Genomic DNA, 144,179 nt, shown 5'->3' on the forward strand with positions numbered 1-144,179 from the left:
TCTCAACTTCAAGTTCTATCTTCTGCGTGAGTCAAGAAGTAGGCTAGTAGCTTTGGTCTAAGATTCTATCTACTAATTAATTATGTTTGTAGAAGTTAATTTATAGCCTCCATTCACCATCTTTTTATAGATGCTTAAATTATTTTTTAAACATGTTGATGTTACAAACTTACATGTTGAGATTTTCATTGAAACTAGTTTTTACTTTTAAAGTCTACACATGTTGAGATTTTCATTGATTATATTTTTTAAACATGTTGAGATTTTTATTGATTCTAGTTTTAATACAATAATACATGTTGAACTTGAGATTTTCATTCATTCTAGTTTTTAGACATTTTTAGATTTTCATTGATTCTAGTTTCTTTAAGAAATTGTAACATAATGCATTAAATAGAATAAGCTTTATTTTGAAAAAAAGTATTATAATTTATAATTATAAATCAGCCTATAACATAATACATTTAACAATTACAAACAATTACAACCCTTTGCAAATGACTCGATGTCAAATGACCCTAAACTCCCTTTTACAGATACAAGGGAGCAACAATAGTTGTAGGTTGGTTTGTAATTGTATATATAATCAGATTATTACTACATAATACATTATGTGTGTACAATCACATTGCCAATTGTACAATTTTTTCAAGTAGGAGTAGGGAATTTTTTTTCATCTGCTCTATGTAGTAATAACATGCCAGTGCCTGACTGTCCAACTATCCTGATATGCTGGCTCTTGATTCCTGTAAAATTAACATCAAATAAAGTTGAAATTAAATCCAAAATTTGAAATTAAAGAGCAACAAGTAACAAAATGATTATAATAGTACTATCACTTACTAAGTTGTTACTTCTTAGTGCTATCAACTATGACTGTCATTGACAACAACAGTAACAGTTTGAGAAGATGACCCAACTCTAATGATGTTCTTTAGGGCACTCCATTCTGCATCATTTGGAAGCTCTACTTTTTTGAGGTTGTAGCTAAATAGTTGTAACCTTGTCAACAATGAATACTTTGAAGAGATATTTTTACATGAACTGAGGAATTTATCTATAACTGCATTCATTGTTAATAGTGGTTTGATGCAACTTGCAATTCTTTTAGAGTGGTTTCCTCAGGCAAATTGCCTAAATCAAAATTCATGGTGTTGTATAATTTTTTCATGTAATCTTCTTTTCCAATGAATTTGTTTGAGTAAGCTAGATTTGGTAATCCAACATTTGCAAGTTTAGTAAGCTATGATTCATCTTCATCAAGTCTCTAGAAGTAGATTTGAGAGCTTCATTTATTTCCATTACTTGTTCACAATTATGACAGACAACAAAGGTCATTACAGAGGCATCTAAGCAGTTTTTTATTCCTTGGTTTACCAAATCCCTATAACTGGATCTCTATATTTTATTCAAAATTTGTTTAGCAAGATTTTTTAAGGAATTGATGACGATACTTCTTTTACCCTCAACATCTTTTTTTACATTTTTAAAGACAACTTTGAGATTGCTATTTAAATCAAGCCATTCAAACAAACTATCACTGTTCTTCATTATTTTGTCCCAATTTTCTTGTTTGATAAGCGTAAATGTGTTTATTATAGTATCCTTGGCATGATGGTCCAATTCCTTCTTCAAATCATGGAGTGTTTGAGTAGACTCCTCCTTCTTCGCGTTCTCCAATTCCTTCTTCAAATTAAGGATTTTCTTTGCAGTTGACTCCTCTTTTTTCTTTTCATTCTCCAATTCTTTATTCATATGGTGGATTGTGTTACTGTTTGCAGTAGCACTAGACTCCATTTTCTTCGTATTCTCCAATTCATTTTTTTAAATCAAGGATTTTTTTTGCAATTGACTCCTCTTTTTTCTTCATATTCTCCAATTGCTTCTTCAAATTGTGGATTTATTTGCACTAGACTCCACTTTTTTCTTCTCATTCCCCAATTCCTTCTATAAATTATCAATTATCCTTGCCTTAGACTCCTCTTTTTTCTTTTCATTCTCCAATTCGATCTTCAAATTATTATTTTCCTTGATAGTAGAGTCCAAGTCAATTTTCAATTTTTTGTTGACCTGTGCACTACTCTCTACAGACTTGAACAACTGTGTAGTAGAGGCTTTTTCATGCTGAATTCTTTTCTTGTACTCATCTAATTCTTAGTTAATTTTTTAAGTTTTTCATTCATCTTTTCTTAATGGACAAATGCCTCTATAGGAGAACAATTCTTTATCATGTTTTGCAATTCTTTGAACCTATTGTCTACTCCTTTCTCCTTGGCCTTCGCATTATCAAGGTCTACCTGTAACTTTTCTATTTTCTTTGTAAGCCTTTTGTTTTCCCTCTCTGCTTTTAGAAGTGTAGAGTAGACCATTTTTTTGCTCTCTTTTGATATATTGATTTTGTCAATATTTTTCACTTTTGAGAAATCCATTTGAAGACTGGTAACTTGTACATCATTACAATTTATTACATTTTCTGGTGGATTATTATCTCTAGCCAGGGGCATAACAGCCATGAAGTTCATCATTTTAGTGTTTGGATCATATGTTGGAAATATACTGTTAGTAGATCCCTGAGATTCAACAACTGCATTACTTTTCAAAGTCTTCATAATTTGCCTATTTCTTTTGCTTGTCTAATCAAACTTTGATGCAAACTCCTTTAAACTAAAATTTGGGTTTGCTGACACAATTGAGTGTTTGAAAGGTGAATTATCAATTGTATTATTGTATGCTCCTCTAGCTCCAGTTAAACTTACTCCACCTACAATTGTATTTTGAGGTTGCCAACATACTAAAGATGGCACATTCCAAATCCTAGTGTTTTAGGACTATTTTTAAAGTTTTGTATAGAAGCTATTGGTGCATACATTGGTGAAGTAACCATTGACATTGCTTGAATTGTAATTGTCATAATTTTTTGCTTTTTTGTACAAGGTTCATCCATGCTAGTGCTAGTGCCAGTGCCAGTGGGATCAACTACAATTGGATTTGAAGATTTAACAAATATTGTGTAGGGATGACCTTCAGAAGTAGAAGTATAATGTTTTTTGCCCTTTCCAGATGAATCATCTTCAATCTCATCAAAGAGTCCTATGATTGGTTTACTCCCTCTTTTGGGTGGGTCTGATATGGGAACTAGATTCCAAATCCCTTCACCACTTGCACCAATGGGCCCTATACTTGCATAACCCATTTTTTGTATCATAGTTGCCCCTTTATTATATGCGTGTTTAATAGAATCAATCATTTTAAGATTAACAATATGTCTGCCCCTGGTTGACCCAGAATCCTAAATAACTTGAATGTCTCCATCAGACTTGAGCTCCTTTTGTCTTTGAATATCACTATCACTACAATTGCAAAATCATATAGTATAGTTGCATGCTCTTTATTCCAATAATTGTTGAAAAGTTCATCCTCTTGGATTTCCTCAAAACTTGCTGATGTCTTTGGTTCACCCAAATTTTGCCTCATTTTCCAAAAATTAGTCATCTTGGTTTGACACCAAAATTTAGATGTGCATGCCTCTTTAATTGCTTTCGGCATAGACCTCTTAGAAGGTTGAGATGCTTTTTTGTAGAAATTTAAGTATGTCATAGGCTTTGATTTGTGTGACTGATATGTGCAATATCATAATTTGGGATGACAATTCTTGCATTGAAATATTATTCTCTATTACATGTTTCTCCATATTTTTCTTAACCTCATCCCACAAATCCTTGTTTTTTAAATTTTCTATCAATGGCATCTCTAGATGTTGATATTTTTTCATAGAGTTCCCATTGGCAATAAGTCTTGTTTTTATTATGTTTAGTGGATCATAATTCCAGTGACTGACAAAATCAAAGCCAAAAAAAGTTACCAATTCATTTGCCACTTTGAAAACCTTTCTCTCAAATGTGAGGCCTCCAATTGCAAAAAGCAAGGAAGGAAATATCATTTTCTTTTGTTGACCAGTGAAAAGTTCATCTATGCTCTCCATTTGCCGTACATATTCTAGTACAAAAACCCTTTCTGTAACATGCATTAGAAGTTTGCACGGTTCAATTGCTGAATCGTAAAACCTTAAGACAATGTACTCTTCCATGAAGAACCAATTAGCCAATTGAATTTGACTTCCCAGTTGAATGCAATCTTTAAAAGACACAGGCAATCTAGGCATCGAAGTGCTTGTGATTTTTTGGTAAATAGGTGCCAAAAAGAAGTCTAGAAAATGGTTGCAGTTATTATTGTTAGTAGCCATCCTCATCTTATGTGTCCACTCATATACTGGACTTGGAGTCTCTAATTTTTTTTGGATTTTCTCATCAAACTTATAGACCTCAATATCAAGCTTGTTGTTCTTTGTGTCAAATATTGGGTGATGCTTTGCTAAAAGAAGGCAATACAAGTAACTAATGAACCTAAATGTCTTTGTCTTTCCTGTAGTTGTACTTTGTTTAATCATTAGTAATTGTTGTTGCATAAATTCAACAATGTGTTGAACAAAATTATATCTTACATCTACCTTCTCAACTAATTGACCTTGATAATGGATATTATAAATTATTTCAAGAACAATAGCCCCCACTTCCTTGTTACTGTCTAATCCCAAAAAAAATGATAACAAAGAAATAGTAGTTTGAACCCATGGCATAAAAATATCATACTGATAATGAGGCTTATGATCTATGTCTAGTGTAACAGTAACACTAGTAGACAACTCTAAGTTTATTAAACCCTTAATATATGAATCTTGAAAAACTCTTTACAATTTGTCATAAGCCTGTGCTAGTTTATCCAAGTCAATGCGCTCATTAAAGCTTCCTGGTTTAAACCCTAGCCCTAGGTCTAATCCTCAAAAACTCTTTCCAGTTTGTCATAAGCCTATGCTAGTTTATCCAAGTCAATATGCTCATTAAAGATTTCTAGTTTAAATCTTAGCCCTAGGTCTAACAGAGTGAAAAATTCACTCTCAATTATGGATAACATTTCCTCCTGAGTGAATGAAAAAGAATACAAAAATTTAGCAATCAAAAAACCTTTTCTTGCTAAAAAAAAATGGCGATTAGTACTGATGTGCTGGATGAATATGCAAGTGATGTCTATCATGATGGGTTAGATACTTGGCACAAGATGATTGGGTTTGTAGTAAGGCAGGTGCATGGTCTACAGGTGGGGGTTTATAAGGACAAGGTGGATTCTGACATTCTCTATGGTTTTCTAATTTCTAAAGAGGATTTGGTGGTTGCGAGATCTTCTGGTCATTTTCCTCAATGGGTTCTTTGGAAAGGTGTTTGGAGGGATAGTGTAAAGTCAGGGCAATTTGATGGGTTGTAAATCTATAGAAATTGATTGTCTTGGGAAAATTGGGCTAGGGTTAGATCCGCTGGTCCACCTAGGGCTTCTATGTATCAAGGTGTTTTGGGTTCTCATCCTTCTTTTGCTAGTTTTTATGGTAAATCTTTTGGCCCTCCTCCTTTTTAGTATGGTAAGTGGCACCATTTTCCTATTTAGAAACCTAAACGTAAGAAGGTTTTTTTTGGGCAACCTCCCTTTTATATTTCCAAAGATTCGTAGCCTACATCGCCCTTTTTGGTGTCTCAGTGTGCTCTAATTCCACGTTTTGTGTCTTCTCCAAATAGGAATCTAGTTCAAAAGCCCCCTTCTCAGCCTTATAGAGCTCTTTTCATTCCAAAGATTAGGGATCTTTGTCCTAACCCTAACCTACTTTTTCCATCTACCCAGGATCAAGATGTGTGTGTTGTGATTCATAGGAGTCAGTCTCGTTGACTGTCTGGGCCTAGGATTGTTTTTCCATTTGAATTAATCAGTGATAAGGTGGATGGATTATGCTTGATAGTGCTTATTGGTATGCTCTAGTCTATGGTGGAGTTTGATTCCTTACTTTCATGGGCAAGTTGTTATTGGGTCAGTTTGACTAAACTTTTTCTGTTGGCAAGGATTCTCTTTCTTTTATGGTGGTATTTGATTCTAAAGACCATAAAGCAACGGTGCATAAGTTTAAGGGCTAGTTTTGTAATGGGATTGGTATTAGTACTATGGGCTAGTCGCCCCATTTTGATGTCTTGAAGGATTTTCCATAATTTTTTCCTTAGTGGGTTGCTCTTCCAAATCTCCTGTTGGAATACAAGGACCTAGAGCTAGTTGAGATAATAGAAAATAAGTTGAGCATTTTTGTCAAGCATGACTTGATCCTATTTGTGCGGCCACATATGGTTGTTAATGTGTGTATCCTTATGCAGAAGGGAGAGAAATATCCTTTAAAAGTGGCTATTTGTTCAATAGTTGAGGTATGGCATCAACAGATTCAATATGTGGAGGCAGCTATTGTTGCTAAGAATGCTAATTTACTGGGCCATTTCTTGCATCAGTGTAAAGATTTTCTTCTAGTATCAAAAGATATATGTCAATGCTTTAATTTAGATCCTTTGTTGTGCTTTTTTGATGATCGATAGTTGGTTTTAGAGTCAAATTCTTTGCAGTTGGCTCCAATTTTCCACAATTCTTTTGGTGAAGGTCAGTTGGAGGAAGAGTCTGAGGTGTCCTCCCTTAGGGCTGATTCAGGCCAGAAATCTAGGATGGTTCATGATTCACTTCCAATGCAGTTGGTTCCTAGTTCTCATGATACTTGTCGAGGGTTTTGTTCATCAGAAGATTTCGAGGTTTCTCCTATTCATTGTATGATGCCCGTTCATAAGGTTTTCTCCCTTCTCCCCTCTCTTAATTCTTTGGTTTTTTGGGTATGGATGGTAATTCTATTTTTTGTTTTCTTTGGTTGGTGATTCTGGCTTGTCTTTTAGAGATCCTTTTTTTCTACTGCATCTTGTTCGCCTCTTGCATCATCTTGTTGTCTGTTGGCTAGTAAGGTTGTTCCTCTTATGGATGATCATGGCATCATTTAGAATTTTTTATTTTTTAGCCAACCTTTTGTCCCTATTTCATCCTCTTCAACTTACCTATTAGATAGCCATGAGACTTGTTTATAGTCTGGTAGTGTCGTTATCTTGGTTGCAACTCAGGATCGAGATGAGATTTTGCTAGAAGAAGGGGTGTTTAGGAATGATAACTTTGAGCTTAAGTGTCCATCTAGTGCCCAGTGTTTTGACTTTTCTCAAGAATTATCCATTTCACAAATAGAGGACTTTCATGCTTTGGTATCTCTGGCTTCAGTTGTTAAAACCATGAAGAGAAGGGGTCGAAAACATCTTGCTTGTAAGGTTAAGGAGGAAATTGAAGCTGGTATTCAATTGATTCTTTTGGATTCCTTTTCTCCTATTATTCGAACAAGGAGTGTGTCGCGACCTTCTATTGCAGTATAAGGATTTTGTCTTAGAATGTTAGGGGATTGAATTCCCCAGATAAAAGTAATAGAATTAGGAAGTTTTTTTATCTTCTCAGGCTGACATTGTTCTTCTTCAAGAGTCTAAATTATCTCAAAATTCTTTTGATAATTTTGCTAATAGTTGATCTTCTTGGGAGTCTATTTGTGTTCCTTCTTCTCATGCATCTAGAGGCCTTATTATGTTGTGGAAAAATAAATGTGTTTCAGGAGTGCTTCTGATGTCACAACCTAATTGGCAACTCATTCAATTTAATTGGTTTGATGTAAAATTCTTTGTATTTAATGTCTATGGACCTTCTTTAGCCCAGGATAAACCTCTGTTATGGGAAGCAATCATGGATCAAATTAGTAAAATGTAGGATTTCCTTGTTGTTATTGGAGGCGATTTTAATGCCATCTCCTCGCCAATGAAAAAATATGGGGTAATGCTACTGCTCCAAGAATCATAGAGGAGTTTAATTTTTTTATTCAAGATAATGCCTTAAGCGAGGTACCTTTCTTGAATGGTGGTTTTACTTGGTCTAATCGTAGATCTACTGCTCCCATATCTTCCAAATTGGATAGATTTCTAATTTCTCAAGAAATGAAGCTTCTTAATTTTTTGTTCTCGGCTCAGATTCTATCCTCTTCCAAATTTTATCATTTTCCATCTCCTTGGAGATAAGTAGGCCAAATCTACCAAAAAGTAGTTCTACCTTTAAGATTGAAGTATGTGGTTTACTCATCCTCATTTTTTACAGTTGTTTCAGCAATGGTGGGTTAGTGCCCCCTACTGTAAAGGAAACAAAATGTTTCAATTTGCAAATAAGTTGTATTTTGTGAAATCCAAAATTTGTATTTGGAATAAAGAGGTCTTCAAGAATGTGTTCCTTGAAAAGTCTACGATTGAAAGTGATCTCAAGAATATTGCAAAACATGTTATTAATTTTGGGATTGAGGTAGAGATGGCAGAAAAAAAAAGGTCTCTTCAAGGTTTGGAAAATTTTGTGTGCAAGGGAGGAGATTTATTAGAGGCAGAAGTCTAGGGAATTATGGTTAAAAGAGGGTGATAGGAATACAAAGTTTTTTCATGCTTCGACTAAGATTAGGAAGGCATCTTTTTCTATTTTGGCTATTAGTAGTGTTTCAACTAGGGATACTTTGGTTTCACAACAAGATATTTGCAATGAGGGTGTTAATTTTTACAAAAAATTACTTGCTCTGGATAAGTGTCTAAGAGATAATAAGGATGATAGGAGTTTTTTGTTGTAGTTATTCCCTTTTTAGTCACCAATTTAGATAATGAACATCTTATGAAGCCTTTTAGTATTGAAGAGATTTGTTCTGTTGTTTTTTCTATGGTTCCTGAGAAAGCCCTTGATCCTGATGGATTCACCATCCTTTTTTATCAAAAGTGTTGGGATGTGATTAGTTTTGATCTTCTTATGGTTTTAGATGAATCTCAGAAGAAAGGATATATCCTGAAAAGTTTTAACAAAACTAATATCACTTTGATTCCTAAAGTGAAATCTCCTTTATCATTTTCTAATTTTAGGCTCATTTCATTATGTAATTCCATATATAAGATCATTACTAAGGCTATTTATCTCAGGCTAAAATCCTTAATTCCTAGGTTAGCTCCCGCTCAACAAGGATGTTTTGTCTCGATTAGGGATAGTTTAGATGGGGCACTTGTTGCTTTAGAAGTTCTTCATACCATCGAGTCATATCAAACATATTCATTTGTTGCCAAGCTAGATATGATGAAAGCCTATGATAAAGTGGATTGGGACTTCCTCTTGGTTGTACTCTCTAAATTTGGTTTTTTGAATCCTTGGTGTAAGTGGATTAAGAAGTGCCTTTCGGGTGCTTCTTTTGTAGTCATAATCAATGGTATTCCTTCTTCATACTTTCAAGCTACCCAAGGAGTTCAACAAGGAGATCCACTTTCTCTTTTTTTATTTATTATTATGGCTGAAAATCTTAGTAGATCTATTCTTAGGTAGAATACTTTAGCTAATTGGAAAGGTATTACTATACCAAATTCTAAGGTTTCTGTCACCCATAATTTCTTTGCTGCCGATACACTTCTTTTTGGTAGATCCTCGATCAGAGAAGCCAAGTGTATTAAGAAGATCCTAGAAATTTCTACTAATGGATTTGGTCAAGTCATTAATCTGAATAAGTCTAAATTTTCTCTCCCCTTTAGGCCTGAGTTAGTTAAACAAAGAATAATTAACATTCTTGGTTTTTCAGTGGAGAAGTTGTCTTCTTTAATATCTGGGGATCCCATTTTTTTTGGGACAATAGAATTAAGGGTAGGATCTCGACCTGGAAGGTGAGGTGGCTTTCCATTTCTGGGTGAATTTTATTGGTCAAAATAGTTCTACTCACCATCCCTAATTATTTCTTTTGAGTCCTTCAAGCTCCATTGTCTGTTATTGTTCAAATTGAAAGAACCATTAGTAATTTCTTGTGGTCTTCTAACATGACTAATACTAGGAAGATACCTTTGATATCCTTACAAAAGATATCTCTGAGTAAGTCTTTTGGAGGGGCTGGGGTACACAACCTTTCTTTGAGGAATAAAGCTTTTGGGGGGAAACTCATTTGGAATATGTATTATAAATCCCATTCATTATGGTGTCAAATCATGCAAGCTAAATATCTTGACTCCTGTTGCCCTCATAGAATATTTACTATTTTGAATCCCCCATTAAGGTCACCTACTTGGAACTTTATGATGTCATCTAGGGAAGTAGTCACAAAATTTTTGTCCTGGCAGGTTCATTCCAGTCTTGATGTTTCCTTTTGGAAAGATTCTTGGAATGGAAATCTTTCATCGTGTCATAATTTCTCCTTAAAGGAGGTTATGGAAGTTGCGTCCATAGAATGGGGAGTTTGGCTAATGGATTATGTGGACAATGTTGACATTGTGTCTCACAAGGTTTGCTAGAAAGATCCTTTTTTGTTGTCTATTGGAAGAGAGTTGGCTAGGAAATTTTGCTGATACTCTGGCCAGCAAATCGGTTTTTTTTGACCAAAGGCTATGATAGGCTCATTTGGTGTCCTTCTAAGAGTGGTTTGTACTTGGTTAGATCTAGATATGAGGCCCTCTTAGGTATGTATGAGCGACATTTTGCACAATGAGCTTTTACCTTTTGTTGGGATAAGTGTGTTTTGGCAAAAGCTGGAGTTTTCTCCTAGCTAGCCGTTTAGGGAAGAATTTTGACTAGTGATAGACTTAGTAGACTGTATATAGAAAATACATTTAAATGTGTCCTATGTGGCCTAATTGATGAAACTGCTGATCATCTTTTTGTGCATTATCAATTCTCCATGTAGTGTTGGTATTTTGTATTGGGGAAATTACCTTTTTCCCTTCCCTTTCCTAAGTCTTTATGGGAATTGTTCCAATCTTGGCCGATCCTATTCACTAACTCTATATTTGCTTATTTATGGATTATTGTCCCCTTGTCAATTATTTGGTCTATTTGGTGGGAATAGAACAAGAGGATATTTAGAAAAGAGATGTCTAATGTGAGCCTTGTGATTGATACAATTGAACAACTTATTTTTGAATTAGTTAATAATTTTGTTTTTGGTCACTTTGAGAGTGATGGTATGTTCTCATCCTAGGATAGTTCAATACTTCAAAATTGGAAGCGTATAGTTCTCTTGTGTTTCCTCAAATTAGGTCTATTCCAATTTGTAGGAATTCTATTAAATGGAAGCTTCCTGATTCTAAATTTATTAAGCTCAACTTTGATGGGGCATCTAGAGGGAATCCTGGTGAATCAAGTATTCAAATTTCTTTGAGAAATCAATTCAGTGAGCTGCTAGCTTTTTATGCAAAACCAATTTCTTTTGGCACTAATAATATGGTAGAATCCACAACTCTATTTGAATGTTTGATTTTAGCAAAGCATATGTCTTTTTCTTCTTTACATATAGAAGGTGATTCCTTTATGGTTATTAATGCATGTATTCATAGGAAGATCAATAATTGGCATTTGGAATATATATTTTTAGTGTATTTGGGATCTCATTGATTCTTTGGATAGCTACCTGTTATCAGATGTGTACAGGGAAGGTAATGCTCTCACTGATTGTTTAGCCAATATTGGTTGTGATGGTACAATTTTGGATTCTTAATCTTCAAAGCGATTACTAGAAATTTTTCCTTGTATTGTTTCTATCATTAGGAGTGAATCTTAATTTTCCTACTAGGTGTGAACTGCTAGGTTTGTGTTATGATGTTTAATATCACTATGTGTGTTTTATTTATGCATATCTTATTTAATAGATATGGTTTTATGTGATTAGACATAATGGTTGTATTGATCATAATAACATTGGGTTAGTAGTTGGCATCAAGTGGGGAAGTTTAATTGATTCATGGATGGGATTTGAGATCTTAAAAGTTATTATGACTTGGCATGTGGATTAGTCACTTGTACTTAGCACAATTTCATTGTGAGGTGATTTTGTGGTGCTTTTTTGATGAGGTTGGTTTATTTTTTTACGTATTTCATGGTGGCATTAGTTTCTAATAGATGACAATTTTTTTTGTTTATTCTTGGAAATGGGTCTTGCAATGTCATGTACTTTATTCTTTTTCTATTCTTTAGCTGTGGGACAGGTGATTTAGAAGTACTGTGTGGGTAATTTAAATATTTTATTTTGCTCTGGATCCAAGCAACCAATACGTGTGTTCTAAGTTGTGATTTTAATGTGATGGATTCCATATCTTTTTACCATAATGGTTATTATTGTTTGTGGTTATTTTATCATGTTGGTTTTTGAAATTGCTTTGTTGTCCAGTTTCCTGGGTGGTTGTTTTTGGTCTCTGCATTTCATGAGACCCGTTCTTCATTGCTGTCATTAGCATCAATATGTCGAGTTGTCACAACTCATTGGTTGGAGTAAGTTATCCAGTTGATGTTTTCTCGACTTGTTCTTCTCTACACATGGACTATTGTCCAAGGAATTATAGGGTGTTCTTGGAGCATGAGGATTGGGAGATGCCTTTTCTTGGCTGTATTAAGGATGATATGCTAGCAACCATCTTCTTCTGTGCATGCCCTCATATTTGAAGAGGAATCAAGAGGATTATTGGGCATGAGATCCTTTTTCCTCTTGGAAAAAGATTGATATATCCCTCTCAATTTTTTTAAATTTTTCTATCAAATGCACTTGATTTATGGCAATCCCCATTTCACTTGGAGCTGATAGTTTCCAGGTTTATCAAACCTGATTTCTTGCAAGGGGGAAAGCTTGCTAAAGCCTATCAAAATTATGATCTTTGGAGTGATGTTTCCCTTATTGGGATTTTTTTTCATCATCATGCACTCTTGAGTAATCATAGTGTTCATGTGGTGTTTGAGAGCATAAAAAAAGCTCTAGAGAGGCAGTCTTTTCATCCTTTAAAGGCTACATTGCAACAATATGGTGGTTGTTTGCCCAAAAGTTGTGTTAATAATGTGCATCAAATTGTCTTTGATATACTAGATCTTTTAGAGCATGAATCTTCTCAAAAACCTGCTCCACCTATGATATATCCTCCTTTTGCCACTCCTTATCTAACTCTTAAGCTTGGTAATATTATTCCTATAGTAGGTGACATAGAGGAATAAGGTTTCTTGGTATTGTGTTTTTTGCATTTTGATATGAGTTGGTTATTGCATGGAGATAATTCAGCATATTGGGTAGCTGTTAGACTGATCGATTAGTCTAGTTTTTATAGCATTCTCTTGCCAATTTTTGGTGGCATTTTGAAGAGATTATCCTGTTAAACTAGATTATGTAAATATCTGTACAAATTAGCTAGATGTTTACTTCTCCTTTTCTTTTTTCTTCTTCATAAATAAATTGTAATTTGAAGGTTTCATTCCTGGATTGTTATAACTGGGTTTGTTTACCTACCATCTTCTTTCTTTCTTTCTTATATCTTCTTTTCCTTCTTCTTCTTAATGGGGTTATGAACAAAGTTTTTCTTCCTGATTCTTTTCTTCAAGAACTCTGTACTTTAGAATCAGAGTAAATGTACAAAATATTAAAATCTATATATAAATATATCAAGTGACTTTGTCACTATTTTTTGAAAAAATAAAATAAAAAATTTCTCCTGAGTGTTTTGGTTTACAATTGCCTTTCTATTTTCATCATAATTTTGAGCACATAGCATTACAATTTTAGTGCAAGGGAATACTTCAGGTATAGAAAGGTTTTCTAATCTAGTAACCAAAGCAACTAGTTTATTTGTATGTGCACGAATAGTGTTGTTGTATTTGTAATAATTTCTCCCCTTTTGTGGATCTTTCCACTTATTAAACAATGAATGTCTAATTCCCATGATTCCCAAATGTCCATGGATAACATGATAAAAAATATAATGACATTCATTGGTGAAACCTAGGGTTTGTAGCACTTGCTTGAGTTCTATAATGTCTTTCTTTTCCTTTATGCTTGCACTCGTACTGGAGGTTTTTGACTTTGTTTTTCCCATGCTTGCTACTAGTTATTACACAAAAATTTTCTTCAAGCCCTATTTAAAAAAATTGTAAAGTGTAAACTTAAAACAATAAGAATCAAGATTTCTATTGCTGCAAATTGCACTGAATTTAAAAAATAAATAAATTTAAATACCCAAAATCGAGAATCGAGCTTCGACAATACTAGTGCTAGCAGATACTCAGATAATTGGTGTTGTCCTGTCTTCAAAATACAAAATGGAATTCAGTCAGTCTTTAAAAAGTTGAAATTTGAAAACCCTATCATATCAGACTCTCGACTTGGAGAACTCTGAACTTCATACTCTAAAAACATAAAAGATTAATAGTTAAAAGTTAAAACATAAGTATTAAGTAATTAATGGTTTTAGGTACTTTACTAATACTATGTACAATGTACATGTAAACGACATAAAGACTCAATAATGTACATAACTATAATAATAAAAAATAAAAATTTATTACATTAATATACATTTGAATTTTGAAATTTGTTCATTTTAAATAAATATATTAATAAAAATTGAACTTAATAATCGATATGATTTTTGAGTCAATTTGTGGAATGCTATCGCCGTTGTCAAGTCATCTCAAATCGTGACACTTGCCAAGGACACGTGTCACGATTCTGGATGTTTCTTGACAATAGTGATAGCATTCCCAAAATTTATCCAAAATTCATCTCGGGTCATTGATCTGGCTTTTACTTAACAATCGTGGCATCACCGAGTCAGGATTAAGTAATACATTTTTTTAAAGACTAAACATAATTATTAATAATATTAATCGAGTTCTGACACTTAATCGAGCTTTGCAATGACTGGACACATATCACAATTTCGGATGAATCTAGGCACATGGGAAAACATTCGCCAAATCAATCTAAAATTCATCTAAGGCCATCAATCTTTCTTTTAGTCAATGATCGGGAGTTTGGAGTCAGACATAACTATAACTTATAAGAGAGAATCTTTGACTACACGTGTCCCAATTTTGGGTAGAAATAGAATTTATCTTCAATATTTTAAAATTTGATCTAAAATAAAGCCACGGTCATTGATCTATCATTCATTGAATGGTCCAAATCAAATCATGAATTGTTAAACCTTTCGCATAACTAATATTAATTATTTAAATTATAATTTAGGGGAGAGGACCCAATAGTTGAGCGGGGTCCAATAGTCGATCACCCTATCATGAACATATAGCCCAATCTTCCAACACATTTTTACTATACATGTAATTAATTGATCTATTTGTACATATAAAAAAATCCAAACGTTGATAAAAAATATACCAATACTTGAACACATGAAAACTTATAAATGTTATAGAAAAAATAAATATATAAATTCATTAATGAGTGAAATAAATAACTTTTTGTTGCAAATAAAAATTAAAATATCATAGCTATTTCATATATGTGTGTCACTCAAAACATAATATGCTCAATTAAATAAACATTGATATCTTAGTGTACAAATACTACTCTTATGTGTACAACTATTGAGGTAGCAATGTATATGCATAGAGTAAATCATATCAATAATATGTCTCATCACAAATATAAAAGGTGAATACTAAAAAATGCTTTGTATTTTCTTATGAAATGTGTGAGACTGTGAAAAAAAATTAGTGTTCAACTAATGGTCCCTTTGTGTTGGTTATAAGTTGTATTTTATATAATAATGTGTTATTTTAATAACATCAAATAATTTTTTTTTGTTGAAGTATTTGTCATTTTGTGTTATATATAACAAATATTTGTGATTAATAATAACTATTTGGTCAATTTAAGTTACATATATGTTACATTTCATATAATTGTACAATATTCTATTAACAAAAAATAATAATTTTAAATTTAATTATTAGATATTTTTAGATTAAGCTTTGGTCGAATGTTTAAAAAGTCATTTTTTGGACACATCTCACTAGGTGCACTATTTTAACGAGTTGTATGATGAATCACAGCTTCAACTCTTAGTTGTAGTCTATAGGTAGTTCAATGTCCATTTTACATTTTTGAAAAAAATGGTCTTACGATATCCCATGTAGCATCTGCATGTTGACGAATTTAGCCCTCACAACAACTGATTCCTCTCCCCTATCTTATTGTTGCACAATGCAAATTAAAACTTAAATCACAAAGTGTAGTAACCAATTGCAAACATACCAATTATTTGAAGTTCTTGACAATTTCCAAAATCCATGATTTGGATGAATAAAATTAAACATGTAAAATTAATGAAACATTCAATTTTCAAAAATATAAAATTATAATTTGTAAATATTATCATTCATCGATCATTAATTGCTTGATAATGATAACTTGATTTAATAATCATAGCATTTTTATTGAATTAAAATTGATTTAGATTATAATCAATATTTGCTAAATTGCTTCAACTTGACAATGATAAGTGATAACTTAATTTAAATTTAAATAACCGTGGCATTTTTCATTTAATTCAAAATATGATAAAAAGTTAACAATATTATGATGATCATGATATTTAAATAAATTTACATCTCAATATAGGAAGAAATGAATAAATGAGTTAATATTCAATATTTTATACAAACATTTATATATAAGTTATAATTTGAACTTTTTATTTTCAAATCAAATTTCAATATTATCTATACAATTTAAATTGCATGATCACTAATCAGGATTTAGGATTCATGATTCATGAATCATTATGTTACATGTATCATAAGTTTAACTTTAACGAACTATTTTATTTTATTTTTTAATATTTTTAAATAAATTAATAATAGTTAAAACTATTATAACTATTAACTATTAACTTGCATGGTCCTAGCCCCTGCGTTCATATATTATCGAATTTTATAGGTTTTGAAATTTAAAGGACATACATATACATATTACAAATTTACAAATTTCCATTGGATAACTTTCAATTGAATAATTTTTTACTATAATTCATTAATCAGATATGAAACCATAAAGGAATTGTTGAAACCTTTTTTTTTGTTTCTAACTTTATAACTATTAACAGTTAATTTTTATAACAGAGTCACACACTAACATTTCAATAGTGCATTGAGATGCCAAAAACAAAGTTGTAGACTAATAGGAACAACAATTTGAGAAGCCAAAAACTATTATTTTCATTGATAATATTTTAGAGTGTACAATGTACATAATACTAATTCATAGCATATATATTCAAAATAGCTGATTAAATCAGTGTGGTTTTACTATTTTGTAATTTATTTAAAGGGCAAGGCCCAATCTAAAGAAAAAATAGATATCTTAAAAATATTTTTTTGCCCAAATGACAAGGGTTAAGGAAACAAGATTTAGGAAATAGGGAACAGGGAACCAGGGAATAGGGAGGTAGGAAGCATCAGTGGGCTGAGGGGCCGAGAGCTTGAAGCCTTCAATCAGAAAGGTCTTTAAGCCCTTACACAAGGAATCTATTTGAGAAGATGATATCACTGAACTCGTCTAGCTATGTGAAGTCAGTCTCACTGACATCATCCAACAACAACCACTTTCGTAGAAAATTCCTTTTGAGCCACGCCCACTTTTGATGGCGAGTCAATTGCTATTCATTCATGCCAAGTAGGAAGGGATGCTTTTGTACAATGCTCCCTATGCCTTGCTCCCAACACTTGTCTGCTACATCTGCAAAAGGGATGCAAATGCCTGGCCCGATACTTGTTTGACCAACACAACAATTTTGACGTTGTCTTCTAAAAATGTTACACAGAAGAATCAAAATGTCTACTTGATTTCCTCCAAGGCTGAAAAGTGATGCAAGGAAGTGAGAGGTAATATCTATGGACACATGCTACCTCTTATCATTTCTTAAGAATTCATGGCCGAGGACCATGAATAAAGAATGGTAGATAAAAGGACCTTGGGAATCATCCTTGCATACCATGGCTAGGACATCGTTAGGTATCATGCCCAAAAAGGGCTTTTGCAAACCCATTGTAGTGAATTTCAAGCGAATTGGCATATCCATGACTAAGAAACCCTACAAACCGAATTCAGATTCAAGAATTTGAGAAATGATAATGAAAGAGGAATTGAAGAGGCTATTTAATGGTAGTTGCATTAAATCATTTGACATTAAAATCTTTCATATCTTTTTTTTTTTGTATTCCTATTAATTTTCAAGTGTGCAAAATGTACTCACATTAATGTTGGATAGTCGAAGTGCCTGCCAAGGTGGCTGTAAATGGAATGTAATAATTGTAACTGTTAGTACCACATTTATGATTTTAATCTTGATGTGATGTTCACTACATTGAATATATTCTAGTTAATGGTTTCCATGCAAAACTTTCCACATGTCTCCATTCTGGAGAATTTCATGCGACTCCAGGTCTTTTCAAGCAACTGGCCCCAAAATGCATCTTTTGTCATTGATCTCTAAATATTGGAAAGAGGAAATATAGCCATCATTTATTTATTTGTCAACAAGAAAAAAAATTAATTCACCAGATTTAAAATGATTTTTGCTAGGGCAAGAATTTTTTTTCCAACATATAATATATTTTTTCCCTAAATCGATCAAAAAAATCACCCTCGACATTAAAATTTTCCTGCCCACAAAATGTTGGATTCAACAGCATTTTAGGAATATTTTTTGGGAGGGGTTTCTTAAAGTTATCCTTGGACAACTAGACCCACTACCCAATCAACTTCAAGGGAAAGACTAATGAACCCACTGTCCAAATGATCTTTGTATTATTCCTTGCAGAAAAATAAAATTGTACTATATTGTTCCTTCCTCTTTCTTTGTCATGTCAACCAAACTTCTTCTCCTTCTAATCTTGTATCTAGATTACAAATCTCACATCCAATAATCCCTTGGATTGCTTATATGCAATCAGTAAGCACTCTGCTTCTTTTCTTACTTCACACTTCAGATAGATTTCCACAGACTTACAAACAAGTAAAACATCTTTCCTTTATACCATATCTTCATAATAATTCCTTAAGTCAGCCTTGAGGCTTTCATAGTTAATTATAATAAGATAATTAATTAATTACAATTACAATAGCTCTGTCGGGTCACAGTCTATACAAAACTTCACATGTGTAACACTAGGGCTTGTGCACTTGTTTATGTCACCACCTGATTGTCCTCTATCGCTACCCAACTATGCATCTATTCACTACATCTCAAATGTAATCTAGCAAACAAACATCAGGAACTGCTTTCCCAATACTTTGTCTTTGAACTGCTCTCTATAAATTAGGTACAACTCTCGTACATCTTCGAATCAAACTCTGTGAACTTAATTGCATCATCAAAAAATGGTGCCAAACATGTCCATAATTGTGCATTATAAGACAATCAAACCATTGTCTATACCGTTAAGATCTATGTCCACTACTCAACCAGTCTTTACAGAAACTATGCTAAGTTGACATCAATGACAAACAAAGTCATGAATGCAACATGCCAATACTCTCCAATACTTAGGATACTCCCCCAATGTAGTATCATCAAAATTCATGCTAACAATCCCCCCCTTTGGGATTAATGGAAACATAGATGAAAAAATTATCTAAGTTCCAAGAATACCAAACAGTGTTCTATAACTACTGCTGACCAACATCAATTGTCTACATGCTAAAAAGAATCTCATTTAACAATAGGTGCATATTGTTGCTTCTTAGATGTCAATTGTTTACTTCACTCTAAACAATTCACAATACATTAGATGCATATTCCTTCTTCCTTTCATGAATCTTTCTAAATCTCTCTAAAGAGATATCTCTCCCATGCATATTCACTCCCCATACTTGGGAGTTGTTTCTTTTCATGCATACTCTCCCCCATGCCTTAGGAGATGATTTTTTTTCATGCATACTCTCCCCCATTGACATCAATGGCAAGGACCTCAATCTCAATATTACTATATACCGATTGATAAATACTAATTGCTAATATGATGTACCAAGTCTTCAAATAGCTCAAATGTCCAAAGACACTATTTAATACCAAATACCAAGAGTCCTCAATGACTCAGATCAACATAGATACTCCCCCATACGGGAAGCATTAGAATTTAGTCTAGGCTAACAATAGTGCTCTTTACCACTGGATTGATGCACTCTCTGCATCACCTACTTAGAAGAAGGCAAGGACATAACCCCAAGCATACCTCTCAAGTACTCAAAGGTATCTTTAGGAAAATGCTTCATAAAGATATCTGCGATCTAATTTTTAGTACTCACATACACCAATCTGATCTCCTTTTATGATGCTTTCTTTTTCAGCACATGATACTTAATAGATATATTCTTAGTCTTAGAATTCAATAGAGGATTCTTAGACATACTCACTATACTTGTGTTTTCACAATAAATGATAATAGGTTCTTCAAACACAATTCTAATATCCTTCAACCACATAACTTGATTACAGTTATTTGTTGTTGCAACATACTCTACCTCAACAGTACTCTGGAAAATATAATCTTGCTTCTTGCTTAACCAAGAAAGAATTTTCCACCATGGGTGCTCTTTCTATCATCCATACCTCCTAACCAATCTACATTACTATATGCACATAGAATAAAATCACTCGATTTGTTATACCAAATTCCATAGTTAGATGTCCCTTTAAAATATCTGAATATTCTCTTTACTATTGCAAAATGATATTCCTTAGGATCATCTTGAAATCTAGCTACAATCCCAACTACATTTGTTACATCTAGTCTGGTGTGAGTTAGATACTGCAATCCTCTAATCATGGATCTATACTAGTTCTTCTACTCTACTACAGGTGTCTCATCTTTGTTGGATAACTTATGACTAGTTATCATAGGTGTACCAGTAGGTTTACAACTTTTGAAACTAAACCTTTTTAAAAAATCATTCAAGTACATAGCTTGTGAAATGAAAATATGATCACTATTCTGTACAATCTACAATCCTAGGAAAAACTTAATTTCTCCTATCATGCTCATTTCAAACTCATTCTTTATCTCTTCAACAAAGTTACCACTTGTTTCATCATTACCTTCAAAAATGATGTCATCAAAAAATATTACAATAATCAACAAACCATTTTCAACTTCTTTCAAATACAAGTTACTATCTACCATACCTTTAGCAAAACCAAGATTTTCCAAATAACTGTCCAACCTTGCATACCAAGTTCTAAGTGCTTGCTTCAGACCATATAAAGCTTTCTTTAGTTTGTATACCATGTCTTTGTCTTCTGATAAAGGAAAACCTCCAGGCTACTCAATAAATAGCTCTTCTTCAAGTTTTCCATTTAGAAAGGTTGATTTAACATCCATCTGATAAACCTTGAACTTCTTATTCATTGCATAAGCCAAGAACATCCTTACTACTTCTATTTTGTCTACAGGTGCATATGTCTCCTCATAGTCTATGCCTTCTTACTATGAATATCCCTTGCATACAAGTCTAGCCTTGTTTCTCACAACTTCACCTTGTTCATTCATCCTGTTTCTAAATACCCATTTGGTTCTTATCACATTCTTGTCTTTAGGTCTAGGAACTAACTCTCATGTATCATTTTTCACAATTTGATCTAATTTTTCCTTCATCATTTGAATCCAATGATCATCTTTACATGCTTCTTTGCACTCTTAGGCTCAACTTGAGATATCAAACATATCTCCTCCTTTACTTTGTTCCTTGACATCACACCTTTGTCTTTGCTTCTAATTATCTACTTAGGAGGGTGATTCTTTGTTAGATTCCTATCAAAGGTAGGAGTTGACATCTTAACTCTTATGTCTTCTCTAGGTCTAGATCTCTACTCTCCTCTTTTATCAACAGTTAGCACATCATTCTGCAAATCATTGTTAGTCTCAAAGAAAATTGCAATATTTTTTCTAAAAATTGCATAATTATCTTCTCCTTCATCTAAATTACAATCTACCATATTTTCCTTAGTTCCAAACTGTTCATCAATCCTTATATTTGTGCATTCAACTATTTTCTTAGTTCTATAGTTAAAACATTTATATGCCTTTTTTTTCAATGAATAACCAATAAACATACATTGCTCACTTCTTGGATCAAAACCAATGTTATCATCTCTCTTAATATAATATTTGCTCCCAAATATTCTAAAATATTTAACTGACAGTGAATGACCAAACCATAGTTCATAAGGTGTCTTGTTCATACCTTTTCTAATCAGTACTTTGTTCAAAGTGTATACTATTGTATTGACTGCTTCTCTCCAAAATGTCTTAGAAACATCATTCTCAAACAACATCACTCTTGCTATTTTTGCTATTGACTTATTCCTTCTTTAAGCAATCCCATTTTTCTCAAGTGTTCTAGGTGAAGATAGCTAAATTTTGATTCCATTCTCTTCACAAAATATGTTAAACTCTCTAGAGGTGAATTCTCCTCCTCTATTAGATCTCAAACACTTTATTTTAACACCAGATTCCTTCTCAACTCTATTCTTAACTATCTTAAACTTCTCAAAATCTTCAAATTTCTCTTTAAGAAATGTTCCCTACATCATTCTAGTGAAATCATTAAAAAAAAAAAAAACCTTTCACCATAGAATCCTCTTGTTCTAGAGGGACCACTCAAATCTATGTAAATGATCTCCAACTTCTCTGTGGTAGTGAACTTCTTTCTAAAAAATGATACTTTCTTCTACTTAGCCAAAATACATTCTTTACGCACAACATTAGTAGGCTTTGTAATCTTAGGAAAGTCTCTGACTGCAAAAGAGCCACTAACTTTTACAATATTATCAAATTTTATGTGACATAATCTTCTATGCCACAACCAACCATTATCCACTTTAGCTACCAAACATGTCATTTCAGTAGGATTCAACTAAAATACATTACCTCTGGATCTAGTGCTCATTCTAATTATCTTACCATCTCTATTTTTGAAAATGTAGGTCTTTTGAGTGCACTACAACTGATAACCCTTGTCGACCAACTTTCCAACACTCAACAAGTTATGCTTCAATCCATCAACAAAATAAACATCATCAATGTTAGTTTTACCATCAAGAGTAATGGATCAGATTCCTTTTATATGATAGGCTGCATTGTTACCAACTCTAACAATACCTCCATCATGATTCGTGAACTTAACAAACTTATTTATATCACCAGTCATGTGATGTGAACAACCATTGTCAATTATCCAATCAAATTTATTTTCCACTTGGGAAATTAGAGCTCTTTCTTCTCTAATTTCTCTATCAAGATTATCTTCCTCGATAGCCACAAATCCTAATTCATCATCACTTTCACTTTGACCCTTCTCATCAGATTCTTCATTTTCATTTTCATACAAACAATTTCTATCTCTATCTCTTCTAGCCTTAAACTTTCCCTTAAAATTTTTCTCTCTTTTAGGACTTTTAGATGCATGCTGACCAAATTCATCACAAATCCATCATTTAAAGATTTTCTTACCATCCTTTTCTCTTCTCAAAAGAAGGGCTATTCCTTCTACAATCTTCTTGTCTTCATCAAGTCTACTACTACTAGAAAAATCTTCATGTGTGTTTGCACTCCTTGTAAGATTAGGTCAAATATTTAGGGCACTGAAAGCTATTTTCACTCTAGCTAGATCTCCAAACTATCTTAGATCTACTTCTACTTATTCTAATTTTCCAAGCAACATTTCCTTTTTGAAATCCTTAGTATAGGGCATTACTATCTGAATCATCTGAGCTACTTGCTTGAATGGTGGTGTCAAACTTTTTAAGATCTTCCATATAACTTCATATTCTTCCTTGGTTTACTGTACTCATTCTCTAGAAGAGCTATTAGTAGAGCTTCTCTTGCTCTCATGTTACACATGAATAGATCTCTCTCTTCTTCATTGCATCCTTCAAGATTTTCTTCTTTAATGATTTTCTTCTTACTCTTAGTCAAGATCCAATATCCTAGACCCATGCACAATAGATGAGTCTTCATCTTCTCCTTCTAACTATCATAGTTGGCCCCATCAAATTTAGGACTATCCTTTCTAAAAAGATTCCTCATTGATCTCCCAAAGTTGTTAAGCTTATCCTTCAAGGACCTGATGCTCTAATACCAATTGTTAGAATATATAATCCATTGATATAATTGAGAGGGAGGGTGAATCAGTTATCCATCTATTATCATAATTATCAACCTTAAACAAACTTAACCATATGAGTAATATAAACTGAAACCACAACAAGATACTCATACACAATAACACTAGATATGTTAACTAGGGAAACCGTTGATTAAAGGGAAAACCTTGGTGGGGATGGTATACACAAGATGATGTGCTAATATAAATTTTCCTTGTTAGAGGATGGAGCCTATTAGGAGTCTATGAATACATTCAATACATACGAGTCCCTGTTAGGAGATTCCAACCCTATTAGGAGTTATGCCAACCCTATTAGGAGTTGTGGAAGACAATTAGACCCACTACCTAGTCAGCTTCAATGGCAAGACCAATGAACACACTATCCAAATGATCTTTGTATTATTCCTTGTAGAATAATATAATTTTATTGTACTGTTCCTTTCTCTTTCTTTGTCTTGTCAACTAGACTTCTGCTCCTTCTAATCTTGTATCCAAATCACAAATCTCACATCCAATAATCCCTTGGATCTCTTACACGTATTCAGTAAGCACTCTACTTCTTTTCGCACTTCACACTTCAAATAGATTTTCCACACACTTATAATCAAGGAAAACATCTCTCCTTTATACCATATCTTCATAATAATTCCTTGGGTCAACCTTGAGGCTTTCCTAATTAATTATAATAAGATAATTAATTAATTACAATTATAATAGTACTGTAAGCTCATAGTCTATAGAAAAACTTCACACACACGACACTAGGGCTTGTGCACTTGCTGATGTGACCACCTGACTATCCTCTATCACTACCTAACTATGCATCTTCTCACTGCATCTCAGATGTAATCTACCAAACAAACATCAAGAACTGCTCTTTCAATACTTTGTCTTTGAACTTCTCTCTATAAATCAAGTACGACTTTTGTATGTCTTCGACTCAAACTCTATGCACTTAACCATGTCATTAGGGCACTGTGCCAAATATGTCCATAACTATGCATCACTAGACAATCAAACCATTGTCCATACTATTAAGATCTTTGTCTGCTACTCATCCAGTCTTTATAAAACCCATGCTAAGTTGACATCAATGACAAACACAGTAATGAATGTAACATGTCAATACTCTCCAATGCTTAGGATACTCCCCCAATGTAGTATCATCAAAGTTCATGCTAATAAGGATACCTACTTCAAATAGGATCCTGTCTCCCAAAAAAGATTCAAGAAAATAAAGGAATACCTAGCTATTTCATTGATTCTCATACCACCTACACCATGACATCCCCCTATTTTTCACTTCTTAGCTACTACCACAATAGTGGGGGAACTTATTTCTCATCTAGAAGTTAAAGGAAAAGATATATCCATTTACTACATTAGTCATACCCTTGTTGGTTATGAGCTCAAGTATGCATGCCTAGTAGTGACCTTCAGTACTTCAAAACACTAGCACTGCATGATCAGTTGCATGGTGAAGCTAATCTTGAAGAAAGATCCTCTATAGTACCTACTCTCTCATGCAACCCTTAAAATTAATATAGCTAAATGGGCCATTCTCCTAAGAAAATTTGATGTCTAGTACATTGATAGAAAGGAAATAAAAGTGGAATTTATTTTAAATCAGTTGGTTAAGGCACCCTTGGTAGATGCATATCCTTTGGTCATGGAGTTTTTAGATGAACACCAATGAATGGTAGAAGGAAAACATTCTTGGAAGCTATGTTTTGATGGATCATACAAAAATCATGGGTTTAGGAGTGGGGATTTCATTTGTCACTCCTCAAGGTGACTAAATATGAAAGTTGTTAAAACTTGCTTCCAATGCACAAACAACATTCCCAAATATGAGGCTTTAATATTCATACTCAAAATGGTCATCTAATGGAACATCATAGAGTTAAAATCACTTGGTGACTCTCAACTTATCATCAAATAGGTCCTAGACAAATTTTAGATAAAAGGTGACAAGCTAATACCTCAGAAAGAGTTGGTATATTGACCCTAAAACTTACACAAGTGTATTGGGTATGAAATAAAGTAGTAGATGCAATCAATACTATCAAAACACTCCTTTAAATTCCTCCCAACACATCACAATATGAATTCTTGGTCAAGAAACTACATGTACCCACTTATAAGAATGCCAAATCAGAAATGGTATGTGTCTTGGTTGGTCCACAGTCCCCATGGTGCCAAAAAATCCATGCTTATATAAAAAATGGAATCATATCTCCCCAACTCAAAAATAGTCAATGCCAAAACCTTAATTTTAGAGCTTTCCACTAAACTCTTATAGCCAATACCCTATATCATTAAGGTTATCATAACATCCTCTCTAGGTGTCTAGTTTCAAATGAAGCATATTTTTCTCTATAAGAGGTTCAAAATAGTCTTTGTAGTGCCCACGTGAGTGGCATGGTCCTAGCCAAGAAACTAATGATACCAGGAAATTATTGGCCTTCTATGGAATATGATTCTTGTGATCTCGTCAAAAAATTCCTACCGGACTAATAGCGTGTCAATCTAGTTTCTCTTGTACATGACTTACATCCCATTGTACCACTATGGCCTTTTCATGTTTGCATTTTGACCTCGTGGGTAAGGTCACCCCCCTATCCTTGAATGGACATAAGTACATTATCATAACTATTGATTACTTCACAAAGTGGATATAAGTGATTTCTTTCACCCTCACCATTGGAGTCCAAATTCCCAAGTTTATCCTCTACCACATCATTTTTCATTTTAGTATGCCCTCCACCATCTTTATAGATAATGGATCACCCTTTGAAAATGAACATATGAAAGATTTGTGCAACTGACTCTAAATCCATCTCTTGCTCATTTTTTCCTAAAGTAAATGAACAATTTGAGGAAACTAACAAATCATATTGAAAATCATATAGAAATGTATTAATGATTCTAGTCATGACTGACACCTCCAAATTAATCTTTCCCTTTAGGCATACTATACTTCCTATAATATCCCCACAAACACCACCCCATACTCTCTTGTATATGGCATTCAGTCCATCTTACCAATGGAGCTCAAACTACTATTATTGTACATGTCACTTAAGAATTTGATCAATGATGAAGAGTTTTAAAAGGAACCATAACAAGAAGGCCTATTCATGATATTTTCAATTAAGGGACATGGTCCTAAGAGAAAATTAGAAAGTACATCCTCAAAGAGAAGAAAGGAAAATTTGATCCCACTTGGTTGGGTCCCTACATTGTGACAACATGTTTTGGCTCATGGGCATATCAATTATCTAAACTTGAAGGGGAACCTCTAAATGATCTTATCAATATCATTCACCTTGAGAAGTTCTACACTTTATTCATACAATGTACCCCATGCATCTGAAAAAAAAAGTTTTAATTTTTTTTTAAAATTCCTTAAAAATCATCATAGGTGAAAACTATCAAACATAAACCTTAACGATACCAAAAAAATCAAAAAAGAAAAAAAGTAAAGAGAAATAAGTATCCAATGGTGAAAACTTGGAAATCAAGTGCCTTAGATAAGTATCATGGTGGAAACCCACTAACAAGCACCATGCATAGTGGACCTTACCATTATCTATAATAATCTTGTTCCATGTCCCCAAAAGCACCCATCCATCCACAAACCTATATTCCTTGGGTGTTCCATTATCTCACATGCAGGATATAAAGAGTACTAATATACCAATTCCTCAACTTGGAAAGTATCAACACTATAACATATCTTTCCTAATTCCTAAGGTTATTAGTTGTACATATATAAGTGGGTCTATCTCATATAAATCAATATTTTGTACAATGTCCTTCTATATATCCGGTTTGTCAATTGTAAATATACTTGTAGTTCAATTTCAATTTCAATCTCATTCTGAATATTCTAGCTTTGAGTTTTTTGTTTGCATTTGATCAAGATCCTTTGTTCATCCAATGTCACACTTTAGAAATTCATTGAACGTGATAATTTTATATCATGATTTTCCTAGATCTTCTTTTTGCAAAGAAGTCACAATTCTAAATCACAGCCCACCAACAAATTCTTGCACTGCAATATGCATCCTTCCTTATATCAAACCTAAATCCAATTAGTTACCAGTCTTATTGATCTCTTTGGAAAAAGGCATTTTGTCGATACTTTTTTTGGTCTTGAATGTCTATTTTGATTCTTGATTATCTTTTATGAGCTATTGGGTTATTTCCCTCCTCAAGGTTGTCATGATCCTTTATATCATGGTGTGTTGTGAATGGGACAACCTTAGAGAAAGGTCTTGATCTTCTTGTTTTTCTGCCTACGAATCAATTGGATGTGACCCTTGCATATTAAAACATGTGATCCTTCATAGTTTCACAGTGCATTTGGGAAATATTCCTCTTGTCTATGGATTATCCAGTGTTGTCTACACCTTTAATCCTCTTGGACTCATATGTGATGTTGGGGCAATTCTTGTGCATTTTTGTGTCAATCACATACAATGTTGGTGAGGAGGCCTTGAGTTCCTAGTAACCTTGAAAGGTCTCTAATATTGATATATCAAATTAAGTTATCAAACTACATGGTGGTATTCACTTTTGAGACATCCCATGCTCAAGGTTTAAAAAATTCAATCCCTCCACCTTCAAAATCCTAGAAAAAAATCCTTGAGAAAACATCCTATCAAAATAATATCAGAATCCCAAAATCCCAACAAGAAACCACATCAAAAACCTTGAATCTCCCAATAATCCAAAAGAAACCCAATCTCAAAGGAAAACCCACATCCCCCAAACCCCTTAGAATCCTGATCACAAATCCTAACTCACCTATTCTTTAATCCTCATGGATAATATTATGAAAATTTTTTCCCTTCCCCTAGTTCACACCTCATAGTGAGGGTCCAGCCAAGCAGTAATATATTCCATTTTCATCTCATCCATGCATTTTCATCCTCACTTGCATTGAATTTTTACACCACTCCTCACACACTCTCTCACACATTTAGGTTGTAGGTATTAACTTGCATTAATCATTTCTAGATTGCATTAAATTTTATTTCATGAATAATTTTAGGTTTCATTAAATTGTATTTCAAAAATCTTTTTATATTACATTAAATGACATTTCCTTATCTTTTAGATTGCATTAATCACATTTGTAAATTCATTTTAACTTTCTTTTCTTTAAGACATTTCATTAATCAATGGTTATCTCATTTTAAGGTTTCATTAGGTGCATTATTCATATCATTTAGTTTCCATTGTTATGTGTTCATTTAGTTGCATCACTAATGTGTCATTAATTTCATTAGTAGGTGCATTTGGTTAAGTTCGATTAGATGCACTTCATTAAGTATGATTTATTCACCAAAGTGTCACCTAAGTGTCTTAAGTTGGATTCATTTCATTAAGTAATATCCTTTAGACTTCATTTATTTATTCATTTGTGTCAGTACACATTTTACTCATACATTCACCTGTGTTTAATTTCTTAAAATGCATTCATAATAAAGATCATTTTTCAATTGCATAGTAACTCATTTTACATCATTAATTGGATTATATATTAAACATTTAAGTTTTCATATTAAATCATTACATTTTTAATCACATAAATCACATAGTTCCACCATATGAAATAAAATTCATCACATAGTACATATATGTTTTCATATAAAGTTAAATAATCACATATAGATCATTATGAATCATGTCATATAGATATCCATCAACATATAAACATCACATCACACAATTGTATAAACACATAAATTCATGTGATCACACTGGCATAGTAAAATGCATATCCCATATCCATCTTGCATCACAAAACATGTTAGAGACAAGTCATTATCATGCATAAATCACATCAATCTGGCATCAAGAAAATGTTAGCCCATCATAATCCATAGATATGTGTATACATTCATAAATTTAAAAATAAATAAAATAAAAAAAGGGCACATGACACATGAATCCCACCCCAAGCTCTCTCTCTCTCTCTCTCTCTCTCTCTCTACACACACACACACATACATATATAGTATATATAATATTTATATATGTATATACATGTATATATAATATTTTACATATATATCCATATATACATATATAAATATTGTATATATGTATGTATATGTGTGTGTGTGTATGTATGTATATATGTGTATATATATATATATATATATATATATATATATAATATTCTACATAAAAGAATTATGTGCCACAAAAATATCCAATGAAAGAACAAATAGTTCCAAAATGTCCATCCAAAGAATAATTGTAATCAGATTTCTTATGGTACAATATAGGTCATATGCCCCCAAAAAATAAATTCATATCATATAGTACATGTCTCATATCACCACCCATCTAATCCTTTGGTGGGAGCTTGGCTATTTGGCTCCTGGGTGAATGGAAGAGCGAGGTCCTAAATGGGGTACTAAGTTGGGGAAAGATGTACAGGATCCTATCTGGATGACTTTTCCACATACTGCATCCTCATCCCCACCCAAGTCCACTTTGTAACCAAAATCATTCTTGAACCTATCATTTGTGTGATCAGTCATGTAACTAGAATTGTTACCTCCACACCATGCCTACCCTCTAAGGAACCAATCCTAGACCCCTCCACCTTCACCATTTACATTGAGTTTGCACTGAATATCATTGAATCTGTGAGTTACCTAATTAGTAGCTTTGCCCTTGCACCTTCATGTTGTCAGAAGATCTTATCCCGTGGGTTATTCCTCCTATCCTATATTAGTTCAACCCCATGGTATTGGATTACCTTAATCTCATATCCCTCTTATAGGAATCCCTCATGTTCTTAGGAACTATAGAGTGGTACATCACTCAGTACCATCCAACCTACTTATGATGATCTGTGATCTTTGTTGACAACCTCTAGATCTCATCTATATTTTGTTGGATCCATAGCTCTGTCATCCTTAGTACCTCCCCTCCCCTCCAAAATCCACCTCTTTCTTCAATGCCCTAAATCCTTCAACACTATATCTTGCTCACTCATGAGCCTCCCCCTCTCCTCTTAGAAGCTATCTATCTCCCTCCAAAGCTTGTCCCTCTCATCCACCACTACCAACCCCTCTTCAAATGCCTTGTCCAAGAATCCTTACAAGGTATCTTTATCTCCCCTTTCCTCATCCCTCTCCACTAGTACTTGATCATGCTTAGATGTCATCTAATCTCAATCATGGCTTAGATAGTCCTTGTCTCACTATGCATCATCCAAGTCCTTATGCATATCCTGCAATAGTTGAATGACTACTGCATAAGGGGCCTACAAAGAAGAATATTACATTGCTAAACAATCACCCTTTCTTGAGATGATCCACCACCACCATGTGATATTGATGTCAACTCCTATGTTGTTGGAGGTTTTCTTTCTAGTTCAAGTATTGCATCATACCCCCATCTCCACCACCCACCTCCCCCTCTAATCATCATCGTCCTCCTTAGTGTGAGTATTGTGGCCATTGTTCTTGCTACTATCTTGAATCTCAAGGCCACCTATACAACCCTCTCTTGTCCTCTCTTTTCATCTCCCCCTCTTTCTATTCCCTAAAGCATTTCCACTCTCAATCGCTCATATGTTGATGAAAGACCAACCCCACTCATGTCTTGTGGAGTCCTAAACCAAACTTTGTTCTCATATATCACCTTGCATCTGCAAGTTCCCCTCTCCAATACCCCTACACCACTTACATATCTTTCCATGTTTCCCTCAACCCTTTCTTATCTAGTGGAGGTCCAAAATCTAACCTCTTCTCCTTGGTGACCCTCTGATTCTAGTTCTTTGTATCTTGTATACCTTGTGTAAATCTGAACTATCTAGTTACCTTTTTTGGTTGGTACTACTTCACCACATAATCCCAATGTTCAAAGATGCATACATGTATCATCACAAAGGGCATCTCTTTATGGTTCTTCACCTAGGATCACACTATTAGTTACAACCTCTAAGAGAGATCGTAGCTAATCTCATCCAAAGTCTCCCACTAGTAATCCACATCCTCAAAAACATAGCATATGCAAGGCTTCTCCCAGCTATATACCCTAGGCTAATCTAGTTTCATTTCTTGTCTCCTATTAGGCTAGATAACTGTGATATGCTCACATCCTCAAACTTGTAGGAGTCTAAGAAAACCAATACTTCCACATAACTTTTTCCTTTGGGGTAGGATATCTAATGAAGGTCCATATACAACTCTACCAACATCAACATCTCCCAAGCTACTAGTTTCCCTTCATCAATAATTTGTTTAATCACTAAAATCAGTTCTAGTGTAACCCCTACACCTCTAGTATTCAAGGAAATATTTCCCCCAACTAGTTCGTAAACATAAACATATACTTTTTGATCTCCTCTAGCCTAATCAAAGTAGCAATCCAGTGCCAACTACCCATGTAGTAATTGTGGCCTCACCCCTAGTCCAATTAGTGCTTATAAGGCCTTCTCCTATATCATATCACTAGCTATCACCTTAGTACCCTTGATAGGTAGCAAAATAATCTAGTAAACATCCTTTGTAATCATCATCATCTCTCTTATGGGTAGGTGGTGTTAGAGTGGGGTTTTTGTTGCACAAAAAGACCAATCTTTCAATGCTTGATACACCCACTCAACTTATAGTACATAGGAGGTGGTTAAGCCCTTCTCACAAATTACGAGGCAAGTGTTGAACAAATTTCCAATGATCTCTCCCTCAACATTACCTAAGGCTCTAAGGATTTGAACTTGTGACTGAGCTTTGATACCACTTGTCAAAGTGAGGTTGTCATTGCACCAAAAAACCAATCTTTCACTATTTGATACAATAACTTAACTTATAGTACATAGGATGAAGTTAAGGCCTTGTCACAAATATCGAGGGGAGAACTAAATTTTTTTACAACAATTTTGATTGTTGAAAATTTGGCTAAGCAGTTAAGTTTTAGTTGTCATTTATGGAAACATATATTTTTGTATAAAGTGAGCATGATGTGAAGTGTTGATTTATGGAGGAGTAAACTAGAAATTGAGAGGGGGTGGAGAGTGAATCAAAATCTATAACACTTTATTCCTTTTCACAAATTCATCCACATTCAATAATAACTTATGCATGTAAAACTATAAATGTAAACTTTTCTATAACATGGAAAACAGTTCAATCACATGCATGAAAGTAATAACACATAACATAGTATTTGTTACCTAGAAACCCTCAAAAGTAAAGGTAAAACTGAGGTGGGGATAAAACCCACAAATATTCATTGTTGAAGTAATAAAGTTAACTAGTTAAGGTTACAATGTTTAACAATAATAGGTGTATATGAGAAATATGTTAGCAAGAAACACTAATCTATCAAGAGAACGAAGCATTAACTAGCATAAAAATCATAACATATATGAGAGACAAAGTGAAACACTCAAATGAGAATATGAGCCATGGAATGGCTCTCCCAATGAGAATGGTCACTTGATTTAGAGATGAGTCTATTTGCTTAGATTTGGTATGTATGCTCAAGGCTTCTCAAACTAACTTCAATGGTGTTCTTGATGGATTTTGGCTTGGGTGAATGGTTTTGATGTAAAACTTGCTCTCAAAATGGCATTATAACTTTAGCTCAAGGATTGTGATTAAATGGCTTAGGAGGGGATTCAATTTATAGGCAAGAGGCTTGAGGGATGGAGGGCTAAGATGCAAGGAGAGATAAAAGCTTAAGGAGGGCTAGGATGCACTCAAAGGGGAGCACATGGATTGTGCTTGTTTAGCACCAACTAGGGAGTGACACATGTCACAAGGTGAGTGGATGGAGGAAAGGGGAAGGATGAGTCAACAAAGGAGGCTCAAGGGATAATATCTTCATAAAGACCCTCATAAATGGCTTGTAAGAGCAATGAATGGGCTTGTAAGAGTCTTTATGGCCTTTGTAAGAGCATTCATGGCTAAGTGGTTGGGATATTTTGGAGGGAGTTGAGATTGTTGACTTTTCTTGGCTTAGGAAAGTCTTAAGCTTACTTAGGGAATGTGACAAGGTTAGGAGGGGGATTAGAGGTGATTTAGGATTAGACTAAGCTTGTTAGAGATTTGCAAGTGGATGGCATTCATGAGGGTGGGTGAGTTAGTGGCTAAGCTTGGTTAGTATGGGTGGATGGGGTGGATTAGGCTAAAAAAGGGGTTTCGGATAGTTTAGGGGTTATTAGATTTGAAGGTTTTATTTATCAAATAGATTTATTTAATAAATGGGGATTTTGGAATTAGATAGAAGAATATGATTTAATTGATAAATAATAGGTTATTTGATTTATCAATTAGGACTATAGATGATTAATTAAATTAATCAACTAGGGGATGGCAAAGGATTAATTAAATAGGAATTTAATTAATGATGCCTTTAGAGATAACTAAATAGGATTACTAAAGCGTTGTAATCAAATTTAAGTGTCTACATTTTGCCCCTCTTTGACATAGTGTTGAGACAACACTATTTCAAAGAAGTTTGAATGAAGAAGACACGAGAAAGATGTTTTAGCAACAAGGTTGCCCCAGTCTCGGATAAGAAGAGGAGAGACTAGACTTTAGATGATGCCCCCTCAAGAAGGCGACAGAGAGAGAAATGAGGCTCAACGGCTTCTTGAAAAATACAAGAATCCAAGATAAGCAAGGAGACTCAAAGTGGCAAAGAGAAGGGGCTAAATTAGCTCAAACTCTCACTAAGGGAGAATGATAAAGGGAAATCATATGCACAAGCTTAAGACTTTCAGGATTGGGGGGAGGATGAAGGAGCAGAGTGCTATAAAAGCAATCCAGGATAGGGAGATGGATGAGAGGATTAAAAAGCTGATGCAACAGGATTTCAAAGAGTCAGATTGGCAAAAGATGGGTTTTGGAGATCCCTAGGACTAGGATTGTGGATCTCGAAAGATGAGGCTTGGTGGATTGATTGGATTGGTGGATCCCTAAGAATAGGATTGTGGATCCCTAAAGCTAAGAGTGATGATTGATTCAAAGAGATATGGTTGCACAAGCTAGGGTAGGAGAGACAGATGCTGGATATGGATGGGGGATAATGGAGATGAAGGGAATCCATTGAAGCTTTTTGAGTAGGGGGGATACTTCAAAGAGAAGTACCACCATGTAGTTGAGCACTAGATTTGCTATAGGATTGTTGGTTAATTGCCAAGGTTACCAAGAACATCAAGACCTTTTCACCAACTGTCCAAAGGACTGACAGACTGACTCAAAGCAAACATGCAAGGATTGCCCTAGCATCACACATGAATCTCAGAAGAATCAAAGTGGAACCGACACTGGGTAACCCACAAGCAAAAGAGAAAAACAAACAAAAGACTTGATCAAGACCTTACGCTCTGATTGCCCCATTCGCAACATACCATGATATGGAAGATCATGGCAACCTTGAGGAGGGAACAAGGAGATTTCTTGGAAAAGATACTTCAAGACCCAAAGGGAAGATTCCAAATCAAAAGAAAGTGAAAATCCAAAAGAGAACTATTCGCCAACGAGATGGGTAGGACGAGGTACTAACGGACCAAGATCAGACATGAGAAAAGCTATATCCTGCAAGGATCTATCAGAGAGCACCTAAGCTAATGGATCTGGATGAGTGATGCGTCTGGCAAGCTGAACTAAGAAGGATAACACTTTGGTGACAGGAGATCTAGCTAAAGGATGCATTGGAATAGCTAACCAAGGGTTGTGTGATGTGTGCAAGATGCTGATCAAGGAGGAACTAACACAAAAGCTGGATAGATACAATGATACTAAGATAAAGAGGATGTACAAGCTAACTGACCAAGATATTTACAAGCTGAAGCTGACCAAGATAGTTACAAGTAGGAAAAAGCTCAGGATGATAGGATAGCAGGATGGTTCAATGTTGTGCAAGATGCAGAAGCTAAGGATGAGGTGATAGTGGAAGATATGGATTTGGCAGGATGCATCCAATGATGATGATAGATGTGCGACCAAGGATGGGGACAATGCTAAGGTTGATGGTAGCTGAGCTGATAGATGGTGCTAGAGTGAATGGCTAATGAGAGGATGACATTGGATTTGCATGAGGATAGCCTAGAGCAAGATACCAGTGACAAGGGGGAATGGACAAGACAAGATCTCCAAGGAATACAGTGCCCCCAGTCAGAAGATGACATGTTGAAGGAGGTCTTACGATGGATGTAATAGGATTGAAGCTAGGATGGAAAAGCTGATGGTGCTAAGGAGATGGATGATAGCTAGGATGATGGGGTGAGGTTGTAGAAGATAAGGGGATGGTGTGAGATGGAAGCTGGAGGATGGAGGATAGGTGTATAGATTGGAAGAGGGAGTTGGATGTCAAGAGATGACCAAAAGCATGAGGGTGATAGGCTAAGTTGGGGATGGCTAGATTACACATGACGCTTGTTTGCCAAGTTTTCATCATGGTACTTGTCCAAGGCGCTTGAATTGCCAAGTTTTCACCAGTGGACACTTTATTTTTCTTTATTATTATTTTTTTGAATTTTTGACTTTGGACTTAGTTGGAACGATTTTGGCTTTCTTCAGCTATTTTTGGCTTCTTTTTAGGATTTTTCACTGGCTGTTGGAATGTTCAATTTTGTTGCTAGCTATTGGTACACCGGATGTGTGATTTATGCAATAGATTGGATTAGATGGGATTGGCGGTAGGAGATGGAGGGATGAAAAGGCTGGAAAAGAGCATGAGATGGGGATGCTTGCAGGATCAACATTGGCACATGTTAGGACAAGTGTGAAAAGAGCATATGGGGGATAGACGGTAGATGCGGGCTTGATGGAGGATTTTTGGAAGCGCGCTTGGGGATATAGGCACCCAAGATGGAGTTATGAGATGGGGGACACGAGTCATTGGATGGGGGATTAGCAATTGTGGATGCCATTATGCATTGGGTTTCAATTTTTTTCTTTGGGATCCACATGGTTTTGGATTTTCTTTTCATAGGCTTTTGCATTGTTTTGCATTCTTTGATTGGATTTTGCCTTTTTGGAGTATGTATTTTAAAATAGACATATGATTACCTAGGATGTGGATTTTTAGCTTTATGCATTTTGAAGTTGGCATTTACATTGTTGTGGTAAGCTTTGGGAAGATGGTTAGGAGAAGCTTTGTGAGATGGAGAGGATATGGAAGAGCGTGTAGGGGGATGATGATGGATGATGTGCCCTGATATGTGCCTTTGTTGATCTTTCGTAGGAATGGATGGAATAAGATTTTTATGACATCTGATAGGAGGATGGAGGATGGTAGATTTTGGGACATAGGGACCCAAAATGGATTTAGCAAATGAAGGGGGGATATGGTAGTTTGTTTTGGTTTGCAAAGGTGGTGGAGGGGGATGACATAAGATTTCTTGAAAGAGTGATGGGAGGCTGGCATGGTGGGCCTGGAGATAGGCTTGGTTTGGGGATGGCGTATACCAACACTTTTAGATGGTGAGCCTTTGGATACATATTCAAGACCATGAAATCCTGGATTCTTTTGTGCAATAAGAGGCTTTCTGATTCCTTGCTCTTGTAGTCCTAAACCTTGACCTTGATAATGCCATTGATTGAACATTTGAACTAGCTGAGGATACTTTTTGTTTGCAAAAAATGGTGGAAGTGCTTTATCAGATGTACTACAATGGGGAGATACTGTTCTTAATTCTTCTGCTGAGAGGAGGCCACCATGGATGAATGTAAGTGAACCAAGAGGGTAGATTATAGATGGTGTAATAGCTTGGATAGGTGGTAATATGGAAGCATGGAGTGGAGGAGATGGTAGGATAGGATCTTGATTTAGCTTATAGGATGAAAAGATATCCTACAACAGAGGAGGTATGGCTTGAGGTTTTGGAGATGGAGGGGGTGGTGACTGCACTATGGATGGAAGACATGGTACAATGATATCTTCATTTATGCTTTGGGGGATATCAACATGCTTTTGGGCAGGATCTTGATAGGATTGGATTGGAGTGGATGGTGCGATAGGAGGTGAAGGGATGGATTCTTCAAAGGCAGCAGATGGATAGATGGGAGATTTGGTAGTGGAGATGGGTGAGTAAAGGATGGATGCATAAGGGTCATTACGGGAGATTTGGGAAATGCTTGGAGGTGATGTGGATAAGATTTGGAGGGATTTGATAGGTGGTGGGATTTTGATGCTTGCGGGAAGTGGAAGGATTTTAAGCAATTTGATGGATGGTATGGGGATGATAGCTATGGGAGATGGAGGTGATATTATAGATGGAGAAGCTTCATCACTGACTACTTTACATGGTTGGATTAGATGACATGGCTTATCCACTACTGGAGGCAGCTTTTCTTGTATTTCCTCTAGGAAATTCCTTGAAGAATCGTGTGTCAGAGGTGGAGGTGGATTGACAGGAATAGCTAGTGTGATGGGGGTGGAAGATTGGAAGCTTGGTTGATTGGGTGATGGAGGAGAAGCTGGGATATCAGATGGCATGACTAGATAGTTTGGAAGAATACGTGGATTTTGGGGGATGCTTGGGGGAGTGTTTCTAAGGCTTTCAATATACCTGTCATAGTCAACAAGATTTTCATCATCATTGGAATAGGAGGTGGCAGGAGCAAGGACAATATGACTGAACACATCATGATAGGTTTGGGATTTCATGTTTTGATGATGAGTCGGATGGGGATGGGGTCTTGCATATGGATGAACACGAAAGCTCATGGTTGGATTTGGATTAAGCGCAAATTTTGGATTGGTTGATGAAGGATTTCCTAGGGAGAGTCAAAGCTGTATGACAGACCTAAGGAGGATTGGTTGGAGATTTTTGGCTTTCCTGTGGATGGAAGACTTCAAGGGCATGCTATCAAAAAGTGAGAGTTTTGCTTTCTTATGCGTTGGATTTCGTGGCTGTGTCAACTTGAGGATAGACTAATGATCCTATGGGCATGACACGAGATTGACCACTTGTGGATCCCAACCTTTAGCTCAAGGTGATGAGGGATACAAGTGACAAAGCTAGATTACCCTAGACAATGCTCTATCAAAGGGATAACCTTGGTGAGATTGGTTGATTGGTAGGATTGATTGGATAACAAATTCTAGCAGAGTGACAATAAATCTTAAAAGGCTTGGGTGTGATTGTAGATTGGGTTGCTAGCTGGTTGGGGGGATGATTTGGGTGGACCTTGGATTTGGGATTGTTCTAAGGTAGAGAACTAGATAGATTTGGTTGTGGCAGGGGAGCTTGGAAGATTTCTTGATGAAGCAGTGACTACGCTAAGTATGTCTTGAGCTGGGATGATTTTTACTTTTCTAGGATTTTTACCAAAGTTGGCAAATATTCATTCAAAAGCTATGAACAAACAAGCAGACAAAAGTTTGGAGCAAGCACATCAAACACACCAACATCTTAGGAAGCTTTCTACAAGGATGAAATTTGGTTTAGCTAGGGAGTCCTCGATATACGCAAGATACGTGAGGCCCATATCCGTAGATGAAACCAAAAAGATGTCACAGCTGAGAGGAGCGGTAACCCACTTCTCCTCTTTCACTTCTCAAGGGTATAAAGTTCCTTGAGGCTTAGCTAGAGTGACAAAATCTTGATTCCAAGAGAGGTGTATTTGGATTCACCTCCTGATCTTTATACTCCGCCAGAATGCTGGAGTTGAGGTCATCCCAAGGGGTGATGAAATCCCCAAGTAGGCCTCCTAAAAAGAGAAACAAAGTTTTGGATCCTAATCTTGTGCACCCAAGATGGCCTCAAAAGACAACAAGGGGAGAGAAGACTTGGATGACCTTGGGCTAAAAAGCACGCTTGTTTTTTTACCAACTGACGATCTAGACTTTGCAAGCACTCATGTTTAAGAGACAATGTTCAATTCCAACTTTGAAATCCACCAACAAAGCAAAATCGAGCGAAGAATGAATACAAGAAGAAGAGTTAGGGTCAACAAAAAAGTAAACCCGCACGTCCGGAGGCCCTCCACATCAAGTATCGATTAATTTCTTTTAAGGCATTCAAGAGTTGGTGTGATTTTGTTTTAAGCCCAAAACAAAGGTGTGTGAGATTTGATTTTAAGCGCGCACTCGGAGGCCCTCCGCATCAATAGTTGTTCAATTTTAGTGCCCAAACTTGAAGTGTGATCGATTTAATCTAGAGTTTTGGTCATTTAAGAATTTTGATAAAGTTAAAGCAAATGTTCAAAGACCAAGTGAGTGAGTTAGATTGTGGAACATTTAACACCTTTTTCAAGTAGACCCATCCCCATAAATGGCGCTGAGATTGCAACCAATGGTTAAATTGATGGGTGATTAGAAAAGAGGTGAGTCCAAGGAACTACTCAAATTGATTTTTGCAAATTTGTATTTAATTTAACGAAGTTTCTTAAATGTCCAAAAATCAAACTTTACCTAAATTGCATGTGGAAAAGAGATTTGTTTTGTTCAATTTTAAAAGCTCCAAATGAAGTGTTTGATATTGCAATGGTTAATTGATCTTTTGCATTCAAGATTGAATTGTTTGTTTTAAGCATGCATTCCAAAGAAAATTGATTTTAATCCATGGCATTCAAGAGTGTGTTTTGAACAACATACATTCAATGAAAAATGTGTTTAACCATTCAAGTTCATTCCACAAAAAACCTAAAAAATATGATTAAATTCGTTGCTCCAACCTGCAATAAGACAAAAAAAATTAAATTGATTAGTCATCCAAAATCTTCCAAAATGAAAGCTTAACTATGAGAATTTTTTTAAAAACTTTTTTTGTTGTTTTTCCTAAGCGTGAAAATGCTTAGAATGGTCTAAATCCTACGGAACCACTAAAAGTCAAATTTTGATATGCTAAAATAGAAATGTAACATAAACAAGCAGAGATGACATTTCATCAGGCAGAGACGCTAAAATTTGAAGACGCTGATTTGCGAAGACGATAGAGAAAGATGCGGAGACGATAGGTTAGTTCAACGGTGCAAAAAATAGGAGATAAGCGGAGATGCTGATCTGCAGACACTGATTTACGGAGATGATGATTTGGGTTGGCGGCAGCGGAGACGACAGAATAGGAGAGGCGACGATAGAGACAACAAAGTATCTGGCGAAGACACTGATCTGCAGAGATGACAGTTGAGAATGCACAGACAATAGTCTAGTGGCGGTGCCGAAAGCAAAAAAATAGGTGAAGATGCCAAACTGCGGAGATGTCAATTTGGTTGCGAAGACGACAGAGTAGCTGGCGGAGATGACAGTTTGCAGGCGTAGACGCAAAACTGCGGAGACGACACTACACGAAAAAAGCTAAAAAATGCAGATTTTTTTCTAGAATTTTAAATTTTTTTTGTTATTTTCAGATTTTTGAGGGTATGTCTTCTTCCCAAGTGCGCCCTTCAACTTGAAAAAACAAGTGAAACACCCTACAACTCACTCAAATAACAAGAAACATTAGATTGTTAGAAAAAACAAAATATAGATAGAAATGGATGATTAAATGACCCATAGTGGGGTCCCACCGGGCGTGCCAAAATGTATATGAGAAATATGTTAGCAAGAAACACTAATCTATCAAGAGAACAAAGCATTAACTAGCATAAAAATCATAACATATATGAGAGACAGAGTGAAACCCTCAAATGAGAATATGAGCCATGGAATGGCTCTCCCAATGAGAATGGTCACTTGATTTAGAGATGAGTCTATTTGCTTAGATTTGGTATGTATGCTCAAGGCTTCACAAACTAACTTCAATGGTGTTCTTGATGGATTTTGGCTTGGGTGAATGGATTTGATGTAAAACTTGCTCTCAAAATGACATTATAACTTTAGCTCAAAGATTGTGATTAAATGGCTTAGGAGGGGATTCAATTTATAGGCAAGAGGCTTGAGGGATGGAGGGCTAAGATGCAAGAAGAGATAAAAGCTTAAGGAGGGCTAGGATGCACTCAAAGGGGAGCACATGGATTGTGCTTGTTTAGCACCAACTAGGGAGTGACACATGTCACAAGGTGAGTGGATGGAGGAAAGGGAAATGATGAGTCAACAAAGGAGGCTCAAGGGATAATATCTTCATAAAGACCCTCATAAATGGCTTGTAAGAGCAATGAATGGGCTTGCAAGAGTCTTTATGGCCTTTGTAAGAGCATTCATGGCTAAGTGGTTGGGATATTTTGAAGGGAGTTGAGATTGTTGACTTTTCTTGGCTTAAGAAAGTCTTAAGCTTACTTAGGGAATGTGATAAGGTTAGGAGGGGGATTAGAGGTGATTTAGGATTAGACTAAGCTTGTTAGAGATTTGCAAGTGGATGGCATTCATGAGGGTGGGTGAATTAGTGGCTAAGCTTGGTTAGTATGAGTGGATGGGGTGGATTAGGCTAAAAAGGGGGTTTAGGATAGTTTAAGGGTTATTAGATTTATTTAATAAATGGGGATTTTGGAATTAGATAGGAGAATCGGATTTAATTGATAAATAATAGGTTATTTGATTTATCAATTAGAACTATAGATGATTAATTAAATTAATCAACTAGGTGATGGCAAAGGATTAATTAAATAGGAATTTAATTAATGATGCCTTTAGAGATAACTAAATAGGATTACCAAAGCGTTGTAATCAAATTTAGGTGTCTACAATAGGTGGTAGAGAAGGAAAGTGAGTTGGAAGACAACAAGGAGAAAGATAATGACAAGAAGGAGGTGACCCCCTTGGTAACCCAGGATAACCCCAAGAAAAGAAAATTGGACCAGACCCCAACCCATGATCATCTCAGTGACCTCGCCAATGTTCCCCCCAGCCCTACTATGCCCACCTACCCCCTGGAGGTCCCCATTTTGCCCCCAGAAGAGATGATAGAAATCATGGTTGAAAAGGTGGGGGAGGCCATCAGGAAAAATAAGAGAAGAGCCTAGAGCAATTTCAATGTGGATAGGGCCAGTATGGGCATTTTCAAAGAACCTGCTAAAATCCAGGTGTTGGGGGATCTCAACAGTAGCACCCACTATGACGAGCTCCTTGACCCGACTCTTCTGGTTCTCTCTGATAGTGTTTGTGAAATGGGTTTCAACTTTCTCAACAATGCAAAGAACAACTTGATTGACAATTTCTGCTCCATTAAGTGGCTTTTTCAGAAAATTGAGACTCTGAAGGATAGGTCCAACCAGACCAACAACAGGGGGGATGTCAAGGATCATGAGGCCAGAGGTAGTAAAGACCAGGTGGGTAGCTACAAAAAAGATAAAAGCCAGGACCCCAGAGACAATCAAGAGGACAGAATCACCCAGCTCGAGCAGAAGGTCCAAAGGCTGGATTCTATCCACCAGATTGTGACTAAATAGATTGTGGATACCCTCCATACCTTGAATGAAAACATTGTTAATCTGGGGGACTATCTAACTAATGCCGATCTTGTGGGGAACGTGGAGCAGAGTACAAAGCACAAAACCAACCAGGAAGATCCTCAGAAAGAGATTGGAAACTAGGAAAGTCAGGGGGACTAGAAGCATTTTCTCCCCAGGATCCAGGAGGAAGAGGCCAACTAGAAGGAAAGCGACACTGCAGAAACCCTGCAGGCAATGGAAAAGAAGGGACACTAGTCTGCCCGCCAGGCTCTGTTCCTGGCCTTTGTTTCTCTGGCTTCGGGCCTTTTTGTTTCTGGCCTTTTGAGGCAGCTTTTTTTCTGTCTTTTCAGTTTTAAGTTGTTTTTTGCTGTAAAACTTTGGGTTTCAGGATCCTTGTAAAACCTGTTTTCTTAATAAAAAACAATAATATATGATCTACTCTATGAGGAGTTTGTCTTGTTAAATACTTAAGAAATTGTTAGGTTTCACCTTGTTAGAGGATGTGACACTTACAACTAAGTAAGTGCTTTGTTAGGAGATTTACAAAGATATGTTATGACCACTTTGTTAAGAGATTTACCCCAATTCAAGTCTATTAAAATTGACTCAGTACCTAACTCATGGTTTTCTCTATAAGCTAATTTTGAGTCTTCTCCTTACTAACTAATCCTCTCCTCTGATCTAATACTCATTTCTTTCCCTTCCACTCTCACTACTTATGAATAGGTCACATGTTCTATTAGATGATAATAGAACCTTTTAAGGACTTCTAATATTCTCCTCTCTAATCTTTACATGCACACAATCACTTCCTTCCCACCTTGATCGTGGTTAAGATCATCGCTATATAAATATTCCATGAAGATTTTTCTAGATGGTTCCATGTTTTGCCTCTTCATCTTGATCATTGAAAAAACACATGGGGACATGTGATCCATGCCATGTAAATATTTTGTAACAACCTCAACGAGTATTAAATTTTCTATAACAACCTCTTCAAAACTTAAATAAAAATTCCAAGTCAGCCTGGCAATCATTTTTCCTAAAACTCTATTTCATTCTTGAATTTTATATAGACTTTGCATTGCTCAATCTCTACTGTTACTAGTGCTTGGTTTTTTTTGTTTCTCGACCTTTATTAACTTCTTGATGCTCAACATATACTATGCTCAGCACATACTATATCACATATACTTGGAATTTCACTCAGTCATTGATGACTTGCTCAATCGTTGAATGAGGTCGATCCATATAGAAAATTTCTTATGCCCATACTTTACTTGGTTTCTATAAAATTACTCGGTACATATTATCTTATGTACATGACTCAGCCCTTGTAGAGTAGCTTGGTCACAATGATTACCATCTAACTCTTCCTTGTAAATGACTAAGTTATTGACTCTAATAGACAATAGAGGTTAGACATACCAATAATCTCCCCCTTTGACATTAGTAGAAAAAACACTTTTCCATATTTACACTTTGTCACATCAATACAAAAATGAGCTCTCGCCCTAAGTCTTATAACTTGTGAAAAATGAATACAAAAATTCATTATAGACTTTATTCATTACTTGTACATGATACTACTACTATATACATCTCTCCCTTGTAAATATTACATTTCCCCCTTGTTTTTGAACACTTCATGTCACTATTGTTGGGGTTGAAAGAGTTGAAGTAATCCATATGTTTCAATCAATTCCTTGTGAAGTTTGGTAATCATGATCAATGCATAATTCCATGTGGTTCTTGTTGCTTCCAAAATTTGATTCTATAGTTGTAGTCTTGTAGATAAATCAATCAAATTCTCAACCACTGATAAGTTATGATCTTTTGTGATAAGATCCTAGGCTATTTTTAGTTCTCTCTACATGACCTCCAAAGGAGGTATCAACATTATCTTAATTAAGATCAATTTAGATCTCATGGTGTTTTCATCTTCCTAAAGCTCAATCATTGTAATTTGAGCATTCAGTAGAATATTGTAGTGATCTATGCTAGGTCTTATTGACTCTGAGATAACACTATTGGATGCCTTCATCTTAGCCTGAGTCTTATCTACATATGCTTGAATAGTATTTGTGAATCTTGGCACATCTAAAAAAATTGTGTACACATGTTATATCCTCTATATAGTATCCTTCATTACTTTTTCTTTCTCATATAATAGGACCTTCTTCTCATCTATGGTTATGAAAACATTGTCCATAACCTTGGTCTCAACTCTTCTTGTTGGTCAATCCATTAACTTTTCATTGGATTCAAAAATTTTAGCACTCACTTGATCAATGATATGTACAAGTTTATAAATAATAGATGTCTCTTCATCTACATTTTGTATGTCAAAAGCATCAACAAAAATATGTTTGGCATCTTCTAGTGTCTATTGATGCTTTAGCTCTCTCCTAAGATCTTCTTGCCACTTTTTCTTCTTCAAAATTTCTTGTAGCAAAAAGCTTTTCTGCACAGTGAGATTTGCTAGATCAAATTGTAGCATCTCAAAATGTTCATCCAAACTTACTTCAATATCTGGTGAAAGAACTTTCATTATTTTTCTCTTCCTATTTGGTGAAGGGGTGTTGTTTCTTAGCACTGCCTTAGGAGTAGGTGAGGGGGTCTCACCACTCAATTTTTCTTGTGCATTAGTTTCAAGACAACAATAGTACCACTTGGTTCAACCTTATTCAATTCCCTATTTTCCTCAATCTAAGGGACTAAAATAAACTTTATCATTTTTACAAGCTTCTCTATCTTCACCATCTTCTTCTTATTTGTAAGGCTTAACTACTCAACTTCTGGAGTATCAGGGGTGTTGGCATTTATAAGAGACATGCTTCCTTGTGGACTTGACACACCTAATCTTTCTCCACTACTATGTTCATCATTGATATTCACAATTTCTACCTTCTTTGTTGCAAGCCCAAAAATGATTTTCCACAACAATTCACTCTGATTTCATACAAATTCCTCTTTATTTTGTAATATTAAGAATATTTTTTATTTAGAAACAAATGTGCTCCTATACTATTTCAAAAATGTGTCCTTTTTTTCTTCAGACAGATCAGTCATAACTCTGACTAGTGTGTCTATTCTTATCTAATTTTTTGTTACATCAGCCAATTGCCATTTCCTCTCTAATCTATCATATAGATCCTTGGGTATCTTCTTCTATATTGCACTAGAAGCTAGCCTTTGATTTTCAATCATTTCTACCATATCTTCCTCCACTTTATTTCTATCATCATTATCTAGTGTATCATGTTTCACTTGTTTGAAACTAGATAAACCTACATATCTTCTTATGCTTTCACATACCTCTTCAATAGTCTTGATCTTCCTAATAGGTAGTCCTCTAATCAATTTCCTTCTCCTATTTTGAGGTTCAATTGACTCAATAGCCTCTGCTACTTTTAGCTTCACTGACTACTTGGCAATAGCAGTTGCCTTGGTCCTTGGCTTAATTGGTGGTGGAGGTGTTGTTTCATTCTTCTTCTTTGATCTTTAAGCCTTCTTGCTCGGTGGCTTGACAATAACTAGGGCTTTACCCTTGTCATCTTCTTCCTTTTCTACTTCTTCTTCCTCATCACCACTATCATGTTCTTTGTCTTCACCATGACCTGGAGTCAATTGCAATGGTTCTTTACCCTTGCCTAGGGTGTCTAATTTAGCTTCTAGGTCTTCAATCATATTCTTCCTTTTCTTTTCCTTGGAAATTATTTTTATGTTCACTGTTATCCTTGCTTTTTCTTCTTCATATCTCCCAAATGGTTCTACATCAACATTTATTTCTTCTTTTAATAGTGCATCAATTTTTGCACTTTTAAGCCATGCCTTCCTTGGCTTTACTGCTTGCACAACTATGTTGTCTATATCAACAAGAAAAAAAATGTCGACAATATAGTATTTGGTGACCAATTCCTCTAGAATTATCATTCTCATTTTCATTCTCAACTTGAATTCATCAAAATATGTATTCATTGCATTATCAAAATTGTCTCCCATTTGAGTAATAAACTCATTGATTTGCCTTGTAATAGGTTTATCTTGTTCCCATACAAAATTTCCTATGCCAGGAAAATACTTTTGAATATAAAAAAAATGTACAACCAATTAGGGAATCGAACTTACACATTGAATTCTTTCCCTTTCTTATTGATGATAAGTTTTCTGCTAATTGTATCATTTGCAACTCGATAAGATCATACTCATGATCTTTCATCATAATCTTCCATGCTTGCTCCATAGCCATACTCGACACACTATTTAATTTGCTAGATTGATAGAATTTATGAGCAATGATTCTCATTGAAAATTCTATAAGTGGATAAAAAATGCTTGTAATGGACAAACTGCGTCCATTCCACTCAGATCCTGTATTAGCCTCAACTTCTTGTCAACTCAAGAATCACATGGTTTTCTTCCTATCTAGGGTTGCATAGCCAGTAACCCTATGCATCATCTTCTTCATGATTTCTACTAGTCCATTTTGAAGCCAGTACTTCATATCATGAATTCTGCTCAAGGTGAATTTGATCCATTCCATTATGAAATTTCTTGGAAATTCTGGGGCTTGAGTTAACCCTTTCCTTTCAATAATTTTAAACTCATTTTTCAAGTTTCCTTCATCACATAGCTTCTTGTAAGCTTCCCTGATCTCATAGTCTCTTACATCTCTAATTTTGCACATGTAGCAACTTCTGACGTCGTGAATCATGATGACTTTATGTGGTATCGAGGATAACACACCCATTGAGTCTCCTTTAACAATAATTTTTGGAATAGCACAAAATTTAGGTGGAGGACAGGTGTCACTTCTCACCAATTGAATTATACTAACCTTTTGTCTCATTCTAGTGGTTGATGAAGTTGCCATGATCATAGCTAGGGTTTGATGTTTTTCCTTCTCTAGATATTTGACACTCGATCATGCTCTTATTCAACAATTTTGATAAATTTTCTTCTTGAAATCTCTAATAGTTTCCTAAGTTTTCTTTATCGCTCAATCTCCTAATCACTCTAAGCTCTTCCAAAATTTGTATTCAAGGTATAAAATAATGTATTTGAAATCTGTTATATACCTCATATTTTTATCAATTAGGTTTTCCATTAATGTTTGTGTACTTTGTTGAGTGGAAGCCAACTAGCATAACATCACGGTCTCTTCCATAGTCTTTGGTCTCTATTGGAATGATTGTTCTATGTTACAATGCTCGATCAACACAAATAATATACTGACACTCAGAAACCTTTCACAAAATTTGTTCTCTTGTATCTTATATATGTAGATATGAACTTTTGGCACACATTTATGTAAGGAACTGCTGTATGATATATCATTTAAAAATACAGTTCCATACATACCTCTTTTTCTTAGTTAGATATGACATGATCACCTTCTCCATTGGATTGGGTGACCTTAGCTCCATTTACTCCACTATTTCAATCTTTTGTTTTCTTTTTCCATTTCATTTCATTTGTCACTTGCTCAATGTGCACTTTTCCTTTTCCTTTGTCCTTTGTCTATTTTTTTGAACGTACTTGAGTCCTACAATTCTTTCTTTGATGTCCAAACTTGTGACAATTGGAACAAGTACTATTAGATTCATAATTCTTCTTTCTTTGATTTGGCCACTAGGGTTTTTTCTTTGATATGCATTCAAATGCTGTATGCCCATATTTCTAACAGTTGTAGCAGTATCATTCAAATCTTGGTGTAATAGGTGTTTTTCTTAGTCTTGACCTACACTAATGTATTTGATGTCCTTATTTCTTGCAATGAAAATAATAACCAATAAAATTAGGTTTGGAATTTTTCATACCATGTTTGCTTTGACATATATTTGCAATATGACCAATTTTTCCATAGTGATAGCATGTTGTTTGTCTTTTCACTTGACATTTTTCATTTCTCCATTCTTAGTTAATTCTCCTTTCTTAGTGCATGAATTTCATAATCCATTAGAAAATCTTGATGACTTCATAAGTTCTTCAAAATATTATATTGCTTTCTTTGGTTTGTTGAATTGCTCCATAGATTCCTTCTCATTTTTCAATTCATTCTTCAATATCTCATTGTGAGATTTCAAGTTGGCAATGTCCACATCCTTGTTATTCAGTATCTGATTTGCAACCATTAGTTGATTCATCATATCCATTTGTGTATTTGTGAGCTTCTACACATCTAATATCCTTTCTTCTAGTCTAGTAGTCATTACCCTCTTGTCATCTTCTTCCATACTTATGTCTCATTCAACTTTCTTTCTTTTTTCAGTCACTTCACATAGTCTTACTAATTGTATTTTCATGTTCTCTCTTCAGTGCCCTTATCTCTTCATTTAGGAGTTTGTTCTTTTCACGTAATTTAGTAGATGCTTTGTCACTGGGATTGATTAGTTCAAATAGTCTTTTAGTTTCAACTTCTTCATAAGAGAATTGCTTTATCCAAATGGCAATTTCTTTTCTCCTTTTTAGGGATCCTTTAGATCTTGTCTTGCCTACTCTATTTTATGTAGTGTGAGTTGTATGTTGATCACCTAATTGCCAATAGTCTTGTTCGATTTAAAAGCCTCCATATTCCAAGACCTAATCTCTAAGCCTTTAAGATTATTTCATATAACCAATGCGCTAATACCAATTTTTAATTTATGGAGGTGTAAACTAAATACTGAGAGGGGGGTGAGTCAGAATGTATAACATTTTATTCTTTTTCACAGATTCATCCATATTCAATAATAACTTATGTAGGTAAAACTATAAATGTAAACTTTGATGTAACATATAAAATAGTTCAATCACATACATGAAATTAATAACACATAACACAATACTTGTTACTCATAAACCCTCCAAGGTGAAGGTAACAAGTTAAGTTTACAATGTTTGACCATAATATATGATCTAATTTGTGGGGAGTCCATCCTATTAAAGACTTAAGAAACTTGTAGGTTTCAACTTGTTAGAGGATTTGACAATTACAACTAAGTAAGGACTCTATTGGGAGATTTACAAAGATCTGTTAAGACAACTCTATTAAGAGATTTACCTTGATTCAAGTTTGTTAAAATTGACTCAGTGCTTGACTCTCGGTTTGCTTTGCAAGTTGATTTCGAGTCTTCTCCTTACTAATTGATCCCTCTCTTGTGATCTGATACTCTTGTCTTTCCCTTCACTTTCATTACTTATGAATAGGTCACTTGTTTTGTTAGACGATAACAAAACCTTATAATGACTTATGATATTTTCCTCTCTGATCTTCACATGCACACAATTACTTCCTTTCCACCTTGATCTAGGTTAAGATCATCACTATATAAAGATTCCATGAAGATTCTTCTAGATGGTTCCATGTTTTTCCTCTTCATCCTGATCATTGAACAAACACATTGGGATATGTGATCCACGCCATGTAAATTTTTTGTAACAACCTCTGCAAGTATTAATTTTTTTATAAAAACCTCTTCAAAATTTAAATAAACCTTCCAAGTCATCCTGATAATCATTTTTCCTAAAACGTTGTTCCATTCTTGACTTTTATATAGACTTTGCATTACTCAGTTCCTATTGTTCCTAGTGCTTGGCTTTGCTATTGCTCGACCTTTATTAACTTTCTGATGCTCAAGTTATACTGTGCTCGACACATACTATATCATAAATACTTCAAATTTCACTCAATCATTGATGACTTTCTCGGTCATTGAATGAGCTTAGCCCATATAGAAAATTTCTTTGCGACTATACTTTATTCAGCTTCTATACAATTACTCAGTTTATACTATCTTATGTGCATGACTTGGCCTATGTAGATTAGCTCGGTCATAGTGATGATCATTTGACTATGCCTTGTAAATGACTAAGTGATTGACACTAATAGACAAAAAAAGGTTAGAGATACCAATAGTGAAGATGAAGGTACAAGAGTTATACTCAAAAAATTATCTAAGTATCAATTAGTTTATCTGTTAGAGTAGATATAGTTTTGGTATGCACAATTGATAGGGGCATTATTAGCATGTGTACACTCAGGTACAAACAAGATAGAGTGTCAGGATGATGTGTTCAAGTGTGCAAGTTAGTATGGTTAGTATAGTAGAAGATATAACAGTTTTACTAGTTGTGATAGTATACAGACATAATAGAGCATGATAAGAAATGGTTAATTATGAGTTAAGAAAATTTTTTAAAACAAAATTACTTGACTAATTAGGGATGACATCCTATATATTAAACCTAAGGGGGTAAGAGTTAATTTTGTATTTTTTTAAGTATACAGAGGAATTAAGGTTGACTGGATAGTATTTTGAGAATTGTAAAGGTATATAAGAAGATTGTGATATGTGAAGTAATGAGTAATATTTGTGTAATATACAAACTATATGAGATGCAAATTCTGATGTATGATTAGAGGATTGTAAATTTTTTGATGAATAGTAAAGGAAAGATCACATATTGCAGATATTAGCAGGAAGGAAATAGGTTTTTTGTATCAAGGAACTATATTGTATATTGCATGTTTGGGTAGTGGGCTCATCTTGCATACATTTTCTATTTGTACATATCAACTCCTAATAGGGTTGAAACAACTCCTAACAAGGTTGAGGCTTTTAACAAGGACTGAGACACTATACGAATGCAATAGACTCCTAACAAGGTCAATATCTTTAACTAGATACTTTTGATTAGTGGATCATTTTGTGGGTACCATCCCCACCGAGGTTTTCCCTTGGCCAGGATTTTCCTAGTTTAAAAAAATAGTGTTATGAGTTCTCTTTGTGTATGGTTATATTTACTATTCAACATAGTTAGTTTGATTTCATATGCAAGTTATAAATTAATAAAGAATATTCAATTTTAGGCAAAATTTTGTGAAATATTGACCCCCCCCCCCCCCCCCCCCCTTTCCCTCTCAGTATTTCCTATTTCTAATAGTTGGTATTAGAGTAGAGTTACTCAGATGAATCTTAACAGCTTGAGTAAGATCCCTATGGATATGGAATAGCAACAAAAGAACCTTAAAGAAGCTCTTGAGTAGATTTACATTCTTATTGAAGAGAAGGCAACCTTGAAGGAAAGATATGAAGATGCAAAAGAATACACTGGAAAGTTGAAAAATAAAATTGATTATCTTAGATCCATGACAGATTCAATAGATTAATCAAGAATAGTGATAAAGTTTTTGAAATTATAGAAAGAGAATGAAATTATGAAGCATGAATTGAAGATCAAAGAATTGAAATTGAGCCCAGAAAATATGATAGCAAAAGTGAGTCAAATATGAAATATGAGAACACAGATCTTAGATCTAACCTTGCAAAGGTCACATCTAAACTTGAATCTATTGAATTACAGTATGTAGAAATTGAAAAGTATAATATCATTGTGAAAGGAGAGTTAACCTAGACTAGGCAACAACTTGAGAAATTATATTCTAGTAGTCAGAAGCTTGATGAACAAATATTTGTATAAAGACCTACTTATGAAAAAAATGGTTTTGGATACTTTATTTGCATGTCAACTAAGAAATCTGAAGCAACAAAAGAATTAGATCTTGAGTCTATAGAAAATAAAGAAGAATTGAACAAGATTGAGTCAAATCAATCTATTGATGCACCTAAAGAGCTTGAAAAAGATAGTCAACTTGAACAAGTTGATGACCTAAGCAATCTGATCAAACTAATTCACCTAAAGAAGTAAGATATGAATTCAAAGGTAGATGTTATACATTTAATGAAGTTGTTCATATGAAAAGGGACTACACAGGTAACTCATTTAAGAATGTTACAAATTTTTATTGTTATAATTGTCATGGTCTTGGTCATAGAGCAATTGATTGTAGGAAGTTTAGAGGTACTAACCCTGTAGGTAGTGAAAGAAGGAGATCTAGTGAGAGGACATCAAGTGAGAAAATATATAGTGAAATACAAAGATCTAATGGACTAAGGAGTCATATTATATGTTATAAGCATAACAACTTTGGACATATAGCCAGGAATTCTAGAGCACCTATTGAATAACCTGAACCAAGATTCAGAAGTAGTGCACCAATATGTTAGTTATGCAATAATTTTGGGCATATAGAAAGATTTTATAGCATGAACATGAGGAACAATATGAGGAATCCAAATGTCAGAAGGAATGATAGCTGCAATAAAAATCAAAAAGATGAATTAAAGGAGAAAGTAGAAAAATGTAAAGAGGTATTTTTCAAAGCCAAACATCCATCAAGTTCACATGTAGTATTAGAAGAACAACCTTTTGATGCACTGGATGAAAGATTGAAGTCATCAATTGTATGTGATTCATCCTATTTGAATTAAGTACTTTTCTAGTAAAGATCGAGTATCTAAAAGATAAAATTAAGGTCATAGATTGAGTTAAGAGTTGTGAAGTTATGGTTAAGAGTGCATATGGTTTGGAGATTGTATGTGTGTGTGCAAAAGAAAAAAAGTCTACTAGTAATAAAAAATAGCTTTTTTATGAATTGCGTACTTGCACAATTAATGCAGAGATCTATTTGATGAGATTTAAAGGATGCAAAAAAAATCATATGTACTATTTGAGCATATGAAGAATTAAAGAAATGTTAAGAGAATGGTGAAAGAAATATTGAAGGTGAATCAAAGTGCAAAGTGTGCAAAGAACATTAACAAATAAAGTAAACATTCACAAACCAAAAACTAAATTCACATATATGCTTAGACAAAGAAAGCAAATAAGAAGTGCAAACCTCACAAGAGAAAACACTCCATGCTTTCTTGATTCTGTAGATGTGTCCTTTTGCTGTGGATGTATGCTCAAGATGCTCAAAAGCTGCTTCAATGGAGATGGGTAATGGAAAATTGGTAGCTTTGCGAGCTCTCAATTTGGCATTATAAGGGTAAGATTGATGGCTTTGGTTCTCAAAATAGCATGGTAACTTTAGCTCAAAGATTGTTGATGAAATGGCTTGGGATGGGATTCAATTTATAGGCTAAGGGGTAGAGGGATGGAGGGCTTAGATGCAAGGATGGATGAAGGCTTAAGGAGGGCTAAGATGCACTCAAAGGGGAGCACATGGATTGTGCTTGTTTAGCACCAATGGGAAGGTGACACTTGTCACAAGGAGGATGAGTGTGAGAGGGTAGGGTAAAGGGTTGGTTAAAGGCATGATGAGTGGGGTTGAGTATGTAAGAGGGATGTAAGAGGAATGAGTGTGGAAGAGGGAAGAGTATGGAAGATGGGTGTAAGAGTCATGAGTGGGCTTGTAAGAGTCTTTTATGTTTTGTAAGAGCACTCATGACTTAGTGGTTGGGCTTTTTGAGGGGAGACTTTGGTTTGGATTAGGAAAGTCTTAAACTTGTTTAAGGAATGTGACAACATTAGGAGGTGGATTAGGCTTGGGTTTAGGATTAGAGATAGGTTAGGGGTTTTTGAATTTGAGGATTTCATTTATCAAATAGATTTATTTAATAAATGGGGATTTTTGGAATTAGATAGGAGAAAAGGATTTAATTGATAAATAATAGATTATTTGATTTATCAATTAGGACTATAGATGATTAATTAAATTAATCAACTAGGGATGGCAAAGGATTAATTAAATAAGAATTTAATTAATGATGCCTTTAGATATGGCTAAATTAGATTACCAAAGCAGTGTAATCAAATTTAGGTGTCTACATTTTGCCCCTCTTTGACATAGTGTTGAGACAACACTATTTCAAAGAAGTTTGAATGAAGACGACATGAGGAAGATGTTTTAGCAACAAGGTTGCCCCAGTCTCGGATAAGAAGAGGAGAGACTAGACTTAGATGATGCCCCCTCAAGAAGGCGGCGGGGAGAGAAATGAGGCTCAACGACTTCTTGAAAAGTACAAGAAATTGAAACAAGCTGAGATGCAGGTTGGCGAAGAGAAGGGGCTGAATTAGCTCAAACTCTCACTATGGGAGAATGATAAAGGGCTATCAGAGGCACAATAGTAAAGCAAGCTTAAGACTTTCCAAGATTGGGGGGGGGGGGGGGAGATGGAGGAGCGGAGCGCTATAAAAGGAATCCATGGTAGGGAGATGGATGATAAAGTTGATGCAATAGGATTTCAAAGAGTCAGATTGGCGGAAGATGGGTTTTCGGAGATCCCTAGGACTAGGATTGTGGATCTCAAAAGATGAGGCTTGGTGGATTGATTTGATTGGTGGATCCCTAAGACTAGGATTGTGGATCCCTAAAGCTAAGCGTGAGGAGTGATTCAAAGAGATACTGATGCATAAGCTGGGGTAGGAGCGACAAATGTAGGATATGGATGGGGGATAATGGAGATGAAGGGAATCCATTGAAGCTTTTTGAGCGGGGGGATACTTCAAAGAGAAGTACCACCATGTAGTTGAGCACTAGATTTGCTATAGGACTGTTGGTTAATTGCCAAGGTTACCAAGAAAATCAAGGCCTTTTCACCAACTATCTAAAGGACTGACGAACTGACTCGAAACAAACACGCAAGGATTGCCCCAGTATCACACATAAATCCCAGAGGAAGTAGCGTGGAAACGACACTAGGTAACCCACAAGCAGAAAAAGAAAACAAGCAAAAGACCTGATCAAGACCTTACGCTCTAATTGCCCCATTCGCAGCATACCATGATATGGAAGATCGTGGCAACCTTGAGGAGGGAACAAGGAGATTGCTTGGAAAAGATATTTCAAGACCCAAAAGGGAAGATCCCAAACCAAAAGAAAGCAAAAATCCAAAAGAGAACTGTTTGCCAACGAGATGGGTAGGACGAGGTACTAACGGACCAAGATTAGACATGAGGAAAGCTATATCCTGCAAGGACCTATCGGAGAGCACCTAAGCTGATGGACCAGGATGAGTAATGCATTTGGCAAGCTGAACTAAGAAGGATAACACTTTGGTGACATGAGATCTAGCTAAAGGATGCATTGGAATAGCTAACCAAGGTGTGCGATGTGTGCAAGATGTTGATACAGGACAAACTGACACGAACGCTGGATAGATACAATGGTACTAAGCTAAAGGGGATGTACAAGCTGACAGACCAAGATATGTTACAAATGTACAAGTTTGTTCATGTTTTGGTTTTTTGTGAGATGGAAATGTTTGTGAAGGATGGGAAGTCTATAATAGTTGATAGGTGGATAGGTAGATGGTTTGTGAAAAGCTTAAGGAAAATGAGATTCTGTGTGTGCATGTGATAGGATACAAGCTAGGATACAAGATTATTTACAAGCTGGAATATGGTACAAGCTTTGGACAAGATTTGGATATATACAAGGTATGGTACAAGATTTACAAGGTATAATACAAGCTTTGGTACAAGATTTACAAGCTGTACAGGAGGTATTGACAAGCTCCATCAGATTTTGGATATTTGATTGGAACACCAAGGGAACACGCAGGTGTTTTATGGGATGGTGGGTGGATGGATGAGGGATAGGATAGTGATAGATAATGGATTATTATTTAGCACACAAGGCGCCTGAATTACCAGGTTTTCACCAAGGTACCTATCCAAGGCGCTTGAATTGCCAAGTTTTCACCATTGGACGCTTATTTGTCTTTACTATTTTTTTTGTATTTTTTCAAAAGCTGGGTATACCAAGGATCTTCAAGCATAGAACTTCTTGAGATGAATGATGTTAGTGGGATCATTCAATAGTTCTCCTTCTGGTGTAGATAATTGATAGGCTCCAGAGCCAAAGGAGGCAGTAACCACATAGGGACCAAGCCATGTAGGTTCAAACTTGCCTTTCTTTTCTCGATCTGCTTGGACTTTCATATTTTCTTTGAGGACCATGTCACCTGACTGAAAGTCTCGTGGGAGCACCTTCTTGTTGAAATTCCTTTTGAGATGAGTTTGATAGACTGTGAGATGGTCATAGGCTTGTTGTCTCTTCTCGTCTAAGAGATCTAGCTGGGTGAGTCGAGCTACTCTATATTCTTCATCTGAGATTTGCCCTCGCAAAGATATGCGTAGTGAGGGAAGTTCAACTTCTATAGGTAATACCGCTTCGGCACCATAGACTAGGGAGTATGGAGTTGTGCCTGTGGATGTACGGAAGGAAGTTCGATAGGCCCATAGAGCCGGATTTATTTGAAGGTGCCAATCACGGCCGGAATCATTGACAACTTTCTTTAGGATTTTGAGGAGGGTTTTATTAGTTGCCTCTGCCTAGCCGTTACCTTGTGGGAAATATGGGCTAGAAAAGCGGTGATGGATGTGGAGGGAAGTGCATAATTCTTCCATGTTGAAATTTTCAAAGTTACCTCCGTGGTCAGTGAAGATGGTGGATGGGATGCCAAAGCGGCAAACAATGTGGTACAAGATGAACTTGGAGACTTGAACTCCTGTAGCTGAGACTAGGGGGACTGCTTCCACCCACTTAGTGAAATAGTCTGTAGCTGTTATTATCCATTTATGTCCATCAGATGAGAGAGGTGTGATAGTTCCAACTAGATCAAGGCCCCAACAAGCAAAAGGCCAAGGTGGTGCAATAGGCTGTAGATCCTGTGCTGGAGCGTGCACAAGATTTGCATGCTGCTGACATGGGAGACACTTTCTGACAAAGTCACAAGAGTCTTCTTCAATGGTAGGCCAATAGTAGATTGCTCTAAGGATTTGTCATGCTAGGACAATACCACTCGTGTGGGCACCGCAAAGTTCAGAATGTACTTCTTTTAATGTCATCGCGGCCTCATTTTCATCTAAACATCGAGAGAGGGTATCATGATAACCCCGACGATATAGGGTATTGGCTATGATAACATAGCGGGATGATTTTTGAATAAGGTTCTAGCGTTGGGTGCGTGTGAGGTGAGGGGATATGATACCATCGTTAAGGTAAGCGTGAATTTCATGGTACCAAGGGGATTGGGGACCAACCAAGATACAAACATGGTTTGAATCCTCATTCGCATAAGCAGGTGTGAGGAGCTGCTCAAGTAAAAATTCATATTGCATAGCTTCTTGGGGAATTTCCAAGAGTGAGCCGATAGTGGCCATGGCATCTGCTGCCTTATTCTGCATTCGAGGCACTTGTGTAAACTAAAGCTTTGTAAAATGCTGGGTCAGCTGATCAACTAGCTCTTTGTAGGGTAATAGCTTTTCATCTTTGGTTTGATATTCATTTAAGACTTGTTTGATGATGAGCTGGGAATCGCCAAAGATTTCTAACTTAGTGATATTCCATTCTGCAGCTATCTTTAATCCTGCTACAAGAGCTTCATATTCTGCTATATTGTTGGTGCTAGGGAATTGTAGCTTGAAGGCTTTTGGAATGTAATCTCCTTGAGGTGTAACTAATAATATTCCTGCCCCTGATCCATGAGAGGTGTATGAGCCATCAAAATAAAGCTTCCATGGGGGTTGTTCTTCAATTAGGCAGATATGCTCATCTGGAAATTCTATGAGCAAAGGATATGCATCTACTAGAGGTGCATCAGCTAGGTGATCTGCTATAGCTTGCCCTTTGATTGCCTTTCTGTCCACATACTGGATGTCAAACTCACTTAGTAGCATAACCCACTTTGCTAGCCAACCTGTGAGTGTTGTTCTAGAGAGCATATACTTGAGAGGATCAATCTTAGAGACTAGTTGGATGGTATGACTTAGCATGTAGTGGCAAAGCTTTTGAGTTGAGAAAACAACTGCCAAACAAGCTTTTTCCATAGGAGTGTAATTGAGTTCATAACCAACTAGGGTTCTACTGATATAGTAGATGGCTCTCTCTCTGCTATAATCATCATGTTGTGCTAGAAGTGCCCCTAGAGCAGTAGGTGTTGCGAATATATACAAGATCAAGGGACGACCAGGAACTGGTGGAACCAAGATAGGGGGATTGGTGAGATACTGCTTGAGCTGATCGAAGCTGTGCTGACATAAAAGATCCCACTTGAAGTTCTCATTCTTCTTTAGCAAGTGTTAAAATGGTGTACACTTATCTGCAAGTTGGGAGATGAAGCACCAGACAGATTGAAGTTTTCCCTGAAGAGAGCGAAGCTGTCGCAGTGTCTAGGGAGGAGGCATGTCTAAGATAGCCTTGACCTTTTTGGGGTCGATCTCTATACCTCATTTAGAAACTATGAAGCCTAGAAGCTTGCCAGATGTGACCCCAAAGAAATACTTCTTGGGATTTAGCATGAGATGATATTGGGCCAACCTATCAAAGACTTTTTCCAGGTCAGCAAGATGATCCATGAAGGTGTGAGACTTGACTAGGATATCGTCCACATAATCTTCCAAAATGCTATGGATAAGATCATGGAAAATGGTTGTCATAGCTCTTTGATAGGTAGCCCCAGCATTCTTTAGGCCAAAAGGCATCATGGTGTAGCAAAAGGTTCCCCAAGGGGTAGTGAATGCTATCTTATATTGGTCCTCTTCTGCAATCTTGATCTGATTATACCCAGAAAATCCATCCATAAGGGACAGAATTTCATGTCCAGCTGTAAGATCTACAATCATATCTATGTTGGGCAAGGGAAAATCATCCTTTGGATAGGCTTTGTTAAGATCTCTAAAATCAGTGCAGATTCTGATGTCACCGGAAGGCTTAGTGACAGGGATCATGTTGGAGATCCATTCTGAGTAGTCGATAGGTCGGATAACCTTAGCAGCTAACATTCTTTCTAGTTCAGCTTTGACTAGTAAGGCCACCTTGGGGTACATTTTTCTAAGCTTTTGTCTTACGGGCTTGATCTTTGGATCGACTGCAAGATGATGAACTACAAGCTTTGGATCAAGTCCTGGCATGTCCTGATATGACCATGCAAATTAGCCAATGTTCTCTCGTAAAACCTCAAAGAGGAGGTCAGCTTGGTCTTGTGATAGGGATGCAGCAATGTGAACAATTCTAGGGATCTCTGAAGAACCAATGTTGACTTCTCTAGTATCCTCTATTAGAATAGAAGACACCTCTGGTCAATTATCTTGAGAAGGCAATACTAAATCCTCATGTTCTTCTTGTGGATTTGGATTTTCTTGCTGAGGGGTTCTCTTCGCTGCCTTAGCTAGTCCTAGATTTACCTTAGTTCCAGTTTTGGGTGTATCGAAACTAGGTTGGGGATTTTCTCCAAAATACCCCTTGGGATCTAGCTTGTAGATGTAGGCAAAATCTGGCTTTGTCTTCTTATGAGGAGTTTTGGCTCCCATGAATCTTAGAAGCGCTTCCTCTGATGCGAACTCATCAATATGTATGACACTTGGTTGGTCCCAATCTATGAGTTGTGGATGAGCAACTGGTAGGTCAATGAGATGGATGGATAGTTCTCGGAGAATAGAGTCTCCTAGGAAGATTTGGTTTGGGATATCGTTGTAGGCTCTCTTTTCAACTTCCTCGGGAATGTCTTCGATTTCGACAAGGTCGCGGTGAATGTTCAAAAAAGCGTGACCGTTCTTGTTGGTGCCCCCAGTTGTGGGTATGCCAAAGCCAAGACCTGACTTCATTTCCCAATTATGTGCTTCGATGGGACATTGCATGCCCCTTTCTTCTGGTCCTAGTCCACCTCCTTGATAGTTCCATTTTTCAGTGATGAGCTTATGTTGTTGGGGATATTTCTGGCTGAAGTGATGAAGGCATGCTTGATTTCTTGGAGGTGCATCCTTATGTAACCAATTGTTGATATCTGGAGTGAGCTCCTCATGAAGAGGCATTTTTGAGGACACAAAGGTGGTTGGGCCAAACCATTTGTATCGAGGAGGTGGAATCTCCTTAGCTTTGTGATATGTTGGCCATCCATGGGTATGTGGATCAAGTGGGATTGCTCAGACAACAAATGCATCTGATAGACTATATTCTCCACAGCCTTTGTTGTTGATCTTTACAGTAGATAGGGTGGAGACGAGGATGGTTTCTGCGTCATTACAAGTGTGGGATGAGCTGGCGATGGCTGTACCGATGTCTATTCCAGGGCAATGGTTTGTATATGAAGCTTCAACTGCATTGCAATAAGCAAAGGGTTCTGGATCGGCGTGGATGGTTACCTCAGTGCCCTGATGCAAAAATTTGATGCACTGATGGTAGGTGGATGGAACGGCCTTCATAGCATGAATCCATGGGTGACCGAGGAGGATGTTAAATGGTAGGTTTAGATCAACAACATGGAAAACTGTCTCTTGGATGATCGACCCAACCTTGATTGGTAGCAAAATAGTCCCTTCTGTGGTCCTTTCCAAGTTGTCATAAGCTTTGATGGTGATAACCTCACTGATCATATCTGCCTCAGTATACCCAGCTTTTTTTATGAATTTTAGGGTGCAAATGTTCAAGGCTAATCCATTATCTATCATTACTCTTTTTACAGCAAAATTGGATACCATGATGGCTATGCGAAGTGGAAGGGTGTGATCTGGCTCAACCGTGGGTATGTCGGTGGGTTTGAAAGATAGGGCACATGAGGATGAAAGGTGTCCAACAAGATTATGAAAATAGGTAGCATTGATATCAGAAGGGACACGAGATTCTATGAGAGCACTGTCAAGGATGTCTTTGTACATAGGACTAGTGCGGAGAAGGTCTAAAATGGATATTTGGGCTGGCATGTTCCCAAGGTGTTCCAAGATATTGTACCGGCTTTTTGATGGAGCTGATGGTGCTGATGAAATTGGTGGGCCTGCGATGTTAAATCATGCTCTTCGAGTGGTGACCGCACACTCATTGTCTGGTCCTTGGATATTGATAACATTGACAGAAGGCTCTTTCTCAGATATACAACCTATAAGGCTACCATAGTCTATATAGGATGAAGTGTGGTCATTATTCTTCCCATGCCGTTGATTTGGCTGACGGTTGTTGGTGTTGTTTTGGATAGGTGCTTTTCCAGGATTTTGGTTGTTGTGTGGAGGAAAAGCATTTTGATAAATCTGTAAGCCTGCATTGGGAGAGGTTTGGGCACCAACAGTGATTTCCTTCCGATCAATGAGGTCCTGCACATAGTCTTTCAGTTTCATGCATCTGAGGGTGGTGTGACCATTTACCCTATGGAACTTGCAATACTCATTGTCCTTGTACCATGCAGCTTTGGATTGGCTTGGATCAATTTGCTGGGTAGGAGGAAATTTGATGAGGTTTTCCTTAGCCAATTTCTCAAAAATAACATCCAATGGCTCACCAAGGGGTGTATAGTTTCTAGGTGCAGGTTGGAATCTGGGCTTTTGCCCTGCAGCTACATTGATGGCATTAGCTTGATTGTTAGACCCTTGAAAGTTGGGTCTTGTATTGTGGTTTTGATAGCTTTGGTTATTTCATTGTTGGTAATTGATAGCTTGTTGGTTGTTTGTTTGATATGGTGGCTTAGACTGGTTTTGAGAAGGACCAATGATATTCACATGTCTGGTGTCAGTAACCTCATCTGTTGCAACATGCTTGTTTTTGTTCCAATACCTATACTTTTCATTGGAATGTGATTGATTTTGGTTGGCCTCTTTGTAAATCTTTACCACACCATCTTTGATGAGTCCTTGCTCAAGGATCATTCCTTTCTCTTTGATACCCTTATAGGTCTGCAAACAGTTCATGATCATGTGGTGAGCCAAGCTGGTATGTGCATTATCAATAAACATTTTCACCACATGGCATTCTGGCAAGGTGCAAGATATGCGGGTGGTAAGGGTTTGCCATCTTTGCAGGTATTCGGCAAGGCTTTCTCCACCTTTTTGCTTGGTGTGGACAAGATCAACTATTGATAGCTCTGTTTCAACAAGATGGGCATATTGGGCTACAAATGCCTCAGATAATTCAGAAAAGTTTTTAATTGTGCCATAGGGGATTCTATAAAACCATTCAAGAGCTGGTCCAGCCAAGCTTTTGGGAAAAAGGTGCAAGAGGAAGACATCATTGTATGCCAAGTCCTGGCAATGCATGTAAAATTCTTTGATATGTGTGACAGGGTCTCCTTTTCCTCTAAATTTGTCAAATTTAGGTACCTCAAAGTGTTTGGGAAATGGTGTCGTGGTAATGGCTCTGTCAAATGGGTAAGGACACACATTCTCAAACTTGAATGTCTTTGGATCATTCCCTTCTTGGATGGCTTTCAGAGCTGTCTTCATTTGCTCCCACTCTGAATTGATAGGTGATGGTTGGGGTGCCCCCAATGTAGGAGTGCCTTGAGGTAGGTATGTGCTGGATGGGGCCACTAAATATGGATGGATGTGAGGGATTTGTTGATAGGGATTGTACATTGTTTGGGCAGTTGCATGGTGGATGACGGGTTGTTGAGGGGGAGGTGGCACATATTGCTGCATGTGCTGCGAGGCTTGCTGTTGATATGGGACTTGAGGTTGGAATTGAGGAACATAAGCTGGCTGTGGGATAAATGGATTGCTTTGTGGAGGTAAGGTATAAGATGGTTGTGAGGCTTGGGGAAAGGATCGAAGGGCTTGTGGGGTTTGACCAATATATGTGGGTTGTGCCCCCATTTGGGATGGTATCTGCAAATAATTGGTGGTTGGTTGGGGTGGTGGATTACCTCCTAGAAGTGGCATTGAAAAGTAGTTGGTAATTGGAGGTAATGGATTTGTTGGTGGTGGAGGTGGTGGGAATTGAAAGCTTGGGAATGGAACTGATGGGGTTTGATAGCTTTGTGGCTGGATTTTGAAGCTTGATAGAGTGGTGGTGGGAGCTGGGGTCACTTGGGAGCTTGGTAGAAGATTGGTAGTAGCTTGTGGGTTTTGATAGCTTTGTGAAGTGAAGGTAGTAGCTTGTGGATTTGTGGCTGGTGGTATTGAGCTCCCAAGACTTAATGGAAATGATGGGATTGTACTTTGGGCTGTGGTGAACAAGCTGGGGGTGATGAAAGGTTGATTACTTGGCCCCATGGGTGGCATCCCTGTTGTATATTGCTGAGGTTGGCCAAAGATGCTAGCACTAATTTGGGAGATGGGTGGATTTGGAAGGCTGGGTTGGGGAGCAGCAACAATAGTGAAGGGGGTGAACGGTGAGGTGTTTTGAGTAAAGGGGGTTTGGAGCGGAGAGGTATGAACCAAGGATGGAGTGGTGGTGGCTGGGTTGGCTTGCGGCATGGAGATTTCAACTTGGGTGGATGATGGTATGTTTGGGTCTGTTGGGTCATATGGATTGGCTGGAGGCTCTTCTTTTGGAATATATTGAGGATAATTTGGATCATAAGAGCCTATGGGTGGTGGCAGCTGCCCAAACAATGGGTGAGATGGATCTGATAATGGAGGGGGTCTTCCAAAGTCAAAGGTTCCTACATTGTCCCTTCGAAAATTAGCCATGATTGTCTCTTTGTTTTTGTCTATAATGGCGTTTACCAATACTGCATTTCCTGGTTGGTTCATGAAAGCTTCAATGTCAGTAGGTGATGGCATAGCTTGCTCTAGGCTGAAGGATGGCTGAGTGCTCAAGGGGGGTGAGGTTGTTCGATCCAAATGATAGGGCTCCATTGTTTCTTTCGTCTTGGCTAAGCGAGTGACAGGTGGCATGAAAAATGCTCCTAGGGATGAGATGCAATAATGCTGATGGATGCAAAAGGGGGAAGGCTTTTCTATGAAAATGATTTCCTAGGTTGAGGCAAAGCTATATGAAAAAACCTAAGGAGGATTGGGTTGGGGATTCTAACTTCAAAGATATGTTGTCAAAGCACAAAAGGTCTGCTTTCCTATGTGCAAGCTTGGTGGTGATTGTGTCAACTTAAGGATAGACTGATGATCCTTTAGGAAGAACACGAGATTGACCACTTGTGGATCCCAACCTTTAGCTCAAGGTGATGAGGGATAACAAGTGACAAAGCTAGATTACCCTAGACAAAGCTCTGTCAAAGGGATAACCTTGGTGAGATTGGTGGATTTGGAAGATTTTAGGAATGGCAAACTTTTAGCAAGGTGACAACAATTTTGAAAGCTTAGATGTGCAGATTTTCGATTACTGGCTAGATGGTATAATTCTAAATGAGATGGATGAGCTAATAATGCTTAAGGGGATAACCTAAGATGGCTGGCTTTTCTACAAAGATGACTCTAAAGTGAAGCTTATCCAAGAAGATGTGGAGAAACAAGGGTGTCTAATCATAGAAATCATGCCTAGTTGGTAAGGCATAAGTAGGATTAACTCCTGGATGTTGGCTAAATTTGATGGTACGCTCTAACCAGGCCTCTTGAAGTTCTTCGTCGGTAGCTTTGTCCTCTGCTTTGTGGAGTTTGGTAATTCGTGGGCTTGGTGTTATTGCTTTTCTCTTGGCTGAAAGTTCTTGGTATGCTAGAGATGGCTTGAGTTTGACCTTGTGAAACTTTGTTTGGGTTTGGGTTGTTCCGACATAAATTCTTGAATTTGCTTGGTTTTGGGAAAAATCTCAGTTGTTTTGCTTCAACTTGTTCAACTTCCAAAATAGGCAGTGACTATGCTAAGTGTGCCCTAAGCTAGGATTGACCAAGTTTGGCAAACATTCATTCAACAAGTAAAATAAAAACAAGCAATAGATAGGAACACCCAGATAGAAGTTTGTGGTTCTCAGAATGTGATACTTGTGCCAAGGAGTGTGTATGTTCTACAAATGTTTCGATCAGTCACTCCAAACACATTAACATCCTAGATGGTTCTCTGTAAGGCTGACAATTGGTTTAGCTAGGGAGTCCTTGATATACGCAAGGTACGTGAGGCCCAAATCCGTAGATGAGACCAAAAGGATGTCACACAGCCGAGAGGAGCGGTAACCCACTTCTCCTCTTTCACTTCTCAAGGGTATAAAGTTCCTTGAGGCTTAGCCCGAATGACAAAATCTTGATCCCAAGAGAGGTGTCTTTCGATTCACCTCCCGATTCTTATACTCCGCCGGAACGCTGGAGTTGAGGTCATCCAAGGGGTGATGAAATCCCCAAGCAGGCCTCCTAAAAAGAAACAAAGTTTTGGATCCTAATCTTATGCACCCAAGATGGCCTTGAAAGACGAAAAGGGGAGAGAAGACTTGGATGACCTTGGGCTAAAAAACACACTTGTTCTTTTACCAACTGACTCTTATGTGTGCTAATCTAGACTTTGCAAGCACTCATGTTTAAGAGACAATGTTCAATTCCAACTTGAAGCGCCAACAAAAGTAAATTGATCGAAGAATGCAAACAATAAGAAGAGTTAGGGTCAACAAAAGCAAACTCGCGCGCCCGGAGGCCCTCCACGTCAAGTATCGATTAATTTTCTTTAAGGCATTCAAGATTGAGTGTGAGTTTGTTTTAAGCCCAAAATAAAAGTGTGTGAGATTCGATTTCAAGCACGCGCTCGAAGGCTCTCCACGTCAGTTGTTGTTCAATTTTAGTGCCCAAACTTGAAGTGTGATCGATTTAATCTAGAGTTTTGGCCATTTAAGAATTTTGATAAAGTTAAAGCAAACGTTCAAAGACCAAGTGAGTGAGTTAGATTGTGGAACATTTAACACCTTTTTCAAGTAGACCCATCCCCATAAATGGCGCTGAGATTGCAACCAATGGTTAATATTTGATGGGTGATTAGAAAAGAGGTGAGTCCAAGGAACTACTCAAATTGATTTTTGTAAATTTGTATTTTAACTTAACAAAGTTTCTTAAATGTCCAAAAATCAAACTTTACCTAGATTGCATGTGGAAAAGAGATTTGTTTTGTTCAATTTTAGAAGCTCCAAATGAAGTGTTTGATATTGCAATGGTTAATTGATCCTTGGCATTCAAGATTGGATTTGTTGTTTTAAGCATGCATTCCCAGAAAAGTTGATTTTAATCCATGGCATTCAAGAGTGTGTTTTGAGCAACATTCATTCAATGAAAAATGTGTTTAACCATTCAAGTTCATTTTTTAGCAACATGCATTCAAAGACAAATGGTTAAGCATTCAAGTTCATTTTTTAGCAACATGAAAACCTGCAAGAAACATGGTTAGTGGTTCCATATGTGCTCCAACCTGCAATGAGACAAAAAAAAAAGCAATTTAGTTAGTTAGCCAAAATCTTCAAAAATGAGAGCTTAACTATGGGAAAAAATTTTAAAACTTTTTTTGTTGTTTTTTCTACGCGTAAAAATGCTTAAAATGGTCTAAATCCTACGGAACCACTAAAGATTTTTAAACAGAAATGCAACATAAGCAGGCAAAGATGACAGTCTATCAAGCGGAGACGCCAAAATACGAAGATGTGAAAATACAGAGACACTAGTATTCGGAGACGACAGAACAGATTTGTGGCATAGAAAATAGGTGACAAGCAGAGACACCGATTTGCGCAGATGCGGATTTTCGCAGACGTCGATTTGCGCAGATGCGGATTTTCGCAGACGTCAATTTGCGCAGACGTAGATTTTCACAGACAGAACAGGTTGCAGACGCGGATTTTCACAGACAGAACAGGTTGCAGATGCCAAAACTGCGCGAAAAAAGTTGAAAAATGTGATTTTTTTATTTTTTTTAGATGGTATTTCTTCTTCCTAAGTGCGTTCTTTAACCTGCAAAAACAAGCAAAACACCCTCACAACACACTCAAACAACAACAAACATTAGATGGTTAGAAAAAATGACATATAGATGAAAATAGATGATTAAATGACCCATAGTGGGGTCCCACTGGGCGTGCCAAAATGTAGAACAAGATTTAGTGTGCAAAGAACATTAACAAATAAAGTAAACATTCACAAACCAAAAACTAAATTCACATATATGCTTAGACAAAGAAAACTAACAAGAAGTGCAAACCTCACAAGAGAAAACACTCCATGCTTTCTTGATTCTGTAGATGTGTCCTTTTGTTGTGGATGTATGCTCAAGATGCTCAAAAGCTGCTTCAATGGAGATGGGTAATGGCAAATTGGTAGCTTTGCGAGCTCTCAATTTGGCATTATAAGGGTAAGATTGATGGCTTTGGTTCTCAAAATAGCATGGTAACTTTAGCTCAAAGATTGTTGATGAAATGGCTTGGGATGGGATTCAATTTATAGGCTAAGGGGTAGAGGGATGGAGGGCTTAGATGCAAGGATGGATGAAGGCTTAAGGAGGGCTAAGATGCACTCAAAGGGGAGCACATGGATTGTGCTTGTTTAGCACCAATGGGAAGGTGACACTTGTCACAAGGAGGATGAGTGTGAGAGGGTAGGGTAAAGGGTTGGTTAAAGGCATGATAGTGGGGTTGAGTATGTAAGAGGGATGTAAGAGGAATGAGTGTGGAAGAGGGAAGAGTATGGAAGATGGGTGTAAGAGTCATGAGTGGGCTTGTAAGAGTCTTTTATGTTTTGTAAGAGCACTCATGACTTAGTGGTTGGGCTTTTTGAGGGGAGACTTTGGTTTGGATTAGGAAAGTCTTAAACTTGTTTAAGGAATGTGACAACATTAGGAGGTGGATTAGGCTTGGGTTTAGGATTAGAGATAGGTTAGGGGTTTTTGAATTTGAGGATTTCATTTATCAAATAGATTTATTTAATAAATGGGGATTTTTAGAATTAGATAGAAGAAAAGGATTTAATTGATAAATAATAGATTATTTGATTTATCAATTAGGACTATAGATGATTAATTAAATTAATCAACTAGGGATGGCAAAGGATTAATTAAATAAGAATTTAATTAATGATGCCTTTAGAGATGGCTAAATTAGATTACCAAAGCAGTGTAATCAAATTTAGGTATCTACACAAAGTTCAAAAAACCCTAGTTTCACATAGAATCAATGTATTTTACATTTTACAAAAGAATTGAGTTCAGAATTTGATTGTTAGAATGGACAAGTCTTTGGTTCATAATGTTGAGGTAGAAGAAAAACCTAAGATTAAAATTAATCCATTGAAACCCTTAGAGAATGACCCATTCACCTAGAAGATGTGAGTAGCCATATAAGAAGAAATTTTGAAAAAGTAGGAGAAGAACATGTTTCCAAGGAATTAAGTCTAATTAATAACCAAGATATGAATTTTAAACAAGAGTTTGAGCATTTGAAGAACATTGAACTAGTGAATTTCTATTTTCTTATGAATTTGATAATGATGAATGGATTAAGGTTATAGTTAGTAGAATCCATGATGGGAAGTTTTGGTTAGTAGACAATGTAGTAGAAATTTTAGCTAACCTAATTCATGAAGTGACTAGTTTTTCTAATGAGGGTGGTATACCTATTAATGAGAAGAATGTTAAGAAGGGAGTTCTTGAAAACACAAAATTAGATTACAATGGAATAGGAATAGTTATAAGTAAGATCAAAAAAGATGATGTAAGATTCTTGAGTAGAATAATTGCAACTAATATTTGTTCTAGTTCCATAAATGATGACATGGCAGCTGGATTCATTAACGAAGCCTACAAAGTTTTTATTTAGAAAAGAAAGTTTAATCTAAGTGAAATCCTAAGAGTACAATTGGTTGAGAATATTGAAAGGATTAAGAAAGTTAGGAACAACCAGTTTATATTCCAATCATTGATCACTCATATTTTTTCCATTTGATCAAGAGATTTCCCTTTATGTCAGTAGTTGAATTGATCAGCAGTGATAACTACAATATGGAGAGAATAACAAAAATAGATAATAGATACTCTATTGATAAAATCAATAGTAGCACAGATCTTATCATGAAGACTTTTTAGAATGAGATGATAGAAAGATTCAGAATACCACCCACTATGGTAGAAAAGTTTAGAAATGATATTTTTTTCATGGTGGACACTGATTTCTCATACATTGAGGCAATAGAACCTAGAATGCTATATGTTGAGCCACTTGGCTATGAAATCTCAGAAGAAGAAATTGAAGGATATGCAAAGATGATCATTAAATCAGGTAAGGATGAAGAATTTTATAACCTTGGAACTTATGATGAGTTGAGGTGGTTAGCAAGATAAGCTATATTAGAAAATTCTTCTCATTAGAAATTTCATTCAATGTTGAATAAATCAATGTAGGAGTCAGGCATGACAGAAGAACAAATGAATGTGGTAAAGCGAATAATTACATATATAGTTAAGGTAGATAGGTTAGCAAGGAATGATGTGTGTGCCACCTTTGGCATCAAAAGGACCATCATAAGGTGTTACTATAGTAGTTCCATCTGCGGCCTCACCTATAGCACCCTATGTAGTTGTATCACAGGATTAACCATCTATCGCACATGTTATTCCACTATCTAAGCCATCTAAAGAAGAAGAAGAAGAAGAAGTGGAATTTATTAAATTCAAGAGGAATTTAGCTAGATTGGATGAGGTTAAACAAGAATCTCCATATTCTCCAAGGAAGAAATGAATGAAAGCTATGACGACAAGACTTAGGAAGAGACAAAAGGAGATAATGGAAATTGTACTGAAGAAGAAGATGAGACGACAAGTAGAGTTGGAAAATCTAATAGAGAAGAAATTTGGATTTGCAAGCATAGGAAGAAAGGCATGGAAGCCTAAAATTGAGAAATTAAACAACATAATAACAAATGAAGGCAATTTTGTTCAATTGAATAAATTTTATGATTTGTACAATAATTTAGATAAGTTATAATTGGAGAATGCCACCATAAGATACATGATTCTGAATAAGAAGAAGTTTTAGGACATCAAAGAACAAATTCCTAATGATATATTTGAAAGACTGATAAATAGGAATAGAAGAGTGTAAGAGGAAAATAAATAGATAAGAGAGAATGTGATTAGGAAGTTATGTGTTGTAGACAGTGAAGAGAACCTACAAGACTTGTTATAGAGTCTTGAATCTTTGTTAAGGAACAAGACTGGAGCTATACTGATCATGGGTTGAAATTATAAGGGGGTGAAAGAAGAAACTCAAGAAGAAAATGATGAAGAGTTAAACACCTACAAGCCACCAGACCACTACAATCACAATGAAAGTACCATGAGTAATAGTATGAACTAACACTATGCAGATAGACAACATAAATGTCACTGTTGATACTGAAGAAGATCCTTTTAAGGATTTTGGTACAAATGTTGGCAATTTGACCAACTATACCTATTCAAAAGAAGAGGATGATGAAAATAAGAAGATAGAAGATAGAAGAAGAAGAAGGAGAAAGAGAGAAAATATTAAGAGAAGAAGAAGATAGAAGGAAAGAAGAAGTTAAAATAAAGGAAGAAGAAGAATAAAAAAGAAGAAAGGAGGAAGAGAAGAAGAGAGAGGAAGAAAGAAAGCAAAAGGTAGAGGAAGAAAAGAAGAGGGAGGAAGAGGAAGAAAAAAAGAAAAAGGAAGAGAAAGAAAAGAAGAGGAAGGAAGATGAAGAAAAGAAGAAGGAAGAAGAACAGAAGAAAAGGAAAGTAGAAAAAGAGAAGAAGAAAAAGGAGGAAGATGAGAAAAAGGCTAGTGTACCTAGTTCTTCTAGGAAACCCTTTACATTAGTAGTATTGACTAGATCTGATGATGATGATCAGATTGAACTAATCTCATCACTAAGAAAGATTATTTAGAAGAATTGAAAGGTAAAAAGTGTACAAAGTTCACTGATAGATGTGATAGAGAGACTTCATAAAACTTTAGCTATGGAAATGATTGAGTCGAATCTAGAAGATAGAGAAAAAATAATAGCAAAAACTTTTGATGCATAATTCACAAGTTTATCTGATATAGAAACTATTCAAGAACAAGCCAAAGATGATGCATAGATGTTTGACACCATTGATCAAAATATCATAAATGACTTGGGAGCTCTTGATGCATGTATCAAGGAGCTAGGAAGATGTGAACACAAAGGAAAGGAATTGTATGCAAAGTGTGTGTTGTCATTTAAATTCACTAAAGAGAGCGATGAAGAATTGAAGAAGAAGCATGAAGAACTACAAGTATAGGTAAATTAGTTCTAGTAGTCTGATAAAAAGATTGAAGACATTGGGGCTAAGATTGGAAATATTTATGATGAAATAAGACTTATTGAGATGCATAAAGAGAGAATTGCTAATAGATTTTCTCTACTTAGAGAAAACTTATCAATGAAGATAGAAACTCTAGAGCAACAAGTAGAGGAATGTCTTAAGGCAAAGACATATTTTGAGAAGTTTGACTATTCAAACTTGAATGCAGTTGAAATTGTAGCCTATGGACTTTGCACTCTTCTTAGCATATCTGAAGGAGTTAAAGATTCATGGGAGAAGAACTTAAAGATTATAAAGACAAGTTTTGATGACTACATGACATGGCTATCTACCTAATAAAGAGGTATAGATTCAAATTTTGAAACTGTATATAAATTTTGAGACCTTTGTCATTGATGTCAAAGGGGGAGTAATATAGGAAAATTGTATGATGTATGTAAAAAGGGGGAGTAGTAATAATGTAATGTATTGTAGTTAAAGGAGGATCTATAATTTAATTGGATATATAAGGAAAGATTGTTATGAAAATATAATGATCTACAAATTTTGAAGTTTTGTAATTTTTGTCAAAGCTAAGATTTTTGTAAAGTTTTGATCAACATTTTGGGACTTAGCCAATTTTCCTATATGTTGTCATCAATGCCAAAGGGGGAGATTTTTGGAAATTTGGCTAAGTAGTTAAGTTTTAGTTTTCATTTATGCCAACATATTATTGTATAAAGTGAGCATGATGTGAAGATGAAGGTACAATAGTTATACTTAAAAAAGTGTCTAAGTATCAATTAGTTTATTTGGTAGAGAAGATACAATTTTGGTATATGTAGTTGACAGAGGCATTATTGGCATGTGTGCACTCAGGTATGGACAAGACAAGGTGTCAAGATGACATTTTCAAGTGTGTGAGTCAGTACGGTCAGTATGAAAGAAGATATAAGAGTTTTACCAGTTGTAGCAGTATATAGAAAAAAAAAAGCATGATAGGAAATGGTAAATTATGGGTTAAGGAATTATTTTATTTACAAAATAATTACTTGACTAATTAAAGACAACATCCTAGATGTTATCCCTAAGAGGTAAAGATTTAATTTTGTATTTTGTTAAGTATACAAAGGAATAAAGGGTTACTAGACAGTATTTTGAGAATTGTAAAGACATATAAGAAAATTGTGATATGCGAGATAATGTGTAAGCTTTATGTGTAATATGAAAACTAGATGAGATGTGCATTATGATGTATAATCAGAGTATTTCATTTTTTGTGATGAACAATAAGAGAAATATTAGATATTCAAGATATCAGCAACAAGGAAAGAGGTTTTGTGTATCTACACTTTTGTACCAAGGAACTATATTGTATATTGCATGTTTGGGCAATGGGCTCATCTTGCATACATTTTTTATTTTTACATATCAATTCCTAATAAGCTTAAGGCTTTGAACAAGTCCTATTCCTCTAACAAGGACCGAGACATTATATGAATGTAATAGACTCCTAACAAGGTTAATATCTTTAACCAGATACTTTTGATTAGTGGATCATTTTGTGGGTACAATCCCTACCAAGGTTTTCCCTTGGCTAGGGTTTCCCTAGTTTTAAAAATATGGTTTAAAGAGTTCTCTTTGTGTATGGTTATGTTTACTATTCAACATAGTTAGTTTGATTTCACATGCAAGTTATAAAGTAATAAACAATATTCAATTTTGGGAAAAACGTTTGATTGATGAGGAATCCTCACTAAATTATTATAACTCACAAATCTATCATATTTTAGTAATTTTATTCTATTTTATTATAGAAGCCAAAGTTTAATCATTTAACATTTATTTCTTGACTTAACCTATGACGTTAATCTCTATATCATGGATCTTGGACCTAGACCCCAGACCTAAGTATTCATTACTCTTAGAGCATATTCTACTAAGATGCATTATTACTATAACTTTATATAATAGTAGTTGGTGTAGACATCTAAAAAGCATCAACTTAGAGATACCAAGAGATATCAGTCTCAAGGCATCTATATAGAGATAAAATTTTAATATTAGACTATCTTCTCATTTCAATTTCAAAATTCTCTTTATCTCTAGTATCTCCAATTAGTCATTACAGACATTTTAACCACTAATATTTATCTTCATAATGTTGTTTTTCATTATATCATATTTTTTCTCACCCCTCAACTTTCATTTTTCTTTCTTCTTTTCTTTCCTTGTTTTTAAATTGGGAAGGGATGTATTTATTTTTGTTTTGTTTTTTTTTTTATTGTAATTTTTATTTACTTTTATGGTTATTTTAGAGAATATTGATGATGTATCATACACTTGTATCATAAGTAAATAGTCTCAACACATTAAGCTAAATACATAAAGGGAAAATTACAAGTCGTATCAAAGCATATTTTCTATTGTGAGAGGTAGTTGATAAAAAATAGCCAAAGTTCTCTAAGAGCATTATAAAAAGAAAGAAAATAAAGCTTACAACCATAATGAGTGACCAAACAAGCAATGGATTAAGGGCCTTGATAGAATGCACAACCCAAACCACTTAATCCCTCATGGAGAAAAATGATAGGAACAAAAGAAATAACCAAATCCTCCTTCAAGTCATTCAAAGCATGACTAATAATGGAAGAGATATCAATTCCATTCATTTTGCAAATAACAATAATATTCATCCTAGGGTATAAAATTCTAGACTGGCAAGGAAAACCTTCCTAATCTAGGAGGAACAATTAGAGGAAGAATAAGATGAGATGAATGCACCCATAGTTGAGAATATTGATGAGATTATAGAGGCATATGCTAGAATTGACCCAAAACTTAGGAAGGATATCCCCTTTAAATATTATTATGATGCTAATTTTTAAATGTCCAATGGAAAAAACAAATTATTACTAGATCTACTTGTGATATGCAAATTTCTTAGTCTTTCACAACATAACTTACCTAGAAAAAATGACATGTGACTTCATATCACCTTCATCTTGGGGATGTCTGCATTTACAACATAGGTGCTACATGTCTCTCCCATGATGTTAGTTGATACATGCTAGGTTGAGTCAATCTTGTTTAAGTTATTCTTAACCTATAGTCCTTCCCTTGCCTCTACTTTCCCTAGTCCTCTTGTGTCCTAGGTTGAAACCCAAATCCTAGTGATCTTGTCATCCCTCCCAATGTTCTCTCCATCCCCTAAGTCGCTACAATCCATGTCACATAGGACTGCAATCCTCAGCCCAAGCCCTTAGTTTGTGATATCACAATCTTGTGAAACCCTAAACTACCCCTATGGTCCCTTGTGGGACCACATAATTTTACCCCCTCCCTAATCCTTTACTGTGGAACCGTATTCTTGCAAAAAGTTCATACTAGGAACATGATCTTGCTAAAAATTACTCCATGTCCTAAAGTTTTTATATCCTCCAAAAATACCCAAAAAAATCCTCCCAAGATTAGTCCTAATACCCTTGATCAGTGGGATGGTGTGTACTTGTTCCTATCCTTCTCGGCCATGCAAGATCGCAGAAATAATTCCTGTAACTAGAAATTAAAGATAAATTAAAAACCATAAGCTTGGTTTTTTTACCCTACCTATTTGTTTGCCACCTGATGTTGCCTCATGCTTTATACCACATTGATCCAATGTATCAGACTCTCTTCTTGTGCCATCTCTCTCAAATCAATCAAATGTTCTCTAGGCTCTATTCTCTTCAGCAGATATGTGTGCAAATGAGGCCCTTTCTATCTCTTTGTCTATAATGGACCCTCTCATACCCCTTTTATTACATCTTGACCCCTTCAGACCTCTTTTTTCCCTAGCCCATTATTTTTACACCCTGGTCACTTTTTTATACCTTCTAGCCCTTCTCTTCCCTTCTTTTTCATCAAGAAAAGTTTCTTTTTTAGATGATGCCTAGGTCCCTTTTTCTCTCTACACAACCCACTTGAGGGTGCATCACCTAGTCTATCTAATCCTATTCTCCCCCAATCTAGGGCAAATTTGTTGTCTTTTTAATTCTTCGTGTCATCAATATTTTAAATGTCTTCCAAAAATACTCTTCTAACACTATGTAAAAGAGGGGAAATATGTAGACACCTAAATATAATTACACAAATTAGTAATCTAATTTAGCTCTCTTATAGGGAATTAGTAATTAAATATTTAATATTTAATTAATGTATCTCATCCCACTAGCTAATTAATTCAATTAGTTAAGTATAGTCTAATTATTTATCTAAATGGTAACACATAGTCAGATTATTAATTAAATATCCATTCCTTTATTAATTTTAGTAAATACTTATATCTATTTTAATTAATTCCCAAATTTCACTTTTGATTAAATATTCCCTTTTAATCAAAATTGAGCACATGGCTACTAGCTTTAACCCCAACTTAATCCCTAACCTAACCCTTCACTTGTGGTTCAAACTCATCTCAATCCATTCACACATACTAACCTCTCTTAATTAATTGATTAACCTTGATTAGTTAACTAACCTTCCATTCATTCTCTTAACTCTCATCACATCCTCCATAAACCCCCATTTGCATATCAAATCATAATCCAAGGCTAATTAGACCCCAAATATTTGCACAACCTTAATCATGAGGATTAAGAAATCCTAAGCCAACTCAAGTTGACCTCATGCTAAATCGCTTACACTCCCAACCATAAGCATCTAAGGTTGACTTAAATACTCTTACACATCCTATTGAAGTTAATGAAAGCTGAACCCCATAGCTCCCAAGGATCAGTACATGCAAACATCTATCATAGAAAGAGAGGAATAAAGCTATGGAGGCTTGAATTCAAAGATCCATAGAAGATGAGACATTCTTGATATGCAAAAAAGAAATTGAAAATTGTGTTTGAATGAATTAAAATATACAATGGATCAATCCTTATAGAAGGAGATCATAAAATCTAAAAGGGAAACCCTAAGAGGTAAAGGCATTTAATAATTAATATTTAATTATAAAATGACTAATACAGGTGCATGAAAGGGAAATTTTAAAAAGGCAACTAAGTTAATTCTTTACTCTAATACCCCACTTAATATGAGCAACAATGCAGCTACAAACAAAGAAAGAAAAAGTAGGGAAACTACAATGTTGAAAGTAAATACAAATGGGTGCCAGAAATAAAGGCTTGATTAGGTACCCAAGTACAACTAAATCTCTATAAGGAGAGGAAATAGAGAAAACCACATGGGAAAAACCCTACTCCAAAAAGAGATGGAAACAATGTCCCAAAAGATAGGAACAAAAAGATGATCATGAAGAACATCACTGAAGCATGAAGTTGCAAACACTGTCAAACTGTTGATCTGAAGAACCTTCACTACTTAGAACATGACCAAGTAGAGAAAACTAATTCTGAAGAGTTGATCAATCAAAGATGGAAGATATCTCCATGGCCTCCAAGAAAAAGGAAAGAAAGAGTGTCCATATGGTAAATGATCCATCTCATCAAAATGCATATGGATCCAACCACTACAATCACCTAGTACATAGGAAAACATATTGAATACACAGATCACTCTATCAAACCAAGAAAGTGTTAGAACCAACATAACCCCCCTATAATATTGAGAGGTAAGACAAGAAAATTAAAAATGAATGCATAATCTCTTGCAGAAAGAAGAACTAAGAACATTAAGAGTGCATAAGAAGTACAAACACCTATAATGGCATGTGTCGTCGATACATTATCAGGCTAATGTCATGGAAGGAACCATCACTTGACAAAGAAAGATGGAAAACACGGCCAACATGAAACCCCCCAAGGAAATTTATAATGTAGTGCAAGTACAAAAAAACACAAAGATGTATAAGATCTTGAAATGCAATAGAGTGACACTTATCTCAGTGCATTTGCAAAAAAGCTACAAAAGGATGTCAACAAAGATCATAAAAGACATAAGGCTAATACAACTTATACTATAACCCATGGCGAATCATCTAAAACAACAAAATCAATCCCCAAACCTAATACGACCAAGATATCTACCAAAATGCAAAAAAGAAAAAAAGAAGAAAAAAAGATGTAATTGGAGAATGATCTGGAAAAATAACTAGCAACGTTAGAAAGAGTATAGAAAAACCTTTCCAATGATATAAAGAATTCTCAAATTGGACATTGGATGCTCAAGATATGTCTCTTAGAGTCCGAAAAATGAGCCCATGACTTTGACAGAAAAAATGCTATCAAAAAATAAAATCAATAAATAAAACCTACATCATTAGATAGATCTCGAAATTAGCTTTCTGATGCTATCTCATTTGCCCAATTTTAATATTGTATGCTCATGATATGGGAAAAAAAAATCAACTATTTTTTATGACAAAGAAAATCACATGCATGATGGTTGAATGATTGTCAAATTTTGACTCCAAAATGGTGATGTCAGCACATGCAGTAGGCCTGGAATGCATTAGGCTTTTTCTGGCATCCCTGCCTACGTCAGTACTTTGTTGATGTAGGCATCCTTTTGTGAAGTATAAATTATTATTTTTAACAAAAATATTTTAATCATTTTTTTTAATCATGAGTTTTTCCCAACATTTTTATTATAAAAAAAAATCGCATTAAAAGATAAATTGTTGCATTGTGAAGCGTGTTTGATCTAGGGGCAATTTGTTTTTGCCTCGGATTCTAACTATGTCCAAATTGAAAATGCCTTAAATGAAAATAGGGGTTTTTTTGGATGCTATGAACCCAATGGTGAGGTCCGTTTGGGTTCAAAGTGCACCAAAAAAGTGACACCCCCTCCTCGTCCCCCCCCAACAATCCAATACAATAAGTCTCTAAAAAATAACATATTTGAAAACTAAAGCTAAATCTCTCATGAAGAAAATAAGGGCATGAAAGTTTGGAGCTTTGATACCATATTGAAGTTGATGAAAGCTCAACCCCATAGCTCCCAAGAATTGTTGCATGCAAACACTTATCATAGAAAGAGAGGAGCAAAGCCATGGAGGCTCGAATTTTAAGATCCACAAAAGATGAGATATTCTTCATGTGCAAAAAAAGAATTGCAAATTGTATCGAATGAATTAAAATATACAATGGATCAATCCTTATAGAAAGAGATTGTAAAACCTAAAAGGGAAACCCTTTAGAGGTAAAAGGCATTTAATAATTAATTTAATTATTAAATGACTAATGCAAGTGCATGAAAGGGAAATCTTAAGAAGGGAGTAAAGATAATTTAATCAATTTAATTAAATTAATTATTTATTCTAACACATCCTCTTACATCGTTGTTCCCCCTTCACATCCCCCAAAATGTTCCCTCTCTCCTTATGACACTTTTCACAATGAGAGACATTTGAGAAAGCACAATCCATGTGCTCCCTCTCAAATGTATATTGGTCACTCCTAAACTTTGCATCTTAATCATCCATTTTACCTTCTTGCCTATAAATTGAACCCTTGCTCCTTCACAAATCATCCACCTTTTATGTATTAGTATCATGTCATTTTACCTCCCAATCCATAACATAGAAACCATATATTGCCAAAATATCTACTCATCATTGACGCATGAGAAAAGAATCCATTTGAGCATCCGTCCAAATCCTTGGACAAAGCCAAAGATTGAGAGGGCTTTTTGAGTGTTCACCATTTGATTTGCACTCTCTATTTCATGTTTTCTTTTTATCTAATCTTAATTGGAGTAATAGCTTAGTTTTTTGAACTTTTAACTCACTTTTGCATTCCCTTAAACAATAGTTTTATTGTATACGCATATTATGATGTAGGAGCATCCTTGGCTTTCTGAAAATCCTACATGTTGGAGGGATTTTGGCTTGGAGTTCTGGCACTCAATCATCAATAGCCATAGTTTTGGCCAAGGAGATCGACATCCACTATGGAGCTCAGCATACACTGCATGCTTAGCATCCACTATGGAGCTCGGCACGCGCTAGGAGCTCGGCATGCTCTGGTAGCTTGGATTTGATTGTGGTTTAGTTGATACTTAGCTTGGTTTCTTTGGCACTTGGCTTGGTCTTGGTTCCTCTTGGTGTCGATTTTTCTATGAGCTGACTTTATGTATGGGTATATAATTTGTGTTGTACTTGACTTGTGGCTCAACATATATTTAATGTAAGGATTTTAATTTAATTTGTAATGAACTGGGCCAACTTATGGCTTAGTTGGGTATAAGTAAGGGGATTGTGGAGTCTTTAGTCATTTTTATTATCATCCATCTTGTAGAAGAGGATGAAGTGTAGAAGCAAACTTTGAAGGGCTAGTGGTTGTGGCTTGGAAAATTAAGAGATTTCTTGGTAGGCTTGTAAGCACAAGTTGAGATTTCCTTGGGGTTTTCTTCCAAAGTGTAGATCTAGACTAGCTCAGATTGGGATTATGAGTTGGATCTTGAAGGATCTTGTAGAACTGTTTGTTTTGTAATTGTTGTTGTATTTGGCCCTAACTCGGAAAGCCTTACATTCTGGCATATTGCATGTAAATAGTTATATCTATAAATAAAGTATCATAATTTGCTATCAGATCTTGCTTTGTTGTTGTGTTTTGACTATGTGGTTATTTGTTGGTGGCTAGGATATCTCCTTTGCGGAAACTCCTACCTTATAATACATTAGTTGGTATTAGAGTGAAGGTTGATCCTTAGTGTGTGAACCGATCACTGAAGTTGAGGCAGTTTGCACCAGGATCTTGGGTTAGAGAAGGTTGATCTTATGGAGTTGATTGATCTTCTAGATTTGTGGATCTATTGCTTAGGGTTTGTGAAAACCTTGGAAGATGCCTCCAAGAATATTGCAGCCTAGGGCAATTAATGATCTTAGTGATGATGTGGAAGAAAGAATCTCAAAGAAGGTTAAATAAGATTTTAGATCCGAGATGGAGGAGGTTAAAGTGAGTTTAAGATCTCATATGGTGTTGATGAGGAGGGACATGATTTATAAAATTGTGAGTGCTATAGGGGGTGTACCTCAAGATGTGGGTACTAAAAGTAGTTATGAGGAAGTTGTTGAAGATTTTGAAATTGCTATATTGAGTGGTAAGGATAGAACTGATCGAGTTGAGAGACCTATTGGAATTAGGGTTGGTCAATTTGGTAAACCTAGATCTTAGTTGAAACTGAAGCATAAGATGGAAGTTTCTAATTTCTCAAGTACTTTGAATCTTGAAGACCTGATTGATTGGATTGATGAATTGGAAGACTACTTTGAGCTTAAGGGTATTGAGGATCCACACAGAATAAGGTTGGCACAAACTAAGTTGAAAGGACATTCTGCTCTTTGGTGGAAAGAATTGCAAAGAGACAGAGAGGAGGAAGGTGAAATGAAGATAACTAGATGGAGGTTGATGGCAACTAAGTTGAAGGCTAAGTTCATTCCTACTGATTATGAACTTAAGTTGTTTAAGATGTTGCAAAATCTAAAACAAAAAGATATTTTTGTGATAGATTATATCAAGGAATTCTACAAGTTAACTATGTGGTTTGGGTATAAAGAATTGTCAAAAGAGAAGGTAGCTCAATACATTAATGGTTTGAGATTCAATATCCAAGATGAGGTTAGTATGTTGAAGATTGATATAGTTGAGGATGCTTATCAGTATGACCTAAAGGCAGAAGATAAGCTAAAGAGGAAAAGTCAAGGTAATGTTAGAGGGAAGGCGAAGCAAGATACCTCAGCATAAGCTAAACTAAGTGCAAAAGGTGAACCAAAACTGTTGATCAGAAAAGGAGGATAGGTGAAGGTGAGTTCAGAGGTAATTGCTATAGATGTGGTTAAGAACGGCATAGATCTTTTGAATTTCACCATGGTAGGAGAATTTTTGTTATGAATGTGTTTGAGGTCCAAGATAGTCAACCTAAGCAAGGAGAGAATTTACTGGTGCAACGAGTACTGGTTGGTCAGAGGACACTGGATTCTTGTCAAAGCACTAGTTTGTTCAAGACTCGTTGTAAGTCTTGTGGTAAAGTATGCAATGTGATTGTGGATGGTGGTAGTACTACTAAACTTTTTTTTGAGTAGATGGTTTAGAAATTTGGTTTGAAAAGAGTGAGACATCCTTATCCTTATAGGATTGGTTGGTTGTAAGGAAAGCATGCCTTGGAAGTAAAGTAGAAGTACCTTGTTGATTTCTAGATTAGGTAGTATAAGGATCAAGTGTTGTGTGATATTGTGAACATGAACAGTTGTCATGTGTTGCTTGGTAGACCTTGGCAATATGATTGTAGGGTTGTGCATGATTGTGTCAAGAATGTGTTCACTATTGTGAAAGGTGGTAGGAAGCATTCCCTAATTCCTTTGTAGAATGAAGAGCTCAGTAGGAGGAATTTGAGTATTGGTAGCCAAGTTGAGTTTGTAGATTCTGAGAGGATTAGAGATGAGAGTGGAAGGAAAACCTATGGGACACTAAAGATGGATGTGAAGAAGTAGAAGAAGAATAGGGGAAAGAGTGTGCAAGTTAAGGACTTAGAGGATATGTATGTGAAGAACCAATTTAGGATTTATGTATTGAATCCTAGAAGATATTCTTCCAGCTATTGAGAACATCTTTTCAAACCTAGGGTGTCTGATGTAGGAGCATCCTAGGATTTTTGGCAATCCTACATGTTGGAGGGATTTTGGCTTGGAGTTGTGGTGCTTGATCGTCATTGGGCATTATTTTGGCTGAGGAGCTCAGCATCCACTATGGAGCTCGGTATACATTGGGTGCTTGGCATCCACTATGGAGCTTAGCATTCATTGGGAGCTCAACATGCTTTGGGAGCTCGGCTTTGATTGTAGTTTGTCTAATGCTCAACTTGGTTTCTCTGGCACTCACCTTGGTATTGGTTCTTGTTGGTGTCAAGTTGTCTATGAGCCATCTTTTGGCATTTAATTTATGTATGGGTATTTAATTTGTGTTGCAGCTAACTTGTGTCTCAACATATATTTATTGTAAGGGTTTTAATTTAATTTGTAATGAATTGGGCTGACTTGTGACTTAGTTGGGTATAATTAAGGGGATTGTGGAGTCTTTTTTCATTTTTTAATCATTGAGCTTAGAGAAGAGGATGAAGTGTAAAGAAAACTTTGAAGGGCTAGTGGTTGTGGCTTGGAAAACTAAGAGATTTCTTGGTGGGCTTGCAAGCACAAGTTGAGATATCCATAGGGTTTTCTTCTAGAGTGAAGATCTAGACTAGCTGAGATTGGGATTGTGAGTTGGATCTTAAAGGATCTTGCGGAACTATTTATTTTGTGATTGTTGTTGTATTTGGCCCCAATTCGGAAGGCCTTTTAGCTGGGCACATTGCATGTAAATAATTATATCTATGAATAAAGTATCGTGATTTGGTATCAAATCTTGCTTTGTTATTGTATTTCCATTTTTTGGTTATTTGCTGGGGGTTAGGACATCTCCTTTGGGGATTCATCTACCTTGTACTACATCAAGTGGTATTAGAGTGAAGGTTGTTCCTAAGTGTGTGAATTAATTGCCAAAGTTGAGGCAGTTTGCACTAGGATCTTAGGTTGGAGAAGGTTGATCTTGTGGATCCAATTGATCTTTTAGATTTGTGGATCTATTTTTTAGGGTTTGAAAAAACCTTGGAAGATGCCTCCAAGAAGATTGGACCCTAGGGTGATTGATGATCTTAATGATGTTGTGGAAGAAAGAATCTCAGAGAAGGTTAAAGAAGATTTCAGATTTGAGATGGAGGAGGTTAAATCCAATTTCAAATATTAGATGGCATTGATGAGGAGTGACATGATTGTTGAAATTGTGTGTGCTATAGTTGGTGTACCTCGGCATGTGGGTACTGAAACTAGTTCATTTGGGTTGCATTTTCGACCTAAATTTTTGATGACGGGCCAATTTGGCTTGTCAAAATCATTTTTTAAATAAATATGACCCTGATTACATTGAAATTTTGACATCAGTTAAGTTTATTGTCAAAATTTTGATGTTGTCGGGGATATAAACAAAAAAAAGAAAAGTGAAACTTCATTTATTCACTCGGCAAAGTGTGAGTAGGAGGCTTTAGAGGTGTGATGAAGAGTCATTCAAGGTAAGGGTTTTTAGTGCTTTGATCTTACATAATGGAACTTTTTTTTTTGTAGCCATATCTTACATATACGAAATTGTAGGGTTCAACTTGGCGCATCAATAAAAGAAAATTCAAACAGTGAAACACATGCTAAATAAATAACTAACACAATCAAGAATGTATCCCATGCCCTACAAAGTTTAACAAAATTTTAAATTTTTTAGATATGTTTGAGCATGAATCAACATAGTCACTTTCTCAAAATGTTTTGGATTCACTACTTATTAAATTTCTCTCATAGCCCATTAGTATTTAATGGTTTCTATGAAGCCCTTTGTACGAATGTTTGGAACTTCGCAGACAAGATTTGAGATTTGAGACTTGAATTAGGGTGATAAATAGGGAACATTATGGGGTTGCGACTACCTTAATTAACTTTATCTTTGTTAATATCCTCTATTGAACCTTGGAATAATCTAGGGTGCTCTTTCTAATTCAAGGGCATTGGTGGCCAACCTAAGTGAATGCCCTAGCTAGCAAGAAAATAATTTTTTAGTAGGTATTGCTTAATTTCGCTATGAGTCTTTTCTTTCTGCTAATGGTCCCATGATATATATGTCTCTCTACTTATCTGTACACACTTTTGTTTTAGGTAAATATGTCAAATCACCTATATTTATGGAAGTAAAATTTAGAGGGAAATGTTAAAAAAGGATGGAATGATTAAGTAGTGGCTGCATATTTCCAACATGCCCCTATTCACCGAAAATATGAATTATAATTCCTAAGTTGTCACTACTCCCCCTTTTTAGGAGAATATTCAACGTTATAACTTATGATTGAAAAATAAGTGGCAAGCAATTGCATGGGACCACAAGGAAAATGAGGTATCATAGAAGTTATGCAAAAGACCTTGAAGCTTCATCTAGGATCAGCTGAGTCAACTAGTTGCCTCTTCTATTAGTGCTTAAATAATAATATTGAATCCTCCTTGTACCTCCCACTTTGTGAAACCTTTCTTAATTATGATGTGAAGGTCTTCTAGCTAAGTTGTCATTCCTTATATGGGTTTGGTTACATGTGTAGGGATATGGTATGATGACTTGCTAATGGTTTTGTCCCATGTTCCATAGGACTTGGTCATGGTTGTACAAATATTTATAAAGATTCTAGCCATGTAAATAAAATTAATAATAGTATGCACTGAATAAAAAAATTCAACCACAAAATAGTATCAAAGGATGACAGTCTGATGCTATGAGCCAAAAAATTAAAATGGTTTATAATGTTATATCTTCTAGTAAATATAGGATAATAGATAGTAGGATAATAAAGGAAAATTAATAATGTGAATGCTTCATCTCCATATACAAAAATAGCTAATCCTCGTAGCCTTACCAATAAATAAAGAAATTGTGGCTAGTTATGATAAGTATCACTTCCTTCCTCACAAGATACAAGACATGCTTTCATTCACACAATTTTTGGGTATCAAATGAAATGTAAAAAGTAAACAAAAATCTAAATATAGTAATGAATCATTAGAAAAAGTGAAGAATTAATTGTGCAAGAACAAGGAAAGGAAAAAGGTCGCTTGTTTGCAAATTGTGAACTACAACTCATCATAATGAATATAAAAATCAATCATCATGTGGTATCCCTAAAGAAGAAGAAAATATTAGATCAAGAGGAGGCACATGGTACACCATTGAGACTTTAGGTTGATAAAAAAATGGATCAAATTACAATCATGGCCATGCCCATTATAGATGTTGAAAACATGTAACCAAGGTATGACATTTATTCTAATTTTTGTAAAAACAATTTTGATCATGAGGTAGCATCCATTTCACATGAACTCAATAACATGGTTGAGTCTTCCTATGTTCATACTCAAGTTAATAGTGGTGCACAAGAGATATAATAATTGTGGACTTGAGGCATAAAGGTCATGATTTTGTTCATCACATTATCGAAGATGTTTAAAGGACACAAGATATGTGTATGGGTGGTCACAAAAAGTTGAGAAGGCAAAACTATTTATTGCCCAAGCAAGACATCACTTACAAGAGATCTAAGAAGGCCAATTTTACATGTTTTCATTTCTAATTGTTATATAATCAGTCTATCATTGTAAGTAATAGGTTTTTCATTTCATCCTTTTGTAAGAATTTTGACTATAGGGAACTATATGTCTTCCCAGGTTGGCATCTTAAAACATCTTAGTGGCTTCATCTCTTGCACTATCTCTACTTACTTTCCCTCGAACTAGGTACTCTAAGCAGGTGGGTGTTCTGAAAATAAAAAGTAAAACATTCATCTCCATCCTATACCCCTTATACAAAACAAAAATTAGGGTTTTCCACCATGGGGATTAGGAAGGAGACTCCATTTCAATTAAAACCCTAAGCACAAATTAGGGTAACCAACATACACAAAATAAATCAAAAGTAATTCATGATTAACCTACATGCCTCAAACTAATTATCATCTTTTCTAGGAAGCAAAAACACAACTTTTCATAATATAAGCATACCTATTGTAAAACTGTAAGGAGATCTTAAAATTATACTTGTTGTCTGCACATATTTTTCCACCAAAATTGCTTTCTTATTGATTCAAATTTGTACATATCAACTCCAACCCTTTCCTAGGTTGAAGAACATTCATTTATAGGCTATATCTCTTGACCTTACATATTCATTCCTACTTGTTCGATCAAAACAAAACTCTGACTATTGACTTGCCAAATTTGCAAAAAAAGTTGCTAAGCAACAATATTTGTTGCATGACAACTTTTTGTCAATTTTTGCAACATTTCCATATTTCTAATCAAATGTCTTCCAATGCCTTCCAAGGTGATAATATTGCATATGCGGATGTATGTATGTATTTATGTGTATATGTATGTATGTATGTGTATATATATGTATGTATGTATATGTATGTATGTATGTATATATGTATGTATATATGTATGTATGTATATGTATGTGTGTGTATATATAGAGAGATCTTGTGGATTGTGGAGATCGATGGAGATCTAGGATTTCGTTGGTGTGCCCTTGTGATCGTTGTATATGTATGTATGTATGTATCTAGCTAAGCACCTCCTATATTGCTCAATTTCACCCAAATCACCCAAGATGGCTAGAATATATGGCTGAGCACCTCTTATATTGTTCAATTTCTTGAGTTCATCTCTGACATAATTTTGATTATGTATAAGAGGATAATATGTCTCTTCATTGTTGCCAATATCTATGTTCATTCTAAATATGTACTAACTGGAATCTTAAAAAATTATATTTCAATTTTTCGTTGGGGACATAATCGTATTTTATTCCTTAATTTTGGATGCAGTAATGAGGGTTTTAGCTCAAGCCATAGGAGAGCATTTGAGTTGTGAACATAAAATTGGGAATGATTGAAGTGGTTCCAAATAATAAAATAATGGCATTACCTCTAAACCATGCAAAGGATGTTGAAGTGGTTCCAAATAATAAAACAATGACATTACCTCTAATCCAAATAATAATAAAAGAAAACTCACTCAACCCATGCTAAGTGAAAAATCATAACCTAGTTCAATTGGTCTAGTTTATGATTAGCTAGGTTGATTACAAATTCCTATAGAACTATCATCAAATTAGGTACAATAAAACAAACAATCAGTTGTTCCCAGCTAGCATTAACTTGGCTGGTCTATTTAGACCCATTGATTGTTGTCACAAGCTTTTAAACATAACTATATAAGGAGTGAGTTAGGACGTATATAGGTTAATCTTACATTAACTGTAAACTACAACACAAAGGTTGCACTAGGGTATTATAGGATTATAACTATAGAAAATTGTTTAATTCACCCGAGTGGGTGTATGATGGCAAAGATTTGTACTAGGTAAGTAAAGCTCACCAATGGTTATAGGAATACAGCTACATCAAAACAATTAGAAACTAGAACTACATATTTGTTAGAGTGAGTAGTTCAAGGGTCTTGATCTCGTGGATATGAGTACGTAGGCAGCTTGGTAGGCAGTGTATGCCTCCAATGTGCAAACAACTTTGACATACTTAGGTAGCACTTAACCATAAATGTATGTATGTAACTATTCTCTACTTAACAGTCTCATCCACATCGGGGGGCAGTTGAGCTTGCACCTTCTACAATACTTCATTTCCATTATTTGTGCTCTCTAAATCAAAGGTATATAACTTTATCACTTGTAACTATAATTTTCAAATAGTATAAACCACAATAGTTTCTTATAATTCTATGGTTCTCTTTGTAAGTTTAAAAAATAATTGCATTTATGTACATCTTTTTCAAGTTTGATATTTTTCTTTTTCCTGACTCACAATCCAAGAATAATTTTTTAAAACACATACTGACCAATTGGAGATTGAGCCAAAAGATTGTAAGAATGATTGTGCCAAAAGAGCTAAAAAACCATGATTAGTACATGATAATCATCTTTTTACACTCTTTTTGGCACAATTGTTATTACATTTTATGATTTTTGGTGAGAACAAAATTCCAAACTAATCAGGTAGGTGATCCAAAATGAAATCATAATTGGTTGAGACATGTTTAAATACCTTATTTCACATGTTATTGATAGTTTCTTGAATGTTCAAGGTAGCAACTTCTTACACTCAACTCTTCATTGAAGTTATTCTCACTACCACAATGACATTACCTCTAAACCATATAACTTAAGAAATGACAAAGAAAATGCAAATTCAATACATGACAAATTGCACAACTTGTAGTCTTTATATATAAAGAGAGAGATTTTTTTTTAGGTGCATATTACATATTAGCACAATAGAAAAATTGTTCCATCTGTAGAAATATTCCAGAATCCAAATAATAAAACAATAAAACTCACTCAACCCATGCTAAATGAACGACCATAACCTAGTTCAATTGGTCTAGTTGTTGATTGGCTAGGTTGATTACAAATTCCTGTAGATCAGTCATTAGATTAGGTATAATAAAATGAACAATCATTTTTTCCCAGCTAGCATTAACTTGACTAGTCTATTTAGACCCATTGATTATTGTCACAAGCTTTTAAAAATAACTATATAAGGAGTGAGTTAGGACATATATAGGTTAACCTTACATTAACTATAAAATACAACACAAAGGTTGCACTAAGGTATCACAGGATTGTAATTAATATAGAAAACTGCCTGATTCGCTTGAGTGGGTGTATGATGGTGAAGAGATGTATTAGGTGAGTAAAGCTCACCAGTGGTTATAGCAATATAGCTACATCAAAAAAATTAGAAACCAGAACTACATATTCATTAGAGTGAGTAGTTCAAGGGTCTTGATCTTGTGGATACAGTTATGTAGACAACCTGGTAGGAAGAGTATGCCTCCAGTGTGTAGACACATTGGACATAGTTAGGTAGAACTTAACCATATATGTATGTATGTATGGATGTAGCTATTCTCTACTTTACAGTGTCATCCACATAAGGGGGGGCATTGTTGAGCATGCACCTTCTGCAATACTTCATTTCCATTATTTGCACTATCTGAATCAAAGGTAAATAACTTTATCACTTGTAACTATAATTTTAAAATAGTACAAACCACAATAGTTTCTTATAATTCTATGTTTCTCTTTGTAAGTTTATAAAATTAAAGTTTAAAATTTAATTGCATTTATGTACATCTTTTTCAAGTTTGATATTTCTCTTTTTCCTTACTCACAGTCCAAGAATATTTTTTCAAAACACATATTGACCAGTTGGAGATTGAGCCAAAAAAATTTAAGAATGATTGTGCCAAAAGAGCTAAAAAAACATGATTGGTGCATGATAATCATCTTTTTACGCTCTTTTTGGCACATTTGTTCTCACATTTTATGTTTTTTGGTGAGAAAAAAATTCCAGACTAATCAAGCAGGTGATCCAAAATTAAATCATAATTGGTTGAGGCATGTTTAAATACCTTATTTCACATGTTATTGAATTTTATGTGTTTATGTGCTACTATTAATGAATGTTAAAGGATGTATGTTCTAGGCTGTTGTACAAATTCTTAAGCCCAAAATAGATAAATCATGATTTGAAATGCAAACTTGGGTGCTTAACTTAATGAATGAGCACACCAAGTGAAAGACCTTGTGTGATGAAGGATTATATGATTTTCTACATATTTCACCACATAGCAGTGCATTTTAGGTTCACATACATTCTTAAGTAGACATTTGTGAGCACTAGGTGTGTGAAGGCTCCATGCAAAAACATGTAGAAGCAAAAAAGGTCATGATGAATATTTTCGATGACATGTTTGCCAAGAGCATACACAAGTTCCTCAAGGTGACTTCGCATCATTAAATTTTCATGTTTGCCAACACTATTGCTCTTCCTCCATATCCTGCACAAATAAAAAATGTTATCTCCAACATTGCAACCATATGATAAATGGGAATAGCACAGCCTGAGCCATAACCTAGTTAAATTGGTCTAGTTGTTGATTAGTTGGATTGATTACAAATTCATGTAGAAGTGTCATTAGATTAGGTACAATAAAATGAACAATCAATTATTCCTAGGTAGCAAGATCAAATACAATTTTCTAAGGTGATAAAATTGCATATACAGATGCATCACTTGACAGACTAATTATTTAAGGGATGCAAAATTCATATGAGCATAATGAGAGGAATACTTGATCACACCAATCATTTTTTCTTCAAATTTTTGAGATTCCAAAGTACAGTCATATCATTAATGTTTTGAGATCATCAAATTTGTGTGTCACTTAATAAAACTATCTTCCAATCACTTTAAACTTAAGAAATAATAGAGTTCAAAATTCAATAAGCTTACTAATATTTGATTAGAGTCAAGTCATGTTTTGTTATCATTAAAAAGAGTAAGAGTGTGTTGGTTCATGGAATAGATTATTGACCTATTAATAGTACAATAATAGCACTAGTACAATTTCAGCACACCAACAATTTATCAAAAACCAAAAAAAACAGAGTCAAAAATCAAAAATATCTAGTAATGATGTTATTAGCCGATAGGCTTTTACATTGGGGAAAAGCCCACCATTAAAGTCTCATGCTATCGGGATGTTGGAATTGTCGACATCAAAAATTGGATCCATTGATGGGAAAGCAACTGCCATCAAGTTGGAATTGCTAACATCATAAATTCATTTTGTTGATAGAAAACCAACTACACTTTAATCTAGCATTATAAAGATGCTTTCTAGACATGCCTCCATAGCTTCAAAACTAGTTTTCCAATGGACATATCTATGGAAAACACACAAACAAACATGTATGTGAAATGTGGGTTTTTTTATTACACCTATAAGGTTTTTGACTAATATATGAATGAAATGATGTCTTGTGGACAACAATGATTTTAGGATATGCTCAAAATCAACATGGGGAGGATACCCTTGAGCTTTATAGGATGTTTGTGCAAATTTGGCATCGATAGAAATTTGGCGTCTTGTAACTATGTATGCAGAATTTGATGCTATAAAGAGTGCACACAATTTGTTCAATCAAATTCTGGAGCTTGATATGGTAACACTGACTGCAATGGTTGGAGGTTATGCCTATAGTGGACATGGTGAGGAATCTCTGAAATGTTTTAGACTTGTCGTCATGTACTAACCCGAATAACTTGTGTTTCACCAGTGTGTTAGGGGTGTTTACACACCTAGCAATTGTTAATCAGGGTAGACAATTTCATTCTCAAGCAATTAAAAGGGATTAGAGTTGAATATCTCTATAGGTAGCACTCTTATTACAAAGTATGCCCAATGTAGTTGCATAGTATGGTAGATGTCCATATGGTTTTTGAAAAAATGATCAGGCTGAATGTTTAATCATGGATTATGCTCTGCATGGGTTGGACAAGGAGGCAATCCAACTTTTTGAACAAATGCAAAGTGCCAGAATAAAGCCACATTAGGCTAGGGAATGCTTATGAAAACATAAACCCAATCAATGAAACAACATGCAAACAAGCATGCATTGAATATTTCTTTTGCATGGTCGTGATCTTCACCTTTCTAGATAATGTAGGAAAAGTAAGTGGTACCAAAAATGACTTTGTCAAAGTATACGAAGAATATCCAATCTAAGGTCATCAAATTATCAATTAAAGCTACTGTGTAATACATCAAAACCAGCAGTAGGGTTTCCCATCCAATGTTACCATCACTGCCTCTCATCATTCCATACACAAGAAAGCTCTACACAAATGCCCAACTGAAGTTTATAATCACTACCATAGCTAGACCAATCTTGGTCTTCTCCCCTGCATAGATAGAAGCCAATGAGTCAAATACGATTGACCTATCAAGCAATGAAAATGTGAGCACAACAGGAAAAGAAAACAAGAATGAAATCAATGTCTTTGAGAGCTTGTGATATATGATGTGGGTATGGTGCCAATTGGGGAATCCAACCACCTAAGTAGAAGCCTAAATTTGTACTAGGTGTGGGAAAAGAGGGCATGGAAAACAAGAATTTCATTAGAAATAAGAGATAGAAACAATAGTGTAATTGTTGTCAATAGACACAAATTATGTGCTAGAATTGTTGTAGATGTATCGTACATCAATTTTGATGCATATTCTATCACATTTCTAAAATGATTAGCTACTATCAGCTATACCTTGCACTTTTTATTGGGGCAAGCGCTAGTTAGCTTGTTATTAGCCTAATATACAATAAGACTATTTCAATTTATTTTTTGAAAACTCTGGCTGTCACCAATATTTCAATGCTTCCTATCGTCAATGGTATGAAAAACCCATTGAATCATCTATGGCTGGCATCAATAGTTTGACGAGGTTTGCCATCAATGATATAACAAACCCGTTGAATCATCTCTAGCTGGTGTCGATAATTCAGAGTTTCAAATTAGTTGTCTGGCACCACCATGTGACATACATGGGGAAGGTTTTTGATGGAGTGGTCCGTCGATAAATTGACAGTCATGGAGTGTGTCAAACTTTCGACATAATTTTAGCAATGTTAACTTTTGATGTTTAAGTGTCAAAATTTTGACCACCCACATGTCGAAAAATAGGTCCAAATTTACTAGTGTGAAGGTAGCTATGAGGAAGTTGCTGAAGATTTTGAAATCGAGTGGTGAGAATGGAACTGATCAAGTTGAGAGACCTATTGGAATTAGGGCTGGTTTAGACTCAGATCTTAGTTGAAGCTAAATCATAAGATGGAGGTTTCTAATTTCTCAAGTACTTTGAATCCTAAAGATCTGATTGATTGGATTGGTGAATTGGAAGACTACTTTGAACTTGAGGATATTAAGGATCCACTCAGAGTAAGGTTGGCACAAACTAAGTTGAAAGGACATGCTGCTCTTTGGTGAAAATAATTACAAAGAGATAGAGAGGAGGAAGGTGAAATGATGATCACTAGATGGAGATTGATGGTAACAAAGTTGAAGGCTAAGTTCATCCCTGATGGTTATGAACTTGAGTTGTTTAAGAGGCTGCATAATCTGAAACAGAAAGATATGTTTGTGAAAGATTATACCAAGGACTTATACAAGTTGACTATTTGGTCTGGGCATAGAGAGTTGTCAAAAGAGAAGGTAGCTCAGTACATTAATGGTTTGAGATTCAATATCCAAAATGAGGTTGGTATGTTGAAGATTGATATGGTTGAGGATGCTTATCAGTATGCCCTAAAGGCAGAAGATAAGTTGAAGAGGAAAAGTCAAGGTAATGCTAGAGGGAAGGAGAAGCAAGATAGTTTGGCACAAGCTAAACTAAGTGCAAAAGGTGAACCAAAACCTATTGATTGGAGAAGGAGGATAGGTAGAGGTGAGTTCAGAGGTAATTGCTACAAATTTGGTCAAGAAGAGCATAGATCTTTTAAATGTCTGCATGGTAGGAGAGTTGTTGTTGTGAATGAGGTTGAGGTCCAAGACAATCAACCTGAGCAAGGAGAGAATTTACTGGCTCGACAAGTACTAGTTGGTCAAAGGACACTAGATTCTTGTCAAAGGACTAGTTTATTTAGGACTCATTGTAAGATTGGTGGTAAAGTATGCAATGTGATTGTGGATGGTGGTAGTACTAATAACCTTGTTGTTGAGGAGATGGTTCAGAAACTTGGTTTGAAAAGAGTGAGACATCCTTATCCTTATAGGATTAGTTGGTAGCAAGGTGAGCATGCTTTAGAAGTAAGGGAGCAGTGCCTTGTTGATTTCCAAATTGGGCAGTATAAGGATCAAGTATTGTGTGATATTATGGACATGACCAGTTGTCATGTGTTGCTTGGTAGACCTTGGCAGTATGATTGTACGGTTGTGCATGATTGTGTCAAGAATGTGTTTACTATTGTGAAAGGTGGCAGGAAGCATTCCATGATTCCTTTACAGAATGAAGAGCTAAGTAGGAGGAATCTAAGTATTGGTAGTTGAGTTGAGTTGGAAGATTATTAGAGGATTAGAGATCAGAGTGGAAGGAAAACATGTGGAATACAGAAGATGGATGCGAAGAAGCAGAAGATGAATAAGGGAAAGAGTATGCAAGTTGAGGACTTCGAGGATATGTATGTGAAGAACCAATTTGGGATTTACATGTTGAATACCAGAAAATGTTCTTCTAGCTATTGAGAACATCTTTTCAAACCTAGGGTGTTTGATGTAGGAGCATCCTAGGCTTTCTAGTAATCCTACTTGTTGGAGGGATTTTGGCTTGGAGTTGTGGTGCTTCATCGTCATTAGACATAGTTTTGGCCAAGGAGTTCAGCATCCACTATGGAGCTCGGCATACACTAGGTGCTCGACATCCACTATGGAGCTTGGCATGCACTAGGAGCTCAGCATGCTCTGGGAGCTCGGCTTTGCTTGTGGTTTGTTTGATGCTTGGCTTTGTTTCTCTGGGACTTGGCTTGGTCTTGGTTCCTATTGGCGCTGAGTTTTCATTGAGACAACTTTTGGCATTTAATTTATGTATGGGTATTTAATTTTTGTTGTAGCTGACTTGTGGCTCAACATATATTTATTGTAAAGGTTTTAATTTAATGTGTAATGAACTGGGTTGACTTGTGGCTTAGTTGGGTATAAGTAAGGGGATTGTGGAGTCTTTAGTCATTTTTTTTATCATCCAGCTTGGAGAAGAGGATGAAGTATAGAAGCGAACTTTGAAGGGATAGTGGTTGTGGCTTGGAAAACTAGGAGATTGCTTGGTGGGCTTGGGAGCACAAGTTGAGATTTCCTTGGGGTTTTCTTCCAGAGTTCAGATCTGGACTAGCTGAGATTGGGATTGTGAGTTGGATCTTGAAGGATCTTGTAGAACTATTTGTTTTGTAATTTTTGTTGTATTTTTCCTTAACCTCAAAGGCCTTACAGTCGGGCATATTGCATGTAAACATTTATATCTATGAATAAAGTATCGTGATTTGGTATCAGATCTTGCTTTGTTGTTGTGTTTCCACTGTGTGGTTATTTATTGGGGGCTAGGACATCTCCTTTGAGGATTCTCCTACCTTGTACTGCATCATATTAACAACTATTATTATAAAATGAATTATCTAGGTTTTATTCTAGTGTAATAACAAATAACAATAAAAAGAGATGCCAATAATTATGCTCTAAATGAACTAATTTCACTATACTATCAATTCACTAAAATTGCTAGTATTTTGTTAGTCTTTTCATATCATCTCCATAACCGTGTTTAAGACCTTTAACTATTGAACTATGTCCATGATGTTATGAACTTGATGTTATGATATTCTTTAAGACCAATATACTATATTGGCATACTTAAATATATCTAGTTTGAAAATATGACTATATTGTCAACTATGGGAATAAATGGGATGATAATGTATTTAGATGTTTTGGATTTTATTACTTTCATACTAACTATGTTTTGTAGCATTCATGTATAGGGAATTGGTTTGTCTCTTGCATATTCAGACTGACAAAATTCTGCAACCATGCAAGGGTGTAGAACTAGTCCAACAAGACAAGGTGTTCGTAGTGACTTATCAAGTGATGAAGGTAACAAAGACTCATTCAATTATAGTGTTTTATTGATAAAAAGTAATTATTGCTCCTATTAGCATGTATGGGGTTGTAGTTATGTTTTAACTGTTCAAAGTATTGTAGTCCTCTTAGGATTATCTCTTGTGATTACTGTTCTTTTTGGTTATTAAATTTATTTCCTAGATCCAAGGAGTCAATCACCTATGTAGTTGAGCTCCATATAATAAAGTTTCTTGTGCTTGTAATGGATAATGTTATTTTTAGAATATATTTATGTTGTAGTTAAATATCTCTATTATCATGTAACCATGAATATACATAAAGTTTTGTTTCAATCTCTATCTTTTGTTGATTCTATTTGAAGTGTACTTAGGGGGTGTCACTTAAGGTACACTTCATATTTATTTTATGTTAATTGGAATGGTTAATTTGATTTGTAGTTAATCATTAGATTTTGTTGAACGTTATTGTTAGACTATAAAATTGCTATGTATCTTCATCGCCTAGGATATATCTTATAAGAAACAATGTACATGTAACCCAATCTAAAGAGGGAACATCTATTATGAGGCAAGAAAGGAATAGTTGTAAAAATATATCTTGCAACAAGTGTAAAGGGATCCTTTTGAGGGATAGAAAATGAAAGGAGGAAGCAATCTTTGACAAAAATAACATCGTTAACTAAGAGAGGAAAAGGAGAACAAGAATGTACAACTTCTACTTTGCTAGGTAAGGGGATTCTTGGTGAAGGATAACAAATCTATGCCCCAAGTGAGAGGTCACTTATGATAGACATGCATTTTCAAGCAAAGAAGAGGTTGTAATCAAGGATGTGCATCTCGAGAAAAAGAGAGAATCCTAATGTAGAAAAAATAGTTTTATCCAAGAAAGGACATAATGTTATAAAAGATAAAAATCAACAAAAGAAAAATAGATACTTAGGAAAGATTGAAGATTAAAACACTATACTTGCCCTCAAGCATGGAAACAAGGATAAGAAAGGTTATATTGCCTCTTATAAAGTATGATCACATACACTTTTATCTTACATTTGAAATTGAAAAATCTTATAAGATCAACATGCATGTATAATCTCTAAAAGATTATTACTATATACCCTTTTATAATTAGTATTGCTTTATTATACATTTTTACAATGGTGTGGTTTTCTCAAGTATCGTTATTATTTGTGCGCCTCTCATATTGAACATATTTTTGTTTAGTAATAAAAGTTTCTTTTAAATCTATAATACTCATTGATTTTATTTTACTTTAATGGAAAATCATTTTAGATTTTGAATCAATAATAATTACATGGGAAAAGGCAATCAAACTGTTGTCAAGAATTTTCTTTTAAAAAATACCCACTAGATATAATAGCCCAATAATCCAAGAAAGAACTAAAATGAAAACAATTCAAAAAGGGCATAATCTCAATAAAATAGAGAATCAAACTCTAAATTTCAACAAATGTTATCTTTTGAGCACAAGGTATCATTTCCATAGAACTGCAACAATTGAATTTGATTGTATTATATAGTTGTTGTTCACATGTTCTTTTACACCCCAACCTCTAGTGGTACTTGTTCATGGTTGTATTATTCTTCATGATTATGTTTTCTTCTAGTATTATTCACAATGAAGCTAATGAAAGCTAGTTCTTAACTGAGTAATAAGAATTTTGGTTCTCTAAGAAATATTGTTTGTTATGTATGTCTTTTGAGATTAAACTTTTCAATAATACTTTCCTTCTCAGGTACTCTTGTGGAACTTAACAAATGTATGTTTGTTTACTATTCGTAAGGAATGTGATTATTTGGTGCTTCCAAGTGTTTCTTCTTTTGTACTACATGTCATTAAGGACAACCTTAGGTCATTTTCTCTCTTCTATTTGCTCAATTATTTTTAAATATCTTATAGGACCATTATGATTGCTTCAATAAAAGAAACTCTCACTTCATGTTGATCTCAAAAGAACCTAAAGTCTAATTTTGAAATTATTTCTAATCAAACATGTTTGCATCTATTTTGAGTTTACCAACCTCCTAAAGTTTGCTTCTTTTGGCAACCTTCCCAACTAGAATTTTGCTGAAATCAAATCTAAATTTTTTGTATTCGGTGATAGGTGAACTTTTCCTATGAGGTTGCTTGCAACCAAAATTTGACTCGCGTCAAAAAATGATGTCGGTAAATGGTTTTTGACTCACGCGTAAATGGTTTTAGGCTATGTAATATTAATTGTGTTGAATGATTACAAGTAGATATTTTTTTACCATAATCTGTCATCATGATTGTTATCGTGTTCATTTCGAATTCTAATGCCACTAGAATGATTTGAATAAAGATTTAGTCTTAACTAAATCTTTTATCATTTACGTTAAAACTTATTATTGTGTTTAATTCAAATTCTAATGCCCCCAAAATGATTTGAAGAAACATTTAGTTTTAATTAAATCTTTCATAATTTACCTTTAAACTTGAATTCAGAGATTGTGCTCAATCTCCGATAAGATTTCACTTGACCACTTTTTTATACATTCTTCAAGAAATAGTAATGACAAGTATTAGTGACAGCCATATCTGATCTTAATGAATTGATCCATGATTTGACAGCTTTGCATTTAGATAATTGTTTGGGCTGCATGGTAGATCTTTAAATACTTATCACTTTCTATTCATATTTCACCTATTATGTTTGTACTTTACATTACCCATAAGAACCTTGACTTATCGAAGCTACAGCATCTTCCTTTGTTTTTTTCTTTTCACGAATATTCTTTTTGACCTTTTATGTTTTATGCACGCAATTTTGTATATTACATATACAAAATTTGATGAACTGTGTGAATCCTGTTGCCTGGTTAGTTTTTTTCTTCCTGTGTTCCCCCATTTATTAGATAAAATCTTTTATGTTACCTATTGTCACATGCAGTGCAAGAGTGAAATACAACAATTACTGCCACCAATTTTCAGACCTTCTATAGATTTGAAAGATCTTGGCACATGCCATCTCTATTTAGTTATATATGGGATCGATGGCACGGTTTTGGCTAGCCAGTTGAACTACAGCTTGCAAAAAAATTCCTATTCCTTTCCTTATATCTTAGCAAACATGCCTGTCCTCCTTTCATTTCCTTTAATCAAAATTCAGGGATTACGCATTGCTGATAAGAGTGTTTTTTAAGCCATGACAATGAAATTGAAAGTGTGATGTTTTATGTCAATCTTTTGTCTTGCTGAGTACGCCAAAATGTGTACTTTTATTGCAATCAGCCAGGCACAGGTGATGCCCATTTTAGTTTCCTTTTAGTAGGTCCTTCAAACTACACAGACACTCGGCTCTTGAGAAAGATCGCAAACCCTTCTCTGCGAATTATCTGGTGAGAGGAAATACCGATTAGTGAAGCACAGTTTTGGATGAGGTAGGAGCCAAAATGAATCATAATACTTTCCTGTATCATGAATTTACAAGCGGAGCAAAGAGGGAATGTCACAGATTTAGGTGAAGTGTGATGACAAATAACTATCCTGTGAAGCTTCACTGCAATTTGTCCGCTGTTGCCTCCTCCATCATTTCCATTCCCATTAACAATTACAACCATAGCAAGAGAAGCTTATGCTGATTTTCACAATCATATTTATGAAACTCCCCTGTCATACCCAGTCATCTCCCTGACTTCATCAACAACAGTATCAGTACGGAGAAGACTTAGCCGATTCTCTTGACTGCTTCTAACCCTCTCCTGTAATTGGACGCCATGATTCTTCTGTTACCTTCTTTGCGCACTCACCAGAGACTTTCTCTTACCTTTTTAGATTTTCCAATTGCAAAAACTTCAAGAGACGTTGCATAAAAATCTATCAACTGTCAAAAGTGCAATGCCATCTATCAAAATCCAATGTGAGGTGTCTCCAACCCATGAATCATGCCCAATTTCTAACATTTTAGAATGTAAGAAAAAGGTGTACCATAATGATATATAAAGGAGATTAAATAATTCTTTGCATATCATGGTAATATGGCCTCCCTGGAAAGCCTAAGGAATATGGATAAAAATCTACATCAACAAATAAAAAAGATTATACTAGTTATGATGATCTTTTCATGTGAGTTTCATTATCGATGCATTTGATTTTGATTACATCTCAATAGAAGTGTATTAGATTTGAATAGTTATTTTACAATTAAATTATTTTTATTTTTATTGGACAAGGAAAATGCGTCGGCTAGATATTTTATCAATATTTGAATTCAATTAAATGTACAAGATAATATATAAAATTCAAACAAATATTTTAAAACAAAGTTATTTCTCAAAGAATTGCCACTTTGAAAAGGTTACACTATTTATGATGAATGAGTTGAAAATACTGAAATGGATCTTGTTTTGAAAAGGATTGTGCTTCCTTTTACATTCCAATAGTTAGATTGGCCATTAATTATACAAGTTGATTACCTATTTTTCAAAAATAGTTAAACAAATGTGAGGTGAAATTAGATCATAAGTTCCTAACTCAAAAAATGTGAGTTGAAGGTGATTGTTGATACACTTCTTTAAACAATATTTTTTCATAATTCTAAATTCTTTACAAATATATTTTATAATATATTGTATTTCAATCTTTCTAATCTTTTTGAATAATTCACAAATACATTAGAAATTTCACAAAAAAAGAGTTTAATCTTTCTATATTCTATAATTTCATCAATATAAAAGTAAACTTTAAAAGGTTGAGGTTTTCTATATTTTTATTTTCATCAATCTTCTAAGTTATAGAAGAAAAGAACAAATAAATATGTTTATTTTTAATTATTTATTAATTGTTTATCAATATTGTTCTATGAATGTTGTTATTGGTTCTCTTTTTTGGATTTGACATTTATTTTGGTTTTCTAGGTCATGACTAATCCTCCACAACCTTTCCACATAATATACATGTCGAGTTATACCTTTGAAGTCAATTCTCCACAACCATCTATAGGGTCTAATGTGTCCATCAATTGGAATGGGTATCCTGAAACTGAAATCCACAATCTTGCAAATTGTGCTTCTATGAATTGTACTAAACTATATGCACATATTAAAGTGTCAAGTATGCATACATGTGATGTTAGAAAATTTGAGATATTCAAAGCCAAGGAAGTATTGCACGAAATCAATACACAACAACTCAACTATTATAGTCATTGCACTTATCTAAGGGAGATTCATGTTGACGAGTATTACAGACAAGGAAATGTACCCATTATTCATCATGCAATTCAAGACTATCTTAATCGTCCATAGAACATGCTTCACTTATGTTGTCCTCTATTGGTGTTTATCAATGAATCCTTTTATATAACTCTTTAAAGAATAGGGGTTTTGAAACTTTTCCTATTACTATAATGAGTGAATTGGTGTTATGTTCCTCCTCTATTAGATTAAATGTTGATTGCATTTTAAGTTATAAACACCCAATTATATTTTGAATACAAGTATACCTTACATGTATCTCCAAAACTTATTCACTTACTTCTTCCTTTAGCCTTGCATATTCCAGATTTCTCAAAGAGACATTTATTTTTTTACTTAAAATGACATTTGTGTACATGTTTTGATTTCAAACTATAGGTATTTAATACAATTACACTTATTAGGGTTTCTTTCTTAGTAGATGACATGAATTCTCTTCTATTAATTTGACTTCATAGTTTAGTTGACCTTATGGTCAAATCATTTGTCAATTAGTGCCTAAACACTTAATCATTTGGTTGGTTACATTTCTAGCGAGCTTCACAGAGTCTAGCAAGTTTCACAAGCAGAAAGTAGTGCAAGTCGAGCTTCACAGAGTCTACTGAGCTTCACAAATAGAAAATAGAGTAAACTGAGATTCAAAGTCTACCGAGCTTCACAAGCAAAAAGTAGTGTAAGCCAAGCTTCATAGAGTCTACTGAGCTTCACAGTGTAAACCAAATAGGAAGTAGTGTTAACCGAGCTAACAGTGTCTATCGAGCTAGCGTGATAACCAAGTAGAAGGAAGGTAGTGTTGATCGAGTTGCAGTGTCCACCGAGCCCTTCAATGTCAACCAATTTCTATAGTGTTTTTTAGGTTGTCAATGCTAATTGATTTCGTGCCTAGTCTTGAGTGATCAATGTAGACTGAGAACTAGCTGAGTTGACTATGTTTCTGAGTGAGCATATCACCCGAGTGGTCTTCAATATCAATAGCAAACTGACTTGGTGAAAATTGTTGAATATGATGTTCTAGCCGACCTCAGAAGGTAATTATTTGGATTGGTATAAATGTAATATATCTTTTCATATCCAAATAAGTAGTAAGTGATTGTGTGTCAAGAATGAATGCAAATTAGAAGAAAAGGCTACAAGCAGTACAAGGAAAAGCAGAGTCTCATCTATCACATAAAGGTGGTCATTTTACATCAAAGGAATCTCATTTAGCAAATCGAGTTGCAGAGCAGAGATCTACTACTGGTTCATCCTAACCAGTGCATCAATCAAATCCTCTAATAAGTTGGACTTAACAATCTTATGCAAAATCTCCTAATCAAGCGCATACTTATATTAGTTTCTATAAATCCTTTCACAAGGTGGAACTAACAGTCCTTATTACTCCTAACAAGGAAGATCACTAGAAGTGATCAATTGCAAGCCTTAATAGGCCAACTTTATTCTGTAGTACTAAAGCTTGTGGGTATCATCCCCACCCCAGTTTTACTTTCTATTTTGGAAGTTTCTAAGTTACCAATTATTATGTCAAGTGTTATGAATGTTTTATTGCTTTTAGTCTTTCATACATGCAATTAGTTTAGATTAGATTGTGAAGGATTAATTAGTGAATTAAAGTAAAAGTTATATTGGTTCCTGATCCACCCCTCCCCTCTCAGTCACCTAGTCTATCCTACATTTCCAGCAATTGGTATCAGAGCATTGGTTCTAAAATCAGAAGTTTAGAAAGTTAAGAAAAGATCAAAGGTGAGGGAAGTGTACATAGACTAGAGAAAGCTATTGAAAATGAAAAGTTGGATTTGCAATTGGCCATGGATTAATTCAAGAAAATGAAGGATCAACTCTCTCACTCCTTGTATAGAAGAAAAGAACTAGTAGTACAAATGAATAAAAATCCATACATAGAAGAAAGAATTAAAGACATTTGCCAAGATAGAAGTTCAGATGAAGCTGATGTAGCAATAAAAGACCTACTTGAGAAGAATCTCACTCTACATGAAGAAGTTAGAAAACTGAAAAAGAGAGCAATAAATTCAATTAGTTAGAATGTGTGAAAACATAGAGCAAAAGGACATGAAAATAGAAGAGAAAATATTGCTAATTGAAAGGATAGAAGAAAAGGATGATGAAATTCAGCACCTATATCTTCAGCAAGCAGATTTGATGAATCAACTCAATTGTACAAATCAAGAACTTATCAACTTGAGGATAGATAATGAAAGATTGTAGAATGATCTTAGCATAGAAAGGAAAACCAATGAAAGGATGATGAAATCTCAAGAAAATATGAATCAATTCAATGAGAAAACTCAATTCAGACACAAAGGAAAAACATGATTAGGCTATATAGATGAAGGTGAATCATCATAGCAAGGAGCTCAAAAGAACAAAAGGCCTACAAATAATCATTGTGGAAAGATAGGGCATACATCAAACAAGTGTTGGAGTAATGGTAAAACAAAATTCAGTGAAAATGTCATAGTTGTAACAAATAAGGACATTGAGCAAGTGAATGCATAGAGAAAACCAAGTTTGAAGGAAAATGGTTCAAATGCAACAAACAAGGGCACAAATCTTCATAATGCAAGACCAAGAAATGGAACACAGTGAAACAAATTGTCAAAGCTATCTTTGGTTGGGATTATAACACATGGTGTAGATGTCACTTTTACGGTGAGTATGGACACATTGGAGCAAATTGTATAAGAACTCACATGAGGAAGAGAGACTCTACAAAGAGATTTTTTGTATGCAAAGAACTTGTACATCTAGCTAGAAACTATATGAATTGAGGGACAGTAGAAGATGAAAAGAAAGAAAAGGCTAACAATATCAGAAGTCAAATGAGGCAAAAATAGATAAAGAAATCTCTAGAGAATGTAATTCAAAGTCATGAAAGTGTTGACACCCAAGTCAATGAGTTGGGTGACTCAACCATTTCAAACTAAGTATCTATGGAGATCGTTGGAACTATGATTCAAAGGAGACATCTCATATCCCTTCTAGTCAACGAGCAAGAGGATCCAAATTAGCATTTCAAATGCATTGGGATCAATGAGTTAGATAATAGTTGAAGTAATGTCTTGGACCTTATTGAGCAAGGTCAAGTTGCAAGACCTTAGTAAGCAAGGTCAGGCTACAAGACCTAACTGAGCTTGCATATAGATGGCAAGTTTAGATTTCTAACCGAGTGTTAAAGACTTAGCTAAGTTGAATAGGTTGTCACCGAGTTGTCCTACGTATGATGCATTAATGGTGACTTAAAAGACAAAATTTGGCTAAAAGGCAAGAATTGAAGGTTTTGTTTTTCACCATGAATATTAGAGCAAATAGAGCAAAGCATTCCTAAGCCCCCAAGCAATTTAGAGTTGATTTTTCAAAGAATTATCTTTGCCTTACCATGCATAATGGTGTCTTCATCTAGCAAAAAATTTAAGAAAGGTTATGAGATGTTAGTTAGAGGTTGAGCATGAAACCCCAATGTTCAAACTTTGTCCAACAATTGCAGAGGAACTTGATCTAGTTGATGCACATTCATAGATTTCTCCAAAGGTACTTTTAATCCATGATATTAGGTTATTTTACCACTATTTGATTCAAGAATTGGGTACTTTAGAATTGAATCAAGCATATGAGGCATTATGTGTGGATGGAAACTTGAAACTTGAGCATAAGCATTTGGAAACAAAGGGCTTAACCCACATTCTACATATGCCAAGAAATTTCCAAATTAAATGGATTAGGTTTATCTTGAGTCATGTTCATGACATGTAATTTTGACTCAACCAACTTATTTAGATAACAAAGAACATGATTCATACAGTTACCGAGTTTCCCATGACTGGCAAAGGAAAGACAACAAAAACCCTAGGTCGAGTTGAAATGGTGAAGAAAACTCTTGTTGAGTGGGATGGAAGAGGAATGACACTAAATGACATCACAGATATGGAAATTAAGTTTGAAATATATGCAATTGCTCACAAGATTTATAGTGCCAACTGACTTAACAATATTTTGTGTGAAGTTGTAGACCTAGCGTACAAAGTGGTAAAAAAAAATCTATCATTTAACCTTGTTGAGTTACAACTGAGCTAGTTGAGAAAGAATATGGAGAGCATTCAAGCATCTAAGACAAATCCATGTAAGTTTGGCTCACTCTTGACATTCTTATTCTTTTATGTTCAGAAATTGATTCCTTCCAAGGGCACTATAGTATTGAAGAAGGATATACCTATTGTATATCATATTAGGGCAAATATACCAAGTTGGGGTGCCAAAAAGATGGCACAACTCAAATTTCTAAATTTTTGAAAGAGCGCACACGTTTTGGCTTGGGATCCACAAGCCCTGGGCTTTTGAAGCCCAAGCCAAAGCATGTGTGCATCTTTTTAAAAATATATAAATGGTTTGAAAACCCATGGCCCATTCCATTTTCCCTTATTTCTTTGTGTTGGTTTCTTCTTTCCCCTCAACAGCATGCACACAACATGTGGAATTTGAATAATTTTCTCATTCTCCTCCTCAAAATGCCTTGTCATCATCAGAGATCAAGATTAGGATTGTCAAGTATATTTTCTACTCTTCTTTTTGCATTATATTGTATGTTTTTTCATATTTTTTTATGTTTTTTTAGTTTTGCTTCAAATTTGTTTATTTATTTAAAATGTGATTGGTTTCTTATCAAGAAATGTGAATATTCAACCCCCACATCCCCAGCTTGATCAACAAAATCAAAATGAAAACCCTCCACAAGATCAAAATCAAAACCCTCCATAAGAAGAGCAAGAAATTATGCAACCTCCACCAATAGAAAGACCTCCTCCTGGCACCAAAGACAATATAATGAATGAAATAGAAAGAGGAAAAAATGAATTAGAAGCAATAATTGGTAGGTTGAAATCTTGTGGTAAAACTAATTCTATGAGAGCACAATTGGCATCCTCCCTCGAGTTGATATGAGCCATGTAGCTTCTGCTAGTGGTTAGTTGGATATTTGGTGTGTTAAAAGAGAAAAAAAAAGAAGATATTATGTAAAAAAATTATCCTATAAAGATGTAAGAAAAAAGGACATAGCAAAAGGTAGCATATGTGCATTGTTTAAAAAGCATAGAGAACAAGACATTGTTAAACATACAACTAAAAGGTTCCCCATCCATTGGTGCATACATGATGATATTAGAAATAACTTTTGGGATAGATGGTGGATGGTTTTTGATGTCCCTCCCTATAATAATTATGAGGTTCCAATGTATTTCTTAAAGAAATTGTATTGTGAATTTGTTCTTGGGGAGATCCCCAATTATTTGATATATTAGATTCTCAGGGTGGAGGTGAGGGGTCATCATTTGAGAGGCTGGGGGCATGTCATGACCCTGATGTAGTTAGGGCACCTATTGTCAATCCATGGGGTGAGCAAGTGATTATTCCTTCAATTGTGAAGGAACATGTAGAGACCAGTACTCTAGGGACTATTAATGCTTTGACGTAGACCCTCATTCATTGCGCCATTCTATTAGTTGAGGAGGAGCCTTTGTTGTGTCACAGTCACGTATGGATCCTTATGCATGTTTGCTAGTCATGTTGGAGACACTATGGATGATGGGCTAGTCACTGATGAGTTCCTGAGTGACACATTTGGCATTTGCACATAGGTAAATTATAATTATATAAACTAATTTGATCACATTTCATATGTACAGTGGATAACTAATTAATTAGCATGTCTTGATATTGTCCAAAATTTAAGGTAAGAGTTTTGATGGCCCTAGTACAGATTCCCTAGCCCCATTTTACGTCTCGTTGATGAGTGGAGAGGTATGTATCAATTTAATCATTTAAATTAATACATATATTTATTAAGTAATCATATAAAGGATTGACAAATTTTTTATCCATGTGCATAATTAGTCCTCGAGTGGACCATCGACATTCACAAGGGACTCTGAGCCTAGGCATGATATGAGCTTTGTAGAGGTACATTTGTTTCATGTTAATTTAATTAATTTGATTATATTTATTTCATGTTTAATGTCACATGTAAATTGTATTATATGATTTATAGTTTTTGACGTCTGAGACTCCTCATCTTTGCCAGTCTATCGATCATGGAGTTGTTGTCGTAATGGCTAGTTTAGGGCCATTGACCAAGGTATGAAAGAGTTTTCATAGTTTTAGTTGTTATTTATAATAATTAGTATTGAAATTTTAAATGGTATTTATAAGTATGATTGAGTGATTATATTGATTTAATTGTTGTAGGGCCTTGTTATTCCCGATCATCTGTGAGCCCTTGAGGTGGATGTACAGAGTGACTATATGATGGCAGTAAGAAAATAATTTATTTTGTGTGTACATATATTTGATTTCAATGTATAATAATTATCGATTCATATCTACTTTTTTTGTATTGGCTCTAGTTAGAAAGGAGCCTAAACAAGAAGACGAGTGAGCATGTGAGGAAGACCCCATCATCCCCATCATCTCCCTCCATGCAAAAATTGAAAACCTCTATGGATTTTGTTCCTTCCCCTCATGGGAAGGAGAAGATATAGGGATAGACACACATGTATAGGCATTAGTGGACATATATCTTAGATTTTATGTTAATGGTCATATTTGACATACATTTGATGTATACATGATATTTTATATTTGATATATGACATATATTTGATGCATGACATTATTGGTTATCATAATATATTATATGTATCCAATGACTGAATTTGGTGTTTGCTAGCTTCCAATAGCATGAAATAATGTTTAGAAAGCCTTCAAATAGTGTATCTAATGATTGAATTTGGTGTTTGCCAACTTCCAATAGCATGAAACTTGTGTTTTTTGTCAGAACAGCAAAACAGGCAATAGATAAAAATAGAATATGGGTTAGTAGGGACCCAAACTTTTGTTATAACTATTTTTTGGTGTTTTCATATAGTGCACATGCACTATGAAGCGTGCATGCACTATGTGAAAAATATATCTCTCCCTATCCCACCCTCTCCCATCCCCTACTCTCTCTCTCTCTCTCTCTCTCTCTCTCTCTCTCTCTCCTATCCTCTCCCATCCCCTACTCTTTCTCTCTCTCCCTCCCACTCCCTCTCTTCCATCCCATAGTCTCTCTCTCCTATCCCCTTCTCCCCCCCCCCCCTCTCTCTCTCATCCCCTACTATGTGAAAAATATCTCTCCCTATCCCAACCTCTCCAATCCCCTACTCTCTCTCTATCCCACCCTCTCCCACCCCCTACTCTCTCTCTCTCTCTCTCTCTCTCTCTCTCTCTCTCTCTCTCCCTCTCTCTCCCCCTACTATGTGAAAAATCTATCTCTCCCATCCCCTACTCTCTCTCTCTCTCTCTCCTTGTCCTACCCTCTCCCATCCTTGACTCTCTCTCTCTATCTCACCCTCTCCCATCCCTAACTCTCTCTCTCCTATCCCAACCTCTCCCATACCCTACTCTCTCTCACCCCTAACCCACCCTCCCCCATTCCCTACTCTCTCTCTCCCTCTATCCCACCCTCTCTCTCTCTCTCTCTCTCTCTCTCTCTCTGCCTCTCTCCCTCCCTCCCACCCTCTCCCTCCCTCCCACCCTCTCCCCCTATATCCCCCCCCCCCCCCCTCTCTCTCTCTCTCTCTCTATCCCACCCTCTCCCATATCCAACTCTCTCTCTCTCCCCCCTATCCCACCCTCTCTCATCCCCTATTCTCTCTCTCTCTCTCTCTCTCTCTCTCTCTCTCTCTCTCTCTCTCTCTCTGTCTCTCTCTCTCCCATCCCCTACTCTCTATATACCACCCTCTCTCATCCCCTTCTCTCTCTCTCTCATCCCCTACTCTCTTTTTCCTTCCCTCTCTCCCCCATACCCTACTCTCTTTGTCTCTCCCATCCCCATATCTCTCTCTCTCTCTCTCTCTCTCTCTCTCTCTCTCTCTCTCTCTCTCTCTCTGTGTATGTGTGTGTGTGTGTGTGTGTGTGTGTGTGTGTGTGTGTGTGTGTGTGTGTGTGTGTGTGTGTGTGTGTGTCTATCATGATCTTTATCTCCATATTTCTCTAGCTAGATCTCTCTCCTACTCCTCTCTTTTACTATATATTTCTCACACATCTCTCTCTCCCCCTATCACACCCTCTCTCATTCCTTACTCTCCCTCTCTCTCATTCTCTCCCTCTCCCATCCCCTACTCTCTCTCTCCATTTCTCCATCCCTCTCTCTCTATCCCACCTTCTCCCATCTCCTACTCTCTCTCTCTGTCACTCTATCTCTTTATCTATCTCTCTCTCCTTAGGTAGAAGCAAGGAGTTGGGTCTCAATTCCACAGAAGTCCACAGATTGAGATCGCGCTCCTTTAGAAATGGGTACCCTTTTAGGCTCGGGCACCCGATCTTAAATTTTAAAAATGGGCACTCATTTTTTTAAAAAATCGAGTACCCATTTTTTATTTTCAAAAAATGGGTACCCATTTTTGAAAACATAAAAAAATTATATTTTTAAAAATGGATACCCATTTCTAAAAATTTAAAATTTTGTTTTTTTGGAGGGATTTTGTATGCTGATTTGACATTTTCAAAACAAGTACCTATTTTTTGAATTTCAAATAACGGGTGCCCATTTCTTACAACATTGGGCGAGATTTTTTTCTACCACCTCAGATTTTGGTTCGTGATAGGCTAGGTGAGATCAAGCCTATGCCTTCACCTCTCAAGATTTGGCTAAGGCATTAAACTGACAAATTCACGCCTTGCCATAATTTTTAGAGGGTCTTCCCGATCAAATTATTTTATGAAACAAAAACCCATTAGAGCTCTCACTATCATGACTTCATAAATATAAATTTTATAGTGCTCTGATTTTATTTACTATTTTTGCATTTTTTTAATGAAAGGTGGTACCTAAATGTAAAATAGTGAAGTTCACTAAAACTTTAATAACTTTTTAAAATAAAAAAATTCTTAAAGTAATTTATGTCATTAATCTACATACAATTCTTTTGAGGTTAAATTTTTTTTTTTTTTGAAAAAAGTAAAATTTTGATCAAATTATGGTATCCGTACACGAGAGGTTTTAAAATTTACCTTTATAGCTAATTAATAATTAATAAAAAATAGACTATTCAATAAAAAATTAAGAAATAATATTATCATCAATCTTAGGTGTATTAGGTAACTCCCTTTAAAAGGATTTACAAAAATTCATTTATTTGCGTCAAATTATGGTGTTTGTACACGAGTGTGGTATGGTCCTGAAACAAGCATTTTGAAAAAGGGGTTTTTAAAGATCCATACCAAAAATAAAATCTATCATATGGGTACACAAATAAATTACATATTCAAAAACTAGATTTCGAACACTAAAAATTTTATTGCTGAAGTTTTTTTATATTCAATCTCTAAATGCCTCAAATTTTGACATCAAGTAACAAAAAAAATTTAAAATAAGAAAAACACTTCCACTTTTTGCCCAAAAGTGAGACCCAACTTCTTGCACTTACCCCCTTCGCTCCCTATCCCACCCTCTCCCTTATCCTACTCTCTTGCCATCCTCCACTCTCTCTCATTCTCTACCCTCTCTCCTTCCCTCTCTTTTGAAATTCAAGCTTACAAAGTGTGTGCGCACTATAACGTGTACGCACTATGTAAGCTTGAATTTAAAAATGCTTTACATAGCACATACATACTATTTAAAGCTTTGGATTCTACTAAGCCTAAGGCTTGGATTTTCCTTGGGGATCCAACCCAAAGGTTTGGGGTCTCTAAATTGGTTTGAGACATGTTTTGTAGCAAACATACAAAAAATGATTGATTTTTCTTGTGTTCTCTCCTTCAAGTTTTCTCGTGGTTGAACATTGATAAAATCAAGTTACATTACATTCTAGATCTCTGTGTTAGTTATATAACCAGATAATTTATTTTGAATTTGAACTATTTCAAGCCTTTCAACTATAATTTCTTTTGACTATATGTCCATTTTCTGTCAAAAACAAACATGTACTAATTGAGGGGTAGACTTTAGCTCATTCATCAAATTTCGCAACAACATAGTTTTTTAGAAACTAGACTCCATTCTACACACTTTGAAAGAAAGAAGTTTTGATTTTAGATTAGTTTTCAATCATTTTTGGGGTGAGCTCATAGATATTTCATATTTTTGGGACATGTCCAATTAAAAAATACACATTATAAAATTACCTGAAAAATCTGGGATAGACTATATGGTGTTAGGTAACTTTTGACCAGAATGATTAAAGAATTTCAAAATTAAAGTTAAAATTTTGGGGGGGGGGGGGTACACTTTGCACTATGTTATTTTTTTTCTAAAAAAATAGTACCACTTTATGTGGCCCCCTTTCTTGAGGACCTAAAATTAAATCATTTTGAAAAGAAAAAGTAGTTTAGAAACTAGATTCAAAGGACTACTACTTTTTTTTGTGTCATATCTTAAAATTTTGAACATAACTATCTTCAAATTTTTGTTAAAATTTAGAAATTTTTGATTTCAAAAAAAACATATAAATTTAAAAAAAAAAAAAAGAAAAAAAGAGCCACGTATACCCCCCTTTTGGCACTACAACTTGGTGCACTTACCCATCAATGAGTCTATAATTGATATGGGAGACAATTTTGACGGCATCATGGATGCATATTTTGAAACTTTTAGAGAAAGGATGCAAAGTAGGTTTAGAATATCCAAATAACTAGTTGATGATTATGAACAACATATATGTTTCCTTGTGGACTACAACAAGGTACATATTCAAGCAGTTAGGCCTAGAGTAACATGGGTAAAACCTCTTGGTTATGAGGTAAACATTGATGACACAAGAGATATCATTGAGGCTCTTGTCAATGAGCCTATGGATCCAAAGACACCATATTTTGGCACATAAGAAGAGGAAAAGACCAGGATTCTTTGGAAATCAAGATACCTCATATTTTGAAGAGAGGAAGAAAGAAGGTTGAGAAGATCCAAAAGGAAAGAAAGATATCTGATTCCCCTCTTCTGCTCATAGAAGGTAAGGATGATTATCTTGAAGATGAAGAAGGAGAAGAGGAACATGATGAAGAAGAATTAGAAGAATAAGAGCCTCCCAAGAAAAAAGGGGAAAGTAATGATAAAGAAACCTGCAAATTCCTCACCTGCCTTCTTCACAAGGGGACTTACCAAATCAAGGAAAAAGCTCAAACTTCAAGATGAAGAAGAGGATGAAGAAAAAGAGCAATAAGTAACTTTTCAGAAGTCTAATCCTACCTTTGAAGAAAGGTTAAGAAGACTCACAAAAGGAGGAGGTATGACATACTTCAAATCTCTTAAGTATGAAACAAAAAGTAAGGAAGATGAAAAATAGATTGAAGAAGCCTTAGTGGAAAATATGGCTAAATGGAAATACTCTCTAAGTGAATTGAAAATCCAAGCTCTAGATCTCATACTAAAGGTAGTTTTTGTAATCACCTAAAAATGGTCATCTAGACTATTAGCCCCCTTTTCAACATTTTGGCTAAATTAATTTAATCATTTACCTAGACCAAATTGCTAATAATCAATTTATTTGATTATAACCTATAGTTTGAATGTGCTATCCTAAGTTCATTATTTGATTAAAAGAACATGTCCCCTTTTAATTAAATAAAAGACTCTATTCTTCTAACCCACTTAAAGTGCACACATAAAGTCCTTTTTCTATTTTGCAATTAAAAGAAAAGGCTTTGTGACTTTTGTCTTATATGACAAGTCAACTTATATTCTATTGGTTGACTTGTATGTGCACATGGATCACTCCTCTTTTCAAATTCCACTGTTGATCATCCACCATCTTCATCTTGATCTCTACGATTCATACAACTTTAAAAGGGAGAGAGATTTCCCCCTCAAAGGATCCATCGTCATTTTTTGAATATTGTTATGCTGCAGGTTTTCTAACAGGTTTCTTTGGAGCTTTGTGGAGAACTTCTCTTTCTTGCCTACATTCTCTCATCCATGGCATTCTAGGTTAGCTTAGCTTTCTTTTTTTACATTTAGCTTAAATCACATAGTCTAATAGTTGGATTGTAACACTCTCATACATGCTTAACATAGCTATACTTTGCATCTCATTCTAGCTTAATCTTCATTTGCATTGCATTCTTGAGGAACTCCTTGGGACATTTGCACTCTTACTCTTGTCTCAAAGAACTTCTCGTTGCATGGTTTATTAGCAAGAAACACATTTCTAAGGCTTGGCTAAGAGCCTTCATGCTTGAATACTAGCTTCTTGTACTCCATGGATAGGGAGCTCTAAACCGGCATCCAAGCATTCCCAACTCATGGAATTGTTTGGATAGAATGGTTTAGAGTGGGACATTTTCGAGTGCACATTTTTGGTGCCCACCCGTGGGGCATGAATCAAGTTTCTAGCTCCATTTGCTTTAATTTTTTGTCTCTAATTTTTTACAGCAGCATATTGGATCTAATCAAGTGCTTTTGTAGAATTATCACTTTGGTTTTAAGGCCAACCCATAAGTAGATTGGTTTGAAGGCCAAAAATTTAGTTGGTTTAAAGATTTGATCATATCTTTTAAACCGCTTGGAGTTTGGTTCTAAAAGTTTTTTTGCAAGTTGAGAATGTGTTCAAAATGTCTCAGTCTAATTTTCAAAGCATTTTGATGTGATTTTTGGGAGTTATGATTTTTGCTTTATTTTTCATAAAAAGCTATTTCTGATCCCAAATCAGCACATTTTTCAAAAAAAAATTACATTTTCAGAAAGTTTTTTGAATTCTAAGAGGGGTATTCTCTTTGTGTTTTGAGTTTTGAGGTCGTATTAGGGATCAAAAACCCAATTTGATAAATTTGGCCTATTTTGACAAAATCGGTCTCTATGGAGCAAATGAAGAGTTTTTTTGAATTTCTTGCATATTTGGAAAGCTCTCTGATTTTTAATAGGGGTCTCTTCTTTTTATTTCTATTTTTGGATCCGAAATAATAGCAAAAAAGTCTAATCTTGTTGACTAGATCAAAAGCAAAGAGTAAAAATGAGAGCATTTGTGATTAGTTTGCCCTTTCTTTGCATACACTTGATTGGAAGATAACTTGGATATTTGAGGAAACTAACCACTTTTTATTTTGGTTTTTTATGTTATTTCACACTAACTTGTGGTGCTAACAAGTTGTGATTGCAGGTTGCCATTCTTGTGAAAAAAATTGAAACATTGCATAAAAAGAACGCATGCCAAAGCTTCAAATGCACAAGGGCTACTAACGATTGTTTGCAGGGCTGCCAAACATATAAAAACTCAATTCTTCTCATTCTTTACTTTTACATGTGTGGCATATACTATTTGTTTATTTTTAGGCACATTAAAACTTACAATTGGGATCTTTTGGTAATAGGAGAGTATGCTCTTCACCCTCGTGGTGAATCAGAAATCTTGACTTGCCATTTGGTTTCAAAAGCAAGGGGTAACTAAATATTTCTAACGTTTTTGGGAGAAAATGATTGGAAGAGGAGAGTATGCTCTTCACCCTTGTGGTGAATCAGAAATCTTGACTTTCGAAAGTTGATCCACTCTTTGTGTAGTTAGAATCCTTTAGAGGGCCTGCTCTCGGACAACTTGAGAGGAACGACCCAAGTGGGGACAAGTAGATTACCTGGCTCTTCCAAACCACTATAAACTCAAGGCTACTAAGGACACAAAACTTTGGTAGATGTAGTGTTTGTCTTTGCCTAGTGTGATCGCTTATGGGATTTCGACCATAGGGAGATCACTAGGCAAGGATGCTTAAGGTACTCTTGTGATCGCGAAATCGGTTACTCATCGCAAGGTGAGGTGTCCCATAATTGGGAGCAAGAGGAACACTATGAACGGAAGCCCTATCTAAACACCCTAAGTTAGTAACTACCTTTTTTTAGCCGCTCAACTTCTTGGTGCAAGGATCGATCTTAGTGGACTACCTGGATCACCCCAAGATTTTACACTCACCATATGTGTTCCCTTGGTTGTGCTTATGGTACTTCCATGACAAAGCCAATATCTCTTATGGGAAACCACTTGGTGTGAGTAAAAGGAGCATCAAGTGTGGGCCAAGTTTTTGAGTAATGAACCATGACTTCTAGGTAGATATTGCTTGATGTGTTCTTGAATGTGCTAGACCTGTGAAAATCTTTTGAACATACACATGACGATAGTTCTAGGGATTTCTTTTAAGACCTCACATATGCTTGTATCATGCAAGGTTTCTTTGTCCCTTGCTTGATTGTTTTAAGACTACTTCATGTGTCACTATCTTGCTTGGAAAGAAAATATTTTTGAACATCAAACTTGCTATGCTATTAACTATTTTTGAACTTTGTCAACCAAGTCAAAGCATCAAGTCTTAACATTTTTTCTTGTGTTGCTTTCTACGGGGAGTCTCATCATTTGACTTTGATTTGCTATGTCTCTAGTTTTTGAACATTCTTAAAGTGGCTCTTTGGTCTTAGTTCTCTTGGTCTTTCTATCTTCATGGTCTATGTCCACTTGCTAGTTATCTTTTTGCTGAAATGGTTGCCTTGATTTCTTGACTACACTCTTGGGTCAGAGAGTTGTTCACTTGTCACCCCGCTTGCTCTATCTATTTGGCTATTTGGGCATCTTGCCTAGCTATTGACTTGAGTCATTCATGCCGTAAGTTTCTTGGATATATTGTTTGATAAGTCACTTTAATCTCTCTCTACTATCTTGGCAAGTGAACACTTTACCTCCTATAGTTTCAACATCAAGTTATCTTCTAGGCTATTTTACGCTTGGCTTTGCATCTAAAACTATGGGATCTAAACCTTGTGCTACCAAACTTCAACCGAATCTAGATTATCATGATATCCCCCATGTCACTAAAGAGTTTCAAGATCTATATGTGCAATACAAAGAACTAGAAGAGACAAGTGATCTTTCTTACCTTCATCTCTCTAAGTGCATGATAGAAATGAAGTTTAAACTTGAGAAAAGGTTAGAGGAGAAGATTGCATCACTACATGAATCTTCCTTAAGGTCTTTACATGCATGTGATTCACCTTCTTTGAGGTCATCATCTTCTTCTAGGTCTACATGCTCTACTTCAAGACATCAAATGTCTTTATCTTCTAGATCTAAAGACCTCTTTAGAGAACAAGCAAGTGATACCTCCTTTGAGCCTATGCCAAAATTTCATGATGGACCTATCTTTGACCAAGATAATGATGAAGACATGCATTCATGCCATTCACTTGAGAAACAACAAAAGGACTCTAGACATACTTCTAATAGAACTTTTGCTGCCTTGGAAGATTCTTATGATGACACTTTGCAAAAACTTCTTGGCAATAAGACCATCATGCTACCTAAGTCTAGCTCGTATGGAAACCCATTCTTGGATATCTATTGTGTTTATCATCAACATGATGAGCATAGCACTTCGAATTGCATTGAGCTAAAACATAAAATCCAAGATCTTATTGATAATGGAATTATTGATACCTCTAATGACTCATGTGATGAGGATACTTTTCTTGAGAAAGATCATATTAATGAACCTATGTCTAGTGATGGTTTCCTTGATACCTCCACTTCTTCCAAAACTCATGCATCTCCCAACACTTCAAAGCTTTCCAACATGCCTCCATCAAATAAATAACCTAATGCTTTCCACATTGACTATGTGTATCCTCAAGGGCTACCTCTAAAAGAAACTCAAGCTAACCTTCACTTAGCTACAAACCTTTTCCATGCTACTAATCCTAAACATCCTCAAACTTCATGCACTACTATGCCTAATCCAAGCACTACTCCATTCACTCTTCATTCTCCCTTGTCCTTAGAAGTGGCTCCATGTCAAGAGGACTCTCAAAAAGAAAAAGCTATAAATGTCAAGAAAGATCAAGATCAAGAACCCTTTCATCTCTTTCAAGATTTTTCTCCTCCATATCTTATATCTTTTCCACCTCCTAAGTATGATGAAGATACCACTTCCATTATCTCCCTTGAGCTTACTGAAAATTATGAGAAAAGTTCTCTTCATATGCTATCTAAAGCTACTTGTCAAGATCAAAGCATCCCCTCATGTTCTACTTCTCCACATCCACTTCAAAATTGTGCTCAAGCTTCAAGTGCTTCTATTAAAAATGTTGTTCCTATCAAAGGTACTCATGAGTCTATTGATGGCTTTGACCATGTTTCTTACTCTAAAGATGTTGATATCCCTTCCCACTATCCCTTTGCATCTTCTAAATCTATCCTTGGTCCTTATCCATCTAAGCTACAACATTCAAACCTTCCATCCATTTTCAGGCCTCATGTTCTTCCATCTCCTACATTCACTCCTAGCTCTCCCATCATACCTCAAGATCAACAAAGAAACTCATCCTTGATGACTTTTCACCCATCTATACATCTAAACCAGTCATATCATCCTTATTCATCCACAAATCCCAAGTCCTTTGGAAGTGAGAATAAACATAAGAATCCATTGAAAAATGAAGATCACTATTTCCCATCTAATCAACATGTGAATGCTAAGAAGGAGAATGCACAAAAGAGACTGCAAAGGTCCACTATTAAAAAAGCTAAATCAAAGAAAATATGGGTTCCTAAACCCATTATTGAAGAAATGTGTTTTGAAGTATCCACAGGAAAATCTAAAGCTATATGGATTACCAAGTCTCTTTTAGAAGACTTGAATATTGGAAACACTTCAAAGTTGACATTCAAGCTTCCAAAGGCTTCCATTCCATCTTCTTCCAAAAATCTTTCTAAAAATATTTCAAAGCCTTCCACTCCACCTTTTTCTAAATCTCTTCTACCACCTCATACATCTAAACCTCAAGCTACTCCATCCATGATTCCTCCATTGTTCCAATACCCTTCAAGGTGTGTGTCAATGTTGATCTTGTCCAATATTTCAGCTACCCTTATGAAATCCTCTAAAGCTTACAATTACTTTCTATACATGAACTCTTATCCTCCATATACTCTTCCTACTACCATTTCTCTTTCATCACCCTATCAACATCTTTGAGCATACCTTTCTATGGTCTTGGCTTATCATGACTTATCTTTTATATAGGAGCACTATCTACATTCAAACAGCTTGAGCTCTTTCTAAAAATTCTATAAAAAAAAAAAAAAAAAAAATTTTAAAAATGAAACATGAAAAAATAAAATGAAAATGTGCCTTGGTGAAAACCACTTCTTGTGGCACCTTGGTAGCAAAAGTAAAGAGAAATAAATCCATCCTATGGTGAAAACTACTTCTTGTGACACCTTGGATAAGTACCATGATGAAAACCTGGCAAACAGGCGTCATGCATAGTTCTTCCACCATCCATCTATCCCCTCTTCTCTCTTTGATCTTGACAATGTTGAGCTATCTTTGCATATTGGCTATCTTATCCATGAGATTCTCTATTTGTGCTTTCTCATTCCCTCATAGCCTCCATCTTGAGCTTTATTTTTATTGCTCTATCCCATCGCTATCCTATCTAGTTGACCCCTTGGTCTTGATCATAATAAATGAAACATGGTTCTCATAGGTCTCTTGACATGGCTACTCTTTTGGACTACACACTTCATGCTATCTCACTTGTTGGCTTCATTGCTTATCCTACATGCTATCTTTCTCATTACTTCCATAGATTATCAAAAATATGCTTCATATGACTATTTCACCTCTTTCCCTAGCTCGGGTACTCTTGAGGAGTCAGTCCTTGAGGATCACTTTCACTTGCTTCACATTCCTTTCTTATGCATCTTTTCTTATCCATCGGCTTGTTTCTCCATCATGTCCTATACCTTGCTAGACATTGGGAGAAAATGATGTGATCTTGCTTGAGAACTAGTAATCTATAGATTATTCTAAAAAATCCAAAAAATCATATATGATGCTGAAAAAATTCAAAAAATCAAAAAATGTCCTGAAAAAATGATCATCTTAGTGAAAACCTAGCAATAGGCACTTTGATGTATCACCAAAAAAATCAAAAATTAAAAATACAAAAAAATTGAAAAAAGTCTTGAAAAAAATCTATCAAGTGGTGAAAACCTAGAAATAGGCACTACTTGAAACCCTCGCACCTATGTCTATCTGTCTCAATCATCCACTTCGCTACACATTTCCTAGCTTGGAATTGTTTCTTGTCCTCATCTCAGGGTCATAGCTACTTTGCCTATTGAGGTATTCTTGTGCATTAGGGTTTCTTTGAAAACTCACAAAATATTGTTTCTCAACACTTCCCCCACCTTGACATCTAGTGTTTTTCAACACTTTTTAGATAGTTTACCTACGGTCTCCGATGTCATGATATTTCTCACTATCAGAATCAAGTCTTGAAAAAATGGCCAAGTGACTTACACACACACACACACTTTAACACTTAAACGACTGAGCTATGCTGATCTTTATCTACTTTGTGTGTTTTCTATGATGATTTCTTTACCATATGTTCCATCCCTAATAGTCTTTCAATGATGTCATTGACTAGAAGACTGGAGGCATGGGGCATGTTTTCTTCATTTCTGCTTGTGGGTATACTTTTTTTGTCTATAGTGTTGTAAGCATTTATGCTTGACCTATTCAACATTTTGACTTACAAATGTATCATCCTTGACTATTTCGCAAGACCGCACTTGGGGTTTATCCTGGCATTTATGCCTTGATACAGGTGTAATCTTGCTAAATTAAACTTAGGGAATCTAATCGTGTAGTTATCTTGACTTACATGTCTTTGATGCTTAGATTGGATTTCCACATACCTATCTAATATCGATCATATTCATATCCCCATAGTTATACTAGTGATGGTTGTATGATCTCATGATGTCCCTAATAAATGCTCAATGATGAAATTAGGAGTCTAAATGCTATACACTTCTTGTTGGTAAACCACTTTTCACATTAGCTTTCATTTTAGGTTTATTTTCTAGCTTAGTCTTGCATTCTTGCATATGGGGATAGCTCTCTCTTCATCTTTTTGTGGATATATCAGCTAACTCCTTTCCTATATTTCTTTAGTTTCTTCTTGTTCATGTCTTTTCACCTTCTTAATTTTCACTTCATCTCTTTTATATCTTATCATCACATTAAATAAAGTTTTGACCTCTTAAATAATTTCAACATCCTAGATTCATTTTCGGGATCGAAATCCAAATTTGAGTTCATCTTGATGGTCAAAATTGTCTTTTAAAATTCTACTTTCTTCGAAGTAGTTAGCTGACCTTTTGAGGTCTAGTCTCTAAATCATCACTGGGGCATCTTCATTTCTTCATGTCTTCATCATTTCCATACTTCATATCTACTTCAATTCACTGTTTCATTTTTAAAATCACCTTTCTACTCATTTTGACCTATTTTTTTATACTATATCCTTCAAGGTCAACTCTAGTCAAACTGGGGCATTTTATCATTTTTTTATAGTCATTCTTGGGTTCTAATCATCTATCTATCATCTTAGACATTTCTATATTCTAATTTTCTCATGTCTAGCCAATTTTTGCATCCCCTTACCTTATTTCAATTTCAATCCTGAGGGGGCAGAAATATTCTATCACTGATTGCTACAACTATCTATTTCTTAGGAGCATTTGTTTGATCTTCTCACTTGTTCTCGATCTATATACTTTGCTAAGTGCTAGCATTCTTCTTGAATTTTGACATCATCTTTTCCTAGTGTTCAGTACTACCACTATCAGGCTGTACATTTAGGACTTGCTATCTTTTTCTACATTTCGTTCTTCAAAATCAGATATCTATATCTATCACTTCCTACTTGGCTTTCTATTTTCTTTGACATAATGTGTTCCCAGATCGATCACGCATTAGTCAAAGAGGGGCAAATGTAATCACCTAAAATTGGTCATCTAGACTATTAGCCCCCTTTTCAACATTTTGGCTAAATTAATTTAATCATTTAGCTAGACCAAATTGCTAATAATCAATTTATTTGATTATAACCTATAGTTTGACTGTGCTGTCATAAGTTCATTATTTGATTAAAAGAACGTGTCCCCTTTTAATTAAATAAAAGACTCCATTCTTCTAAGCCACTTAAAGTGCACACGTAAAGTCTTTTTTCTATTTTGTAATTAAAAGAAAAGGCTTTGTGACTTTTTTCTTATATGACAAGTCAACTTATATTCTATTGGTTGACTTGTGTGTGCACATGGATCACTCCTCTTTTCAAATTCCACCGTTGATCATCCACCGTCTTCATTTTGATCTCTACCGTCCATACAACTTTAAAAGGGAGAGAGCTTTCCCCCTCGAAGGATCCATCCTCATTTTTTGAATATTGTTATGCTGCAGGTTTTCTAACAGGTTTCTTTGGAGCTTTGTGGAGAACTTCTCTTTCTTGCCTACTTTCTCTCATCCATGGCATTCTAGCTTAGCTTAGCTTTCTTTTTTTACATTTATCTTAAATCACATAGTCTAATAGTTGGATTGTAACACTCTCATACATGCTTAACATAGCTATACTTTGCATCTCATTCTAGCTTAATCTTCATTTGCATTGCATTCTTGAGGAACTCCTTGGGACATTTGCACTCTTGCTCTTGTCGCAAAGAACCTCCCGTTGCATGGTTTACTAGCCAGAAGCACATTTCTAAGGCTTGGCTGAGAGCCTTCATGCTTGAATTTACTATCTTCTTGCACTTTGTGGATAGGGAGCTCTAAGCCGACATCCAAGCATTCCCAACTCATGGAATCGTTTGGATAGAATGGTTTAGAGTGGGACACTTTCGAGTGTACATTTTCCAAATCTCTTCTACCACCTCATACATCTAAACCTCAAGCTACTTCATCCATGATTCCTCCATCATTCCAATACCCTTCAAGGTGTGTGTCAATGTTGATCTTGTCCAATATTTCAACTACCCTCATGAAATCCTCTAAAGCTTACACTTACTTTCTATACATGAACTATTATCCTCCATATACTCTTCCTACTACCATTTTTATTTCATCACCCTATCAACATCTTTGAGCATACCTTTATATGGTCTTGGCTTATCATGACTTATCTTTTCTATAGGAGCACTATCTACATTCAAACAACTTGAGCTCTTTCTAAAAATTCAAAAAAAGAAAAAGAAAAAAAATGAACAAAATGAAAAAAAAAATGAAAATGTGCCTTGGTGAAACCCACTTCTTGTGGCACCTTGGTAGCAAAATTAAAGAGAAATAAATTTATCCTATGGTGAAAACTACTTCTTGTGGCACCTTGGATAAGTACCATGATGAAAATCTAGCAAACAGGCATCATGCATAATTCTTCCATCATCCATCTACCCCCTCTTCTCTCTTTGATCTTGACAAGGTTAAGCTATGTTTTCATATTGGTTGTCTTATCCATGATATTCTCTATTTGTGCTTTCTCATTCTCTCATATTGTTCACATCTAGCTTCATTCTTATTACTCTATCCCACCGATATCCTATCTAGTTGACCCCTTGGTCTTGATCACAATAAAATAAATCATGGTTCTCATAGGTTTCTTGACATGGCTACTCTTTTGGACTACACGCTTCATGCTATATCACCTGTTGGCTTCACTACTTATGCCTACATGCTACCTTTCTCATTACTTCCATTTCTTATCCAAAACATGCTTCATATGACTATTTCACCTCTTTCCCTAGCTTGGGTACTCTTGAGGAGTCAATTCTTGAGGATCACTTTCACTTGCTTCACATTCCTTTCTTATGCATCTTTGATTATCCATCAGCTTGTTTCTCCATCGTGTCCTATACTTTGCTAGACATTGGGAGAAAATGATATGATCTTTCTTGAGAACTAGTAATCTCTAAAAACCTTCTAAAAAATCCCAAAAATCAACAACATTGAGAACAGAAAGGAAAGTTTGAACCTAATTAGTTAGGCCTATACATTATCACAGCAATATTTTGGTTCTGGTACTTATCAGTTGTCTACTTCAGAGGGTGAAGAACTTGCAAAGCCTATCAAAATCCTACATTTGAAGAAGTTCTATGCTTAGAGGCTTGCTGGTCAGTTATCTTGTATATATCTATGATCCTGAAAAGACATATCGGCTAACTCCTTTCATATATTTCTTTACTTTCTTCTTGTTCATGTCTTTTCACCTTCTTAATCTTTCGCTTCATCTCTTTTCTATCTTATCGTCACATTATATAAAGTTTTGACCTCTTCAATAATTTCAATGTCCTAGATTCATTTTCGAGATCGAAATCCAAATTCGAGTTCATCTTGATGGTCAAAATTGTCTTTTAAAATTCTACTTTCTTCTGAGCAGTTAGCTGACCTTTTGAGGTCTAATCTCTGAATCATCACTGGGGCATCTTCATTTCTTCATGTCTTCATCATTTCCATACTTCATATCTACTTCAATTCACTATTTCATGTCTAAAATCACCTTTCTACTCATTTCGACCTAATTTTTATGCAATATCCTTCAAGGTCAACTCTAGTCAAACTGGGGCATTTTATCAGTTTTTTAATAGTCATTCTTGGGTTCTAATCATCTATCTGTCATCTTGGACATTTCTATATTCTAATTTTCTCATGTCTAGCCATTTTTTGCATCCCCTTACCTCATTTCAGTTTTGATCCCGAGGGGGTAGAAATACTCTATCACTGATTGCTACAACTATCTATTTCTTAGGAGCATTTGTTTGATCTTCTCACTTGTTCTCGATCTATCTACTTTGCTAAGTGCTAGCATTCTTCTTGAATTTTGACATCATCTTTTCCTAGTGTTCAATACTACCACTATTAGGCTATACATTTAGGACTTGTTATCTTTTTCTACATTTTTTTCTTCAAAGTCAGATATCTATATCTATCACTGCCTACTTGGCTTTCTATTTTCTTTGACATAATGTGTTCCTAGATCGATCACGCATTAGTCAAAGAGGGGCAAATGTAATCACCTAAAAATGGTCATCTAGACTATTAGCCCCCTTTCAACATTTTGGCTAAATTAATTTAATCATTTAGCTAGACCAAATTGCTAATAATCAATTTATTTGATTATAACCTATAGTTTGACTATGCTATCCTAAGTTCATTATTTGATTAAAATAACATGTCCCCTTTTAATTAAATAAAAGACCCCATTCTTCTAACCCACTTAAAGTGCACACATAAAGTCCTTTTTCTATTTTGTAATTAAAAGAAAAGGCTTTGTGACTTTTGTCTTATATGACAAGTCAACTTATATTCTATTGGTTGACTTGTGTGTGCACATGGATCACTCCTCTTTTCGAATTCCACCGTTGATCATCCACCATCTTCATCTTGATCTCTACCGTCCGTATGACTTTAAAAGGGAGAGAGCTTTCCCGCTCAAAGCATCCATCCCTCATTTGAATATTGTTATGCTACGGGTTTTCTAACAGATTTCTTTGGAGCTTTGTGGAGAACTTCTCATTTCTTGTCTACTTTCTCTCATACCATAGAATTCTAGTTTAGATTCATACTTACATGCTAGTTTAGTTACTTTCTTGCAATAATCTATCTCACATAGTTTAAATAAAGGTATTGTAACACTCTCATTCATATTTTAGTATAGCTGCATTTTGTATTATCATCTTAGCTTAGTTTCCATACTTGCATTGCATTCTTGAGGAACTCCTTGAGACATTTGCATTCTTGCATCTTGTCTTTGGAAACTCCCATTGCATGGTTTACTAGCAAGAAGAGTATTCCTAAGGCTTAGCTGAGAGCCTTCTTATTCTTGAAATATACTCTCTTGCACTCCGTGGATAGGGAGCTCTAAGCCGGCATCCAAGCATTCCAAACTCATGGAATTGTTTGGATAGAAGGGTTTAGAGTGGAACACTTTCGAGTGTACAGTTGTACCTCAAAGGGATAATGTTGTAATGGTTGCCAAGGATATCTGGGAACAAACCTTGAGGAATACTATGCCAAATCTCTTAGAAAAGGAATTGAAGGAAGCATTGACCAAGCATGAACAAAAGATAACTCCTAAGTTCAATGCATTCCTAATTTTGTCAAATGATATTGAATTTTTTGTACAATCTAATACAACTGCATGGAAGGATATCTATGGATTGCATGTTATTAAGCTCAGTAAAGAAGTTGTACAAGTAGATGATGAGAAAGATGATGAAGAGGATGAGGATGATCAAACAATAAATGAGGATCTTCCTGAGACTTAGAATATTCAAGATTATGATCCTAAAAATATTGCAACAGAGGTAATGGCCTCCCTTCCTAATTCTCCAAGCAAAACATTGGCTATATCAAGTTTAGAGAAGGCTGCTATCAAGTCATAGAGAATTGAGTTAAGCATTGTTCCATTGAGCACTCAATTGACCATTGGAGCTATCCTAGAGAGTGTAATAATGATTTTTTTTTAGTACCACTTCATCTACTGAGTAGCAAACTCCACTCTTCATAGCAATGGGCTAGACCGAGTCACAACAAGGTATTGTAAATACTCCTGCTATTGTTGTTGTTTCTCTAATAAGTAATGTTGTTTCTACTACTAGTTTTTCAATAGTAAGTGTAATCAAAGTTGAGGTTAATCCTCAACCAAGCACGAGGGATTTGAGTAAAGCAAAGGAAATTATTCATTCCTCTATTCCAAAGGAAAAGGGTAAAGAGGTAGAAGCCTCCATTGATGAAATTGACATGGATGAGGATATAGTTATTCCAAATTGGGATATCTCTAATCTCACTCCTAAAGAGATAGCCACCCTTGGAGACCTTTGGAAGAAAAGGGAAAAAATATAGAAGCTAAGAGTAGAAAGGAAGAAGATGAATCAAGTGTTAGAAGACATAAAAGGTATATTTGTTGATGCACTTAGTATTCAAATCAATGAAAAGAAGCCTATATTGGACCAACTCATTGACATAGTTGACAAGTTTAATGAAGATCTAAGTGGCCAAGAAAAGCTACTACAGAGGGAAAAAAGAAAGTTTGATAACAAAGTTTTAGAGAAAGTGGCACAAAATATTATTATTGATCAAGTAGAATTGTCCACTATTCTTGTTAATTTCAAGAATATTGTAAATAATGTTATTTCCTTGTTTTTAAAATTAAGTAATACTCAAAATTTCACCAAGGAAATAAAGGACAAGTTGTCTAAGATATATACTGATCTAAAGGCAAGTGCACATCAGTTATCGCTTGAACCAAGCACTAGCTCTACACATTTCATCAAGATCAAGTATCTGACAGACTTATAGGCAGAATTGTTGAGAGAAGAAGCCAGAATCTTAGCTACATTGGCAGATATTCAGAGTTTGACAATTCCCAATATGGATGTACTGCAGAAACATATTGTTCATGCTAAATCATTAACCCATGATAATAAATTTTCAATTGTTGACCATATGATGGAATTATCAGTTGAAGTACAAATAGCTTTGTACACTTCCAAATTTTTGCAAGATGATTGGGACAAAAAAATATCCATAATTTGGAAGGTACATAGTGATCTCCTTTCACATTTTGATGTTACCTTGTAAATATACATTTTTGGCATTTGTGTCAAAAAGGGGGAAATAGTTATATCATACAAAAAGGAAGAAATGTATATACAAGGGAGAATACAAAGGAGGAATATATCTATAAAGGGGGGTATATATGTATAGCAAAGCTACAAAAAATAAATGTTGATATAGCAAAAATAGAGTTAGTGTCAGCCAAGTATCAACACAATAGTCAAAATTGAGTTACAGACCCAAGCACATTAATAGGGGAGAATTGACTTTTATTTTTGAAGTATTCAAAATCTTGGTATGATAATTTTTTTTTGTCACTAATGCCAAAGGGGGAGATTGTTGACCTTATGGTCAAATCATTTGCCAATTACTACCTAAACACTTAATCATTTGGTTGGTTACATTTCTACTGAGATACATAGAGTCTATTGAGCTTCATAGAGTCTATTGAGCTTCAAAAATAGAAAATAGTATAAGCCAAGCTTCACAGTGTCTATCAAGCTTCACAAGAAGAAAGTGGTGTAAGTTGGGCTCTATAGAGCTTGCCGAGCTTCACAAGAAAAAAGTAGTGTAAGTCAAGCTTCATAGAGTCTACTAAGATTTATAGTATAAACCAAGGAGGAAGTAGTGTTAACCAAGATAATAGTATCTACCAAGCTAGCCATATTAGCCAAGCAGAAAGAAGGTAGTGTTGACCGAGTTGCAGTGTCAACCAAGTTCTCTAGTGTTCACCGAGTCATCAGTGCTAACCGAGTTCACGCCTACTCTTGAGTGATCAATATGGATGGAGCACCAATGTCAACCAAGTACCAAAACTTGTTGAGTTGACTATGTTGTTGAGTGTTAGAATATCACCCAAGTGGTCTTCAGAACCCAAGTATCAACAGTAAGCTGACTTGGTGAAGATTGTTGAATATGATGTTGCAGTCAACCTTAGAAGGTAATTATTTGGATTCGTATATATGTAAGATATCTTGAGTTGTATCCAAATAAGTAGTAAATGATTATATATCAAGAATGAATGTGAATTAGAAGACAAGGCTACAAGAAGACAAGGAAAAGAATAGTCTCATCTATCACAGAAAGCTGATCATTTTACATCAAAGGAATCTCATTTAGAAAATCAAGTTGTAGAGCATAGATCTTTTACTAGTTCATCCTAATTGGTGCATTTGTCAAATCCTCTAACAAGGTGGACTTAATATTCTTATGCAAAATCTTCTAACTGAGAGCAAACTTTATTGTGTTGTATAAATCCTTTCACAAGGTGGACCTAATAGTCCTTATTTCTCCTAACAAGGCAGATCATTAGAAGTGATCAATTGTAAGCCTTAACAGGCCAACTTTATTCTATAGTACTAAAGTTAGTGGATATATCCTCACCTTAGTTTTACTTTCTATTTGGAAGGTTTCTGGGTTATGAATTATTGTGTTAAGTGTTGTGAATGTTTTATTGCTTTCATTTTTTCATGCATGCAATTAGTTCAAATTAGATTGTGAAGGATTAATTGGTGAATTAAACTAAAAGTTATATTGGCTCTTCACCCCTCCCCTCTCATTCACCTAGTCTATCCTACATTTCCAACAAGTTTATATGAAAATATGAAAGGATATTATTGCACATTGCATTGAAAACATAGATGAAAACATGTTTAATACAAGTATATATAAGTAAGAATCTCCACGCGTGTATCGTTTTACCCTAAAGTTAAATTGATTTTACCTTCTATTTTATTTGGATTATCTTCATAGTGGTAGGCCACTATAGTTATTACTTTTTGTCCCACACTTACACGATAGAGATGCATTCAACCATATGAAAGTGAGCTACAAATGTTCTTGTTTTACTAGAACCACTATGTTCTTGTTCAAAGTGGTACCATAGTATACTGCTTAGGTCCAACCCTAATTATATAAAGTTGGTTATTAGGACATTGAGAAATGCATACTCCTCTAAATTTACCATATTATTGACTATTATGTTTGTATATCTAAACAAGATCATGATAATCACCTATCTCACTCTATAGGGTTAATTCAATCTCTGTAAATAATTGTAAGAATTTGCCTAAGGGCAAAATTTGCCCAGGAACTAAGAACTCAAACACAAGCACACAGTAGACCAAAAATGGATATGATCAATTAATTAGAGTATGTCTAAATACATTGCTCTGTTCAGAATGTGATGTTCAACACACTAGGAGTGCCTGTATATAAAGGCCTCTTAGGAAGCACCTAGAATGTCTCTAGAAACAACCAAAAGATAAGACAACTAAGCACCTTATCCAACATTCTAGATGAATGGATAAGAATGACAAAGTGTCATATGTGTGTAGAAGATTCCAGTGTTGTAGACAACATGTGCTTAAAAGAGGTGTGGACCCTTGTGATGTCATCATGACAACTCACAAGAGTGCACAAACTCCTAAGTGTCTCACAAATAAAATAATGCAAAATAATTAAATAATGCATTAACCTAAGTAAACTTAAGTAAGTGTAATAAGTAAATACTTATTTACACCAACACCCCCCCTTAAGTGCAACTTAGGGGAATGCCCTTAAGCTTACAAAACTAAGATGAAGATGCATAATGGCTCCTAGCTACTAGGCCATGTTAGGTACCCATGTACATAATGAAGATGCAAATCTCTCATAAAGTGGAGAAAGAGGGAAAACCTCATGGGAAAAACCCTCCCCCAAAAAGAGAGATGAATAAGGATGCATCGATGGATGGAGTAATCAAGACCCCCCCATTATGACATACATCCATGTATATACAAGAAAGAATGGAGAAGGACAAAACCTCCTATGAGGAAAAAGTCCCCCCCAAAAAGGAGAAGAAGGAGACAAGGTAGTCCCCCCCCCCCTTAAAAGTAGTGTGTCGATTAGTGAAGAATGCTCCTGTGTAGAAGCTGATCCATGACCTCTGTATGATGTTCTTCCCCTTTTGAAGAAACAAAGGCAAGGGTACCTGTGAGATGCATCCCCTGGATGGAGAAGGAATCTCTATGATGAGTGGTATCTTTGAAACTTGTTCAAAAATCCCTGTGTAGATACTGATGATGGCTTCCTCCAAAATTGTTGAAGAGAAGAGCAGATCAAACAAGGAAGGAGGTAGAACCTGTCTCAGGAAACCAACAGTCTTCTCAACTAATGAAGAGACCTCTTGCACATGTTGTAAAGAAGAATCCACAATCACGCCAATATGGAAGGATTGATCATGTAGAGCATGGAGTTGAGGGTTAGAGTTGGCCCTCGCAACAACTGTAGAAGACTCCTCAGCAAAGAGAAGCAAGAAATCATCATAAAAGTCTCCCATATCTACTATGTGACTCCAAGAATAGAACCAAAATTTCTGGTAATAAATCATCACTTAGAAGAGCATGAATACCCTATAGTGTTGAAGTACATGAATCTATCACTATGGAAAAGGATGAAGTATCTGCCTCAAATAGAAGACGAATGTCATCAAGAATATCTCCCACATCTTCAATGTGAGACTCCACGAAAAATTGTGCAATGTCTGAAAGGAAGTCTTTGCATGAAGGTAGAGTAAGAAGACATAAAGTATCCTACTGCACTTATTCCAAAGCATCTATGGCTGAAATAGGATCAGTTGGAGCAACAGGAGTTGGAGGTGTGATCTCATCTAAAGAGGAGTCAGCTGAAACTGGTGGAAGAAGATCTTCTAGGAATGGAGGAATAGTTGGATCTCCATAATGCTCCCAAAGATACATCCATAAAACATATGGATCAGATGACTTAATTTTGAACAGCTTTTTTAGAACTTTATACTCCATATAGCGATAAAGAGTAGGAATAAGGAGGTCAACTTGATCAACAGTATACTCAAGATCTGGCGCATATGGTAGTACATTGTGCTAAGAGAGATATCTGACCATAAGTTGACTCCATTCCTTATAGTTATCTGGTGTCAAGTAGATCAAATCTGACTCTTCCATGATGGACCAATCAAAAAAGTCTCCAAAAAAAATTCAAAGAACCCCCCTTGAAAAAGATGTTGTTGGCACTTGAAAGCCACTTGCCAATTTAGGGCCTATTTATAATAGTAGTATTTCTATCTACAAAACCTATAATGTGATTTCAGATCTGTAAAGTAGATTAAAAAATATGCACTTTCAAAAAAAATGGAACTTGATTTGGAGTCCAGATGAACCTGTAGCAAGAATTTTAAGTGGCAAAATTCAAGATTTTGGAGTTGCAGAAAAATTTAGAAATAGAGATCTCAAACCACCTACACCAATGTGTAGATCATGAAATCGTACCCCAAAACAAAAAAAATTTCTCGCAGAAAGGAGTCCGTATGAGGAAGATATTGCTGTTTGAAAATCACTGCTACTGTTATTTTTTCTGAATTGCTGCCACGCCTCCAAAAAACAAATGGCTCTAGATTTTGCCTCAGATGTCCGATTTGGATGAAACAAAATCTAATCTGGGAGTTTTTGGACCTTCTGAATGTGATGCAAATATCAGATTTGCACCAACAAGCTTTAATCTTCACCTGCGAAAAATCTCTCCTATGGCCCCATGGCCAAAAAAATTCCAGAAAATAATGCAGATCCGAAAAAATAGCAGAGATGCAGATGAAAAAAAGTAGATCTGAGAATTAAATGTATAGATCTGAAATGATCATACCAATTTTGCAAATCGGTCCTTCGAGTGCCGATTTGCAAAAAAAAAAATTCTCACAATCGACTTTGGCCTAGGGTAGGTAGCTTTGTAGCCAATTTTTACCGATTCAGCATTTCGGATGCAATGGTGAGGTCAAATCTGGCTCTAGACACTCCCAATTTCTGCAGCACTCCAAATTCACGCTGAGATGATGAAGCAAGCATGGTCTCGAATGGCTATGTGATGAAAAATTTTCCAAGTTACTCTAATACCATGTAAGAATTTGCCTAAGGGAAAAATTCACCTAGGAACTAAGAACTCAAACACAAGCACATAGTAGACCAAAAATGGATATGATCAATTAATCAGAGTATGTTCGAATATATTGCTTTGTTCAGAATGTGATGTTCAACATACTAGGAGTGCTTGTATATAAAGGCCTCTTAGGAAGCACCTAGAATGTCTCTAGAAACAACCAGAAGATAAGACAACTAAGTACCTTATCCAACATTCTAGATGAATGGATAAGAATGACAAAGTTTCATATGTGTGTAGAAGATTCCAGTGTTGTAGACAACATGTGCTTAAAAGAGGTGTGGACTCTTGTGATGTCATCATGACAACTCACAAGAGTGCATAAACTTCTAAGTGTCTCACAAATAAAATAATGAAAAATAATTAAATAATACATTAACCTAAGTAAAATTAAGTAAGTGTAATAAGTAAATACTTATTTACACCAACAATAATGTCTCAATCTCTTGTGGGAGATGCAATTAGACTTATTGACAATGACAGCCTACATTGCAAAATGACTTCTTGATGTAGGAGCATCGAGCTTCGATTTTGGTGGAGTTATGTTTTTCGTGGTTAGGGATGTGTTGGAGACACATTGGGAAACTTTTTTTCATAATTGCATAGAGATTGGATGGATTGAGTTGAAGTTTGAGTTGTTTGTACCGTGCTACTAGAACTATGTTTTCTGGTTTCTGGATGCCTATTGCAAGGTGTGTAACTAATTTTTCATAATGAATTAGAGGTTTTCCTTTTAAATTATTAAAGAGGTCCTAGAGTAATATCCATGATCCAAAGTGTAGTTTCTAATTCCTTATATGTTGGGAGATATGGCGATTCTCCTGAAGTATTGATTTCTAACAGACTACGTGATGGGTTTCTGTGCGTGACTTTTGGGATGGATGTGTACTTTCCCTTGGGAAATCAGCCTTTGTGAACTTAAGGGCTTGTATAGTACCTAAATAAATACCTACGGTTCAAAGCATGAGTTCTAATTCAATCAAAACTAAGAGATATCGTGATTTTATTCAGATATCAATTTTGGGCATTTAATTTCTATTGGAGGCCGACTTGTGGCATTTAATTTATGTATGGCCATTTAATTTGTGTTCTAGGTGAACTTGTGGCTTAGTTTGGTATAAGTAGGGGGTATTTTGGAGTCTTTATTCATGTATTCAGAGGAGCAGTGAATGACAGAGCAGTTGAAGGGCAAGTTTTCCTAAGTCTTTGGATAGAGCATCGAATGTGAGGCAGTTTACAGCAAGATTGTGATAGATTTGTGAGTGTGTGGACAGAGCACCAAATGTGAGGAAGTTTACAATTGGATCTTGGAGAAGAGCTAGGGCTATGGTTGGAAAAAAAGTAGGTTTCTTGGTGGGCTTGCGAGCACAAGTTTAGATTTCCTTGGTGGTTTCTTCCAGATTGTTGTTATGTTACAGATCTAGGCTAGCTGGGATTGGTTTTTGTAAGTTGGATCTTGAGGCATCTTGTAGAACCATTATTGTAATTTCTATTACATTTGGCCATAACCAGGAAGGCCTTACAGTCCAACTCATTGCATGTAACAATTTTTTTATGAATAAATTATTGTAATTTGGTAATAGATCTTACATTCTTGCTTCTTATTGTTGTGTTTCCACTATGTGGTTATATAGCTAGGGGGTAGGACATCTCCTTTGGGGATACTCCTACCTTGCACTGCGTTAGATGGTATCAAAGTGAAAGTTTTTCCTGAGTGTGTAGATAGATTGTCAAAGTTGTGGCAGTTTGCACCAGGACTTGGGTTGGAGAAGTAAATCTGAGTTGATCTTGATTTGGTGGTGGATTTTCTTTCTAGAGTCATAGATCTCTTGGTTGTGAGGTGGTAGTTCATGGTTCTAACTTGCAGATATAGAGGGCTTAAAAATGGATCAATGGATGCAAAGATGGAAGACTAATCTTGTTGAGGCATGATCATAGAGAATTTTTGGGTTGCAATCCATGGTCCTGGAATTGTGATGTGGTTCTTGATTGTTTATGCAAGGTGGCAAGTTGTGATCTGACTTGCAAAAAATTCAAGATTATCACAAATAGTGTGGTAAAGATTTGTTGCAAAGGGTTTACAAAGAACTTGGGAGATGGCTCTAAGAGGATTGGACCCTGAGATGATTTTGGATCTCTATAATGTGGTGGAGAGGAATTCTTCTAATATGTCTACTCGGTTTGAAGCTAGTTTGGTTGATCAAACTGAGGAGGTGGTTGCTCAGTTTGAAACTAGTTTAGCTTATTGAGATAAGGACATGATGAGGAAGGCATTTTGCAGATGTTTGTGGAGCTAGAGTATACTAATATGGAAGAGAGTTGTTTGGCCAGTTATGAGACTTGTTCATGAAAGAAGATGGCATGACAAGGTCAAGGTGGAAGAGGTTGGTTTTGTTGATCCATTTGTGAAGTTTGATACAAAACTTGCAAAGCAATTGGAACTTTTTGCTGAAGACATTCCTAACCTTGTTGATGCTAGGATAGACATTGGTTTTCATGATCAGTTGGTTCGATCTGACATGGAAATTACAGAGTACTTGGTCATTGATGATCTGGTTGTTGTGGTGATGAGTTGTGTGTTGTAGATCATCTTGTTATGAAAAATGAGATTTTTGGGGTTGTGATTTTGACATATGTTATTGAGGAGTTACATATTGTTGTTGATATGGAGTTTATTGCCACTACTATGGATTCACTAGTTGTTGATGTGGATGAGGGTTTGTTGATGAAACATTATGTTCAATTTTTTCTTGGGTGTATGCATGTTGATATGTATTTTATTCTAATGTTTTAATGGATGAAGAATAGACGGTGGATTTTCATATTTTTTCTATTGACTTTGATGAAGTGGAAGCCTTTGGTAAAGATGAAGTTGTTACAGATATTTCTTTGGACATCAAAGTATGGGACATACTTTTCTATTTACCTAGGGAGCCTGATGTAGGAGCATCAAGCTTCGATTTTGGTGGAGCTATATTTTACATGGTGGAGCTGTATTGAATTTCTAGCTCGGCACATACTATAGCTTGGCATCTATATTATACTCGGCATCATCTTGGAAATCGGTTAAGTGTGTTGACACTCAATTGTCAAAACCATTCTAAGACCAACAATCGCCCCCTTTGACATGAGTGGAAAAAACACTTAACTAAACATTATGAATCTGATCTCTATGAGTATAATATCCTCAAAAAAATGTTAACTCCCCCTAAGTTGATGTGTCATTTTTGTATCCAAAATTCCTTATGTAGAATTTGTCTCATGCTGATGTTTCTGAAACTCTGTGCCTTGGCTACTCTGTTTCTGCTCCCCCTTTCACACATCTCCTTGCAATTTTTGTATGCTTTTGGTTGCATCTCCTTGTCTCTACTCAAAATTTGATTATCTCCCCCTTTGGGTATTCATTCTTCTTTGGGTCTCATTTATTATCTCCCTAAATTATTATATCTCCCTTTTTCTACACATCCATTCTTATTATCTCCTATCTTTATTATATCTCCCCCTTTATCTACATAATGTATTATCTTCCCCTTTTTTGACAATTATGTCAAAGGGTCCTAAGAATGAATGGAATATTTAGCTAAAAATGTTTTATTTACCTCCATTATCATCTTTAGAGAAGCATCCCAATTGTCTAAGGCAATTTCCAGTGCTTTGAGTTGGATGGTTGTCTCTGCTACAAGATGTACTAGGCCGTCTAATGTAGAAAGATTTGGATCTTTCTTCAAAATGTTCTCTACATAGGCCACTTCTTTATGCAATACTTCCAAATGTGGGGTTATTGTAGACTAAATCTATATTAATTTGGCTTTAATATTAGCCTCTTCTGCTATTAAAATAGTGAACTCCTTCTGCATGTGAAGCATTGTGGCAAAATGCTTCTCACTTTGAGTTGGATCCTTGGGTAGCTATGTGCTTGATATCTTAAGGTTCCTCTCCAAGCTCAATATTCTTTGGCTAGTCTCTAGTGTGAAATATGAAGAGTCACACAATTTGGAGTACAATGAGAATATGTTCTCAAGAACTGTTTTCACTTTCTCTACTTTCTTAGCTAGTTCAACCTATGATAGTGCTATTTCACTAGCTATTTTCTCATTGACTTTCATTTGAAATTTCTTCTCAAACAATTCCAATAATTTGACATATTAAGGTCTTCATTTTGTACTTGGTCCACTATGTTGGACAGTTGCTCCATAATGGGCTTTGTCTCATCAGGTATTGGTAAGCTAAATGCATCAAGAAAGATTTCTTTGATTTCTATTAATGCTTGCCTCTATCTATACTCATTTTTGAGTATCTGCTACTTCTTTTTCCTTTCCAGTGCCTCTTGCACTTCATTGATCTGTGCTAGGTTTATTTTCTTGTAGTCATAACTTGGTATGACTATCTCTTCATCAAGTGTAGGGTCTCCATAGTGAAGAACCCTTGCTACCTTGGTGGAGCTTGAGCCTGGTGTTGATATTTGCAGTGGTACTACATCAGTACTTGGTTGCTTAGTAGGTATCCCTATAGTATGCAAATTAACTAGAGTTTGTATTGCCTTTTGTTCTCTCTCCTTAGGGGTTTTCTCCTCTTCCTTGTCTTCTTCACTTCTGCTTTGATCAATTACAGTGATTTGAGGAAGTGCACCTTGGCTTCGTGTTGTAGGATCCTTTTGTCATGTCTGCTCCTTTGCTAACTCCTTGACAGTTGAAGAACTATTGTCACTATGGAACCAACCTTAGCAGTTGTGTCTTATGTTGCTTTCTCTTTTGGTTGATCACTTGTAATTGTAGGAGGTTGTGAAGGTGGTTCTTGTGTGCTCACCTTTTCCTTGGTTATTTTAGCTACAACCTTTTGTAACTCTTCTACACTCACCAAAATTGGATTTGTGCACAACTATGATTGCAAATTTGTTTGGTGAAGGATCTTTTTGAGATCCTCTGCAGTCAATGGATTGATGTTCTACCCTGAAGTGTCAAGAACATCCTTCACAATTACTATTTCTGTAGATGTAGGTGTTGCATGTAGAGGACTAGGTGGTGGCATTTGTTTGTCTTGGACACTCTATTCTTGGTGTTTCTCCTCAGTTGTTGCCTCATCACCTTGTCGTGTCTCCTTCTCCACTGTTACTTCTTCCTTCTCTTTCTCTCCTTCTTCTTCCTCCTCATTTTCCTCTCCTTCATCATCATCATTTCTTCCCTCAAAGGGATCTTCTTGTCCTTCTTTGATAATAGTTAGCCCATAAATCAATTTCTACATTTGTGTGGACTTCTTTACAACATCCTCAATTTTATTCTATAGAATGTTGAAGGCTCTATATTTGGGTGCAAACTTGCTCCCATGTTTCTTACTAGCCTTGCTTATTTGACCTTTTGTAAGGTCAAGCATTACACAAGCCAATGTTGACTCCTTTATTTCCCTTTCCATGTTTAGGCAATAATGCCATTCATTTTCAACAATTAAACTTAGCTCCTTAGGCATGGGATTATCAAGTTCAAGTGGAGTAGTCTTGAACTTGGCCATCATAGTGTAGATAGATTCTTCCACTATGTTCTTCTCTTCTCTACTCAACTTATTAAAATCAATATCTTTTAATCCTGATAGATCTATATTATCCCTAATATTATTAAAAACAGTTTCCAAGTTAGATTTGGTGGAGTGTCTTACCACTCTGAATTGTTCATTGTCAGATTATGTCTTCTCTTCATCTGACTCTGGGGGTGCAACATTTTTTCTTCTTTTCTTTTCTATTGCCCCTCCTTTCTCTGTAGCTTTCGTCTTCTCTTGTTCTTTAGCTACCTTTGTTGTAGCCCTTGTGTTTGCCCTTGTAGTAGACTTGGCTGGGCTCGGCTTAGCTACTTTCTTCTTCCCTTTGGGCTATGTAGTAGGTTGTTTTTGTGCCTTTCTTTTCTTAGGTTTAGCCTTGGGTGCTTCCTACTCAGCACCTTCTTCTTCTTCTGCATCCTCACCCATGACTTGGTTTAGTGCTAATGGCTCTTGTCCTAGTTCTTCTTCGTCTTCTTCTTCTTCTGCCTCAGCTACCCCTTCTCCAAATTTAGCTTTTCGCTTCTTCACAAGTTTGTCCTTTTTCTTCAATGTGGAGGTAGTCTTCAACTTCATGTCAACTTTTGATCTTACCACATCATAAGTGCCAAAATGTGGTGCACTCTTGTCCACTTCATTTGCTAATAATGTTTTTATTGTTGTAGATACCTCATAAATATTTATTTCATATCCAAGAGGTCTAAGCCATCTAACCCTTGGTATGGCTGCTTGAATATAGGTGTAATCAATATCTACAAGAAAGAATACATCTACATGTTGTTCTACTAGTGAAATAGGTATCCTCAATCTCAGTTTCATGAATTTCTTGAAATTCTCAAAATAACTTGTCATAAGAGTTTCAAAATTAGCTCCCATTTGTTCAATATATTCATTCACTTGAGCTACTTTGGCACTATTTCTTTTCCAGTTGACTTTACCAAAAGATGGAAATTCATTTTGTACATAGAAGAATATACTAATCAAAATTGCACCAAATTTTCATTGTGCTCCCTTGGTTCTCCTTATTGCTGCTAGATTTTCATTGATTTTTTGCAGTTGTAATTTTGGAAGATCATGAGTATGATCCTTCTTAACTAATTTGTAGCCAACATCTACTACAATGAAAGGTACACCATTAAGTTTTCTAGATTGATAAAAATTTTGTGAAACAACCCTAATAGAAAAGTCAACAACAGGGTCTTGGATAGTATCTATAATCATTCCTCTCTTGTTCCATTTTGCTCCTGTGTTCTTCTCAATTGCTTCCTTAGAGTCACTTTTGAGGGTCTTAGGTTGATCTAGGGTTGGATACCCTATTACGCTGTGAATGATCCTCTTTGATATCTTGATTAGGCCATCTTCCAGCCATAAACTTCCATCATGAATCCTACTCAACACTATCCTGATCCATTTAGTTTTAAAGACAGTGGGGAATTCTAGGGCATGAGTCAAACCCTTCCTCTCAACTATTTGATACTCTTCCTTCAAAACCCCATTTTCACACAACCTATCATATGCTTCTCTCATTTCTATGTCTCCAATGGCTCCTATCTTGCAGTTGTAATATCTCCTAACATCTTGGACCATAACTACCTTAGGAGGAATGATAGGATCTAGGGCTTTGGATGGGTCATTTTTGTATGCCACTTTAAGGATTGGCCAAAAATCAAGTTGTTTTACTTTTTTTGAAAATAATTGGACCTTAAATGGCTCTTTCACCTGAGGTTTCCTAGAACAACAAGCCATTTTCTTCTATCTAAGGTGTTAAACACAAAGAAATTTAAAACTATGTAGCTTGGTACTAGTGTAAATACCTTGAATCGATGAAACTAAGTTGAATCTCTGTTGAAATTGGCTCAGATGTTGGATTCTCTACTTTGAAATTGTTCTACACTCTTCTTCATCTTAGCTCTTTGTTCATGATGAAGAAAAATGGTTCAAAATGGGATCATATAACCTTATTTCACAACATTTAATGCTTAGTGCATTTATAGCTATCCACTCAGCTTCTTAAGCATTTTTTCATTACTCGACTTCCATTGTCTTCAAAACACTTGGCATCCACTAAAGTATCCCTCACTCAGCCTTAACTAAAATTTCTCTTCACTTGGCTTCTACTACCAACTCAACTGTAACTAGTCATTCAACTTCTGTTGATTTAGGTAATCAACTCGACATGTATTGGGATTTTACTTGGCATCTGAAGGCAACTTAGCAATACTTATGAAATCTTGAAATTTTAACTTTGCATCTGTATTCATGCTGATCTCTTCTTTTTATCACTTGTCTTAGAATTGATGTATGATAAAGCTTTGTATATCAGTCTCACATACCTTCTTTTACTTAGTTAGATGAAGTGTGACCACTTGACCTTTTAGGTGAAGTGATCCCTTCATTTGATGTGTTGCTTCCATCTTTCTTCTTCCATGTCTTATTCATTTTTCCTTTGATGTGTTCAACATCTACCTTCTCTTTTCCTTTGTTGAACTCTAAGTTAGGTACCTTTGACCTTGTTGGGCAATTCCTGTTGATATGACCAGTCTTCAAACAACTAAAGCACGTAGTGTGGCTGATCCATCTATTGTAGTTTCCATTGAAATGTGTTCTTATGCAATTTTCAAGGATGTGTCCATATTTCTAACAGTAATGGCAACTATACCTAGTGTTATAATCCCAATTATAGTGATGTGCATGATTATTTCCCCTTGTTGGCTGATTAGGTGTCTACATAGGCTTTGATTTGCACTCAAAATCTCTATTTCCATACTTCTTGTAATTGTAGTAGTGACCTTAAAATATTGGTGTTCTAATAGTCCTAGCCTTGCAGTCATGTGCTTGATCTTTGCTTGTTGCACTTATGACAGTGACCCACATTCTTAGGTTTTTCATGCTAATGGGCATTGTTGCTCCTACACACATTAGAGGTATGTATTTTTTTACCACAAAAATGACAAGTAGGTTTAGTGTTCTTACCTTTGTCACTTCTTTCTTCTGCAGTCTTGGATGACTCTCCTTTTTCAGTGTTGGTTTATCCTAGTCCTAAAGTATCATTACTAGCTCTTGGTGATTTCAGTAGCTATTCAAAGTGCTTGATGGCCTCATTTGGTTTGTTGAAGCTCTTTACGATTTCCTTCTCTCTTTTCAAGTCATTTTGCAATTGTTCATTTTGCATCTTCAGTGTGGAGATCTCAATATCCTTGACATTCAGTTCATGATGTGCATTCATCATCTAACTTAGGGTGTCTAACTGCATGTTTGAAATTCTTGCAAGCTCAATTGACTTTTCTTCCAATCTGTTAGAAAGGTTTCTCTTGTCATCTTCTAGCATAACCTTCTCTTCAATGGCTCTTTTCTTCTATTCGGTTACTTCACAAACCATCATGGCTTGTGATTCTTGTTCAATCTTGAGAGTTTTGATCTCTTCTACTTGAGCTCTATTCTTCTTCATTAGGTCTTCTATTTCTGCATCAAACCCTTTGGAATCTCCATTTGCAAACAATTTTGAGGTGTCAATCTCCTTGTATTGTGTATCATTCTTAGCTATGGCAATCTCTCTTCTTCTCTTTAAATATTTTCTCAATTCTTCCCTGGCTTCTTCCAAAGGATGTAGAGCAAGTTTTATATCAATCACCTTGTTTTCTATGACCTTCCAAAGTTTTTAGACTTCCATTTCCAATTATTTTCTCCAAGTTGTAAGGCTCCTCCTTGTGAGAACCTTGCTCTGATACCAATTGTTAGAATTTACAAGTGGGAAGATTTACTTCTAAGAGGGAGAGGTGAATTAGAAGTAACAATATTCAACCTCTAAAACTTTTAACTGAGATCATTCACATGCATCTACCATATATAATTAACATAAAAGTAAAGACATGCATGAAAATAGATAACACAAGATTTTGATCACCCAAAAACCCTCCAAGATGAGAAGGTAAAACTGGGGTGGGGATGACACCCACAAATTGTCACTATAGAAATATGTAACTATTTAAGGTTACAAAGTTTGGCCACTTCCAATGGTATGCCCTGTGAAAGGCCTACCCTGTTAAAGGCTTTATACTCTATTAAAAGCAACCTAGTTAAAGGATTTACAAACACTCACTTGGAATGTTACCATGTTAAAGGATTTAGCACCTTGTTGAAAGGCTTAAAACATGGTTGTTAAACCAACCTATCTCCATAGGATTTTCATTCCTAATACAATGGCTAGAAAGTATTAGAATATGTTGACCTAATGACTTACAATCTTCAAAATCTAATTCTAGATCCTTGTTCTACTCAATCTAATCTAATCCTTCCTTGATCTGATATGTCTCTGCTCAAAGTACTAATGCTTTGTTCTAACCAATTGAATTATGTAATGCTACTCTTTCTCTAAGTCTTTACACCCCTTTGAACTTCATTGACATTCCATATACCACTCTTAATCTCCAACAAATTATGGGGTTTCATCCTCCTTTTAAAGTCTTCGAAGACATAGGGTTAGGTATGAATCTACGATTAGTATTCATCCTTCTTTCCCGCTCAGATATTTACATTTTTCTTATTGGTTGCATTCTTTCTCCATTTGTCTTATTGGTTATAATTTGATTACATGGGGAATGAAAAAGATTCGATCTTATCTTTTAGATCATTCGAGATTCATCTTAAGTCGGCTCGAAAATGGTTTACATCTAAGTTTGTGAAGGCACAAACTCATATGTTGATTTTGTGTTTCTCAAAACTTAATATTTGTTGATGCTTGGCATATATAGGAATTATGTCTCACTCAACATCTATAGTAACTTTGTCTCACTCGGCATCTATACTTTTTTGGGCACCTAGAGTGACTTGGCATAACTTATCACTCGACACTTGATACTTGCTTGGCACCTAAGGTTTACTCGGCACCTATTGAATTTCTAGCTCGACACATACTATAGCTCAGCATCTGTATTATACTCAACATCATCTTGGAAATTGGTTAAGTGTGTTGACACTCAATTGTCAAAACCAATCTAAGACCAACAATTACCACAATTGAAGAGGAATGTCCAAACTCCTCAAAACCTCTCCAATGCATTGTTAAAGAAACCCTTGATGATTTCATTTTTTTTCTAGCTTGTCCTCTTTTCATAGCAAGAAAGCAGTGTAACAAAAGGGTTGAACAAAATAATGATTGCAAGTGGTATTGACCAAAGTGTCTCACCACATTTTTAAAATGTGATTATAGATATGTACTTCAAATCAAAATTGAAGACCATACTAGAGCCTTGTGGACAACTTCTTTTGATGACACCACAACTAAACGCCTTGGTATGCTTGCAAAAGAACTCTATATGCTAAAATTCAATGATATTGAACCTGATCATGCAAAGTTCATCATACAAACTACTAAATACAACCATTTCCTATTAATAATTACTAGAAAAATGCAAACTTACAATGAGGAATTGCGTCTCAAATCAACAATCCTAGAAGTTGTTGAGTTGGATTTCTTAAATGAGAATAGCTTACTCTTCAATGAAATTGCCCCCCCCCCCCCCCCCCCCCCCCCCCCCCATGTCAATAGCTACCGAATAGATAATGCAACTTACATGAAGGCACAAAACCTACATTTTTTAAGACTTCTATCCATACCTCAAGGGAACTCTTTCTTATAAGTATATTGCATATGAATCAAAAATTATTCTATTACTCCTTAATATCCATTATCTATGCTTGCCATCTACTCTTTTTTGCATTGACTGCTAATTATTCGTCAATAGGGTTTTAAGATCCCTTTAAAACTTGTCTTTTCCCCTTCTTGTACATTGAATATATATTTGTTTGTTGATTATATCTTTTCTATTATGGCCTATAATGGCAATATTTTATTCTCCAATAACTTTGGGTGCTTTGTTATACATTTTCCCTATCTTTTATTTATGCTTGCATCTTCAATATTATATCTTGCATTTGAAAATACCAAATACAACACAAAACAATATTCAACCCTTTACTCTTGAATGGAATAGATGTATTATTTTTATAAAATTATTCTTGCTGTTGTGCTTCCTTGTTTTTTTTTTATGTATAATGGTAATATAAATGCATTGTTCTTCTTATTGTATAATTTGGTAAATGAATCTCGATACTCCTGATCCAGATAGACAAACCATCCATGATAAAAATGTTGTTATACAATCACGCAAGAGAAGTCACCTATATTATGCATGCCATAGAGAAGAAATTGGAGTATGTCATTGTGTTCAACACTACCAACATTTATAGTTAGCACAAAACTTGTCACTCCCCTACCACCCCCAAGGTTCTTCAAGTTCACCTACTCCACAAAATTTTATAAATGTACCACCAAATCTTGTTGAGAAGAGCCCTCATTGTCAATAGTCAATGACTCACATGGATTTCCATTTGTCATCTAAATATATAGATGCAACCCATAGATTTAGAACTTGGATAGATGCCCTCTCTAGACTCCAAACATGTACTACCTATAAGGAATGCTACCCAGGTATGAATGTATGTACATCAAATATATTTCTAACTTTTAAGAGGTGTTTTTATGATAGGAGAATACATTTCTTCTCAGAAGCCAACAACATAGAGTCCTCTAGGAAACCAATTGTGTTGAGTATTCTAACCCAAGTAGAAGATACGCTTATTGCACATGTTACCTCCATCTTGTAAGTAAGCCATGCTCATGGTGAGAAATAAAAATATAGTGTCCATACAATAAGCTTCCCCTAGGATATATAGACAATTACAAAAAATTGATCATGTACAATTGACCAACTAGATGTCTTAGTTATTTGAAGACTAAATACAAGTGGGAAGCATTAACAATACATCATTAGAGTTGAAAAATAAGCAACTAAATATAAGTGGGAAACATTAATTTATTAACTCAACCCCTACATTCAGCTTCTACATTTGGCTTCGGCTCCTATGTCCAACTTTATGACAGCCACTCTGGCTTTTGTTCCTGCTCTGGCTTCTACTGTGGCTTTTGCTCCTACTTTTGCATCTACCCTAGTTTCTACTCTTGCTTTGAC

The sequence above is a fragment of the Cupressus sempervirens genome, chromosome 4 (assembly GCF_028749045.1).
Source record: "Cupressus sempervirens isolate cs-2001-9-10 chromosome 4, ASM2874904v1, whole genome shotgun sequence".
Lineage (NCBI taxonomy): Eukaryota > Viridiplantae > Streptophyta > Pinopsida > Cupressales > Cupressaceae > Cupressus > Cupressus sempervirens.